At 45.9% G+C, this 121,896-nt stretch overlaps 2 protein-coding genes across 2 annotated transcripts; both read left to right on the forward strand.

The window, feature by feature from the left end:
* The first annotated feature begins 37,054 nt into the window (after window positions 1–37,054).
* Window positions 37,055–46,502, forward strand: LOC141088555 (extracellular superoxide dismutase [Cu-Zn]-like). The gene is made up of 2 exons (XM_073574680.1): window positions 37,055–37,185; window positions 44,332–46,502. Exon 2 carries the CDS (start codon window positions 44,342–44,344, stop codon window positions 45,032–45,034), a length of 693 nt encoding a protein of 230 aa, XP_073430781.1. The 5' UTR covers window positions 37,055–37,185; window positions 44,332–44,341; the 3' UTR covers window positions 45,035–46,502.
* An 11,679-nt stretch (window positions 46,503–58,181) lies between these two features.
* LOC141088556 (extracellular superoxide dismutase [Cu-Zn]-like) lies at window positions 58,182–108,106 on the forward strand. Its single transcript, XM_073574681.1, has 2 exons — window positions 58,182–58,325; window positions 107,167–108,106. Exon 2 carries the CDS (start codon window positions 107,174–107,176, stop codon window positions 107,912–107,914), a length of 741 nt encoding a protein of 246 aa, XP_073430782.1. The 5' UTR covers window positions 58,182–58,325; window positions 107,167–107,173; the 3' UTR covers window positions 107,915–108,106.
* The last annotated feature ends 13,790 nt before the right edge of the window (window positions 108,107–121,896 follow it).

The raw sequence follows: 121,896 nt of genomic DNA on the forward strand, positions 1-121,896 counted from the left end.
GTGCTGACTTTAATTCCTAACTCTAACTCATGCGTAATATCCAAGGAGGGGGGAATTATAATGCGTCAGTCACCAGGCTCATACATCCATCATCACACATACACTAAATGTTAGGAACGGCGGAACGCACTAAATAAAAATAAATAACAAAGTGCGTTCGCCGCTCGGGGTCCACCGTGCAGTAGGTGTTACACCGCTCCTAGGTAGTGACAGACGAGCAATATGGCGGTATAATGCGCACCGGTTAGACTTCACCCGATGTGCGCAAAGTGGGCTCTGTTCACACACAGAGGCGCCGCAACATAAACATATGAAAACGCTGAGTCTGTTAGTGTCACAGACCACAGGGAAATGCACACATGATATCAGGTCACAGGCACTGGACCCAAGGCAGAGGAGCTGCGTCCATCTAGACCTACCGTGTGTGCGGCATCGCTACTGCGAACGCCAAGGAGGGCTGCAACTGCAGCACAGCATAGGGCACGGCCGCTAGTCGACAAAGCTAGGAGGCAGGTGCAATGTCGGACGCTAGAGTAGAGGTGCGGTGTGCACAGTGGCCTAAGGCTTGCCACTGACTGGTGCTGACTGCTGCACTAATTCCCTATCCACATGCGTAATATCAGAGGGAAGGGGTTTCAAATGAGTCAGTCACCAGAGTCATACATCCATCACCATTCACACATTTAGCTTGAAATGTCTATACTAGCGCATGGCCGAACGGTCATGCGCACTTTTTATAGCCGTGCGGGACCTTCTAGATCTCCGAAATGGACCAATGAGATCTGGAGCAAGACCTGGGCACATGACTCCCGATCTCCAATGGGAGATCGCCTCGTGAGCATGCCCAGTAGGAGCACCGAGGAACTTAGTCTCTGGAGCGGTCTGCTGCAAAGTAATCTTCTCTGCAGTAGATAGACAGCAGGAGACCACAGAATGCAAGGCTCTGGATTCCTGCAGAGCAGACGCAGAAACCAGACTCCTAACACTAAATATATTAGCCTCAGAGTCTATCATAGCGCATGGCGGGGCGGCCATGCGAGCCTTTTATAGCCGTGCCCTTCCGGGACCTTCCTGATCCTCCAGATGGACCAATCAGAACTTGAGAAGGATCTGAGCATGTGACTTCCGATCCCCAATGGGAGATCGTCTCATGAGCATGCTCAGTAGGCTGAAGGAAGGATTTAGACTCTGGAGTCTTTTGCTGCTGGACAAGTTGCATTGCCATAACTGGACCAGAGGTGGCAGCAGCAACCGAACCCACAATGCTGGTGTGGGCAGAACGTGGAGTCTGCTGAGCAGGCTCCACTGCGGCTGGAAAGGAATGGGAGACCGCCGACGGCAAGACTCGGGATTCCCGCTGTGCAGCGCCCAGGACCTGACGCCTAACACTCTCGATGTACAAAACTGATAGAGACATACCCCAAGCGACTTGCGGCTGTAATCACAGCAAAAGGTGGCACAACAAAGTATTAGGTTAAGGGGGCCGAATAATATTGCACGCCTCACTTTTGAGTTTTTGGATTTCCACAAAAATTTTAAATCTAATATATAAAGCTCAATGTGTGTATGTATGTGTGTGTGTATGTCTGGGATAGGCATCCACACCGTCGCAGCTACAGCCACAAAGTTTCGCACAGTCACACGTCTGGACCCAGAGAGCTATGTTGTGAGGCGAAATTTTAACCCCGCGCGTTCCAATTCACCAAACAATTTTGCCCCTATCTACATAATGGGGAAAAAGTGTGTGTGTATATCAAGCCCCGCCCCTCATTATGATGTCATAATGGTTGCCATGGCGACGCTGATGTCATCATAGCTTGCAAGTCCCGCCGCTCATTATGATGTTATAATGGTTGACTATGGGATGGAGGATGTATGACAGGTATATGGACACAGGACTATGGGATGGCGGATATGTATGATGGGTATATGGGCACGGGACTATGGGATGGAGGATATGTATGATGGGTATATGGGCTCGGGACTATGGGATGGCGGATATGTATGATGGGTATATGGGCATGGGACTATGGGATGGCGAATATGTATGATGGGTATATGGGCATGGGACTATGAGATGAAGGATGTGTGATGGGTATATGGGCACTCGACTATGGGATGGCGAATATGTATGATGGGTATATGGGTATGGGACTATGGGATGGAGGATGTGTGATGGGTATATGGGCATGGGACTATGGGATGGAGGATGTGTGATGGGTATATGGACACTCGACTATGGGATGGAGGATATGTATGATGGGTATATGGGCACGGGACTATGGGATGGTGGATATGTATGATGGGTATATGGGCACGGGACTATGGGATGGTGGATATGTATGATGGGTATATGGGCACGGGACTATGGGATGGTGGATATGTATGATGGGTATATGGGCACGGGCCTATGGGATCGTGGATATGTATGATGGGTATATGGGCATGGGACTATGGGATCGTGGATATGTATGATGGGTATATGGGCATGGGACTATGGGATGGAGGATAATTATAATTTGCTATAACTAACCACAGTTAGTTACTATGCCCGGGCAGCGCCGGGCATTTCAGCTAGTAACCAATAAACTTCGTTCAACTTCACAATTGTGTCCCACTTGTTGTTGATTCTTCACCAAAAATTTACATTTGGTATCTTTATGTTTGAAGCATGATAAGTGTGAAAATGTTGAAATGTTCCCAGGGGCCGAATACTTTCGCAAGGCACTGTACATAAAATTGTCCAAATGGGTAAAAATTGGTTCAGGCTTCTTCCTCCATAGCATGTAGAAGTATAAAAAATGAATAATGTGATATACCCAACACTAAAATACAACTGGTGGGCTAGGTCCCTAATGTGTGGATTTTCCAGTATTACTGTTTGAGAGCACTATTTCTCAACTCTGCTATTGGTGAAAAAGTTACGTTCGTGGTATGTTTTCAGTGCACACTACCTTACTTTTGCAAAGGACAGTCACTAAATTGTTAAAATCTAACACACAAGTGCCTTCTTCCTTCCGACACGTTTCACTGGTAATCCGGCTTCATCAGAGGTACATTGGTTATTCCAGTTAGAACAAGATACACAACATCAAAATCATTGTCACAATTCCTCCCTTCAATGTGTCATGGGAGCAGTGATTGACAGCTCTGTAATCCAATCAGGTGCAGGGATGTGCTGGGCTGTCATTGTGTTGATTGACAGCTCAGTTACCCAGTCCAGTGCAGGAGTGTGCTGAGCTGTTGGTACTTTGACAGCTCTTCTGTCCAATCCGAGACTTGTAGGTGCTGAGCTACTTGCAGGTGATCCCTGTTTCTGTATGATTACCTTGCTACTTAGCTGAACTCTCAGCCCCAGATCTTTATCAATTGTAGCATTCCCTCAGTGGTGCTGTTTGCCTGGTAATTCTGCTCTATGTTTATTGATCTATTGCTGCGTGACTTTGGACCTCATTCCAACCTTCTGTTGGCCCAGCTTCTATGCTCTGATCTGCTATTTTCCTGCTATTCTGACCTCGGACTATGACCTGACTTTGCCTTTGTCTTTTCCCTTTTGTTATTATTATTATTTATTGTTATAGCGCCATTTATTCCATGGCGCTTTACATGTAAGGAAGGGTATACATAATAAAAACAAGTACAATAATGTTAAACAATACAAGTCATAACTGGTACAGGAGGAGAGAGGACCCTGCCCGCGAAGACTCACAATCTACAAGGGATGAGAATACAGTAGGCGAGGGTAGAGCTGGTCGTGCAGCGGTTTGGTCGATCGGTGGTTACTGCAGGTTATAGGCTTGTCAGAAGAGGTGGGTCTTCAGGCTCTTTGTGAAGGTTTCGATGGTAGGTGAGAGTCTGATATGTTGTGGTAGAGAGTTCCAGAGTAGAGGGGATGCGGGAGAGAAATCTTGTATGCGATTGTGGGAAGAGGAGATAAGAGGGGAGTAGAGAAGGAGATCTTGTGAGGATCGGAGGTTGCGTGCAGGAAAGTACCGGGAGACGCGGTCACAGATGTATGGAGGAGAACTGTTTACAACTAGTTCTCTTACTGACTACCCTGCCTCACTCTCTGTAAGTGGTGACTAGCATTACGCATTACAATCAATAAATAGAATTTATAAAAACAAAAGGCAAGCACTTTATGTTGCATACTTAGAAGATTATATCTTCACTATAATTTACTTACCGTTCTTTTGAAAGAAAGCCATATTACCATTAAACCATAACTAGACAGTTCTCATTTTCTGTTACTTCCTCTGATAAATTCCATTCCTCATGAGCTGTGATCACTTGCAGCCAGGGATGGGTCTGTAGATTAGCTGTGATTTGTGTTTGTGTCTGCCCATTGGTGTGATAATGTGATGAATAACACAGGATAATATGATTTTGGATGACTGAAAGCTAACAATGGCCTGGGAAGTCAACCCTATGCTGCTTCATTATTTCCAGTAAAGGCAGAGAATTTGGAAGAAATCCTATTTGGTGGAACAGCGGAAATAACATGCAGATGTAAGACGAGGCATCCCTAGTCCATAACTGATGCAGGAAAAATATATCTTTGTACCATGTTAGCCAGTAGATAGAAAATGTTAATATGTGAGACTCTCAAATTACTCAAATTACTCCAGAATTATTTTTAATTTGTTTTTTTATTATTATTTGTGTTATCATCCATATATTTATATAAAATCATCAGAATTAGTGAAAGCAACTGCAATTTTGAAAGAGGGGTGCCTTAATGAAAGGCTGAATAAGGGGTGTCCACTACTAGATTCTCCACTGAATACCCGTGAACTATGCTGAAACCCAAAAGAAAGTGTTCATCTTCCCTGATACACAACATCTGAAGAAATGAAGCATCATACAGTGCCCATTGAAGTTAGTTGACTGCCAACATAATACGTAGATGTTTTGGGTCCTCCAAGAACATTTTTTGTAGGCAACCTCCATTCTGGCTTACAGAAGTGGGTCCTAAATGAGGGGCAAATTCTCAATTACTAAAAGGGGACCTTTCATTGAGTTTTTTATTTTAAACTGAGTTCCTCCTCTAATTGCCGCTACTCCTCTGATTCTGGAGCAGTTTTTCTTCCTCTTCTGTGCTCCTGCCTTCCAAATGTTATGCCCCCCGGTAATAAAGATATCCATTTTTCTCTTTAACAAAACTGGGCGTATACCACAGAACTCCTCCTCCGAGTCCCAATTGGCCAGAGGCGGGGGAGAAAAAGCTCACGCCCACAGAAGGTCTGTGCTTGGTTGAAGGGAAAAATTGCATCTTTATTTCCAGTGTGTATAATGTTTGAATGGATGGGGACAGAAGACAAAGAAACACTGGCCCAGAATCAGTGGAGCATCCTGAAGTAGAGGAGGTGCAGGGGCTTAGTTTAAAGGAAAAAAAATACCAGGAAAGCTTCTTTCTGAGGCCAGGGTCACACTTGCGAGAAAGTCGCACGAGTCTCGCACATCAATACCCGGCACTCGGGACCGGAGCGCTCAGCTGCATAGAAATACATGCAACCACACACTCCGGTCCCGAGTGCTGGCGGCAGTGCCGGGTATTGATGTGCGAGACTCGTGTGAGTTTCTCACAAGTCTGACCCCAGCCTAAAGAGGATTTCCAAGCTTACCCTAATGGTTACCTATCATTGTACTTTATCAGATCGGTGGGTGTCCAACACTTTGCACCACTAATCAGCTCCTGCGGTGACTGGATGTAGACACGGAGCTAAACAGCAGAGCTCCATACACTGCTTATTGGACACTGCGGAGTACTGCAGATTATGAGAATGGGAGCTTGTATGCAGTTCTTGGCAGCAGCTAATAGACTGTTGTTATGAATGGGTCACCGAGGAGAAAAAAGCAAAACAAGCTAAGCCACAGAAAACCAGAGTGGTTGGTAACTATGCAGATTGCAGATCCATGATCTTACCACACAACTAGCAGTAGCCGTGGAACGTGCCTACAATGAACCTAGACGCCTCGTCACGGCCGGAGGACTACATAAGCCTAAAGCAAGAAAAGGTAAAACTAACTGCCCCAGAGCAGACCCCAAAGGAATAGACAGCACCCACACATGTATTGACGGTGAAACAAGATGAAGGCACAAACACAGGCAGGAAAATAGGCTGAGCAAATGATGGGGCCCAAACTAACTAGACAGGAAAGGAAAGGGAAGACATTGTCTGCAACCTGCAAAAAACCCTACAAAAATAATGTCCATTTAGCAAAATTAACCCTCAAGTCACTAGACTTCTCCCACTTTATCAGCACTCTGAAATATTCTGAGACAGAGCAAAAAGATACCGAACTAGTAAAGGACAAAAAGCCAATTGGCAAAATACTGATAAATAAGAGTGGAAATTCAGCTCAGCCTCCAGCTGGGGATGGCAGACCACACAAAAAACTGAATAGACCAACAAAATCAAGTGTGAACATTAGCAAAAAAACTTAGCTTTAGATGACTGGATCAGAGCTGAAAACCAAGAGCTGACAAGCCAGAAGGAATCACCAGCAACTGAATAGGGCGTCGGCTGTCTTAAATCCAATCTGAGAATCCTGAGATCCAATCGTCATACTCATTATCAGGTGGCAGATCTCCACCGATCAAACCAGCCGCACCACCTCCCGTCACCACCAGAGGGAGTCCAGAAGGGGAACTCACAACTGGTGAATCAGATAATGAACTCACAACAGACTGTGCTGAGATGTGCTCTGGCATTACGTCTGGTGGCAACAGCCGACACTCGGCACCACACCGATCTATTGATGACCTATCCATTGTCCTTAACCGGGTCAACCCATTTAATAAAGTACAGAAAACAAGATGGCAACAGGGAAGACCACTAGTTTAAGGTGGAACATGATGTTACGCCGAGGGTGACGAGGGCAAGGGTGGACCCACTGGACCGTGATGCCGACCCCTCCCCGTGCGAGCACGCCAGGTGGAACCAACCCCTATACAGGGACTGTTAGGGAGCAGGCACAGGGAATTCAAGCGCCACGGCAGCCAGGATCAGGGGTCGGCTCGAGAAGATGGCCAGTCGATATAGAGCAACAGGGATCCTGGAGAGGAGTCTGGGATAACCAGAGTCCAGAGGGAGGAGTTAGTATGGTGGAGGGAGATGGGAGGCCTGAAGGAGACGGGGCTGGAGCAGGAGCTGAAAGTCAAGGACAAACAGGGGTTAGCAGGAACCATAGACCGGAAAACAACGTGAACCAGGGGTAGCAAGCGGGAGCAAGCAAGGCTAGCGGTAGCGAGCAGGGCCTGGACACACAGAGAGTTAAACTCAATAGTCAGGCACCTCCACTGAGGGAGGGCGGCCAGAAATACCTGGTGGCTGCCTCTGATAGGTCAGAGGGGGCTTGCGGGTCAGGGCACATCAGAGGGTACAGGAGCTGCAGGGACGAGCGGCCTCTGGCGCATGCGCAGAGGCACAGTGCACGCGGCCGACGGCAGAGGAGGAGGAGCGAGTCGGGAAGCCGCCTGCCGGAAAGCAGGAGGACAGGAGGCACGCGCCAGAGCAGACAGCGGGATGGACCGAGGGCGAACGGGGGTGCGATGAGAGCCCCCACCAGAAGAACCCGGACCGGTGGCGGTGAGTATCGGACCGGGGGCGGGACCAGCAGCGGAGCCAGGGGCAGCGCTGACAGTACCCCCTCTCTTACACCCTCCCCTACCGTGCTTAGATAAGAACCTTCTAAGAATGCGTGGGGCATGATCTCTCCTCGGGGCCAAAACCATTCCAATCAATTAGAAAAAAGGTTTTACCCCTGACCTTTTTTGAGGCCAAAATGTCCTTCATCTCGAAGACATCATCAGAACCGACTGGTAGAGGAGAAGAGCTTGGGGCAGGATGGAACCGATTCAAGACAACTGGCTTAAGAAGAGAGACGTGGAAGGTGTTGGGAACACGGAGTGAGGCGGGTAACTCCAACTTGTACGCCACGTTGTCAATGCGCTTGAGAATCTTGAAAGGCCCAATGTAGCGAGGTCCCAGTTTGTAAGAGGGAAGCTTCAACCTGATGTATTTAGCCGAAAGCCATACTCGTTGCCCTGGGAGGTAAGTTGGGGAATCCAAACGCCTTTTGTCAGCGTGTCTCTTCATGCGCTCTCCAGACCTTTTGAGATCCTCCTTAGTCTCAGACCAGATCTTGGAGAACTCTAGAGTCAAGGAATCCGCTGCAGGCACTCCAGAAGTAGCGGATACAGGTAGAGGAATACCAGGGTGCATCCCAAATACCACAAAAAATGGGGACTTGGCTGAGGACTCGCTGGAATGATTATTGTAGGCGAATTCTGCCCAGGGAAGAAGGTAGACCCAATTATCTTGATGTGCATTGGAAAACAGACGTAGATATGACGCCAGCACCTGGTTAAGGCGTTCCACTTGACCGTTGGACTGAGGATGATACGCTGAGGAAAAGTCTCATTTCACCTCCAGCAGTCTACATAAGGCTCTCCAAAAATGAGAGGTGAATTGTACACCCCGGTCTGAGACAATGTGTTGCGGGAAGCCGTGAAGGCGGAAGATGTGCTGGATAAAAATCTTCGCCAACTCAGGAGCGGAGGGCAGCGCTGGAAGAGGAACGAAGTGGGCCATTTTGGAGAAGCGATCTATCGCAACCAGGATAGTCGTGCATCTGGACGAGCAGGATAGATCCGTGATGAAATCCAGAGGTACTTTATATGTTGCCATGGAGTCGAGGGAATCGGCAGGGGAAACAGAAGTCCGGAGGGTGGCCGTCTAGGAACCTTGATCCTGGCACAAGAGGGACAAGAAGCCGTAAAGTCAGTCACATTCTGACAAAGAGAGGGCCATCAATCAAAACGAGCAATAAGATCCAGTGTCTTCTTGACTCCAACATGTCCCGAAACTTTAGAGGAATGTCCCCAACGTAGCACCTCTTTCCTGTCAGACTCTGGAACATAGGTTTTGCCCGGAGGTGGATCAATCAGTCTCACCGAGGCCACAGTGATGATCTTGGCCGGGTCGATAATGTGATTCGGTTCTTCCACCACATCGGGAGACTGCAAGGACCGGGACAACGCATCCGTCTTGATGTTTTTTGGCCCGGGACGGAAACGCAGTTCAAAATCGAAGCGATTAAAGAAGAGACCATCTGGCTTGCCGGGGGTTGAGTCTCTGGGCTGACTGGAGGTATGCCAGGTTTTTATGGTCGGTAAAGATGGTGAACGGGTGGACCGACCCCTCGAGGAGATAGCGTCAGTCTTCGAGTGCCAACTTTATGGCTAGCAACTCACGGTCCCCAATGGAGTAATTACACTCTGCAGGAGAGAAGGCCTTTGAGAAGAACCCGCACGTAACCAAGCTGCCGGACGGGGACCTCTGAGAGAACACTGCACCGGCTCCCGTGGAAGAAGCATCGACCTCCAGAATGAATGGTTTGTTAGCCTCGGGACGGCGTAAAACAGGTGCAGCTGCAAAGGCTTGTTTCAAACAAGGAAAGGCTTCTTCGGCCTCTGGGGGCCAGACCGAGGCATTGACGGCCTTACGAGTGAGGCTGGAAATGGGTTTGATGACGGATGAAAAATGTGGCACAAATTGACGATAGTAATTGGCAAAGCTGAGAAAACGTTGAATCGCCTTGACGTCCACTGGACATGGCCACTGAAGAATTACCGACAGTTTTTCAGGATCCATTTCCAATCCAGAATCCGAAACAATGTAGCCCAAGAAGGGCAAGGAAGACTGCTCAAAGAGACATTTTTCAAGCTTCGCGTAGAGGCGATTCTCCCGCAGACGCTGCCGCACCAGATGAACACTCTTCCTGTGGGAAGTCAGATCCGGAGAAAAAATAAAGATATCATCTAGATACACCACCACGCAGGAGTACAGCAAGTCTCGGAAGATATCGTTGACGAACTCCTGAAACACCGCGGGGGCGTTGCAGAGGCCAAAGGGCATAATGAGATATTCGTAATGCCCATGCCCATCCCGGGTGTTAAAGGCAGTCTTCCACTCGTCACCGGGGCAAATGCAGATGAGATTATAGGCTCCGCGTAGGTCCAACTTAGAGAAGATGCGGGCTCCATGTAGACTGTCGAAGAGTTCAGGGATGAGCGCAAGGGATACTTATTCTTCACGGTAATGTCGTTCAATCCCCGGAAGTCGATGCAAGGACGGAGCGAACCGTCCTTCTTTATCACAAAGAAGAACCCGGCACCGGCAGGAGAAGAAGACTTCCGTATAAAACCTCTGGCTAAATTCTCTCGGACATGGCCAAGGTCTCTGCTGGAGACAAGGGATAAATTCGCCCCCTGGGCGGGGTAGTTCCAGGTCGCAAATCGATACCACAGTCATACGGGCGATGCGGGGGTAGTGTCTCTGCCTCCTTCTTATCAAACACATCCGAAAACGACCAGTATGCGGCTGGTAAGCCCATGGGAGCCGGAGAGAGTGGAAGGGAAGCGGTAGGTCGGAGAGGGCCCAGGCACTTCTCTTGGCAAGGATGCCCCCAGCATAGGACCTCTCCGGAACGCCAATCCAGGACTGGCTCATGTGTCCTAAGCCAGGGAAGGCCAAGCAGCAGAGCATGGTATAGGTTGGGTAGAATGTAGAATGCAATCCACTCTTGGTGCAAAGCCCCGATTTGCAGACGCACCTCTTCTGTGACCAAGGATATGGGTTCTTGTAGAGGCCTCCCATCCACAGAGGCGATAACAAGTGGAGTCTTAAGCGTGACCACGGGAATCTGATACTTCTTCACCTCTTTCAGCCTAATGAAGTTCCCCGCCGCGCCCGGGTCCACATAAGCCACCTCCGAGCCACGTCTCTGACCAAAAACCAGCTGAATAGAAAGGGTAAGAGGATGAGAGGAGTGGGACACACATAGGAAGGCCTCTTTTACCTGGCCTAGGTGGAGGAGTTTCCCAGCCTCTCTGGGCAGGAACGCAAGAATAGGGACGCGCTGCCACAATACAGGCATAGGCCCTCCGTTAACCTCTCCTTTCGGTGTTGTTCCGCCAACCTGACCTGATCCACCTGCATAGGTTCTGGTGCCGGACCAGAAGAGGAACCGAGAGGACGTGGACTGGATGGCATGTGAAGAGAAGAAGATGATCTAAACGGTCTCCTCTCCCTCGCAGCCTCACGGGCATGTTCTTGAAACCGGAGGTCGATACGGGTGGCCAATGAAATAAGATCCTCTAAGGTGGTCAGGGTATCTCGCCCAGCTTGTTTGTCCTTAATTTTACTAGAGAGGCCACGCCAGAAGGCCCCAACCAAAGCCTCATTGTTCCACCCCAACTCAGAGGCCAAGGTACAGAAACAGATGGCGTACTGTCAGACCGTAAGAGTACCTGAGTGAGGCAAAAAAGGGACTCGGTTGCGGAAGCCAGCCGTCCGGGCTCATCAGAAACTTTTCGGAAAGTGTCCATGAACGCCTGGACACTGGAGACTATGGGATCGTCCCGCTCCCACAGGGGGTTCACCCAGGAAAGAGCCTCTCCCTCCAAGTGGGACACGATAAAGGCTACCTTAGCCCGATCGGTAGGGTACTGATGGGGCAGGAGTTCGAAATGCAGCCGGCACGGATTCAGAAAAAACCCCTGCATAACTTTGGGTCTCCGCCATACCGAGGCGGTTTCCCAAGCCTCGGGGACGAAGCAGAGACAGAATCAGGATTGCGGGGCGGGTCTCGTGAGGAGGCCGACTGTAGGGAAAGCAGGTGATCATTGACCGAAGCCATATAAGAGAGAATATGGGCCTGGGTGTCACGTTGTTAAACCAGCTCTTGCTGGAGGCTGGCCAATTGGGAGGCATTACCCGGGTCCGGCGACCTGCAAGGCCAACAAACGGGAATCCATAGTCTTGATAAAAGACATTATACGGGTCTGGTTCTCCCGTAGGAACACTAACTCTTTCTGGGCGGCGGCCCCGGCGGGGTCCATGGCCTGACTATTCTGTTACGCCGAGGGTGACGAGGGCAAGAGTAGACCCACTGGACCTTGACGCCAAACTCTCCCCGTGCGAGCGCTCCAGGTGGAACCAACCCCTATACAGGGACTGCTAGGTAGCAGGCACAGGGAGTTCAAGTGCCACGGCAGCCAGGACCAGGGGTCGGCTCGAGAAGATGGCCAGTCGATGTAGAACCAACCAATATGTGTCACTAAATAGTGGTTAAAAAGGATGCCAATTCAGTGGGTAATCCCTAAAGGGAAAAAGGAACCACCTAAATGCATCATACAGGATATAAAGTGTTGCTAGTATTCCATATCAGGCAACAATTTATCTAGAGGATACAGCATAGGCAGACAGCAGATAGCATTGAGAGTAGGAGGATTTATGTCTCTTGAGCTTTAGCACTATGGCACTTTTTAACAAGTTAGTCCCCTGAAGAGTTACTTGGAGGGAAAGTGCAGGGCATGTGCAATATAGAGTGAGCTGTGGACTGCCCTTGTCAGGGCGGGAGTTTGGGGATCAGATGATTGCTAGTTTTTTAGGGATTTGACAGGGTATTGTCCCCCCATCGCGATCTTCCTGTATGTATACAGAGTATTCCTGAAGACAGAAATTGGCTTTTTTGCTGTATTTCCAGTCGATGTAGAGCAACGGGGTTCCTGGAGAGGAGTCCGGGATAACCAGAGTCCCGAGGGAGGAGTTAGTATGGTGCAGGATGGTGAAGGGAGACGGGAGGTCTGAAGGAGACGGGGCTGGAGCAGGAGCTGAAAGGCAAGGACAAACAGGGGTTAGCGGGAGTCAGAGACAGGAAAACAACGGGAACCAGGGGTAGCAAGCGGGAGCAAGCAAGGCTAGCGGTAGCGAGCAGGGCCTGGACACAAAGAGAGTTAAACTCAATAGTCAGGCGCCTCCACTGAGGGAGGGCGGCCAGAAATACCTGGTGGCTGCCTCTGATAGGTCAGAGGGGGCTTCCGGGTCAGGGCACGTCAGAGGGTACAGGAGCAGCAGGGACGAGCGGCCTCCGGCGCATGCGCAGAGGCACAGTGCGCGCGGCCGACGGCAGAGGAGGAGGAGCGCACCAGGAAGCCACCTGCCGGAAAGCAGGAGGACAGGAGGCGCGCGCCAAAGCGGACAGCGGAACGGACCCAGAGCGAACGGGGGTGCGAGGAGAGCCCCCACCAGAAGTACCCGGACCCGTGGCGGTGAGTATCGGACCGGGGGCGGGACCAGCACTGGGGCCAGGTGCAGCGCTGACACATGACCTAGTAGATTGATCTGTTCCACTTGTGTGTTAGAGAAGTCTGTTGTGAGTTCATTCTCTGGTTCACCAGTTGTGAGTTCTCCTTCCAGACTCCCTCTGATGGTAACAGGTGGTAGTGAGGCTGATTTGATCGGTGGAGATCTGCCACCTGAAAATGAGGATGACGATTGGACCTTGGGAGTCTCAGATTGGATTTAAGACAGCCGACGCCCTATTCAGTTGCTGGTGATTCCTTCTGGCTTGTCAGCGCTTGGTTTTCAGCTCTGTTCCAGTCATCTAAAGCTTTTCTGCTAATGTTCACACTTCATTTTGTTGATCTATTCAGTTTTTTGTGTAGACAGCCAGCCCCGGCTGGGGGCTGTGCTGAATTTCCACTCTTATTTATCAGTATTTTGCCAATTTGCTTTTTGTTCCTTACTAGTTTGGTCTCTTTTTGCTCTGTCTCAGAATATTTCAGAGTGCTGATATAGTGGGAGAAGTCTTGTGACTTCAGGGTTAATTTTGCTATCAGAAGTGTTGGACATTAGGGTTTTTTGCGGGTTGCAGACAGTGTCTTTCCTTTCCTTTCTAGTTAGTTTGGGCCCCATCATTTGCTCAGCCTAGTTTCCTGCCTGTGTTTGTGCCTTCATCTTGTTTCACCGTCAATACATTTGTGGGGGCTATCTATTCCTTTGGGGTCTGCTCTGGGGCAGTTAGTTTTCCCCTTTTCATGCTTCGGGCTTATTTGGTCCTCTGGCTGTGACGAGGCGTCTGGGAACATCGTAGATATGCTCCATGGCTGCTGCTAGTTGTGCGGTAGGATCAGGGATCTGCAGTCTGCATAGTTACCAACCTCTCTGGTTTTCTGTGACTTAGCTTGTTTTGCTTTTTTCTCCTCGGTGACCCATTCATAACAGAAGTCCTTTAGAAAGGTGTAGGAAGTCAAGAGAAGCAAACAGGAAGCCTGAAGCCGATCAAGCTACATCTACTTGAAGTACAAATAGATATCAACCATCAGTGAGATGGACAAAAAAGCCGCAAACGTCATAAGTATGATATTGAGACAGCTGAAGTCCAAAAAAAAAAAGAAGAGGACATTCTGAAAAAAATATACTTCTGATGGTCAACGCAAGTCAACGCTGATTTCACAGCTCTCGTTAAACCACTGTAGGATGGCCACACATGGATGTGTTAAAAAGTAGTCTTCTGAATGGGTGGTCTGCTCAAAGAATAATCCAATGAATATAGGAGAACTGAAAATCTGTCAGAGAAAACTCTTGACAGTGAGTGCTTGTATAATCTCAAATTACAATGAACAGTTTAGAAGTTCTACTCCTGCTCATTTTATTATTAGTGAAACTTCCACAAATCATACTGTCTCAGACTTTTCACCGTAAGTACACCTGCCTTATCCAGTCTGAGATCCGTTTAAATAAATGTATTTGGATTTTATTGTGAAATCCGGTGACAGATCCACTTTGATATTCATAAAGATGAAATTCAAGGTCTGACACGGACTATTCCTGCTTCTCCATGGTCTGTGTGTATATTCGGTGTATAGTCAGATGTCTTTAATGCATGGGATGAATAGGATGGGAGTAAAAGATAACTTTTTTCCCAGGTTTCCTATCTAGACATATTATAAGGGTCCTCTGATCACTTGCTCTTTTCAGGTTTGGAATCCACTATTGTGTTGGATTTATATACTTGTACCTATAGTAGTTCATGAAGTTTGATCTTAAGCAATAGGATAAGAAGAACCACAGGTCATTGCAAAAGTGTCTACGCCGTAAACAATATGCATTCTGAAAATCACCACTAGAGGGTGGCTTTACAAATACTAAGTTATAGAAGACATTTAGGAAGACAAAGTATAAAACAAGCCATGTTCTGTCGCTAGCTGCTCGGAGAGCTGTAGCACTGACCACACTTGTAATAAGATTACATTTGTTATGTGCACTGCCATAGCATGATACTTACCAAATGTGAATCATAGCAGTGGAATGCAAAAAAAAAAAAATAAAAAATTATTTGGCCTGACACTTCCAACAATTTTTTCATACTTTTACTTAAGAATTATATTTTTCATTCAGTGTTAGAATTTTTTTTTTACAGCCATAACTACCCTTGCATCAAGCGATATTTGACTATAAAGACCACACATATTTTTGCACAGCTGTCTGGAGTCTTGTTTTTGCTGGATACAGTAACTTGTCCTTCCTTTCCTGACACATGGACGTTACAGTTTTCAATGCAGTATTTTACAATAATGGCGACAAAAATGTCGCTTCTCAATACACAATGTAAAACGCCAATTCCAAAAAAGTTGGAACGATGTGTAAAATGTAAATAAAACGAGAATGGAATGATATGGAAATCTCTTTATCACCATATTTTATTCACAGCAGAACATAAAACAGATCAGAAGGTGAATATAAGACAATTTTCCATTTCATTTGAAAAAAAAGCAAAGGTTAATGGATCTGGGAATGTTTAGCTTTCAAAAAAGAAGACTGAGAGGAGACTTAATAGCTGTCAACAAATATCTCAGGGGCTGTCACATTGTAGAAGGAGCATCTTTATTCTCATTTGCACAAGGAAAGACTAAAGCAATGGGATGAAACTGAATGGGAGGAGACACAGATTAGGTATTAGAAGAATCTTTTTGACAGTGAGGGTGATCAATGAGTGGAACAGGCTGCCACGAGAGGTGGTGAGTTCTCCTTCAATGGAAGTCTTCAAATAATAATCTTTATTTTTATATAGTGCTAACATATTCCGCAGCGCTTTACAGTTTGCACACATTATCATCACTGTCCCTGACGGGACTTACAATCTAAATTCCCTATCAGTATGTTTTTGGAATGTGGGAGGAAACCGGAGAACCCATAGGAATCCCACGCAAACACAGGGAGAACATACAAACTCCTTGCAGATGTTGTCCTTCTAACCCAGGACTCCAGCGCTGCAAGGCTGCAGTGCTAACCACAGAGCCACCGTGCTGCCAATAAAGGCTGGACAGACATCTGTCGGAGATGGTTTAGTGAATCCTGCATTGAGCAGGGGCTTGGACACGATCACCCTGGAGGGGCCTTCCAACTCTAACATTCTATTTTCTATGAAAATAACTCATTTACAAATTGATGGTAACAAAGCTTCTTAGAAAAGTTTGGACATGGCCAGGTCTACCATTCTGTAGTGTCCCCTCTTCCTTTTACAAGTCTTTGTATGTCTGGAAAGTCAGGAGACCGATTGCTGACAATTCTTGTCTGATGTCGGATTCTAGTGTTTGAACAGTCTGGGGTCTTCTTTGCTAGATTTTACATTTCATAGTGTACCATATGTTTTCTATTAGTGAAATGTAGACGACCAACTTATCAACTGAACTCTTCTTCTGTGAAGCCGTGCTGTTATGATGGATGCAGTATGCGCATTAGCATTGTCTGGCTGAAATATGCAAGGCCTTCCCTGTATGTAGCATATGTTGTTCTATAACCTCGATGCAATGCTCAGCATTGATGGTGCTTTTCAAGATGTGTAATCTGCCAGTGCCATAGGCATTAACCCCTTTCTGACATGGAGTGTAAATTTACGCCAGTGTCGGACTCCTTGATCGGACACGTGATCGCGGGTCACCGGTGGGTTGGCATGACAACCAGAGGTCTGGAAACCTCTATTGTTTTCAGTGCCGGCTTGCCCAGTGGTCGGTGCTCATAGCAAGTGAGGTATTCTGTTACATACAGGTGATCTGATCATTGTCTGTATGTAGCAGAGCCGATCGGGTTATGGCAGCTTCTAGTCTCTAGTCCCATGGGGACTTTTGAAGTATGCCAAAAGTAAAAAAAATTAAAAATATAAAAAAAATAACAGTTCAAATCGCCCATTCAAAATAAAACAATAAAAAAATCAAACATGCACTTATTCAGTATTGCAGTATTCTGAATCGCCCCATCAATCAATAAAAAAAGGATTAACTTGATTGCTAAATGGCGTAGCGAGGAAACAGAATCAAAACGCCACAATTAAATTTTTTTGGTCGCCTCGACATTGTATTAAAATGCAATAACGGGCGATCGAAAGAACGTATCTGCACCAAAATGGTATCATTAAAAATGTCAGCCCGGCATGCAAAAAATAAGCCCTCGCCCAACCCGAGATGATGAGAAATGGAGACGCTACGGGTATCGGAAAATTACGCACTTTTTTTTAACAAAGTTTGGAATTTTTTTTCACCACTTAGTTAAAAAAGAACCTAGACATGTTTGGTGTCTATGAACATGTAATGACCTGGAGAATCATAATGGCAGCTCAGTTTTAGCATTTAGTGAAAATGGTAAGGAAAAAAACAAGTGTGGGATTGCACTTTTTTTCCCTGTTTTCCAGTAGACGATATGTTACTAAAACCAATGGTGTACAACTCGTCCCACAAAAAACAAGCCCGCACACGGCCATACTGACCGTGCTGATAACAAGCTGGATGGTCCCTCTCTGCGTTTGTAGTTTTCGTAAATAATTTCACATATTGATTCATCTGACCACAGAACAGGTTTCCATTTTGCCTCAGTCAATTTTAAGAGAAGATGGCAGAATTTCTAGTCTGTGGTAGACAGAGCTTTCACTTGGATCTGCAGAATGCACGGCAAAACTTGGTCACAGACAATGATTTCCAGAAGTATGCAAACACAAATCCAGCAATACCTTTACGTGGCTAGTCCGTTCCTTCATTACTGAGCGGAAGAGGACTAGAACTCTAGTGCCACCTATTGGAAGTAGCAATCCTAAAAGTCAATGTCTACTCTTTAACCCCTTTCTGCCATATGAGGTACTATCCCGTCCATGTGCCCTGGGACTTAATTCCCAAGGACGGGATAGTATGTCATAGCGATCAGCAGCGCCCCCCGGGGAGAGCCACTGATCGCGGCCGGGTGTCAGCTGATTATCACAGCTGACACCAGACACTATGTGTCAGGGGCAGTCATGGACATGATCGCAGTGTACCGGGGGCATAGGAGAGAAGCGCACAGGGAGGGGCTCCCTCCGTGCTTCTCTGCAACCCTCATAGTGACGAGATGTGCTGCGTCGCTCCGAGGGTCTCCTCTCTGCAGGCCCCCGGATCCAATATGGCCGTGGGGGCCTGCAGAGAGGCGGCTTCCACAGTGCCTGCTGAGAGCAGGCACCAGGAAGCCTGCAGCAGCGCCTGATAGATCGCTGATCTGACAGAGTGCTGTCTAAACTGTCAGATCAGTGATCTGACACCTTATAGTGATGTCCTCCCCTGGGACAATATAATAAAGTTAAAAAAAACAACGTAAAATTAATTTATAAAAAATCCCCAAATAAATTTTAAAAAAAAGAATCCAAAATAAATTCTTATTTTTGTAAATAAAAGAAAAAAAAACAATATAAAAATGCACATATTTAGTATCGCCGCGTCCATAACGACCTGCCCTAAAAACTGTCCCACTAGTTAACCCCTTTAGTTAACCCCTTAAAAATAAGCGAAGCATAAAACAATGCTTTATCATCATACCGCCAAACAAAAAGTGCAATAACGCGCGATCAAAAAGACGGATATAAATAACCATGGTACCACTGAAAACGTCATCTTGTCCCACAAAAAACGAGCCGCCATACAGCATCATCAGTGAAAAAATAAAAAAGTTATAGCTCGCAGAATAAAGCGATGCAAAAATAATTATTTTTTATATAAAATTGTTTTCATTGCATAAAAGTGCCAAAACATAAAAAATGATATAAATGAGGTATCGCTGTAACCATACTGACCCGAAGAATAAAACCGCTTCATCAATTTTACAACACGTGGAACGGTATAAACGCCCCCCCAAAAGAAATTCATGAAATGCTGGTTTTTGTTCATTCTGCGTCCCAAAAATCGGAATAAAAAGCGATCAAAAAATGTCACGTGCCCGAAAATGGTACCAATAAAAACGTCAACTCGTCCCGCAAAAAGTAAGACCTCACATGACTCAGTGGGTCAAAATACGGAAAAATTATAGCTCTCAAAATGCAGTGATGCAAAAACTATTTTTACAATAAAAAGCGTCTTTTAGTGTGTGACAGCTGCCAAACATAAAAACCTGCCATAAATAGTAAATCAAACCCCCCTTTATCACCCCCTTAGTTAGGGAAAATAATACAACTAAAAAAAAGTTTTTTTTTCCATTTTCCCATTAGGGTTAGGGTTAGGGCTAGGGTTAGAGCTAGGGCTAGGGTAAGGCTGTGCGCATACGATGCAGATTTTGCTGCGGATTTTTCCACGCAGATTTGGCTAAATCCGCAGGTCAAATGACCTGCCTTTTACCTGTGGATTTAGTGCGGATTAGCCTGCAGTTTTCCCCTGCGTTTTGACACCTGGTAATGGTGCACTGCGTTTTTCACTTGCCATTGAATATAAAGATACTGTACAACACAGCAGAAACTGCTGTGGATCCGCAGAGCCAAATCCGCTGCGGATCCACAGCAGAATCCGCAACATGTGCACACACTCTTAGGATTAGGGCTTGGGTTAGGGCTGAGATTAGGGTTTGGGGTGTGTTGGGGTTAGGGTTGAAGTTAGAATTGGGGGGGTTCTACTGTTTAGGCACATCAGGGGCTCTCCAAACGCAACATGGCGTCTGATCTCAATTCCAGCCAATTCTGCGTTCAAAAAGTCAAACGGTGCTCCTTCCCTTCCAAGCTCTGCCATGCGCCAAAACAGTGGTTTACCCCCACATATGGGGTATCAGCCTACTCAGGACAAATTGCACAACAAATTTTGGGGTCAAATTTCTCCTGTTACCATTTGGAAAATAAAAAATTAGGGGGGGGCAAAAATATAATTTTTGTGGAAAAAAATATGATTTTATATTTTTATGGCTCTTTGTTATAAACTTCTGTGAAGCTCTTGGGGGTTCAAAAAAGACATCAGTACTTCCCTTCTGAGCCCCGACGTGTGCCCATACAGTAGTTTTCTCCCACATATGGGGTATCAGTGTACTCAGGACAAATTGGACAACAACTTTTGGTGTCAAATTTCTCCTGTTACCCTTGGTAAAATAAAAAAATTGGGGACTAAAAGATCATGTTTGTGGAAAAAATATGATTTTTTAATTGTACGACTGTACGTTATAAACTTCTGTGAAGCCCTTGAGGGTTCAAAGTTCTCACCACACATCTAGATAAGTTCCTTGAGGGGTCCAGTTCCAAAATGATGTCATTTGTGGGGGGTTTCCACTGTTTTGGCACATCAGGGGCTTTCCAAACGCGACATGGCGTCCGATCTCAATTCCAGTCAAAAAAGTCAAATGGTGCTGCTTCCCTTCCGAGCTCTGCTATGCGCCCAAATAGTCATTTACCCCCACATATGGGGTATCAGCGTACTCAGGACAAATTGCACAATAACTTTTGGGGTCCTGTTACCCTTGGGAAAATCAAAATTGGGGGTGAAAAATCATTTTTGTGGAAAAAATATGATTTTTTAATTGTACGGCTGTACGTTATAAACTTCTGTGAAGCCCTTGGGGGTTCAAAGTTCTCACCACATATCTAGATAAGTTCCTTGGGAGGTCTAGTTTCCAAAATGGGGTCACTTGTGGGGGGTTTCCACTGTTTAGGCACATCAGGGGCTCTCCAAATGTGACATGGCGTCCGATCTGAATTTTGCGTTGAAAAAGCCAATTTTGCGCTAAAAAAGTCAAACTCTGAGCTCTGCCATACGTCGAAACAGTGGTCCCCCCCACATATCAGGTAACAGCGTACTCAGGACAAATTGCACAATAACTTTTGCAGTCCACTTTCTCCTGTTACCCTTGGTAAAATAAAAAAACTGGACCTGAAGTAATTTTTTTGTGAAAAAAACTTAAATGTTCATTTTTTTTAAACATTCAAAAAATTCCTGTGAAGCACCTGAAGGGTTAATAAACTGCTTGAATCTGGTTTTGAGCACCTCGAGGGGTGCAGTTTTTAGAATGGTGCAAACCACCCTTGGGGGTTAAGGGGTTAACGAGCCTTGTTACATGACTTAGGATAAAAGCTGGTGAGGGGCAATACCCCGAAACACAGTGTCTGCAAATTGAGATTCCGGCTTGGTTTTTATCCTAAGTCATGTAACAAGGCTCGTTAAAGGGTCGACATCAACGTTTAGGATTGCTACTTCCAATAGGTGGCACTAGAGTTCTAGTCCTCTTTCTCTCTGAAGAGACAATTTGCATAATTAGCATATTTCCCAGTGGAGCATTGCGGCTTTAAGTCTCCTCATCTCGACATGCTTAGCATGTCATTCTCTGCAAGGAGAAATTATACTTCTTGGATATCGGTCAGATGCCTCTCACACAGCCAAACTAGATCTCACACTTTGCACTGATGAGGGGCAGTACTCCGAAACACAGTGTCTGCAAAGTGAGATTCTGGCTTGGCTTTTATCCTAAGTCATGTAACAAGGCTCGTTAAAGGGTCGACATTGACTTTTAGGATTGCTACTTCCAATAGGTAGCGCTAGAGTTCTAGTCCTCTTCCTCTCTGAAGAGACTATTTGCATAATTAGCATATTTCCCAGAGGAGCATTGCGGCTTTAAGTCTCCTCATCTCGACATGCTTAGTATGTCATTCTCTGCAAGGAGAAATTATACTTCTTGGATATCGGTGAGATGCCTCTCCCACAGCCAAACCAGATCTCACACTTTGCACTGATGAGGGGCAGTACCCCGAAACACAGTGTCTGCAAATTGAGATTCTGGCTTGGCTTTTGTCCTAAGTCATGTAACAAGGCTCGTTAAAGGGTCGACATTGAAATGATACTTCTTCATTACTGAGAAAGCAGTGTTTGAATTGACATGCAAATGATGCAGAAGAGCTGTTTGTAGATCTGAAGCCTCCGTCACTCCAGATCTATTCTCTGCTCAGGCTATCTCCCTCCTGCTTTAATTTCAGCCTCTATTCTGTGTGACTTCAGACAAGAGTCATCAATCAAATAGGAGAAGGTGGCGCTGGACAGGGAATAGAATTGGCATGACTGACATTTAAGTCTACAAACTGTTCCTCAGCCTCATTCACCTATCAATTCCAATGCTGATTGATCAGTAACTGAGAAATGGCTGGCCATGGAAAGGTATTACTGGACTAGGCTTTTGAACAATTATATGCACATATAAACATGTTGAGGTATGAAATTTTGCTGACACATAAGACACTGCTCTGGTCATGTGCTGGCATAAGAAACAAAGCCTATATGTGTTTGCTTATGATGGGCAGTCTGTCTCTTTTTGGTAATCTGGATAATTCAGCCCCAGTCTCCAAAAAGAGCCGGCTCTTTTTGATCCCAAACTGATCCCTGTTAAATATGAGTACACCAGATGGTGAACATTTATTTAAGGTAAAATCACTACTGTCTGATGCGGTCAAATTTTTTTGAGGCTGCATGGTTGGGGTTTGTATGCATCGGTATCTGAACACCATCATTTTACCCCCTACGTTCACAGAAGAGAGCCAGCTCTTTGTGCTGGATTAGTGGTGAATGACCCAAAAGTCGTGTTTGCACAGGGGCACTATTGAGAATAAAAGAAAATATATTAAATATTTTAGGTAAATATATTAACTGCAACAAACTTTGAACAAGATAAAACTCAATCAGAAATGTTATTTGTAAAATATTCTGTAACAGCAAAATGTGCAATTTACAGTCTGGGAAGATGAGATATTGAGGTGCCTCAGGATCTAATGGCTAAAGAAGTTGTCTACTACTTGGACAACCCCTTGTCATACCCACGCTTAAAAAAAGCCTATACTCACCTCCTGTGCTGGCGCCACTCCAGCAGTGTCGGTACTCATGTTCCCGGGGCTCTTGTGTGGTTGTTATGACACATGAGCCCGGCACTCAATCAGCGTTGGCATCACTGTCCCCGCCTTCGGACAAGTCAAACATCAAGATGAAGTCCGGGCTGCTCTTTCAATTCTTCTTGATGTTCGCTTCGTCCAAAGGTGGGGACAGTGACACCAGCTCTGATTGGGCGTTGGGCTCACGTGTCATAACAACCCCAAGGGAGCCCCGTTGGAACGATGCCGGCACGGGAGGTGACTAATCTTTCTTTATTTTCTAGAGGCTAAACATTTATATCAAGAAGGGGTTGTCTGAGTTGTGGACAACCCCTTTAAAGAAAGGGCAATGCTGGCAGTATCAAGAAAAATATACTGGTACATTTTGATATGATCAATATAAAAGGTGAAAGAAACAAGGTCACATGCGAATATCAGAGATGATCACTGACCTTTTCCTTTCAATTGTTGCTGAGTTACATTCCCCGTGATTCTTGGCAATCCATTGGATAATATGTCCCAAGATATAGAATTTGCATCTGTTTCAGGTCTCAGACATTAAAAGCAACCAATATTCATGGGAAAATATTCCACATTTTTTAATATATGATGCGTCATCCCCACCACCATACAGCATAAGTACCTGCGTATGTATTTTGGGGTATTAGTCAACTAGTAAATATGCAATGCCTGATATTGCAGCGCACCTTCGTATTCCACCTTTTGTATTTATGCAATGGTTGTCTTGGGAGAACAGAACACTTTGTAGATCTATATGAGAATAACACAGCGGCATTCTTCTCTAAAAAACGTGGAGTCAGAATATAAAGCGGCGAAGATGACATACACGAGATAAATATGGCAGGCTAAGTGGCTCTTAACTTTACTTCTTCAAGGCTTTCAGAAGGTAATTTAGTAAAATAAATGGCTGAAGATTGTAAAATTCCTGGAGAACAGACTGAAATAATGAGAGCACGGGGAGATTTATTTGATATAATGGAGGCTGCAGGTTGATTTGTCCATCACAGACCAAACAGCTAAGTGGATTTTCTGATGTGCGGCTCCTGCAGTCTTTCTGGCCTTCTGCCATAGGAAGAAACAACAGTGGAACGTAGTAAATTGGTTTCCTGGGTTCGTGTGTTGCTCCTCATGTAAATATCAGACTGCTGGAGATGGCAAATTAAACAGAATGATTGCTACGATAATGCAGTTGTATCTAAATGTATGACAATCCAAAAGGCTTCCCTGAAATGTAAGAATTGATGTCTGCCAGCTCTTTTCTCTCCCGCTTTCTGCACATTTCCTCTTTATAAATGCCAAGATGTCCTTAAATAGAGACTGACAGCTTAAAGGGGTTTTCCAAGATTATTTGATTTTACAATGTGGCTAAGACCTAACAGGCAGATAGTTACTAACTACCTGCCTGTTGTGCCCGGTTACAGACCACTCCTGCCAACAATGCAGCGACCTCCACTGACGTCATGTCGACAGCGCATCTGCTCACCCGCTCTGCTGTGTTGACGAGATGTGACTGCCATCTGCGGGGAGCGGGCTGTCGATCGACATGATGTCGTCAGACAGGCCTCATTGACTGAGAAGCCCAGAAGCGGAAGAGCTGCTCTGACATGGAGAAACTCAATCGCCAGAAGGAACGGTCAGCGACCGCTCTGAGCCAGCGCCAGGTAGAACAGGCAGGCAGTTGCCTCTGTTAGCTACTGCCTGCAGGTTACTTTTTACACCCAAAGTGAAAAAAAAAATCTTGGAGCGCCACTTTAATACTGGCCAACACATATTATGGTGCCTCAAATGTTAGACCTGTTTCTAGATATATTTGACATGTTGAATCCAAAAATGACACCAGTTTTCCCGTATAAACTCTAGTGTTTGAGATACAGGTCATAAGCCATATGCCTCTCGTCAATCTACTCGTAAATAAAAAAAAAAGTCTGGATATTTTATTGTAGTGTTTAAATTAATATATTCTTAAGTATGAAGAAAAAGAAAAGTGTACAACTAGTGTTGAGCATTCCGATACTGCAAATATCGGGTATCGGCCGATATTCGCTGTATCGGAATTCCGATACCGAGTACCGATATTCTTTCAATATCGAATACCATAATCGGAAGTTCCCATAATGCAATGAGCCAGTGTTGTGGCTGTGATTGGCTGCTGAAATGATGTCATCATGATGCGCGGTCTGTGCGCATCATGAGGCGCGGTCTGTGCCAGCTGCCGGGGGTCTGTGCCGGCTGCCGGCGGTCTGTACGGGCCTGCCAGGGGTCTGTGTCGGCTGCCGGCGGTCTGTACGGGCCTGCCGGGGGGTCTGTGCCGGCTGCTGGGGGTCTGTGCCGGCTGCTGGCAGTCTGTATGGGCCTGCCGGGGGTCTGTGCCGGCTGCCGGAGGTCTGTGCCGGCTGCCGGCGGTCTGTACGGGCCTGGCGAGGGTCTGTGCTGGCAGATACCGAGTACCGATATTTTTTCAATATCGAATACCGGAATCGGAAGTTCCCATAATGCAATGAGCCAGTGTTGTGGCTGTGATTGGCTGCTGAAATGATGTCATCATGATGCGCGGTCTGTGTGCAAGTCCCATCGGGCGATGCCTGCTATAATGACAGTGATTGACACATTAGCCAATGATGGGACAGTAGTAGTCCCATCATCCGGCTAATGTGTTGAATGTAAAAAAAGAACAAAAAAAAACATACATACTACGTACATACTACATACATACTACATATATATATACAACATTCATACAACATACATACTACATACATACTTCATATACTGTATACTACATTCATACAGCATACATACATACTACATACATACTACATATATACTACATTCACACAACATACATACATACTACATACAGTGGGGCAAAAAAGTATTTAGTCAGTCAGCAATAGTGCAAGTTCCACCACTCAGACAAACTGAGAAAAAAAAATCCAGAAAATCACATTGTCTGTTTTTTTTTTTCATTTTATTTGCATATTATAGTGGAAAATAAGTATTTGGTCAGAAACAAAATTTCATCTCAATACTTTGTGATATATCCTTTGTTGGCAATGACAGAGGTCAAACGTTTTCTGTAAGTCTTCACAAGGTTGCCACACACTGTTGTTGGTATGTTGGCCCATTCCTCCATGCAGATCTCCTCTAGAGCAGTGATGTTTTTGGCTTTTCGCTTGGCAACACGGACTTTCAACTCCCTCCAAAGGTTTTCTATAGGGTTGAGATCTGGAGACTGGCTAGGCCACTCCAGGACCTTGAAATGCTTCTTACGAAGCCACTCCTTCGTTGCCCTGGCGGTGTGCTTTGGATCATTGTCATGTTGAAAGACCCAGCCACGTTTCATCTTCAATGCCCTTGCTGATGGAAGGAGGTTTGCACTCAAAATCTCACGATACATGGCCCCATTAATTCTTTCATGTACCCGGATCAGTCATCCTGGCCCCTTTGCAGAGAAACAGCCCCAAAGCATGATGTTTCCACCACCATGCTTTACAGTAGGTATGGTGCTTGATGGATGCAACTCAGTATTCTTTTTCCTCCAAACACGACAAGTTGTGTTTCTACCAAACAGTTCCAGTTTGGTTTCATCAGACCATAGGACATTCTCCCAAAACTCCTCTGGATCATCCAAATGCTCTCTAGCAAACTTCTGACGGGCCCGGACATGTACAGGCTTGAGCAGTGGGACACGTCTGGCACTGCAGGATCTGAGTCCATGGTGGCGTAGTGTGTTACTTATGGTAGGCCTTGTTACATTGGTCCCAGCTCTCTGCAGTTCATTCACTAGGTCCCCCCGCGTGGTTCTGGGATTTTTGCTCACCGTTCTTGTGATCATTCTGACCCCACGGGGTGGGATTTTGCGTGGAGCACCAGATCGAGGGAGATTATCAGTGGTCTTGTATGTCTTCCATTTTCTAATTATTGCTCCCACAGTTGATTTCTTCACTCCAAGCTGGTTGGCTATTGCAGATTCAGTCTTCCCAGCCTGGTGCAGGGCTACAATTTTGTTTCTGGTGTCCTTTGACAGCTCTTTGGTCTTCACCATAGTGGAGTTTGGAGTCAGACTGTTTGAGGGTGTGCACAGGTGTCTTTTTATACTGATAACAAGTTTAAACAGGTGCCATTACTACAGGTAATGAGTGGAGGAAAGAGGAGACTCTTAAAGAAGAAGTTACAGGTCGGTGAGAGCCAGAAATCTTGATTGCTTGTTTCTGACCAAATACTTATTTTCCACCATAATATGCAAATAAAATGAAAAAAAAACAGACAATGTGATTTTCTGGATTTTTTTTCTCAGTTTGTCTCCCATAGTTGAGGTCTACCTATGATGTAAATTACAGACGCCTCTCATCTTTTTAAGTGGTGGAACTTGCACTATTGCTGACTGACTAAATACTTTTTTGCCCCACTGTACATACTACATATTTATAACATACATACATACTATATATATATATATACTACATTCATACAGCATACATACATACTACATATATAATACATATATACTACATTCATACATACATACTACATACATACTTCATATATACTACATTCATACAACATATATACATACTACATACATACTACTGTACATTCATACAGCATACATACATACTACATATATACTACATTCATACAGCATACATACATACTACATACATACTACATATATACTACATTCATACAACATACATACTACATATATACTACATTCATACAGCATACATACATACTACATATATACTACATTCATACAGCATACATACATACATACTACATACATACATACAACATACATAAAACATGCTACAGATATACTACATACTTACTACATACAATACATTCATACATTCATACAATACATACATATAGACATACAGTACATATAACATAGAGTACATACTCACCAGTACTTGTCACATTGTTCCCCGAAGCCAGTGTCATCTGTGAAAAATATGAAAAAAACAAACCACCAAATACTCCCTGTTCCGCAGAAATCCACGAGTGTCCCACAACGATCTCCCGTGGAGAACAGCAGCATCAGCTGATGCGACCGCTCTCTAGGGGGCTCCAGGAATCCAATGACGGGAGGTAGGTATCCTTCTGTACTGTATTCCTCCGCCACTGTAAAAAATATAGTCCCTAGTCGCAAGCAGAAAGAGGGGGAAACAGTGACCCAGTATATGAATGTTTTGCAGGAACTGTTTTAAGCCATTGAAAGGAAGGATGGAGTCGGCGTGGTGACCGTGGACGTAACATTACGTGACCTGTTAGTGACCGGGTTACGAGACACCCTGACGAGACAGGCTTTGCGAGAGCGGGTGCGAGTGGACCCACATCTGACCTTTTCAGAGATAGGGAAGGAGGCACATGTTTGAGAACAGGACCAAGAGGTGACGGTCAACGTGAGGATGGCTCGAAGTATCGAAGTATCCGTAAGCGCCCTGGGCGAACCCCACAGGGTACAAGAGGTGAAGCAAGAGATACAGAGTATTAAAGGCGAATTGGCCGAAGCCAAGAAAGAGGCCACAAGGAGTCGGCCAGGGCCAGGTAAAGGAGGCATGAACCATCACGGCCCTCACCCAAGTCGGTCCCCACGACCATTCGCCTGTTACAATTGTGGAGAATTGGGACACTCCACCCGAGAGTGCCCACGTTCCAGGGGACACCCGCCCCGCTGGCCAAGAAGAGCAGAGGACCCTGAGCCGTGGAGACGTCGCCCGGAGCCGGAGCAAACCACACGGGGTGGTGGAAATCACGAAGACTTGGTCGCACGGTGTCCAGTGGTATGGACAGAGGTCGAAGGCTGTGCCGTATGATGCCTAGTAGATACGGGATCGCAAGTAACGACCATGCCAGAGACTTATTTTTGGCAGCATTTTCCTGAAGCAGTGAGACCTCAGTGGGGGACCGTGATAAAGTTGGTAGCCGCCAACCAGCTACCAGTTCCTGTCGTAGAAGTAGATCTGGATGCAGATTTTGATAAGCGGCAAATCAATCGGCCGCCGGGGAGTGGTCCTTACCCAGGGAGACACAAACAGCAAACATCCGGTTACTCTGGGTATGAACATACTATGAGAGTTCGGCAACCTCCTCCTCAATCAGCCCACACAAGAGACTCTGAGCCACTGGGGTTCTCGTGCGGCCCAAGGGCAGGTCTTCCAGCGGTTGGTGCGGGCGGCACGTGTGCTCCAGGAGTGCCAGGAGGGTAAGGCACTGGGCAAAGTCATCGCGCCGGCGGCTCCCCCGTTCGTGCTATCTCCCGGGCAGACGGTGGTGGCCCTGCCGATCCGTGCCCCGATGCCACTGGAGGGCGTGGAGGTGCAGGTGGAACCATGCTACTCAGAGCGCCTGCACCCTGGCATACTGGTAGCCCGCTCCCTGGCCACGGTGCGGGAAGGGACCGTCCTGGTGCTTTGTGTCAACCTGGAAGACCAAGATGTCGCCTTGAAGCCCCGGGCCGAAATGGCCAAACTAGTAAGGCCTTTGGAGGAGATGCTGCCGGACTCCGCGGTCCAGTTGAAGGTGCAGCCCGAAGATCCGTGGGCAGTAACGATACGGACCCTACAGACTGCTGTATCCTCGACTCAGGAGAAAGGTCGAGCCATCCTGGAGAGAATGTGGGCTGAACTTTCCGGCCTAGCTCCAGCCCAACTTCTCCAGGTAGACACTTCTCGGACAATATTACAGTGTCTTCGCCAGTCATGAGGATGACTTTGGATGTACCACAGCAATCACGCATGGGATCCCCATGGCAGGAGCGGCGCCCATCTGGGAGCGATATTGGCAAATTCCACCGCAGCTATACCAGGAAGTGAAAACCCTATTAGCTCAAATGCTTCGGAAGGTGGTCATACGAGAAAGCCAGAGCCCCTGGGCGACCCCCATTGTACTGGTTCGCAAAAAAAGATGGTACTCTACGCTTTTGTGTTGATTACCGAAAGTTGAACGCTTGCACCATCAAGGACGCGTATCCACTGCACCTCATAGAAGAGTCTCTGTCCGCCTTGGGGAACGCAACGTACTTCTCAACTCTAGACCTGGCCAGTGGGTACTGGCAGGTGCTGATGTCGGAGGAAGACAGAGCCAAGATGGCATTTATCCTTCCCATGGGACTGTTCGAGTTTAATCGGATGCCACTCGGGCTGGCCAACGCCCCAGGAACCTTCCAGCAGTTGATGGAGCAGTGTCTGGGAGACCTCAACTTTGAAGCCACATTGATATACCTGGACGATATCATCATCTATTCCGCCACGTTCGAGGACCACCTGCGGTGGTTGGGGCAGGTGCTCGGCCGGCTGCAGAAGTACGGGTTGAAGGTAAAGCCCCAGAAATGCCACCTGTTCCACAACCAGATCGACTATCTGGGGCATACCATCTCAGCAGAGGGTGTCAGACCCTCCCTGGAAAAGGTTGCTGCCATCCAGGGGTGGCCTACCCCCAAGACGGTGAAAGACGTGCGGGCCTTCCTGGGGTTGGCCGGCTACTACCTTCAGTTCGTGAAGAATTTTGCACGCCGAGCCCAAGCCTTGCAGGACCTGCTGAAGGGGAATCCAGCCGGGGCGAATGGACTGAAGGTCTAGTAGCAGCAACCGCAAGAGGATGCGTTTCAAGATCTCAAAGCTGCACTCTCGGAAGCCCCCGGTATTGGCGTATGCGGATTTCTCGCAACCGTTCATCCTGCACACTGACGGGAGCCTCCAGGGACTAGGAGCTGTGTTGTCACAGGTGCAGGACGGCCGAGAGAAAGTGATCACCTATGGTAGCCGGTCGCTGCATGACTCCGAACGCAACTGGACAATTACAGCTCCTTTAAGCTCGAGCTCCTCGCGGTAGTGTGGGCAATGACGGAGCGGTTCGCAGAGTATCTGGTGGGCTCCGAGGTGGTGGTGCGGACTGACAACAACCCACTAGCCCATTTGGAGAACGCCAAACTGGGGGCCCTGGAGCAGCGGAGGGTGGCTCGGATGGCCAAGTTCAATTACAAGATCATCTACAAAAGAGGGGCTGAAAACGTGCACGCTGACGCACTCTCCATAATCCGACACACCACCCCAGGGAGAAATCGAGATGACGAATTAGAAGGAGAAGAGACGCCGTTCGCCCTCACAACCGCAGCACTTACAGTCACGGCGCAAGAAGCGCCTCATCCGGGACCCTTAGGGGGAATGCTGGAACAGCCATGCGACAAGTGGATCCAGCAGCAGCAGGGGGAGTGTGGGAGAGAGGGTCCCCGCCGAGTGTCCGGGTCGGAACCAAGGGGACCGTCACCTAGGTTCCGGGGGAAACTGTTTCCATTGGATAGAGTTCAGGGACGGACCGTGGCGACTGACAGGTGGGCTGGAGGAGGAGCCAATATAAAAGGAGCAGGGAACGCTAGTCACAGTGAGTCAGCAGAACGGGACAGAAGGAGCAGGAGACCGTGAGAGCGACTGAGAGCCAGAGCGACTCACCGGAGCCAGGAAGGAGGCCAGAGACAGGAGAGACACTCCCCCTGGACATCAGTGGGACGGCACCGAGATGACCATCCGAGAACCTCTCCCCCGCATCGACCAGCGGCCGCTGCCGCCTTACTCCAGCCCACAGCTGTGGCCTGCCCACGGACACTCGCAGCCGTTGTCGCCTCACGTCAGCCCACGGCTGAGGCCTGTACCCCGCTGCCTGCAGCCGCCCCACTTCTACCCGTGGCCACCACTGTCCCTCTCCAGTCCGCGGCAAGGGCCGGGCCGTTGCTCGCCGCGGGTCCTCCGTTGCAGTCGCTGGCTGCGCAGGTGGTCTGCCAGCCGCCACCCCGCATCGACGATGCTTGCCCCTATCCGGGGGCTGCGGCCCATCTGTCCAAGGACTCCTCCAGGGCCTGTTGTGCCCCTGTTCCACTGGAGCATTGGAATGCTCGAAGACTACGAAAGATCTTCAGCGGCTGGGCCCAGCGGCTGCTACGCCGAGGAACCATCGTCCAGGACGCCGAGGGACCTCGGGACGGTTAAGTGACACTATATAGCTAAGGACCCGTAGTCGGCCATGCCGCAGCCCTATAGTGACCGGCTTTGCCAGACGTAGTTGTGTTCTTATACTTCCGTGTTTGTTTGTATTGAGTCCCTGTGAGGACAATCCCTGTTATTTGTTCAGTTGCTTAGACTACCCCTGCGATAGGGGTAGACCCCACACTGTTTTTTTTTAATTATTTAAATAATTAAAAAAGCAGCGTGGTGACCCCTCTATTCTTGATAACTAGTCTTGCTGAAGCTGACAGCTGATTGTTGCAGACACCAGTTGTGAGTTTTGCCTGGCTGGTTAGCAAACATACAGGGGTAACCACGCTGTTTTTTTTTAAAGTTATTTATTTACAGCACAGAAGTGGCTTATGAATACCCCAATCCGCCGCTCCTGCTCTCACTGTAATTAGTGGCAGCAGGTATCAGATGATGGGATCAGTAGTCCTGTGGTACTAGCAGATACGCAGGATGCAGTGACGAGACGCGAGACGGTTTTGTGTTTTTGGTAATAACTCTTGTAGGTTTATAGGTAACTATTCGCAGGGATAGTCTAAGCAACTGAACCAATAACAGGGATTGTCCTCACAGGGACTCAATACAAACACAGAAGTATAAGAACACGACTACGTCCGGCAAAGCCGGTCACTATAGGGCCGCGGTATGGCCGACTACGGGTCCTTAGCTATATAGTGTCACTTAACCGTCCCGAGGTCCCTCGGCATCCTGGACGATGGTTCCTCGGCGTAGCAGCCGCTGGGTCCAACCGCTGAAGATCTTTCATCGTCTTCGAGCATTCCAACGCTCCAGTGGAGCAGGGGCACAACAGGCCCTGGAGGAGTCCTTGGACAGATGGGCCACAGCTCCCGGATAGGGGCAAGCAGCAGCGATGCAGGGTGGCGGCTGGCAGGCCACCTGCACAGCCAGCGACTGCAACGGAGGACCCGCGGCGAGCAACGGCCTGGCCCTTGCCGCGGACTGGAGAGGGACAGTGGTGGCCGCCGACGGCACTGAACTAGCTGCGGCCACGGGTAGAAGCGGGGCAGCTGCGGGCGTCGGGGGATAGGCCCCAGCCGTGGGCTGATGTGAGGCGGACAGGCCGCAGCTGCGGGCAAGAGCGAGGTGGCAACGGCCGCGAGTGTCTATGGGCAGACCGCAGCCGCGGGCTGGAGTAAGGCCGGCAGCAGCCGCTGGTCGATGCGGGGGAGAGGTTCTCGGACGGTCGTTTCGGCGCCGTCCCATTGATGTCCAGGGGGAGTGTCTCTCCTGTCTCTGGCCTCCTTCCTGGCTCAGGTGAGTCGCTCTGGCTTTCAGTCGCTCCCACGGTCTCCTGCTCCTTCTGTCCCGTTCTGCTGACTCACTGTGACTAGCGTTCCCCGCCCCTTTTATATTGGCTCCTCCCCCAGCCCACCTGTCAGTCTCCACGGTCCGTCCCTGAACTCTGTCCCACGGAAACAGTTTCCCCAGGGAACCTAGGTGACGGTCCCCTTGGTTCCGACCCGGACACTCGGCGGGGACCCTCTCTCCCACAGTCCCATCAGGTGACACCAGTGACCGGAGGTAAACTGTGTACCTCCGATCACAGCTGAGCGCTCACGCTGTCTTTAAACAGCGTGGGAACCGCTGCTCTCTGACTGGCGGGGATGATTTCATTGCCGATCAGAAGCGGTGTTTGCCGCGCTGGCATGCACATGAGAGAGTGGCAAACACTGGATGTTCGGGCCCCCCATTCAAGTGAATGGGGTCTGGTTTTGGGTCTGGGTGCTGTTATGGTACCCGAACCCGACCTTTTAGTAACTGTTCAGCCGGACCTGAACATCCAGGTGTCTGCCCATCTCTAGTTGTTACTGACAACTGGTGATAATTTCATATCAATAGCTCCTTTAGAAATATATTTACTAAGAAAATTGGTAATGTGTTCAATACTTATTTCACCCATTGTAACTCTTAAGTAGGCAGTTTGCACTTAGTCTTAATGATACAACCCTTTTCAAGATTTTAACAAGAACAAATGATCTTACATAAAACGACATTTCATTTCTAAAAAAGTTATTTAGCTTTTTCAAGAAATAAGTTTCAGTGCAATTACAAAACACAAGAAGAATACAAGAAACACAAACGTATGAAGAACAATAAAAAGTTTCCTGATAGAAATAGCTACTTACTATAATGCACGCAAACATAGGGGAAGTAAGGACATTTGAACTCTGAAATTCATTAATGTTTGCTGGAGTAAAGTAAAAGTCAATATAAAAGCTTCCATGAAATGACAACTTCTGGAAAGCAGTTATGTCAAATAAAATGTGTTATGCAACTGTTGACATATAGATTATGTGGAACAGAACATACTGTATGTGAAGGAGTAAGGGACAAATATTCAGTATATATAAAATAAAAAATTCTGACATAGAAAAGTGCAATTCAAAAATGTAAAAAATGAATGTCAATAATTACAATACAGTGCAATGTAAAAATTTGAGCACCCTCTTCAAAATTACAGTTAGTGTGAACAGTTAAGCAAGTTGAAGATGAAATGATCTCTAAAAGGCCTAAAGTTACCGATGACCCATATACTGTATTTTAAAAAATTAGAAAAAGGAAAATGTTCTAATGCAAAAGTTTGAGCTCCTTTGCAGATTTGTGTGCTGTGATAACTTTGACCAAGGTTTCAGACCTTAACTAGCCAATTAGGGTTATGGCTTGTTCACTATCATCATAAGGAAAGACCAGGTGATGCAAATTTCACATCTTTATAAAAACCCAGCCTCCTCTAACCTTGTGCCAAAAAACAGAAGCCATGGGTTCTTCTAAGCAGCTGCCTAGCACTCTAAAAATGAAGGTAGTGGAGGCCCTCAAAGCAGGAGAAGGCTATAAGAAAATAGCAAAGTGTTTTCAAGTTCGAAATGTAATTAAGAAATGGCAGTTAACAGGAACAATAGAGGTCAAGATTAGGTCTGGAAGACCAAGCAAAATTTCAGTGAGAGTTGCTCGTAGGATTGCTAGAGAAGCAAATCCGCACCCCCGCTTGACTGCAAAAGTTTTAGCAGACTCTGGAGTTGTGGTACATTGTTCTATTGTTTAGAGACACCTACACAAATGTGACCTTCATGGAAGAGTCATCAGAAGAAAACCTCTCTTGCATCCTCACCATAAAATTCAGCTTCAGAAGTATGCAAAAGAACATCTAAAGCCTTATGCATTTGGGAAACAAGCCCTGTGGACGAATGAGGTTAAAATATACCTCTTTGGCCACAATGATCAAAGGTATGTGTGGAAAGAAAAGGGCAGAGAATATCAGGAAAAAACCATCTCGCCAATGATTAAGCATGGGGTTAGATCAATTATGCTTTGGGGTTTTGTTGCAGCCAATGGCACTGAAAACATTTCACGGGTAAAGGGAAGAATGGATTCAATGAAATTTCAACAAATTCTTGATGCAAACATTACACCATCTGTAAATAGCTTGAGTTGAAAAGAGGATGGCTTCTACAAATAGATAATGATCCTAAACACACATCAAAATCCACAATAAACTATCTCAAAATGTGCAAGCTGAAGGTGTTACAATGACCCTTAAGCCCCATCATACACAGCGATCACGCTAGCGAGATCGCTGCTGAGTCACAAGTTTTGTGACGCAACAGCGATCTCACCAGCGAGATCGCTGTGCGTGACAGCGACCGGCCCCCTTGCCGGGTATCGCTGATAGTCCTGGAATGGCCTGGACACTTTTTTGATCACTGGTCTCCCTCTGGCCAGCACGCATTGTGGCGTGTGGCAGGCGGGAGACCAGCGATCAGCGAGCAGGAGCTGGTAACCAAGGTAATCATCGGGTTTCTAAGTGCCGCGCGGCGCTTAGAAACCCGATGTTTACCTTGGTTACCAGCGCCTTTACCAGCACGCTGGTCTCTTTACGTACACTGCGGGTAACTAGGCGACGTGCGTCGCTTGTTACCCACGTGTCGCTGTCCTGATCGTGGGTGAAGCTGCCTGTTTGGCAGCTCACCAGCGATCATGTAGCAACACACCAGTGATCCTGACTCGTTCATATCGTTGTCGGGATCGCTGGTGAGTCTCTATGTGTGACAGGGCCTTTACAGTACCCTCATCTGAAAATCTGTGGTTAGTCCTCAAAATAGCGGTGTATACAAGACGACCCAGGAATCTCACAGAACTGAAAGAATTTTTGAAGGAATAATGGATGAAAATCTCTCAAACAAGAATTGAAAGACTCTTGTCTGGCTACAAAAAGCATTTACAAGCTGTGATACTTTTAAAAGGGGGTGCTATTATGTACCAAACAAGCAGGGTGCCCATTTTCCTTTTTTGTAATATTTAAAATGTAAAAAATGACAATATGTATTTTTTTTGCCTAAAATACATAGGAAAAGTGTCATCTTTAACTTTAGGCCTTTTAGAGATCATTTAATCTTCAACTTGCTTAACTGTTCACAATAACAGTAATTGTGACCAGGGGTGCCCAAACTTTTACATGCCACTGTAGTTTTGCAATCCGTGTTTATTCTTGGCCAGTGACACCAAATTATCAGGATCCAAAGGTTGACGTTCAGGAATTTGGTAGTCCTCTGAACAAGGACTTTTTTCTCTTCCCTTTCCCCTTTACCTTGACATGATCTTTGGCCACAAGGGTCTTGTGTTGTACAATTCACATTACGTCTCAGCGATGGGAGCCAGGAGGCCAGTAGTACATTATGTGACCGCTGAAGCCACTGATCAGCTGCAACATTCCAGAGCCGGATGATTGTAATAAATCCGAGAGGACCGGTGGAGGATCAGTGCTGGATCACCAAGACAACAATAATGGTCAGTATAGATGTTTGATTTTTTTTACAGCATTTGCGGCTTTTTTACTGTTATAAAAATTGGATAACTCCACGTGAGTATCTGCTGTTTTATTATGGACAAACTGTAATATATTGACTCAAGTGGGCTTCTGTATCTGTGGAAACAAAGAGTTTTACAAGTGGATACATGACTCAGCTAAATGAAGGGAGGCAGTAGCTGGGGCCCTGGAATGTGTATTATAATGAGGGCTCCCAGTCGGTGTGGCCACCCCCCTTGTACAGTGATACAAAACCACCGGACATCCCAGACCTCACATACTTGGAGCACAATCAGATTCTTTACTTTCATCTCTGCAAATTCCTAGAATATACTGCAGCGGCAAACAACTATCCAGGTAAATGTTATTTCATGCACATCGGAGGCAGGACTTGATAAACAGCAATTTAGCAAAATGTAATTAGTTTTTATTCTTTTTAGAAACATAAACTTACAGCAGGAGCCCACTTATAATCAGATTGTAATGTGTCTTTTATGTGGGTTTATTGTATACAGTGCTTACACTGGTTTATGCTGTTTCTACCCAAAGGTTTTAAATAGTTCACAAGATTCTTTACATTTTTTTCGTATTTTCTTTTCGCAATTTTAAGGAACGTAAAATTAAAATATGAGGCACATCAACAGCAGAAATCCAAGGGGTACAGCTTCAAATACCTGTTTAAGATTTGATGTGCGTTTGCAGCAAATCCACAGTGGAAATTGGGAAAAACCATGCAAAATTTACCAATGCATGTGATTGAATCATTTTTGGCTTTTGCTAGTAATGACTCTGAGTCGGATCTTTGTTTTTCCCGCACTGAGGTCCTGGGTTCAAATCCCACCAAGGACAACATCTGCAACGAGTTTGTATGTTCTCTGTGTTTGTGCGGGTTTCTTCCAGGTTCTCCGGTTTCCTCCCACATTGATAGGAAATCTAGATTATCGGCACTGTCCACATTGGGGCTCACAATGTCTGTAAAGTGTTAAGGAATATATTGCGCTATATAAGAAAGCTTAATAGATAAACTTCACGTTATATTGTATATATACATGCAGTATATATTCTGAAGTGCTGGTTAGAGTTGGTGCAGGGGAAGGAGAACTTATAAAGATCATAAAAGCAATGATGTGGAATCTTGGGTTCAAACGTTTTGTACAGTTCTGTGCAGCTCAGCCTAAAAATGAAAGCCTGAAGTCAAGATCTTTAAAATTTTTAGACGTTCCATGAAAATTTATTTCTCGAGACATTGTGTGATCAAATTTTCAAAGCTCTCCTAGATTATACCAAAAGTGTAAAATATCACATACACCTTTCAGAAACGTTGATATCACACAGACTTTGTGTAGACTCTTTCTTTGGCATCTTCAGTACCTGACTCTAATAGCACTATATAGCACAAATCCCATGAAAAATAACATGGAACAAAGAAGAGATCCCAATAATATTAAAAAATCCTTTTATTCAAAATGATTATAAAATGACAAAAGCATAATGCCATATAGGGGACGCTATGAACACTCACAAAATCATCATGAGGAGAAAATACATAAACCCAGACTAAAGCATGTGTAAGCCAATCACATAACAATACATGTCAATGATTCAGATTGCATTCTATAAAAGACCATGAGTGATGTCCAAAATAGATAATATTCCAACAATATCACTCACCAAAAATGAGAACAGTCTCTCTGTAAACTAGAGGCATAAATACTCAGAGACCGTGTATGAATAACACAGTCACCATGTAAGGCAACCTAATCAAGAAAATGCCATAGTGCACAGAGAAAATAATGTATCGTTACCTTAATGAGAGAGTGTAATCCAGCGTCCCCTCACCCCAACGCGCGTTTCGCCGCCTGCTTCTTCCGGGGGCGTGACATGGCATGCTGAATTTGACTTGTAACTGGGATACATCCTTTTTGACCTTATGAATTCCCAAATATATGAAAGTAATGGAGGTATAAATAAAAAAAATGCAAATATATAATAAAAAAGCTTCTACCAGTCTGGGTTGCTGTTATTAAGCCTCTCTCATTTAATAAATTAAAAATAAACGTGTACGATATGTAAGGCGAAAGACCGGGCTGCTGGTACCTGTGCTGCGCCGGGTCCGGAACTGTCGAGGCTGCCTCCCCTGTTTCCCGAGGGAAGTATTAGGGGACCGGACAGGCCCCATGACCCAGGAAGAGGGGGCGTGTTTAGTCAGGGAACCTGGCCGGAAGCTGAGGGAAAAAGCGTGTGAGGCTGCAGAGAGGCCCCGCCGTCAGCGTGCGACCAGCCAGGCAGGCAGTGCGCTCTGCACCCGAACTGCCGGCGCTGCGACGGACTTCAGCAGACAGATCCATGACCTAGAGGTGGGAGGTGAGGCTAAGAGGAAGAGCACACAACAGCAGACAGTTTTGGCTCAGGCAGACAGCGTGCCACAGGCTGAGAGGAGTCCTCCATCCCTAGAGCACCGGTGCTGCGCAGACCTGCTTTCAGTTGCTCCTGCCATCACCAGCAGGGACTTGAGTGAGAGAGGTGCAGTGTGCCCAGTGACTACCAGAGAGCAAGGCGCCATATGCTCCGTATCCGTGAGTAAAGCACACGTGCCACATAAGAGAACCCGGGTACGGGACAGATGCTTGCGCCCTGATTTGCCAGTTTATACTTGCCAGTCTATGTTGGATCTGGAGAGTGCTGCGGCCTTAATTATCTCGGTTGCATCAACTTATGGACTAGGGGCTCAGCAGAAGGTAACAGAGACCGACCGCTGCCGCCAGAAGACGGATCCTCGTTGTCTACAGGACCTTCTTGGAAAAGCACTGTGCCAGCTGTTGTTGTTGGCGTTATTGACTTCCCAGCAGAATTCACACTCTGAGGAACTTCTGACATGTTAAGTGATTCACAAGCACAAGCGTTACCTGATTGATTGTTCCTTAACTCTGCATATCCTTTGCAAATTGAACTGTTTATTCCTTCATGTAAAGGTTTACCTCCCTACATGGAGTATCCCATTGTTAAATAAAATTGTTAGCCCTCGCTCTGCCTCCTGTCCTTCACTGCATCCCACAACCTGTTACAGACATATGAAAGTGATTGCTTATGGAAAGGGAAACAAAATGTAATATGTATTTTATGACCATAAACAAAATACAAGAGACTAGTATTTTCATTTTTCCCACAATATGTCAAGGAAAAAAAGATGCAAAAAATGTTGGAGATCTTAACCCCTCCACTCCTGAGCCTGTTTTTGCCTTCATGACCGGGCCAATTTTTTCAATTCTGACCAGTGTCACTTTATGAGGTCATAACTCTAGAACGCTTCAACGGATCCTACTGATTCTGACATTGTTTTCTCATGACATATTGTACTTCATGATGGTGGTAAAAATTTTTAGATATGAGCTGCGCTTATTTGTTAAAAAAATCAAAATTTGGCGAAAATTTAGAAAATTTTGCAATTTTCAAACTTTTAATTTTTATGCCCTTAAATCAGAGAGTGATATCGCACAAAATAGTTAATAAATAACATTTCCCACATGTCTACTTTACATCTGCACAATTTTGGAAACATAATTTTTTTTTTTTAGGAAGTTATAAGGGTTAAAAGTTGACCAGGGATTTCTCATTTTTACAACAAAATTTGCAACACCATTTTTTTTAGGGACCACCTCACATTTGAAGTGAGTTTTGGGGGTCAATATAACAAAAAATACCCAAAAGTGACACCATTCTAAACCACATTCAAGAAGTTTATTAACCCTTCAGGTGCTTCACATGAATGAATGGAATATGGAAGGAAAAAATAAACATTTAACTTTTTTTCACAAACATTTTAATTCAAAACCATTTTTTTTTATTTTCACAAGTGTAAAAAGAGAAAATGAACCACAAAATTTTTTGTGCAATTTCTCCCGAATACGCAGATACCCCGTATGTGGGGCTAAACCACTGTTTGAGCACACGGCAGAGCTCAGAACGGAAGGAGCGCCGTTTGACTTTTTCAATGCAGAATTGGCAGGAATTGAGATCGGATGCCATGTCGCATTTGGAGAGCCTCTGATGTACCTAAACAGTGGAAACCCCCCACAAGTGACCCCATTTTGGAAACTAGACCCCCCAAGGAACTTATCTAGATGTGTGGTGAGCACTTTGAACCCCCAAGTGTTTCAGTAAAGTTTATAATGTAGAGGCGTGAAAATAAAAAAATCATTTTTTTTCCACAAAAATGATCTTTTAGCCCCCCAATTTTTATTTTCACAAGGGTAACAGGAGAAATTGGACCCTAAGAGTTGTTGTCCAATTTGTCCTGAGTACGCTGGTACCCCATATGTGGGAGAAAACTACTGTTTGGGCTCACGGTGGGGCTCGGAAGGGAAGTAGTGACGTTCTGAAATGCAGACTTTGATGGAATGGTCTGCGGGTGTCATGTGCGTTTGCAGAGCCTCTGATGTACCTAAACAGTGGAAATCCCCCACAAGTGACCCCATTTTGGAAACTAGACCCCCCAAGGAACTTATCTAGATGTGTGGTGAGCACTTTGAACCCCCAAGTGTTTCAGTAAAGTTTATAATGTAGAGGCATGAAAATAAAAAAATCATTTTTTTTCCACAAAAATGATCTTTTAGCCCCCAATTTTTATTTTCACAAGGGTAACAGGAGAAATTGGACCCTAAGAGTTGTTGTCCAATTTGTCCTGAGTACGCTGGTACCCCATATGTGGGAGAAAACTACTGTTTGGGCTCACGGTGGGGCTCGGAAGGGAAGTAGTGACGTTCTGAAATGCAGACTTTGATGGAATGGTCTGCGGGCGTCATATTGCATTTACAGAGCCCCTGATGTACCTAAACAGTGGAAACCCCCAATTCTAACCCTAACCCCAACACACCCCTAACCACAAACCTAACACCAACACACCCATAACCTTAATCCCAGCCCTAGCCCTAACCCTAGCCATAACCTGTGTACCTGCTTTTTTCTTTTTTTTTCCTTTACTTTTTTTTATTTTTGTGACAAGATCGCTGCGCTGCGATCTGACTCATAGTAATGCCACTTCTCCTCTGATCTCACACTGACAGATGATCAGAGGTGAAGCAGCGTTACTATGTGACAAGATCGCTGCCTGGCACACTGTAACGTGACTTCTCCTCTGATCTCACAATGACAGATGATCAGAGGTGAAGCAGCGTTACTGTGTGACAAGATCGCTGCCTGGCACAGCTGTGCCAGGCAGCGATCAGCTGTGCAAGGAAGCGATCTAGTCACACAGTAATGCTGCTTCACCTCTGATCATCTGTCAGTGAGATCAGAGGGAGAAGCCGCGTTACAATGAGGGAGATCGCCGGGAAACAAGCAGCTTTCCCAGCGATCGCTCCCATTGGCTGCTGTGACGCTGACGTCATCAGGACCTGAACCAATCAGGTCTCGATGACGTCGGGGGTCCCAGCATGCATTGTGCACCGGGATCCCCGCGTTGTAAGGTATGAGTGGGTCCCGGGGGGCACAAAACCGCCGACAGTAGATAAACGTCGGCGCTGCACAAAGCCCAGCAAGCGCCAACGTTTATCTACTGTGGGCGGTCGGGAAGCGGTTAAAATTAACAGCAAATAAAAAAAGAAAATATGTCCAGTCTTGAGCTGGTAAGTTAGATCTTAATTTTTATTGGTCAAAAACAACTTGGTTGTGTTCCATTTGTTTGTTTTATTTTCCGTTCATCCATTTGCAGGTGCATTGTCTTAGGAGAAGTTTTCATAGCAGTTGTTGTTCTAGATCATGTGTACATATATTATTCTTTTTTCAAGACATTTGTTCATGGATCAATTAACCATGGTTGTTGGTGTGATTAAGATTGACAGACACCTTGTTGTTCGGGTCTGGTGCGGACACCTTGTTGTGCGGGTCTGGTGCGTTCAGTTGATCAGTTACAAAAAGTTGGGGTTTCGGTGCCAGAACAGTACCCGGACCTCATTCACATGAATGGAGGGCCCGAATATCCAGTGTTTGCTGCGCTGTTATGAGCATGACAGCACAGCAGAGACCGCTTCTGATCAGCGGGGAAATCATCCCCGCCGGTCAGAGAGCCGCGGTTCCCATGCTGTCAAAAGACAGCGTGAGCACTCAGCTGTGATCGGAGGTATAAAGTTTTCACCTCCAGTCACTGGTGTCAGCTGATGGGACCACAGCTTCCATCATCTGACACCTGCAGCCGCTAATAACAGTGAGAGCAGGAGCGGTGGATAGGAGTATTCATCAACTGCTCCGGCACTGTAAATAAATTATTTTAAAAAAAAACCTGCGTGGGTTCCCCTGTATTTTTGCTAACCAGCCAAACAAAACTCACAGCTGGGGGGGTGCAATTCTCAGCTGTTAGCTTCAACAAGGCTAGTTATCAATAATAGAGGGGTCCCCACGCTGTTTTTTTAATTATTTAAATAAATAATTTAAATAAATGGCATGGGGTCCCCCCTATTTTTGACAAACAACCTTGCTAAGGCTGGGGGCTGGTATTCTCAGGCTGGTAAGGGGCCATAAATGTGTGATAGATGCTTATCCCACCTCTTGGACCTGCACATATCTCTAGAATAGGGCACCAATCCCTCGCTCCAATTTGAAATTGCTCAGGTTTATTTGGAAATTCCATACCAGTGAAAGGATGAGCTGAAGGCTGCTATCAATGCAACCTGGGCTTCCATAACTCCTCAGCAGTGCCACAGACTGATCGCCTCCATGCTACGCCTCATTAATGCAGTAAATGATGCAAAAGGAGCCCCGACCAAGTATTGAGTGCATTTACTGAACATACATTTCAGTAGGCCAACATTTCGGATTTTAAAATCATTTTTTCAAGCTGGTGTTATAAAGTATTCTAATTTACTGAGATAATGACTTTTGGGTTTTCATTGGCTGTGCGCCATAATCATCAACATAAACAGAAATAAACACTTGAAATAGATCACTCTGTGTGTAATGACTCAATATGAGTTTCACTTTTTGTATTGAAGAACTGAAATAAATGAACTTTTTGATGATATTCTAATTTTGTGAGAAGCACCTGTACATACGGGTACAATCTGTCCTGTAGATATGCTGAAAATTTTGGAGTGAAATGACTGTGTGTCCCATTTACAGTATATCAGTAGCCTTTTTCTTTGTTTTCTTCATGTAATACACCTGCAAAGGGCACCTGATCTATCACTTGATCAAGGACAATAGTTCCATATGAGAAACCAGCACACCTATGGTACCTACTAGAAGGACAGATTTTTAGAGAGGACAGAGAACAGTGTTAGGACCTCCACCATCTGAGGCCCACCACCAGCCTCGATATTGGAGTTATTGGACATACATTTGTATACTACAAGTTCCCTGTTTCCTTTGGAGGATCCCCCACCTCACTATATAGAGGGGCCACTATTAACTCTGATCAAGCCTTTGGACATGGGGCTATTATGTGGTTATTAGATTTACATATATTACTTAGTAGCGGATTGAATAACGTTTGTCTTTGTTTTCCTTTAGGAAACATATCATGATAACCTCCATGTTTTACTCAGCCTCCATCTTATACATATATGCTTTCTACAGTGTAGAAACTGGGACACTGCCCAGCGATGAAGCTCAAATGCTGACGGTCATGTCCCAACAGGTGGATGACATATGGAACACAATCCTCATTGGAATTCCTATCAAGAACAATCCAGATAACAATACGTATGGGATATGTAATCTGCAGCCAAATCTAAAACTGAACGCGAGTGAAGTCAAAATTACAGGACAAGTTTTGTTCAGGCAACTCTATCCCAATGGAAAGCTGGAAGCACACTTCAACGTTGAAGGATTTCCTCTGAATCATAGTGAATCTACCAGAGCAGTTCATATCCACAATTTTGGAGATCTCAGCAATGGCTGTGACTCTACTGGTGGACATTACAACCCTTTTTCTGTAAATCATCCACAGCATCCTGGGGACTTTGGGAATTTTATAGTACAAGATGGAAAGATCAATCAACGTCTAACCCATCTTCACGCCACACTGTTTGGTCCTTACTCTGTTTTTGGTAAATCGATTGTTGCTCATAAGATGGCTGATGACCTAGGTAAAGGCAATAATAAGGCCAGTCTGGAAAATGGGAATGCCGGCACACGTCTTGCTTGTTGTGTGATTGGTTCAAGTAGTAAGACCAGCTGGGATAAATTCACCTCTTCGACTAAAGGCTCCTAAATTTCCAATTTTAATTAAATGGTTGCATGTGTTCAAATTGTAACTATATTTTGAAAGCGGCGGACAATCGCCTTGTGTAATATGTTGCATAGATTCTAGAATTTTGTAGCATGCCATTTAAAGAAGGATTAAAGCAAAGACTTTTTTGTCTTCTCTCCTAATTAGGACACAGTGTGGCCAGATAACAGGAAAGCAACTGAAATACTTGGCAGCGTAGATAAAATTATAGCAAATAGATAAAGGGAAACTAAGAGCCAACTATAAAGAGCTCTTGTGAGATCACAGCGGAAATACTGGGTCCAGCTCTGGGGACCTCAAAAAAAGGCACTGATAAATCAGAACTGGTTCAAAGATGAGCTACTAAAATGGTGAAAGCTCTTGTGCAGAAAACTCCTCAATTTTAAGCAGGAGGACTTAATAACCAGTTGTAAATTTAGAAATTCCAAAAGAAGTTGCTTAAAAAAGATACGCTAAAAAAAGTAAGTAATATAGGTTACTAATATATAGTTCAACTATGGCAAGTGGCTTAATTCAGAAACAATATCAAAAAATATACATTTCTCAATATTGAAATGACAACACTAAGAAGGAAAAGTTGTGTGATTATGGAAATTATAGGACGGATAGACTTGTTATTGATATGAAATTATGAAAGCATGGAGAAAACATTTCAAAACATCTCCTTGTATTGAGTATGAGCACTATGGCCAGAAATACACACTTACACACCTTGGCTTCTATCTAGGAGGTTATTAATGTTTGTGTAAGGAATGTTCTGTATGATGAATGCACTTGGGCAAGTCATCAACATATTCTGCTGGCAGCTCCCTTTGCAATTGCTGACCACTAACGTCCAAGATGTGCTCAATGGAAGACAAGTCCGGACATGCTGCAGGCCGTGGTAGCATATCTAGTCCATGCAGAATATAACACGAGGAACATGCAACCTGACCTTGTGTGTTAAAAAACGGCTCCTTTGACAATTTGCATACATGACTGGTTCCTTGACTAGATCAATGTAAAGGCAAGCTGTTAGTGTACCTGAAATAAAGACTAAAGGGGTCTGGCTACTGTACATTATGCCACCCCTCACCATAATCTTGAGAGTAGAACCATTGTGACATTTTCTTGTGAAGGTGTTCCACTGAGTTCACGACACCGCTGTCAAATTCTATCATGGGCGGAGAAAAACCGCAATGGAGGGTGGAATTGAGGTCTATTCTCTTCAGGTATGAGTTCTGCTTTTATCTTAGATACAATGGTAGACAGAGATTGGTCTACAGACCATGTCAGCAATGCCATGAAGAGGCCTTCACAAGGGAATGTCACACTGGTCCTTTTTCCAGGATTATGTTGTAGAGTGGCATAATATATGAAATAAAGAGTGTCCTTATAAATACTAAACAAGGAGCTGGCACTTAAATGCATAAATCAAAAAACCCTTATTCGGAATAACACCAAAAAAGGTACCCGAAAATTAAGAGATCCAGCAATATTATAGAAAAATGTTTTTATTATTACAATATTTTAATACATAATAAACAGCAATGCCCAATGGAAGACACAACAAAAACACTGATATCGCCACTCTGATTTATAGCAAAAAATACCAATTTATACAAAATGAAAGTTTTATAGTTTATATTAATATATATTATAAAGAACAGTGTCTATACAAAACCTTTATTAATATGCCACATGTTCCCCTAATATAAGATGACAAATATATCACTACCAAGGTAATACCTATTGTAGTAAAAAACAATCACTATGTCCATGGCGATGTAAAGCAAACAATTCGCGGCTATAAAATTGGAAAACGCTAATATAATTAGCCTAAGTGGTTCAAAAGAACTTTATTAGTATGTCACATATTCCCCCATGTAAACTGACAAATATATAACTGCCGAGATAATCCCCATTATAATAAAAGAGCAATAACTATGCCCATGGCAATGTATAGCAAAAAAATCATGGCCATAAATTGAAGGGCGCTTATAATAATAGTCTGGGTAATTCCAATAAAAGTATTGGACATGAGAGAAATATAAAATTACCTTTAAGTAGGTGGAACATTGGTGGCGCAGTGTAGCGTGTCCTCCCTCACCCCTACGCGCGTTTCGCACGGGCTTCTTCACGCCCCCGGAAGAAGCCCGTGCGAAACGCGCGTAGGGGTGAGGGAGGACACGCTACACTGCGCCACCAATGTTCCACCTACTTAAAGGTAATTTTATATTTCTCTCATGTCCAATACTTTTATTGGAATTACCCAGACTATTATTATAGGCGCCCTTCAATTTATGGCCATGATTTTTTTGCTATACATCGCCATGGGCATAGTTATTGCTCTTTTATTATAATAGGGATTACCTCGGCAGTAATATACAGTATTTGTCAGTTTACATGGGGGAATATGTGACATACTAATAAAGTTCTTTTGAACCACTTAGGCTAATTATATTAGCGTTTTCCAATTTTATAGCCGCGAATTGTTTGCTTTACATCGCCATGGACATAGTGATTGTTTTTTACTACAATAGGTATTACCTTGGTAGTGATATATTTGTCATCTTATATTAGGGGAACATGTGGCATATTAATAAAGGTTTTGTATAGACACTGTTCTTTATAATATATATTAATATAAACTATAAAACTTTCATTTTGTATAAATTGGTATTTTTTGCTATAAATCAGAGTGGCGATATCAGTGTTTTTGTTGTGTCTTCCATTGGGCATTGCTGTTTATCATGTATTAAAATATTGTAATAATAAAAACATTTTTCTATAATATTGCTGGATCTCTTAATTTTCGGGTACCTTTTTTGGTGTTATTCCGAATAAGGGTTTTTTGGCATAATATATGGTAGCAAGACTCTGCTAGCCTACATTCAAGATACTGTAACAGATAGGCCTTACATTGATTTGGTCATGAAACCAGAAGCCATTTCTTAGGTGTCTCAGAAATCATTTTCGTCTACATCATCCCATAACTTGTCTCCCATCGAGCATATCTTGGATGTTATTGGTCGATATTTGCAAATGGAGCTGCTAGCTGCAGATTTTGATGATTTGCTTTGCCAAAATAACCTCACTGATATCATACTAGGGCATATAAGTGCACGTATGTCTGTGTTTGGTGCTCATACTCGACACTGAATAAATGTAGATATTATTTATGTTTAGTCTCCAATTTGCAATCATTTGCATATCATTAACATGTATAGCCATCAATTAATTTCCAGACTTCCATGATGTTTTCTATTTGCTGTTATAATTCCAATGTTGAAGATTTTAACTTTACTGAAGGAGAAATAAATGCTTGGAAGAAACTCCTAGCAGCCATGGTCGAAAAATCCACAGTAGGTGACTGAAAAACAGCCTGGGATAAACAGATAAGTTTTGTAGGATAAAAGTAAAATAATATAAGACCATGTGTTCTTGTGTGCAATTAAACCTACGTAATTCCTCAAATAAAAGTTGAAATGGTTCTAGATATGTGTTCTCAGTTGTAAATGAATAATAAAACTATCATTTTTTTTAAAATGGGTCATAAAAATATTTATGGTAGGTTTACCATCAGTAGACAATGTGGCTCAACACACAACCATATTTGATTTGAGCTTGCCAAGCTAAAAAAATTTGCGGATCTCTGATCTAAGCAGTTTACAAAGAAAATATGAAGTATCATACTGTACATTGAAATAAATACTAAGTAATGCCTATGGGAATTGCAGGAATAGTATGTTCTTTATATAAGTTTTATCAATTGAGCTCTTTGGAAAGTCATTTTGTACCTGTGTTAGCATAAGGAATGGATTAGAGGATCATTTTAACTTTTCATACAGCTATGTATTAAGCTATTTGCTATCATGTAAGAACTGCTGAAATTTATACACAGAATACCTATATTCATGAAGATTATACATTAAATGATCTGTCCTTTTTTTTTACAAAAAATGTTGGAAATCACAAGTTGTACATTTCTTATTCTCGACCGCCGTAAACTGAATCCCAGGAAATTCTAAACTGGAATTCGAACTGCTTTTACATTTTGGAGGGACCGCTGAGCTTTCCACCTTCTGGGACTTGAGAGAGGGATACTTATTGAAGGAGGAGAGACACAATAAACTGCAGTAAGTAATCCTTTGTCTTTCGCATGCTTTGCAACTCCGAGAACGTATCCCAATCAGTCTCGAGAGGTTAATACAGGAATTTAAAAAAAACCTTCTGGGATGCCATGCTATACATGCTTATTTAATGTGCTTCATATGTCTTTAAATGCATGATTGCGTGAGTGATTGATAAGCTGCATTCAGGCCTTGATATTGTCCCTTGGATAGTGAGAGTAAGACCGAGGTCACACTTGTGAGAAACTGACACGAGTCTCGCATCTCAATATCCAGCACTGCCGCTGGCACTTGGGACCGGAGCGCTCAGCAGCATAGAAATACATGCAGCCGCACATTGAGTGCCAGCGGCAGTGGAGGGTATTGAGATGCGAGACTCGTGCGAGTTTATCGCATGTGTGACTCCCACCTAAAGATCAACCTTGGTTACGGCTACAGGCTTGACCTGCTGGAATTCCCTGGACCTCCATGAGTCTCCGAGAATATGATTGATGATAACTGCCTGAGTCAGCAGTGAGAAGTGGCATTTCATAAACCTGCCTATGCAAATTGTCTCTTCAGAGAGGAAGAGGACTAGAGCTCTAGTGCCACTTATTGGAAGCAGTAATCCTAAAAGTCAATGTCGACCCTTCAACGAGCCTTGTTACATGACTTCGGATAAAAGCCAAACCAGAATCTTAATTTGCAGACAATGTGTTTCGGGGTACTGCCCCTCGTCAGTGCAAACCTGTCTAGTGAGTCAGGATAGGGTCCACTGCATTTCCAAACTGGTGATTCCTATGAAGCACCCTCAGTCACAGGAATGTTAACTGTTTAGACATTCTCATATATTTTCCTCGGTATTTGTGATCTGTTGTCATGCAGTTTCCTGACCAACCACAGTAATTGACGTACTGCATTTTCCAAAAATAATCCAGATGTACATCACAGTAATATGCATCATATTATGCCCCAAAATATGTAGCAACTCAATCAAATATGAAAAAGACAAATTAATTTTTATTGAGACTTTCATTAAAAACATGATTAAATGAGCAGATGTTAACCAAATAGTGACAGGACCCAAAATGAGGTCTGGGGGTGCTGCCAGTGCACAACAATATTCAGTTACATATGACAATGATATAGAGTTAATCTTTCAAAATAATACCTACAGCATGTTCATAAATAGTCTGTACATTGTGAGGTAGCGCTGTCATCTACTTAGGGGATTCTCACTTGCAGCGAACAAAAACCAGTTCCGGCACAGATTTTCCATCAAATCATACAGTCCTTGCGGTTTATTCACGCCTCATAAACCACAGCAGCAACAGAAAGTTCACTCAATAGCATTACCAGCATAGCGTCCATTATAATGCTTCACTCTTATTATCAATGTCCAGTACGCAGGATCACTTAGCCTCACAATTATCTCACCCACGTCAGGGTTCCTCATGCGGCTGCAGCATCCCGCACACGTTCGTTCCATCCAGGGAACTCTGAGGCACACCGCCATTGCTCCCAGCCACTTCACACGTGCTGTCTGGGAGGAAGCTCCATCTCTGCAGGACCTTCCACACTGGACCAACCAGGTCCCAGCATTCACCACATGTGACCTACCCTGGCCACATTATATGATCTATAGCCACACCCACCGGGTCACGTGACTATGACCTTGTCACAGGTCCTTCACACCCTCACATAGTCTTTTACTACAGGCGTTTTCAGACACACCCCTGGGTGGGTTTTTAGGTAACTGGCCCGCCCAACTGCCAAGTTACCTAGAGACTTCTCCCTTATACCTTGAAATAACACCTCAGCACTACCATTGCTGATCAATACGCATAACTAAGTCTCCATCTCAAAGCCACCCCCTTTGAGATACACAACCATCCTTCAGGATTCTGCCACTCATCCTCTCCCTTGGAACCTCCACACAGCGCCCCCTAGCGGACATAGTGGTTACTACACCACAACATGCATAAACCTAAAGGTAACATGAGCAGGGTAAAAGATCATAGAAGGCCAAAAAGTATGACACACACAGTTCTTAATCCCACATGTTTGCATGCATGGTGTCAGGAGACAAATACAAATTGTAGTATATGCCTATAGTGGCAGTAGTAATATGTCTCCAAATTCCTTGCTAAAACATGTATAATAAAATAAAAGGAGAGGAACGAAACAACATAAAGCACTTTAGACACTTAAAATCCTGTAGGAGATGGCTATTCCTTTTCAAGTAGTCTCCTTTGTGCTATGTCACAATTGTCAATATCAATAGACAAAAAAGTAATAACATCATACTAACATTACTGTAATAAGAGGTAAGTACCCATTGTTGAAGCCAAAGCAGAACACTAGCCCGTGTCTCCAACACGCGTTTCGCATGTGTTCCATTCCTGATTAAGTTTTGCCTCCTCAGAACAATCTTCCCTATGATGACCCAGTTGATGCATGGTCTAACTTTGCTAATAAGAAATCCATGATAACTATGGTAAATAAGTATTGGCTGGCATCAGGATGTAATCAATATGTCAATGCCTGTGCTTTGTACGAGTTAGGAAACACTGTCAAGTTCTCACTAGGCCTCAGCCCAAGGCCATCATACCAAATCTAGTAACTATCGATTGAGTTCATACAGTTACCCAATATAGGCACATATAAGTTTGTTCTTGTATGTGTGGACCTCTATTCAAGATGGTCTGAGGCCTGATCCTGAAAGCAAATGCAGTAGCAGTAGCAAAGAAGCTGATGTCAGAAGTGATCCACAAGGACTGGAAGGTTGTCATTCACTCTTAGCCTGGATACTGGACGTTTGTGAAGAAGCACATGAGGTAAAGTTTGAAACCTAGATTTGAAGGACCATTCCAAGTTCAAATAACCACTCAAACCACAGTTAACCAGAAAAGAAAGAACCACTTGGATTCACGCTTCCCTCTGTAGAAAGGTTTCAATAACAGCTTATTAGTCAGAACACATTATTATTATTTATTTTTAGAACACAATCGGTGGTGCGCTGTGCATGAGAAGTCAAGAAACTAACAATGGCAGACTAGTACAAAAAGGAGAGGGTCGTGCCCTTGTGGGCTTATAGTCTTCAGGGTAATGGGGAAGAAAACAGTAGGTTGGGGAGTTGTGGCAGCAGAGTTATTGCAGGCTGTAGGCTTTCTTGAAGAGATGTATTTCCAAGTTTCGTTTGAAAGTTCCGTATGTGGTGGGTAATCGGACGTGTTGGGCCACAGAATTACAAAGGATGTGGGATATTCAGAAGGCTTGGAGGCGATTGAGGAATTTATAAATGTGGAGGAGAGAATATCTTGGGAGGAGCAGAGTTTACATGCTGGAAGATATTGGGCACAGTTTGGAGATTATGGATGGCTTTGTAGGTCAATATTGGTATGCGTTTCAGAAAAGTGTTTAATATTAGTTCTGATCACAATTGAGGCTATACACAAGTATCTCCAGGATACTATGAATAATAATTACTTCATAAAACACCATCAGGCTGTAGTTGTGTTGACTGATATTACAGACTGTTGGCTTTGTACTCATTCTAATATATCTGCTAAATCAATGCCCTATCTACCCCATCCAATTTACAGAAGATGAGATGGAAGCTCAGTCCAATGAACTAATCTCAAGGTCTAGGCAATTGACTTTGAGGAATATTACAATTGGTAGAACAAGTGCTTGCTATGAGATTAATTATATAGAGTGGAAAGAAAAAGTCTTCTCCCCCAATTATAATGCTAGGTTTTTGTCATTTAAAATGTCATAACAATAAAAATTATTTCAGCACTTTTTTCATCTTTAATGTCACCCCTAATATGTACCAGTCTATTGAGAAACAAACTGAAATCACAACAATCACAGCATAGAAGTCATCACTTAACAGGGAGAGTGAGTATAAAAAACACTTCTCTTTCAGGGTCACCTATCCAGCCCTTTATTACACTAAAAACACATTTATTTGGTTAGGTACTATGTTATTCTAAATTTCCTTTCTAGTGTTGCAGATAAATACAACACTTACTGCTAGATTTCCCCCTAGATTACTTTTGGTCCCTGGAGGTGTCAGAATTTGTAATAAGCTTATTCTCGAGAGAATCCTATAAAAATTAGGTAATGGTCAAAAGTGGACAAACCCTTCAAGTAAATTATCAGTTTCTTCTGTTATACATACAAAACATCATTCAAAATCTTGAAGGCCACGAATACAGAAATAGTATTTCAGGAGTATAGAGATTTCAATAAGAAATGTAAAAAAAGAAATCAAAGTTATCTACAGAGAAACAATTTGCTAGCGACATTAAGATAAATCTCCAAAAAATTTATAAATACATCAATACAAACCCCCCCCCCCAAAAACCAGATAGTATCAGCCCCATAACCCCTTTCCGACATCGGGTGTAATAGTATGTCGATGTTAGACCCCTCAATTTAATGTGGGCTCCGGGCACATGGCAGCTGTATTGAATGAGCCCGAAACAGCTGCGGATGGTATCGCGATCCACCTGCAGCTATTAACCCGTTAAATGCTGCTGACACTTGATCGCGGGTTACTGGTGGGTTGATATGACAACCAGAGATCTCCTGGAGACCTCTATGTTTGTCACTTCTGGCTTGCTGTGAGTGCCGCCCAGTGGTATGTACTCATAGCAAGTGTGTAATTCAGCTACAGATAGGTGAACTGATCATCGCCTGTATGTAGCTGAGCCGATCGAGTTTTGGCAGCTTCTAGGCTCCCATGGAGACTATTGAAGCATGCAAAAAGTAAAAGTTTTTAAAAATATAGAAAAAGAAATATAAAAGTTCAAATCACCCCCCTTTCGCCCCATTCAAAATAAAACAATAAAAAAATCAAACATACACATATTTGGTATCGCCGAGTTCAGAATCGCCTGATCCATCAATAAAAAAGGAATTAACCTGACCGCTAAATGGCGTAGTGAGAAAAAAAGTTAAAATACCAGAATTACGTTTTTTTTTGTTGCCGCGACATTGTATTAAAATGCAATAACAGGCGATCAAAAGATCATATCTGCACTAAAATGGTATCATTAAAAATGTCAGCTCGGCACACAAAAAATGTGCCCCCACCCAACCCGAGATCACGAAAAATGGAGACGCTACGGGTATCGGAAAATGGCACAATTTTTTTTTTATAGCAAACTTTGGAATTTTTTTTCACCACTTAGATAAAAGAGAACATAGAGATGTTTGGTGTCTATGAACTCGTAATGACCTGGAGAATCATAATATCAGGTCAGTTTTTGCATTTATTGAACCTAGCAAAAAAGCCAAGCAAAAATTGAGTGTGGGATTGCATTTTTTTTCGCAATTTCACCGCACTTGGAATTTTTTTCCTGTTTTCGAGTACATGACATGCTAAAACCAATGATGTCGTTCAAAAGTACAAAGCGTTCCACAAAAAAATAAGCCCTCACATGGCCAAATTGATGGAAAAATAAAAAAGTTATGGCTCTGGGAAGGAGGGGAGCGAAAAACAAAAACGAAAAATCAAAAAAAGCTCCGGTCATGAAGGGGTTAAGGAAGCATCCATTTTTCAATGACCCTGCATCACTGTCTTGCAAATATAGCAGACAATAAATTGTGGGAGCTGATGTAAGAGACAAATTATCAAAAGGTAATGTTTAAGACGTATATGACAACAATGTATGATTCGCCAACTGAAGAACAAATAAATGCAGAAATCAACATATAGATAACAGTCTACTCCTCCTGCCTTACTGAAAATAGACGTCTGGTTAATCATGATAACGTGCTGTGTCATCACGGAAGGCCCCCATATGATGGGAGGTTGGAAAAGTTGGGCTTGTTTAGCTTAGAAAAAAGACGTCTCAGAGGACATCTCATTTATATGTATAACTATATGTGTGGTCAGTACAGAAGACTGGCGCATGTCTTATTCCTTCCAAGGGCCATACTAAGGACCAGGGAGCTCTCATTAAGGGTGGAAGAAAGGCGATTCTGGCAGATAAACAGGAAAGGGTTCCTTACAGTTAGAGCGGTCAGAATGTGGAATGCCAACCACAAGAGGTAGTAATGGCAGACACTATAACAGCTTTTAAAAATGGTCTGAATGGTTTGTTCAGTACACATAACATTGTGGGTTATAGATAATTTAGTGGTGAAAAATGCATTATTGGTGGAGAAAGGGAGAACTTGATGGACCGAAGTCTTTTTTCAACCTATGTAACTATTTAAAACCTCTAACTATTCCCTGTTTGATTTTAATGTTCAAGGTACACAATGACAGATGAAAAAGTGTATCACCTATTGTGATACATGTGTGATTACAGAAGAACGGACTGATAGAGATCCTAACGACCATAAGAACATAGTTACCAAAGTCGACTTTGTGTATAGAGCCCCAGTGCGCCTACTTTACTGTGTATGATAGCATCAGTGGTCACTCATGTACACTACTGCTCCTTTCACACTGGAGACTATGGAAACTGAGAGTCAGAACCCTATTAGACATTTATAAGCTATGATAGGACAACACAAAAGGTAGTCGTGTTTACCGACACCATGTCATAATGTTAATGCACTGCAGAATGCAGCAGACCCCCATGATAAAGGTAAAGTGTTTAGTAACAACTCGAAAAACCATGAGTACCTTTGACGTGAGTTGCAGGCTTGCATGTCTTGGCCAAAATATCAACCAATACCTCATGCAGTTTATCCATCTTTTGAAGGATGCAGACCGTCCATTTAGTGTTGCTTTGGGGAAATGGGGAGTCTGCACTTGTGGGGTGCACTTATATAGTGCTGGGCAGCCTGTCTGTTCTAATAGTATGGGCGTCACTAATAGGCTGTAAGTCGGAAACTGTGGACTACACTTAGCTGTGTGACTGGTGTCTTATAAAAGCCTTATCTGAGTGCATTTTTAATACTAGGCTAGGTGTAACATAGTAACATAGTTTTGAAGGCTGAAGGAAGACCTTATGTCCATCTAGTTCAGCCTATTTTTAGTGCAGCTGTTCTGCATTGTTGATCCTGGGGAAGGCAAGAAACCCACAGAGTAGAAGCCAATTTTCTCCATAGGGAAAAAAATTCCTTCCCCTAAGCTGGGTCAACCATCTACCTATAATATTCTGTTATTCGTAACCTTCTATATTGTTACTCACAAGAAAAGCATCCATTCCTTTCTTAAATTCATTCAGTGAGTTGGCCATCACCACTTCCTCAGGAAGAGAATTCCAGAGCCTCACTGCTCTTACCGTGAAGAACCCTCTTCTATGCTGGTGCAGAAATTGTCTTTCCTCCAAACAAAGAGAATGCCCCCTTGTTCTTGTCACAGTCCTTGGTACAAACAGTTCATTGGAGAGATCTCTGTATTGCCCTCTGATATACTTGTACATATATGTTAAGTCTCCCCTAAGTCTTCTCTTTTCTAGAGTAAATAGACCTAATTTTGATAACCTTTCTGGGTATTGTAGTGAACCAACTACATTTATCATTTTAGTAGCCCGCCTTTGAACCCTTTCAAGTTCAGTAATGTCTTTCTTGAGCACCGGCGTCCAAAATTGCACACAATACTCCAAGTGTGGTCTGACGAGTGATTTGTACAGAGGGAGAATTATGTTTTCATCTCGTGTCCCCAGACCTCTTCTAATGCATCCCATGGCCCTATTTGCTTTGGTGGCAGCTGCCTGACACTGGGCACTCCAATTTAGCTTCTTATTGACTAAGATGCCTAAGTCTTTTTCCATGTCTGATTTCCCCAGCAGTTTCCCATTTAGTAAGTAATTATAGCATTTGTTTCTCCTTCCCATGTGCATAACCTTACACTTATCTGTGTTAAACCTCATTTGCCATTTTTCAGCCCAATTCTCCAATTTACTCAAAGCTGTCTGTAGTTGCAAACTGTCCTCCTTTGTGTTAATAACCTTACATAGTTTTGTATCATCTGCAAATACTGATATTTTACTGTGTAAGCCATCCACTAGATCATTAATGAATATATTAAATAGTAGGGGGCCCAATACAGAACCCTGTGGTACCCCACTAGTAACCCTGGCCCAATCTGAGTATGCCCCATTGATAACCACTCTTTGTTTTCTATCACTAAGCCAGCTACCTACCCATCTACACACATTTTCCTCTAATGTGTGTCTGTGGTTGTTTCATCGGTAATTTGCCTACACCAATATCATGGGAGGTGCTGTATCCTTCAGTGCATTCATATTGTGACCTGGTAAATTCGGCTACCATGTTTAGAAAAAGTTACCTGGCCAGGACTGGCTTAAAAACACCAAAAACGGCAAAATTTTGGGTCAACTTTATTTTTCAACAGTTCAAGCAGTTTTTTTGCCAGTATTCTAGGGAAAATGCTTGATGAATCAGGCCGTATATTGTTATCTGTTTGACACATAGAACATGACTAAAGGGCTTTCCCGTCATATTGTTCAAACTATAGATCTACTGTTGTTCCAGGATAAGTGAGCAGTTGGGTGTTTTAAGCCCCCGTTACTCATAGCGATATCGCTAGCAATATCTCTGTAACGTCACCGATTTTGTGTCTGATACTTACCTCCGACCGGCTCCCCCGCTGCTCATCGCTGGTCGCGCGAGAACGTCCTGGACCATTTCTCGTCAGGCGCTTCCTGCTGGACTTCCCGTGGCGCCGACGAGCGACGCGTGGACGCGGGCGGACGTCAGGATCGCCTCGTCTGACAGGTAAGTAGCGACCCCCGACCCCTGCGATGTCGCTGGTGAGATCTGCCTGTGTGGCAGCTCACTAGCGAGCACTTAGCGATGCACCAGCGATTCATATCGTTGTCGGGATCGCTGGTGCATCGCTAAGTGTAACGGTACTCTTAGACCATTAGTGTTAATTATCTTTGATTGTATCCAGATTTTTCCCCATTTCTAGTAAGAGCCACTGTTACATCCACAACATCATGTGCCTGTTAAGTAAGCGCTGGACGTCACCCAAGTCCTCGCTGAAGCACAGATTTGTTGTGTACGGCTTACATAACCAAATGTTAATGACTCAGATCCAAAAACCAAGTCCACAGGAATGTAAAGTCTAATGGTGTAGTACTCACAGCAGACACTCCCATAACAGAAAGATACAAAACTTCGGCATACCCAAGACCCTGCACACATCCCCATCTTCACATCTGTACACATCGGCTCCAGCGACACAGGTAATTATCAGTGTAATTGCTGAAAATGCGAGGAAAATAAGACCCTAAATACAGGATGGTATGAAGTGGAGTCTACGACCCTACGACGGCATCAGCAATTGATGACCGGTTGCATCGCTTACATTTGGATGATGGAATTCGCTGCCCGTCATGTGCAGCAATAGGCGGTCAGCTTGTTATATTACTATTACACCTCTGATACAAGTTTTATGATTTATCTACTTTCACAGGGTTTTTTTTTTGTGGTGTTCCGTTTTAACAGAAGCAGACATGGTTGTCCGGTTATAAGCGCCTGTTTTACTATTTTTATACCAGTTTTAATTTTGTCACGTACCATTTATTTCATGTTTTTATGTGAATGCAAAAAATAGGATATGGAACTGTATATAGGTTATATATAGACTTTTACCTGTCAGCAAAACTATAATAGATTCTTATGTATCAGTGCAGTTGCCAGTATTGTTCATCCTGATCATCCAGGTTCATAAGTTGCATTCCAAAGACTAAAGAATTTGCCAAGTCAAAAGTGGATGGTTTTTGCTCTTCTTTAAATCCCACTTCTCCTCTTAGTATTTTTTTTAAAAAGCCATTATATGGTTCCAGAGATATGGTCCTTTTTATTTAGTGATAATTTATCTGTTCTTTACAAGGGATAATTCCTTATAGGGTAATTATGCTGAATGGCTGAAAGACATTTCCTCCAGGGAATCCCTTGAGCAAAGGCCATAAAAAATTAGCACTAGCCACATGGCAGATATAACCCTTTAATGATATATAATGAAAATAAATGTCCTGGTCAGTTATTCTGCGGGGCCAATCACAGCTGTTTGCTCACTGATCGCTATGACTGGTCACTGTCATAAGATGACTGCCAGACCTAGAGATTAAGCTTCATGATGAGAGGAGAAAAAGCCATAACTGCTACTGATCACCTCACTCCTGTCCAATCTGTTGAGAAGGTCAGAGGCATGAAACTTCTTATCCTTGTCCAACCTTTCCGTTATGAGTAGTGTTAGGGTTTAGGTAAGTTAGGTTTGGACGTTAATTAGTTGGGTTTAATGCCAGAGTACATATAGTTGCTCTGGCTGCAGCAGAAGCCTCCCCCCACTGCCAGTTTCATTGGGTTACCAGCCAAAAGTGAAACTGATCAGAAATGTGGTCAACCTCGTTTACAGCAGGATTTCTGTCTGTCTCTTTTAGAACATGTGAAAAATACGTCAGATTACACTGGCCAGTTATCATGAACGAACGTTCCTAGCAACACTCATTTCCCAATAATTAGTCAGTGTAATCCGGCTGTCAATCATCGAACAAGGAAAATGCCCATTTGTTCAGTGAAAGAATTTCTAAGGTAACTTATAAAGCCATTGTTAGCAGCACACTGTCCTATGTAAATAGCCTTGTGCTGCCGAGAACATTGATATTTTATGCTCACAGAGCGATCTATTACTGATGGAACTTCTGTGTGCATGGGAAGAGCACACAAAAGCATTGTTCCCAGCCAGCCCACACCGTGTGAACCTGTGTGCAGCGAGCGATACCATGTGACCCTGTGCACAGCGAGCGATAGTGTATGACACTGTGAACAGCAAGCAATATTGTGTGACCGTGTGTAGCGAGTGATACCGTGTGACCCTGTATGCAGCGAGAGATACTGCGTGACCCTGTGTGCAGTGAGCGATACTGTGTGACCCTGTGCAAAGCAAGCGATACTGTGTGACCCTGTGCAAAGCAAGCGATACTGTGTGACCCTGTGCACCATGTGACCCTGTGTGTAGCGAGTGATACCGTGTGAGCCTGTGTGTAGCAAGCGATACCACGTGACCCTGTGCACAGCGAGCGATACCGCGTGAACCTGTGTGTAGCGAGCAATACTGTGTCACCCTGTGCACAGCGAGCGATACCACGTGACCATGTGTGCAGCGAGCGATACCGCGTGAGCCTGTGTGTAGCGAGCAATACTGTGTGACCCTGTGCACAGCGAGCGATAACACATGACCCTGTGCACAGCGAGCGATACCGCGTGACCATGTGTGCAGCGAGAGATACCAAGTGCTCTTGTCTGCTGTGAGCAAAACTGCGTGACCCTGTGTGCTGCGAGTGATAACATGAAACGAGTGATACCGTGTGACCCTGTGCACAGCGAGCGATACCACGTGACCCTGTGTGCTGCGAGTGATAACATATGAAACGAGCGATACCGTGTGACCCTGTGCACAGCGAGCGATAGTGTATGACACTGTGAACAGCAAGCAATATTGTGTGACCGTGTGTAGCGAGTGATACCGTGTGACCGTGTGCAGCGAGCGGTACTGTGTGACCCTGTGCAAAGCGAGCGATACTGTGTGACCCTGTGCACCATGTCACCCTGTGTGTAGCGAGTGATACCGTGTGAGCCTGTGTGTAGCAAGCGATACCACGTGACCCTGTGCACAGCGAGCGATACCGCGTGAGCCTGTGTGTAGCGAGCAATACCGTGTGACCCTGTGCACAGCGAGCGATACCACGTGACCCTGTGCACAGCGAGCGATACCGCGTGAGCCTGTGTGTAACGAGCAATACCGTGTGACCCTGTGCACAGCGAGCAATACTGTGTGACCCTGTGCACCTGTGTGTAGCGAGTGATTCCGCGTGAGCCTGTGTGTACCAAGTGATACCATGTGACCCTGTGCACAGCGATTTTACTCTGAGCCTATGTGTAGCGTGCAATACCGTGTGACCCTGTGCACAGCGAGCGATCGCTGCAGACAGGAGAGAGGGATGAGACCATCCTACAGTGACACTGGGAATGTTCGCTGGGTTTTTGCAGTGTCAGTGTGAGCGTGCAAGGCAGAGATTCAATTAGCTTTCACTATGCACAAGTGTCATTTCAGAACTTTCAGCAGAATGTCTGTGTCTGCCTATAGTTCTGTCTCTCCTCCTCCGTAGAATTTTAAAAGCACTGACTGTCATCTTCCACTTCAGGATGCAGATTTTAGTGTTTTCAGAGTGAAAGATCAGTCAAGCAGGCTTCGCTGATCAGATATATTACAAAGTTGCTTGCTTTCATATGCAACATTGATTTATAAAATAATATTTAAAACAGTGGTTACTCTTTAAGCCACACTGATAACTTACATCAAAGGCAATTTTTGGATAATCAGGAAAAATCCTCGTCTATTTACCTATATTTATGTGGAACTGGGTAGAGCAGAAAAAGTAAATTAATGTGCATGCAAAATGTAATTGCATATGAACACAAGACCTTTACACAGAGAAAAACAAAAACAAAACAAATATCCTGGAATTAAAAAAAAAAGTTTTTTATTCCAGGATATTTGTTTTGTGTTTTGTTTTTGGTTTTCTCTATATTTATGTGGGTTTGTACATTAGATGCCACTTTTTCAAATACAGCATGCTCGGAGTATAGCATTTTTGCTGGATTTTCTCTCCATATACTTCTCTGTTGGACTTCTGATATAATTGGACATCTGATATAACATTAAAGGGGTTACCTGGGACTTTGCTTAGGTTTTGCTACAGGGCTAACAACTTACAAGCTAACTACCTGCCTGTTCTGCCCGGTGCCGATCTCTGCCAGCTCAGAGTGGTCATGGATCATTCCTGTCTTTGATTCTGCTGCATCCAATGACATCACGTTGAGAGAGCAGCATCTTCTCTGTTGATGGGGAGTCTCTGTTGATTTCATGCTGATTGACAGCCAGATCCCTGCTGCCTAATTGCGGGGAGCCAGCTGACAATCAGCATGACATACAGTGATGCTCCATCGACAGATCAGTCCAGAAGAGAAAGCTGCTCTGTTGATGTGAGGTCAAATGAAGGAGCAGAATCTCTGGGAGGAACTGTTTATGACCATTCTGCGCCGGCAGAGATCGGTGCCATGCAGAACAGGCAGGTAGTCCCTGTAAGTTCTTAGCCACATAGCAAAAGAATAAGCAATGACCTTAGAACGCTAATAAAAAAAAAACACATATTATGCACAGCAAATGAGATTCATGCATTCTTTAGAAGAATTCAAAACCCTGAAGAATTGTATTTGTGAAAAGGCCAAAAAGTAAAAGAAAAACGAAATAATAGCTAATAATTATAATAATTATTATAACACTCCTACAGACAAGTATATGAAGGAGATCTGATAGGGGAATGTATATCTGGCAGAAGTTGCCTTTCTCGGTATATTGAAGCTTAGTCACCTGCCAATGTACCAGAGTGTGGCTAAGCTTCTGTTTACATTTCCTGCTTAGTTCTAAATTAATCCTGTTTAATTAAAATGTTCTTGAATTTTGTTTTCTTGTTTGCTTTCTTAGGGCCCTGTTACACGCTTCAATGTCCCAGCGATCCCATCAACGATCCGACGTGGATGGGATCACTGGGACATAGTTAGCTGATCGCTGGTGAGCTGTCACATAGACAGACTCACCAGCGATCAGGACCAGTGAGCAAGCTGGTATCAAAGGTAAACAGCGGGTATCTAAGAGCCGCGCGGCTCTTAGATACCCGCTGTTTACCTTGGATACCAGCTCCCAGCGTCGCTGATCGTTGATCTCTCGCTGTCACACGCAGCGATGCATGCTGTCCAGCGGGAGACCAATGATCAAAAAATGGCCCAGGACACTCCTGCACGATCAGCGATACCCGGCGGGGAGGGCGGTCGCTGATGCGTGTCACACACAGCGATGTCGGTGGTGAGATCGCTGTGGCGTCACAAAATCAGCGATCTCGCTGTGGGTGACGGGGCCTTTAGGCACAATTAATCTAGAAATAAGTACGTAAATGAAACAAAAAATCTAGTTATCCCCACTGTTTAATAGGGCCTGTTTACACTGTCCGATGGCAGCTGATTAATAACCGTCAACCGACTACATGTTTGCTCATCAGTGGTAGCTTATTAGCATGGTTATTCGGGTTAACGGCACTTCCCATGTGCACGGAACACTAAGTAAGGCTAGGTTCACATTTGCGTTTGAGTCCGCAGCATATCATCCGCATGCGCAAACGCAGCGTTTTGTATTCGCATCATCTTACGCATGATGGCAAAAAAGCTGCGTGTGCATGTGCTTTTATATACATTTGCGTTATTTATGCGCATGCGTTCTATATTTCCAATGTTTTGCAGTAGCTTTTCCTTGACATCAGACACCCAATGGGTGTGCCTCATGGCATTTCTATATATAAAGACACACTGAACTGAGGAAATCCTCATCTTTGGCTGCTGTTTCGAGCTGCAAGATGGATCTTGACATGGAGAGCTTCTATGATAATCTGCATTTGCAATTGAAATTGGCTGTTGACTTTGCTTTTGCTTGTCAAGAAGAAAGAAGACAAAGACTGTGAAGACGTCGTCACCGCTACTGGCAACAACCCATCCTTGAACTCCGAGAGAGCAGTGGAGTCTACCACTCTTTGTACACCGACCTGCGTGCAAACCCTCAGTTGTTTTCTGACTACACGAGGATGTCTCAACGGAGTTTTGATGACTTGCTACAACGTGTCCGAGGATCCATCACCAGGCATGAAACACAACTCCGGCAAGCAATTCCTGCTGGGGAACATCTGTTGGTGACCCTGAGACAAGTAATTGTGAAAAACAAACACATGTTCATAGTATTATTGTGAGAAAGTATTAATTATTTTTTTCCATTTTCTGTTTGGCAGATTCCTGGCTAGCAGAGAGACCTTATCATCTCTCCATTTCCATTTCCGGATTGGAGTGTCCACCCTTTCTGGGATTGTTGGAGACACCTGCAGGGCTTTATGTGACGTTCTGCATCAAGAATTCCTCCCCCAACCCACAATTGAACTCTGGCTGAAAATGCTGAGAAATTCAAGGACATTTGTGATTTTCCTAACTGTGTGGGGGCTGTGGACGGCAAACACATTCGGATTATGAAACCTGCTGGAAGTGGAACAGAGTATTTTAATTACAAAAAATACTTTTAGACTGTTCTCATGGTGATTGCAGATGCTGAATGTCGATTTGTCGCCGTGGACGTTGACTCATTTGGATGAGGAAATGACTCTCAGACTTTCAAAAACTCTGACATGGGCCAACGTTTATAGCATAATAATTTCAATTTTCTACAGCCACAACCTCTTCCCAACACTGAAGGACTGCCAATGCCATTTGTTGTGGTTGGGGATGAGGCCTTTCAAATATGTACCAACCGCCTAAAATCTTGAGCCAGGGTCAGGATTCTGCAGAGTTGTACTGTCAAAAATTCCAAAAGTGGGCGGTCCTTACTACCTGGAATGATGGTGCCTTGACAGCTCTCTTTCGGAAGGGTTTGTCAGAAACCGTAAAAGATACTATAGTGGGATTTCCTGTTCCCTCTGGTCTTGACGATTCTATGTCATTAGCCATTCAAGTTGATCGGCATTTGCGTGAACGCAAAACTGCACGAGAGGTGTTGCCACCTGTTGAACAAATGTCTGAACCTATGCAATGTGATAGAGTTTTGTCTAGGGCGCAACGTCAGGAGTTCAGAAGGCGTAATAAGCTGTGTTTTTTTTGTGGAGATGCCTCTCATATTATTTCTGTCTGCCCTAAACGAGAGAAACGTTTTGCACACACATTTGCTGTGGGTGGTGTTCAACCTAAGTTTCTTCTGGCAATTACTCTGATCTGACCCTGTCCACATTTTCCGCTAAGGCTTTTGTGGATTCGGGAGCAGCTCTGAGCCTGATGGACTTGGATTTTGCTAAACGTTGTGGGTTTCCTATGACACCTCTGCGGACGCCTATCCCTTTGAGGGGTATTGATGCTACTGCTTTGGCGAAGAATAAACCTCAGTTTTGGACCCAGGTGGTAATGCGGGTCGCCCCAGACCATCAAGAAAATTGCAGATTTTTGGTGTTGCATAATTTGCATGATACCATTGTTCTGGGGTTTCCTTGGTTGCAAATCCATAATCCAGTTTTGGATTGGAAATCTTTGTCTGTGGGGAGTTGGGGTTGTCGGTGTGCCCTTAGTGACGCTCCTGTTTTCTCCACCTCTCCCAAGTCGCATGATGTTCCTGACTATTTGGCTGATTTTTATGATGTATTTAGTGAGAATGAGTCTGCGTCTTTGCCTCCTCATAGGAGTTATGACTATGCAATTGAGCTGAGCCCTGGGTGTAAATTTCCCAAGGGTCGACTTTTCAATTTATCTGTACCCGAGCACAAGGCTATGCAATCCTATATTAAGGAGTCGTTGGAGAAGGGTCATATTAGACCATCCTCTTCACCCTTAGGTGCTGGGGGTTTTTTTTGCGGCCAAGAAAGAAGGTTCATTAAGGCCTTGTATTGACTATCGTTCCCTCAACAAAATTACTGTTAAATATCAGTATCCGTTACCCCTGATTTCTGATCTATTCTCCAGAGTTAAGGGTGCTTGCTGGTTTACCAAGCTTGACCTCAGGGGGGCGTATAATCTTATTCGCATTAAGCATGGAGATGAATGGAAGATGGCGTTTACTACTCCGGAGGGACATTTTGTGTACCTGGTGATGCCTTTTGGGCTCACTAATGCCCGTTCTGTCTTCCAGTGCTTCATGAATGATATTTTCCGAGACTTTGTGGATAAATTTTTGATCATCTATCTGGATGATATTTTGATCTTTTCCAGGGATTGGGACTCTCATGTGGAACATGTTCAGACTGTGTTCCGGATTTTGAGGGAGAATTCCCTGTATGTCAAGGGATCAAAATGCCTTTTTGGGGTACAGAGGATTTCATTTTTGGGATTTATTTTGTCTCCGTCAACTATTGAAATGGACCCTGCCAAGGTACAGGCCATTTATGATTGGGTTCAGCCCACTTCTTTGAAGGCCCTCCAGAAGTTTTTGGGTTTTGCTAATTTTTATTGTAAATTTATAGCTAATTTTTCTGGTATTGCCAAACCATTGACTGATTTGACTAAGAAGGGTGCTGATGTGCTGAATTGGTCTCCGGAGGCTGTTTCTTCCTTTCAGGAGCTGAAGCGAAGGTTCACTTCTGCTCCGGTCTTGCGGCAACTTGATGTCTCACTCCCGTTTCAGGTAGAGGTGGACGCTTCTGAGATTGGTGCAGGAGCTGTTTTGTCCCAAAAAGATCCTGTAACATCTAAAATGAATCCCTGTGCTTTCTTTTCCCGAAAGTTCTCCCCATCCGAACGTAACTATGATGTGGGGAATCGGGAACTGTTAGCCATGAAATGGGCATTTGAGGAGTGGAGACATTGGTTGGAAGAAGCTAAACATCAAGTCGTGGTCCTTACTGACCACAAGAAGTTAATTTACCTGGAGTTGGCCAAACGCTTGAATCCTAGACAGGCTAGGTGGGCCTTGTTTTTCACACGTTTTGATTTTGTGGTCTCTTTTCTTCCAGGCACTAAGAATGTCAAGGCAGACGCCCTCTCTAGGAGTTTCTTTGCTGATTCTCCTATTGTGACCAAGCCTGCTACCATCTTAGGTGAGGGGGTAGTTCTTTCTGCCATCTCGCCCGATTTGAGACGTGCTCTGGAAGAGTTTGAGGAGGACAAACCTGAACGTTGTCCCATTGGAAAATTGTATGTTCCTGACCAGTGGAGGAAGAGAGTAATGTCTGAAGTTCATTGCTCCGCATTGGCTGGTCATCCAGGTATTTTTGGTACTAGAGATTTGGTGAGTCGGTCTTTTTGGTGGCCCGCCTTGTCTCGTGATGTCAGGAATTTTATGCAGTCCTGTGGGACTTGCTCCCGGTCTAAACCTTGTTCTCGCTCTAGTGGGTTGTTGATGCCTTTGCCGGTGCCCAGGAGGCCATGGACCCATATTTCAATGGATTTTTATCTCTGATATGCCTGTCTCTCAGAGAATGATTGTTATTTGGGTGATTTGTGATAGATTCGCTAAGATGGTCCATCTTGTACCACTCCCTAAGTTGCCATCTTCCTCAGATTTGGTGCCCTTGTTTTTGCAACAGGTGGTTCGCTTGCACGGGATTCCTGAGAACATTGTATCTGACAGAGGAGTTCAGTTTGTTTCTAGATTTTGGAGGACTTTCTGTTCCAAGCTGGGAATTCAGTTGTCTTTCTCCTCTGCGTTTCACCCTCAGACCAATGGGCAGACGGAGAGAACAAACCAGACTTTGGAGTCGTATTTGAGATGTTATATTTCTGCTGATCAGGATGATTGGGTTTCATTTTTGCCCTTGGCCGAATTTGCTTTAAATAATAGAGCTGGTTCTGCCACTTTGATGTCACCTTTTTTTTGCAACTTTGGGTTTCATCCTCGATTCTCTTCAGGGCAGGTGGAGTCTTCTGCCTGCCCAGGTGTTGACACTGTGGTGGAGAGAATGCACCAGATCTGGGACCAAGTGGTGGATAAGTTGTCTCTCTCCCAGGAAAAGGCCCAGCGGTTTTCCAACCGGCATAGGACCATTGGTCCCCGGTTTAAGGTGGCTGATATGGTTTGGTTGTCATCAAAGAATATCGCTATGAAGGTGACTTCTCCAAAGTTTAAACCTAGATTTATTGGACCTTACAAGATTTTGGAGATTCTTAATCCAGTCTCGTTTCGATTGGCTCTTCCTGTTACATTCAAGATCCATAACGTGTTTCATAAGTCTCTGTTAAAGAGGTTTGTTGAGCCAGTAGTTCCTGTGGTGGCACCTCCTGACCCTGTATTGGTTGAAGGTAATGTGGAATATGAGGTTGAGAAGATACTGGACTCTTGTCTGGCTAGATGGAGACTCCAGTATTTGGTTAAATGGAAGGGTTATGGCCAGGAGGATAATTCTTGGGTCTCTGCATCCGATATTCATGCCGAAAGATTGGTTCGTGCTTTTCATCGGGCCCATCCTGATCGCCCTGGTGGCGTGGATGAGGTTTCGGTGACCCCTCCTCAAGGGGGAGGTACTGTTATGAGTTCATGTTCTCCTTCACCTCTGATGTCTGATGAACTCCCTCTGCTGGTGAAAGGAGGTAGTGAAATTGATCTGGATGGGTAGAACATGTCATCTGAACAGGTGGACTGTGATTAGACATCCGGAATTTCTGAGTGGATATAAGGCAGCCGACGCCCTGCAGGGTCGCTGGTGATCCTTTCTGCTCTGAGCTCTGGCATCCAGTTTAGTTCCTGTCTACTAAAAGCTAAGTTTTTGCTCTGCTATTTTTCCATGAGATTTTGTCTGTTTGCTTAGTGTTTGTGTTCAGCCTGCCCTGGTTGGGACGGACTGAACTCCATTTTTGTCTCTAATCAGTTGATCTCTTTGCTCTGTCTCCAGAATATACCTGAGTGCTGAAATAGTGATTTTGAAGTCTAGTGACTTCAGGGCCTTTTCTATCAGACGTGTTGGACATTATTTTTGGCAGGGTTTTTTGCGTGATTGCAGCCAGCATCTATTCTGTCCTTTCCTATCTAGTTAGTTGGGCCCCATCGTTTGCTCAGCCTGTCTTTCTGTCTGTGTTTGTGTTCTCATCTGTTTTTCACCGACAATACATGTTGGGGGCTGTCTATTGCTTTGGGGTCTGCTCTGGGGCAGTTTAGATTTCCCCTTTCATTCTTTAGGCTTATTTAGCTTTCCGGCTGTGACGAGGGGTCTAGGGCACCGTAGGAACCCCCACGGCTACTGTTAGTTGTGGTGACTAGGATCAGGGGTCTGCAATCCGCTAGCTACCAACCTCTCCGGTTTTTTGGACTTAGCTTGTGTTTTTGTTTTTTCCTCCTCCGGTGACTCATTCATAACACCTTACTCAAGTAGAGACTTAAATCACACCAAACAGATTTTCAACTACCGACTGACAAGGGCACGAAGAACTGTGGAATGTGCCTTTGGCTTGCTGGTATCTAAATGGCACATTTTGAGAACAGCCATAAATCTAAAAATTGAGACAATTGATGAGGTTGTGAAAACGTGTGTTGTTATGTACAATTTCATCTTTGCAAAAGAGCGACCCAACTTAGAACCTGAGGAACCTGTTACATTGCATGATTACCAATATCATCCTCTGAGAACTACAGTGGAAGTTGCCCAAATGAAAGGTAAGTTTGCTGCATACTTTTTTCTGATAATGGACGTGTGGCATGGCAAGCCGGAGTGGTTAAAGCCGCTAAGTAAAATGTACCTGTAATGTTAAAATGTACCTGTAATATTTGCAGAATTAAATAATAAAATATCTGTAGTAAAACACCCATTAGAACTTCCCTCAATATAATTCACACTTGTGTGTTTGCGGCAGCGGCGCTTAAAGAGACAAAGAAAACACAGATATTGCAAAGAAAATACAAATTTTATTTAACAAAAAATAATTGGGCTTAGGATCGGAGTCTATCTGAGGGTGATATGGGGTGGACCTTGGGGGTGTGGAGCTGTGAGAATTGATGAGGATGGGGTTACAAGGGAAAGGGCAACATATTGAAGGATTGGATCATGGATGGAATTATGGGAATGGATAGACAAACTGGAAGGGAAAGACACAAGGGAAGGTAGTGATACATTTGACAACAGAGACACAATGCTAGGTGAGGGTAGAGGTGGTGGGTCCCATTTTGGCAGGGTTTTTTGCCTCCGGGTCTTCATCCTGGTGGTAATTTGTTTCTTTGTCCTCTGTTTTCTTGGCCGAATGGGAGTGGTGGCCTCTGTAGCATGGGCAGCATGGTGGATGCTGCTGGCTGCAGGGGTGCTGAACTTGGGAGCGTGGAGGATGCTGCTGGCTGCAGGGCTGCTGAACTTGGGAGCATGGTGGATGCTGCTGGCTGCAGGGCTGCTGAACTTGGGAGCATGGTGGATGCTGCTGGCTGCAGGGCTGCTGAACTTGGGAGCATGGTGGATGCTGCTGGCTGCAGGGATGATAAACTTGGGAGTGTGGTGGATGCTGCTGGCTGCAGGTGTAGGGAGGAGGACCCCCACAGAGTGTCCAGGCCAGAACCAAAGGGACCGCTATCTGAGTTCCTAAGGAAACTACCCGGGAACAGAGGAAGAGAGTGGACTGTTGAGCGTGACAGGACAGCAAGGGGAGGGGCGAGTATAAAAGGGGCAAGGAGCGCGCAGAGGAGTCAGTTGGTGATACGTCAGACACGAAGCAGGAGACGGAGGGGGCGTGAGAGAGCGGGTAGGACACTGACAGTTCTGAGAAGAGACCAGCAGCAGAGGGTAGATACGCAGTGGCCCTCAGGAAAGAGGCGCCAAGTTTACCGACAGGGGACTGTCTCTTCACCCCAATCCCGGGTTACAATGTGCCCCCGGTCATCCTCGGCCGTTACCGCTGAGCTCGAGCCCTCCGTGGCCTGTCCACTCCCTCTCCTGGCTGCTGCCATCCCCCTTCAGCCCACGGTTGCAGCCTGCCCGCTGCTACCCACGGACGCTGCTGGTTTACGTCAGCCCGTGGTTGCGGCCTGTCTACCACCGCTCACAGCCGCCTTCACCCTGCTGCAGTCGGCAGTTGGGGCATGTTCCTTGTCAACAGAGACACTCTGTACACAGCCCTAGGCTGTGCGTGCAGCCAGTAAACCGCCACTCTTGAGCACTGCGACACAACCCTGCTTGGGGACAGGAGTCCCATTGAACTCGCTAACAAGCGCAACCCCGCTGTTACAACAGGGGGTTACTTCATCTCAGCACTCCATCAGGGCCTGTTGTGCCCCAACTCCTCCTGGGCACTGGGGCGCCCGAAGACTACTCCAAATCTTCAGCAGCTGGGCCCAGCGGCTGCGACGCCAAGGCAGCCTCATCAAAGACGCCACAGCAGCCTCATTAAAGACGCCAAAGCAGCTTCATCAGCAACGCAGCTTCCACAGAGACACCGAGGGATGTCAGGACGGATAAGTGACATTATAGAGTATAAGGACCCGTAGATGGCCATACCTTGGCCCCATAGTAACCGGTTTCGGCCGGGTTAGTCGTGTTCTTTCCAAATAGTGTTTGGTTGTACTGAGTCCCTGCGAGGACAACTGTTGTTATCCCTTTTTGGTTGCTTAGTATAGCCCTTTAAATTATAAAAAGTTTGCTTTTCAAAGTTCAACTAGTCTTGCGTCTTGTCACTGCATCCTGCGAACCTGCTATTACCTACACAGGGATGATGAACTTGGGAGCGTGATGGATCTCTGAACTGGAGTCGGTGGTGGCGGAGGATAGTTTGGTGCTGTGGAAGTTGTAAAGTATATGTTCGGCTGCTGGTAATATCCTCCAGCCTGTGGATCAGGGGCGGACACTGACAGCTTGGGGCCCCTGTGCAAGAAATGTGTCTGGGCCCCCCTCCTTTTATGGCGTCAAAGCTACGTGCGTGTGTATATAGCCACACATACATATATATACATTACATAGTCTCCTTTATTATGTATATTGCTGTCCCTTACACAGTGCCCTCTCTTGTTATGTACAGTACCGTTCCTTACATATTGAATTATATAGAGCCCTGTTTTTTATTACATACCGTCCTGTCTTGTTAGCTGTATAATGCAATGATGGCTGATGAAGCAAAGGAAAGCTTCCTTTCTAATGGAGGAGCTGATGGACTGGTAATTTGGTCACCGGCTCCTCGATCAGCAGTCATTTTATATCTAAAAAGAGAGGGGACTATGTAATAAAAGAGGGCACTGTAAATAACAAAATTAACAAGAATACACTATGTAAGAGACCGCACTATACATAACAGCAGAGGAAGCTATATAATAAGGGACAGCACCATATATAACTAGAGAGGATGGTACGTGATAAGGGATGGTGTTATACAGAATTAGTGAGTACACTATATACTAAGGGACTGTGTTAGACACAGTGAGTACACTATATACTAAGGGACTCTGTTAGACATAGTGTGTACACTATATACTAAGGGACTGTGTTAGACATAATAAGCGATAATAATGTCTTCCTCCACCTCCCCCTGTTCCTAAGGCCATTATAAGTCCCCCTTCCTCCCATCTCAATCCTCCACACCCCTCATTGTTCTCCTCCCCTCGCATCCCATTATTGTCCTCTCCCCCACCCCATCATTGCCCTCTTCACCACCTCCATCATTTTCTTCTCCCCACCACTATCTTTGCTTTCTCCCCCACCACTCCCATCATTGCCCATTCCACCAACTCCATCATTTCCTCCTCCTCCACCATACCCATTTATTGCCCTTTCCACCACCACCATCATTACATTCTCCCCCACCACCCCATCATTTCTTTTTCTCCCCACCACCCCATCATTGCCCTCTCCATCACCCCCATCATTGCCTTCTTCCCATCACCCCCATCATTGCCTTCTCGCCATCACTCCCATCATTGCCTTCTCCTTCACCCCATCACTGCCTTCTCCCCATCACTCCCATCATTGTCTGCTCCATCACCCCATCACTCCCATCATTGCCTGCTCCATCACCCCATCACTCCCATCATTGCCTTCACCATCACCCCATCACTGCCTTCTCCCCATAACTCCTATCATGGCCTGCTCCATCACCCCATCACTCCCATCATTGCCTTCTCCCCATCACTCCCATCATTGCCTGCTCCATCACCCCCATCCTTGCCTGATCCATCAACCCATCACTCCCATCATTGCCTGCTCCATCACCCCATCACTCTCATCATTGCCTGCTCCATCACCCCATCATTGCCTTCTCCATCACCCCATCACTCCCATCATTGTCTTCTCCCCATCACTCCCATCACTGCCTTCTCCATCACCCCATCACTGCCTTCTCCCCATCACTCACATCATTGCCTGCTCCCATCATTGCCTGCTCCATCACTCCCATCATTGTCTGCTCCATGACCCCATCTTTGCTTGTTCCATCACCCCATCACTCCCATCATTGCCTTCTCCCTGTCAGGAACCCCGCACTGCACTTGCTCACTGAGTCAGTGTGTGTGTCCTGAGTACAAAAACAGTGCTCAAAAGATACCTGTGGAGCAGGGCAGCAGCCATGACGATACGTGCTTCAGAGTATCAGGACCTGAAGCACGTGACTGCTGGGGGCATGGCCTAAGCTTCACAGAGCTAGGAACTGCAGGGAAACTCCTAGAAAGGTAACTACAGGACAATGTTACCAAGGGGCATAGACAGAGACAGAAACCAGATGAAGCCGGGGTCAAAGCACAAGATAGCAATACAGTACCAAAGGGTTAGACAGAATGGATAGTCAGGACGTAGCAATAGATCAGAAAACCAGAACGGGCAATAGACAGTACAATAGGGACAAATTGTAACGGAGTAACGATAGCCAAGCCAGGAGGTCAGAACCAGAAAAGACAATAGTACCAAAACGAGAGACGGAGTACAGAGTGAGGGAACAGACCGGGTCATACACGGGAAGCAAACAAGCAACGCAGAATACACGCACACCAGGGGTCAGACACACCAGAACAACAGTATAGCTGACAGAGAACCCTGGTAAAGAGTGAGTATAAATACCCCTCCCAGATCCAGAAAGAGGCCATGAACACTTAACCCTGTGAGTGCAGGGCAAGAACCCTGTTCAAACCATGACAGTACCCCCTCTTAACAGGGGGCAACTGGACCCCCAGGCTTGTCTGGGTATCTGGCGTGGAAAGCCCGCACCAGATGATCGGCATGCACCATGCACCGAACTGGCCGGAACCTATGACCGATCCTCTAGAGAGTACCCCTTCCAGTGTATCAGATACTGGAGTCTCCGGCGCACCCACTGGGAGTCAATAATGCACCCTACTTCATACTCCAGCTGCCCCTCTACCAGCACTGACACAGCATTTGATGAGGGATCCTCTCTCACCGTCCCCACAGGCTTTAACAGGGACCTGTGGAAGACATCAGAAATTTTAAAGGAGGTGGGCAGCTGCAGTCGGTAGGCTACTGGGTTAACAACCTCCACAACTTTGTATGGGCCAATAAACTTGGGTCCCAGCTTTATAGATGGTATCTTAAGCTTGATATTGCGGGTGGATATCCACACCTTCTCCCCTACTGCAAATGCTGGACCTGGCCCCCTCCTCCTGTCATCAAACCGCTTATAGTTTTCCTGAGCCTTGGAAATATTCCTCTGAACCTCCCTCCAAAGAATTCTAAGACGTTGTGTCGCACCCTCAGCTCCAGGACAACCTGAATCCATGCGGAAAAACTCTCCAAAATGTGGGTTAAACCCATAGTTGATCTGAAAGGGAGACTTCCCAGTAGATTGACTCACACGACTGTTGAATGCAAACTCTGCCATGGGCAATACCTCACACCAGTCCTCCTGCCTGGAAGAGGCCAAGCATCTCAGAATCTGCTCCAACGATTGGTTCGTGCGCTCCATCTGTCCATTAGACTCTGGGTGGTAGGCAGAGGAGAAGGACAACGAAATCCCCAGCTTTTTGCAAAATGCCCTCCAGAACCTGGCTACAAACTGTACTCCTCTGTCTGACATCACATTCATAGGTACTCCATGCAACCGAATTATATGCTGCATAAATAAGCGGGCCAGGGTTTCAGCAGATGGTAACGCGGGGAGAGGTACAAAGTGGGCTTATTTTGAAAACCTATCCACCACCACCCATATCACCGAGTTGCCCCTGGAAGGAGGAAGATTTGTGATAAAATCCATGGACAAATGTGTCCATGGTCTATCCGGAAATGGCAAAGGCACCAACTCCCCGGCCGGCCGGACCTGAGAACTTTTAGAACCAGTGCACACCCCACATGCAGTCACAAACTTTTTAATATCTGTTACCATAGAGGGCCACCAGAAACCCCTCGCAATTCCCCCCGGGTAGCTGCAATCCCAGGGTGAGCACTCAACATAGAATCGTGAAATTCCTGCATAAGTCCGAGACGGAAACGTTCCGGTACAAACAATTTACCAGGGGGTTTACCACCCGGAGCCCGAGCCTGGGCCTCCAAAATCCCTCTCTGTAACTCAGATGATATTTCGGCCACCGCTACTCCTGGCTGAAGAATGGAGGAGGGAGGTTCTGGAGGGGACACCGAATCAAAGTTTCGAGATAAGGCATCAGCCTTGATGTTTTTAGATCCCGGGCGGAATGTGATGGGAAACTGAAATCGAGAAAAAAAAAAGCGCCCACCGTGCCTGTCTGTGGGTCAATCTCTTGGCAGACTCGATATAGGACAAATTTTTGTGATCAGTGATGACTGTAATGGGATGAACAGCCCCATCCAGGAAATGCTTCCATTCTTCAAAAGCCAACTTTACCGCCAACAACTCTCTATTGCCGACATCGTAATTTCTCTCGGCAGAGGAAAATTTTTTTTGAGAAGAAGGCGCAAGGCCTCAGATTAGTAAGGGTAGGAGGGCCCTGAGACAAAACTGCCCCCACCCCTACTTCCGATGCGTCAACCTCCACGACAAAAGGTCTTGACGGGTCAGGTTGTACCAATACAGGGGCTGAAGAAAAGCACTTTTTTAATGTCATGAAAGAATTTTTTGCAGCTACAGACCAATTTTTTACATCAGCTCCCTTGAGAGTGAGGTCCATTAGAGGCTTTACCACCTGCGAGAAGCCCTTAATAAATTTCCTATAAAAGTTGGCAAAGCCCAAAAATCGCTGCAACCCTTTCAAGTCATGAGGCTGCACCCAGTCCGTAACAGCCTGGACCTTCTTAGGATCCATGCGGAACCCCTCCCCTGACACAATCAACCCTAGAAAGGATACTTCTTGCATGAAAAATGAGCATTTTTCCAACTTGGCATACAAATGATTCTCCCTCAGTCTCATGAGAACCATCCGCAAATGGTGCAAGTGAGATTGACTGTCCACCGAGTACACCAGAATGTCATCCAAATAGATAACCACAAAACGACCAATTAAATCAGAGAAAATTGCATTATTAAAATTCTGAAAAACAGCAGGAGCATTGGTGAGACCAAAGGGCATAACCAAGTTTTCGAACAGCCCTTCAGTCGTCAGGAATGACGTTTTCCATTCGTCCCCTTCCCGGACTCTTACAAGGTTATATGCCCCACGTAAATCCAGTTTAGAGAAGCACTTGTCCCCAGTGATTTGGTTACATAGATCAGGAATTAGGGGGAGAGGGTATGTATTTTTCACAGTAATTTTGTTTAATTCCCGAAAGTCAAGGCACGGCCGCAAACCACCACCTTTTTTCTTAACAAAAAAGAAGCCCGCCGCCGCAGGTGAAACAGAAGGCCTAATATGCCCTTTGCGGAGACTCTCGGTAATGTACTCCTTCATGGCTAGACGTTCGGGCCCGGACAAATTGAACAGGCGAGCCTTGGGTAACTTGGCTCCAGGGACTAGATTAATGGCACAATCAAAGAGTCTATGTGGTGGTAGCGCCTCAGCCTCACTATCAGAAAATACGTCTTCAAAATCTTTCAGGTACTCCGGAATACCTTCCAGTTCGACAGACGACACTGACACAGATTTTACTGGGGTGACAAAGAGTTGTCAAGTTACAACATAGACCGTTAGCCATACAACTCCACTGAATGATCTCCCCCGTAACCCAGTCAATAGTAGGATTGTTACGTTGAAGCCAAGGCATACCCAGTACCAGTCCAGCCGGCAGATTATTTAGAACAAAACACCTTAATTTTCCACGTGAGTGGAACCCACTTTCAGAGAAAAGGTATCAGTCATGAAACAAACTCCCTCCTGGGTGATAGGAGAAGAATCAATTGCCACGATTTTCACAGGATCTCTTAACCTGACTGTCCCTATCTTATGAAAAGTCACAACTTTGGCATCAATCAGATTAATAGAAGAACCACAGTCAACAAAGGCGGTAGTCACAACCGGACCGCCTGTAAGTTCTAGTTCCACCGGTAGCAGAATTTTAGTAAGTGAGGAAAAGGGTACCTGGGAGTCTGGGCAACCTCCTCGATTGTTATCCAGCCTCAGTCGTTTTCCTGACGGCTTCACTGAAGAAGGGCAAATAGGACAGTTCCTTCATCAATGTCCAGCAGATCCACAGTAAAAGCACAATTGGTTGTTTCTACGGTGTCTCCTCTCTTTTTCCTTCAATGATGTGGCACCAACCTCCATGGGCTCAGGACTAGATGCAGAGTCTCTCAGATTGGAGAATAAAAGGGTCTCCTGCAGCATGACCCCTCTTGCCCGCAGCCTACGGTCCATGCGGACAGCCTGGATCATAGCGTCCTCCAAAGAATCCGGTGGAGGATGAAGGGCTAGGGCATCTTTCAAACATTTGGACAGGCCTTTACAGAACAAACCCCGGAGGGCAGCATCATCCCAGGAGACCTCCGCTGCCCAGCGTCTGGACTCAGAGCTGAACCATTCAGCAGAGTGCCTCCCCTGTGTCACACTCATCACCATATCCTCTGCCAGACGCACTCTATCAGGCTCATCATAAATGTGCCCCAGAGCCTCACAGAACAAATTCAAAGACATACGTTCAGGAGCAGAGGAAGAGAGAGAGAAAGCCCATGCCTGTGGAGCCCCCCCGAAGTAGGGAAATGACAACCCCGACCCTCTGGAACTCATCCCCGGAGGAGCGGGGCCTCAGAGAGAAAAATAAGCTTGCATCCTTCTCTGAAGGACCTGAACTCCCTTTTATCCCCTGAGAAAAGGTCTGACAATTTGACCGGAGATTCGGGGGATGCCAATGACACATCTCTATCCCCAGCGCTAGGAGCCCCTGCAGCGACAGCCCCCTGCACAGTATCCACCAACTGTTGCTGGGTATGGGCCATCGTGCGCTGTTCCACATTAAGTTTGTGGAACATTTGGGTAAGGTGCTTGACCTGATCAGCCAAAGCTTGTATGGGATCCATGAGGATAACACTTTTTTTTTCCCCCTTCAGAGGAAAAAAAAACCTGAAAGGGTCAGCTATAATGTCAGGAACCCCGCACTGCACTTGCTCACTGAGCCCGTGCGTGTGTCCTGAGTACAAAAACAGTGCTCAAAGATACCTGTGGAGCAGGGCAGCAGCCGTGATGATGCGTGCGTCAGAGTATCAGGACCTGAAGCACGTGACTGCTGGGGGAGTGGCCTAAGCTTCACATAGCTAGGAGCTGCAGGGAAACTCATAGAAAGGTAACTACAGGACATTGTTACCAAGGGGCATAGACAGAGACAGAAACCAGATGAAGCCAGGGTCAAAGCACAAGGTAGCAATACAGTACCAAAGGGTTAGACAGAATGGATAGTCAGGACGTAGCAATAGATCAGAAAACCAGAACGGGCAATAGACAGTACAATAGGGACAAATTGTAACAGAGTAACGATAGCCAAGCCAGGAGGTCAGAACCAGAAAAGACAATAGTACCAAAACGAGAGACGGAGTACAGAGTGAGGGAACAGACCGGGTCATACACAGGAAGCAAACAAGCAACGCAGAATACACGCACACCAGAACAACAGTATAGCTGACAGAGAACCCTGGTAAAGAGTGAGTATAAATACCCCTCCCAGATCCAGAAAGAGGCCATGAACACTTAACCCTGTGAGTGCAGGGCAAGAACCCTGTTCAAACCATGACAGTACACCCTCTTAACAGGGGGCAACTGGACCCCCAGGCTTGTCTGGGTATCTGGCGTGGAAAGCCCGCACCAGATGATCGGCATGCACCATGCACCGAACTGGCCGGAACCTATGACCGATCCTCTAGAGAGTACCCCTTCCAGTGTATCAGATACTGGAGTCTCCGGCGCACCCACTGGGAGTCAATAATGCACCCTACTTCATACTCCAGCTGCCCCTCTACCAGCACTGACGCAGCATTTGATGTTCAAACCATGACACTCCCCATCACTCCCATCATTGCCTGCTCCATCATCCCATCATTGCCTTCTCCCCATCACTCCCTTCTCCCCATCATTGCCTTCTCCCCATCACTCCCATGATCCCATCAATGCCTTCTCTCCATCACCCCCTCATGGCCATTCTCCCATCACCCCAGGCAACATGGCCTTCTCTCCCCATCATGGTCTTCTCCTCATGTCCCCATCTCCTCCAGGGCCAGGATAACCTTCACACACACAGAACACACACACAGACATACACACAGACATACACACATACATACACACAGACAGACAGACAGACACACATACATACACACACAGACATACACACATACATACATACACACACAGACATACACACATACATACATACACACACACACAGATATAAACACACAGACATACATACACACACACAGACATACATACACACAGACATACATACACACACACAAACATACATACACACACACTGACATACATACACACACACAGAGACATACATAAACACACAGACATACACACATACATACACACACACAGAAATACATACACACACAGACATACACACAGACATACATATACACACACACACAGACACCACCTCTCTCCTCTCACCTGTCCCAGGCATCACTTGCGCTTCCTCGCTCTGACACAGCAGCAGCTGCTGAATGACGTCATTCAGTGGCGCTCCTCTCTGTCAGACAGGAAGCGCGGGCGGCGGGCGCCGGGCAGGAAGCAGGACGGGTCCTTGCAGCTCGGCTCCTGCTATTCCCTCTTGCAGGCAGCAGAGCTGCTTGGATCACTCCCTGCTCGCCACTACACATGAGGGCAATCTGGCCAGGGGCCCCTCGGGCCCAGAGAAAACGGCCAGATTGCCCTCATCATTAGCCGCCTTGAAGGACCCCCTGGAGGCTCTGGGCCCCAGTGAAGTGCACCGGTTGAACGGGCGGTATGTCCGCCCATGCTGTGGATTGTAACTTTGGGACTGCTGCTGCTGCTACTGCAATGCATGGCTGTAAGCAGCCTGACAGGCCTGCATGACGTTGAGCTGGAATTGAGGCATCAGGTTTTTCGACACTTCCCGCTCTATTGCTGAAAAAAATGTCACGCAGGTCGAGTTCCAGGCAGTCAAGGCATTTATTGACATCCAGTATAAGTGTGTTCACATGGTTGAACTCACTTTTCTGTCTGTCCCCAAGCACCTTAATCCCATCCTGGAAGACCGAGCTTAAGTGCATAAACTCGGGCATGAATGACCTCCCCCAGGCCCTCTGACGCTGATGAGAAGACCCAACAAAAGCAGCGGCAGAAGGCTGGGAGAGGGGAAAACCTGATGGACTGGCGGCTGCCTGTTCCTCAGCCTGTGCGGCCTGATAGGTTGCTACATCGCTGGTGGTTGTTTTTCGACTACGTCTGTTCATTGTCTGTTCGATGAGGGGCCGCTTCAACAGTGTTAGCGCGGGTGGTCTGGAGCGGGAAACTCCGAGAGTGGACCCTCTGGACCGTGGCACCGAGGGGCCCCGGGCGAGCTGCCAGGTGGAACCGACCCCTATACAGGGACCGTTAGGAGCAGGCCCAGGGGTTCGAGTACCACGGTAGCCGGTACCGAGAGGGGCGGCTCAGGATGGACCGGAGTAAGACTGAGGCTGGAGTAGGACGGCAGGAACACTATGCAGGACTGGAGTAGGACGGCAGGAACACAAGGCAGGACTGGAGTAGGACGGCAGGAACACAAGGCAGGACTGGAGTTGGACGACAGGAACGCTGATAGCAGGACTGAGAAGCTGCTGTGAGGAGCAGCCGAGACTGGAACTGCAGGAGCAGAGTGTGCACGATGGAGCGAGGCCAGAGTGTCAGGAAACACAACGATCAGGCGCCTCCCTCAGGGGGAAGTGGCCTGATATGGCCCCGTCTGGTCAGCCATTGGTCCAAAGGTGCTTCCGGGTCAGGGCACAGCCGGAGCATAAGAAGCAGGAAGGAGGCGCGGCCGCGGCCTATGGCGCATAGCATGCAGGGAAGGCATCGGTCGCGGACCTGTCTCAGGTGACCGCCGCGGCCGTCGGGTGGAGAGAGGCTGCGGCGTGGGAGCGGAGGGCGACTGCGGTGTGGGAGCGAAGGCCGGGTGAGTATGGCGGAGCGGTGTAACAGTACCCCCTCCCCTAAGCCGCCCCCCCCGGAGGTTAACAAGAAACCTCTTGAGGATACGGGGAGCATTAATATTCTCCCGAGGCTCCCAGGATCTCTCCTCAGGACCAAAACCCTTCCAATCAACGAGAAAGAAAGTCCTACCTCTAACCCTTTTCACAGCGAGGATGTCCTGCACTTCAAAAACGTCGTCGGCACCCACCGGCTGAGGACCAAGATCAAGCGAGGAATGGAAACGATTCAGCACCACAGGCTTCAGGAGAGAGACGTGAAAGGTGTTCGGGATCCGAAGCGAAGCAGGCAACCTCAATTTGTAGGCGACTTCGTTAATACGTCCCAGAATTTCAAACGGACCGATGTAGCGTGGGCCCAACTTGTAGGAGGGCAGTTTTAATCGGAGGAATTTGGAGGAGAGCCAGACCTTGTCGCCAACACGATACGGAGGAGAATCCAACCTCTTTTTGTCTGCATAGTTCTTCATCTGATCCGCGGATCTCTTGAGTGGTGTTGGTCTCAGCCCAAATCTTAGAAAATTCCGAGGACAAGGCATTGGCCGCAGGTACCTCAGAGGCAGGAGTTATCGGAAGAGGAACACCAGGATGTCTGCAAAAAACAATGAAAAACGGAGACTTGGCCGAAGACTCACCAGCATGGTTGTTATAAGCGAACTCTGCCCAGGGGAGTAAGTTGACCCAATCGTTTTGGTGGGCGTTAGAGAAGTGACGTAAGTATCCCGTAAGCGTCTGGTTGGTACGCTCTACTTGTCCGTTGGACTGTGGATGGTAGGCCGAGGAGAAGTCGAGGGAAACGTTCATGAGCTTACAAAGCGAACGCCAGAACTTGGAGGTAAACTGAACCCCTCGGTCAGACACAATGCGTCGAGGTAGTCCATGAAGCCTGAAGACTTGATGAATGAAGATTTCGGCCAGCTCTGGCGCTGAGGGAAGACGGGCAGAGGGATGAAGTGAGCCATCTTGGAAAAATGATCCACCACCACCAGAATGACTGAGCAGCCCGCAGAGCAGGGTAGGTCGGTGATGAAATCCATGGCGATGTTCTCCCAAGGAACCGTAGGGACAGGCAACGGAAGCAACAAGCCGGACGGAGATCTCCGTGGCACTTTGTTTTTTGCACAGGATGGACAAGAAGCCACAAAGTCGAGTACATCTTGGCGAAGTGAGGGCCACCAGTAGTGGCGCTTGATAAGGTCAAGGGTCTTTTTAGTTCCGGCATGGCCGGCCAGTTTGGAGGAGTGCCCCCATAGAAGAACCTTTCGCTTGAGATTCTCTGGCACAAGCGTCTTGCCAGGTGGAGGAGTAAGCCAGTTCACCGGAGCCACGGTGATGATCCTAGTGGGATCAATGATATGCGACGGTTCCTCCGTGGATTCGTGTGGCTGGAAGACCCTGGACAGGGCGTCGGCTTTGGAATTCTTGTTGCCAGGACGGAATCGGAGCTCGAAATCAAATCGGGCAAAAAATAAAGACCATCTGGCCTGGCGAGGGTTTAGTCTCTGGGCGGACTGGAGATAGGCCAGATTCTTGTGGTCCGAGAAGATGACAAAAGGATGGACAGCTCCTTCCAGGAGGTGGCGCCATTCCTCCAAGGCCAACTTGATGGCCAAAAGTTCCCAGTCACCGATCGAGTAGTTACACTCGGATGGAGAAAAGGCCTTCGAGAAGAAGCCACAAGGGTGCAGGCGACCGGAAGTGGTTCTCTGGGACAGCACCGCCCCGGCACCAGTCGAGGAAGCGTCCACCTCGAGTACAAAAGGTCGATCGCTCTCAGGGCGATGCAGGACCGGAGCCGTGGAGAAAGCCCGTTTTAGGGTCAGGAAAGCCTCCTCTGCCTCAGGAGACCAATCCTTGGAAGTAGACCCTTTACGGGTGAGTACAGAAATGGGTCTTGTGATCGCGGAGAAGTAGGAGACAAATTGCTGGTAATAGTTGGCGAAACCGAGGAATCGTTGTATCTCCTTTAATCCGACGGGGCGAGGCCATTTGAGGATGGCAGACAGCTTCTCGGGATCCATCCTTAGACCAGCGTCGGAGATAATGTATCCCAGGAATGGCAGAGAGGTCTGTTCGAAAAGACATTTCTCGATCTTCGCATAGAGACGGTTCTCCCGAAGACGCTGAAGCACCAGGCGGACACTCTTTCTGTGGGACGAGAGGTCCGGCGAGAAGACGAGGATGTCATCTAAGTACACGACCACACAGGAGTACAAGAGATCCCGGAAGATCTCATTGACAAACTCTTGAAAGACTGCAGGAGCATTGCAAAAACCGAAGGGCATGACCAGGTACTCGTAATGGCCATCTCGAGTGTTGAAGGCGGTCTTCCACTCGTCACCTGCACGGATACGGACCAGATTGTAGGCTCCTCTGAGGTCCAGCTTGGTAAAGACCCGAGCCCCTCTGAGACGGTCAAACAGTTCCGGAATGAGTGGAAGAGGGTACCTGTTCTTGATGGTAATCTCAATCAAGCCCCTATAGTCAATGCATGGCCGTAGAGTTCCGTCCTTCTTTTTGACGAAGAAGAACCCGGCTCCCGCGGGCGAAGAGGATTTCCGTATAAAGCCTTTGGCGAGGTTCTCTCGGACGTACTCGGACATGGCGGTGGTCTCTGCGGGAGACAGAGGCTAGATTCTGCCCCTTGGAGGGGTTGTACCGGAAACAAGTTCAATTGGGCAGTCAAACGGCCGGTGTGGAGGGAGGACCTCCGCTTCCTTCTTATCAAAAACATCGGCGTAGGAGCTGTAAGCTGGAGGAAGGCCCGGGAGGTCTGGAGGCGACCGTGGAGCGGCCGCCAGGCGGACAGGAGTCAGACAGCGAGCTTGGCACGGGTGCCCCCAGCGGAGTATCTCCCCAGAAGACCAGTCGAGAACAGGCTGATGAGTCCTTAACCATGGAAGACCGAGTAGAATGGCGTGAGAGAGCTTAGGTAAAACGTAAAAGGCTATCTTCTCTCGATGTAAGGCTCCGATTTGCAACTCCACCTCTTCAGTGACCAAGGTGACGGTCACCTGTAGCGGTTTGCCATCCACGGTGGCAATCTGAATTGGGTTAGATAGAGTGACTACAGGAATTTGGTATTTGTCTACCTCTTCCGGCCGAATGAAGTTACCCGCTGAGCCCGAATCCACGTAGGCCACCTCGGAACCACGCCTCCCTCCTGAAACCAAAAGCACAGAAATCGTAAGGGGTTGAGAGGAATCATCATCACCTAGGAAGGCCTCTCTTACCTGACCTAGGTGGAGTCGTTTCCCTGTCTCTTAGGACAGGTGCGGATATAGTGTGACGAATGACCGCAATAGAGGCACAGACCTTGTGCCCGTCTCTCTCTCTCTGACGTAACTCGGCCAACCTAAGATGATCTAACTGCATGGGCTCACCCGAAGAGAGGGAAGAGAATCCGACTGAACGGGAGCTGGCAGACTGGGTGAAAGGAGAAACAGACCTGGAGAAGCGCCTGTCTCTCGCTGACTCCCGAGCGCGCTCCAGGAAGCGCAGGTCAATGCGGGTAGCCAGTGAGATAAGATCCTCTAAGGTGGACGGGGTATCTCGACCTGCGAGTTCATCCTTTATTTTACTAGAAAGACCGTGCCAGAATGCCCCCACCAAAGCTGCGTTATTCCAGCCGAGCTCGGAGGAAATAGTGCGAAAGCGAATAGCGTACTGTCCGACCGTGAGAGAGCCCTGGTGTAAGTTAAAGAGTGACTCAGTGAGAGAGGCTAACCGACCCGGCTCATCGAAAACCTTACGAAACGTATCCAGGAAAACCGGGAGACTCGAAACGACCGGGTCGTCACGTTCCCAGAGCGGGTTTACCCAAGACAGGGCCTCTCCCTCCAGATGGGACATGATGAAGGCCACTTTGGCCCGGTCCAAGGGATATTGCTGCGGCAGCCATTCAAAGTGGAGACTACACTGATTTAAGAACCCCCTACAGAGCTTGGGATCCCCGGTGAAACGAGGCGGCTTGGCGAGGCGGGGCGTCGGAGGAGCAGAAGACGCAGGGGGAGGAGTCGGCACTGCAGTGGCAGCCTGGAGGGCCGACAAGCGACTATCAAAGGAGGCCATGTAGGACAGAATTTGGGTTTGAGTATCTTGCTGCTGACCCAGCTCCTGTTGGAGACTGGCCAGCTGAGTGGCATTTCCAGGATCGGCCACCTGTAAGGCCGACAAACGGGTGTCCATGGACCTCATGACTGACATAATGCGCCCCTGATTCTCCCGTAGGAATAGCAACTCTTTCTGGGTAGCAGCCATAGTACCAGCGGAGTCCATGGCCTGATCGTACTGTTAGCGCGGGTGGTCTGGAGCGGGAAACTCCGAGAGTGGACCCTCTGGACCGTGGCACCGAGGGGCCCCGGGCGAGCTGCCAGGTGGAACCGACCCCTATACAGGGACCGTTAGGAGCAGGCCCAGGGGTTCGAGTACCACGGTAGCCGGTACCGAGAGGGGCGGCTCAGGATGGACCGGAGTAAGACTGAGACTGGAGTAGGACGGCAGGAACACTGAAGGCAGGACTGGAGTAGGACGGCAGGAACACTGAAGGCAGGACTGGAGTGGGACGGCAGGAAGACTGAAGGCAGGACTGGAGTAGGACGGCAGGAACACTATGCAGGACTGGAGTAGGACGGCAGGAACACAAGGCAGGACTGGAGTAGGACGGCAGGAACACAAGGCAGGACTGGAGTTGGACGACAGGAACGCTGATAGCAGGACTGAGAAGCTGCTGTGAGGAGCAGCCGAGACTGGAACTGCAGGAGCAGAGTGTGCACGATGGAGCGAGGCCAGAGTGTCAGGAAACACAACGATCAGGCGCCTCCCTCAGGGGGAAGCGGCCTGATATGGCCCCGTCTGGTCAGCCATTGGTCCAAAGGTGCTTCCGGGTCAGGGCACAGCCGGAGCATAAGAAGCAGGAAGGAGGCGCGGCCGCGGCCTATGGCGCATAGCATGCAGGGAAGGCATCGGTTGCGGACCTGTCTCAGGTGACCGCCGCGGCCGTCGGGTGGAGAGAGGCTGCGGCGTGGGAGCGGAGGGCGACTGCGGTGTGGGAGCGGAGGCCGGGTGAGTATGGCGGAGCGGTGTAACAAACAGAGGATGATCCAGGTTGTATTGTGCTACACCAGGTTCTGTGGTGAAAATAAAAGAAAAACATTAGTAAAAAAAAAAGGTTAAATAATAGTAAGACAACACAAAAGATACTCACGTTCGCTGAGCAAGTGCAGGCCTCAGAAAAGCAAGGTTACGGTTGTTTTTGTATTTTCTTATTATCCTTTGAGCAGCACGACTTTTAACCTGGTTCTCCTCTCTCATGTCATTGTTGAAGCAATCCTTCATCGAGCGCCAACGGACTCTTATTCTCTTCACTGTGAAGGGGGAAAAAAAGGAAAAAATTAAAAAATTAATTGTAAAACAATGCACCTACATTTAGTTTCAATGGCGCATCACACCACATTGCAATACTTACAAAAATCATTTATGGTATGTGGCGTGGCATGTTCCCAATCATGCAACAGCGATCTGGCCACTTCTTCCCAGAGTCGTCAAATCACAACAGTGTCGGAGTGCTGACAATTACGGGTGTCCCACAACGGTACTCGCTCTTGCACAAGGTTAATGAGTTGATCGTTGTCAATGTCCTATTTGGCTTCTTCCCATTGTGGAACCTATAGATGAAATAAAACAAAACAATTTTAAGTAAAACTGAAAAAAAATCAATTACAACTCCGATGAAAAGAATATTTACACCCAGTCTTTCCTCCTGAGACACATGAGCCCGACGACCCTGGGAAGAATTATTTCCACTCGACTGCTCCTGCTCTTCATCAGTGGAAGGTAACTGTAAAGAAATTACAGGATTTAACACAGGTATAGTATTGCCAGTCACTACATACCAATCAGTATAGTAAATGTGATTACAAAATCTTTGTCAGTTCCACCCTGGGAAGAAGTCTGTTCTTCACTTGAGGACATGGTTGAAGAGCAGGCAGCAGTCAAGTGAAACACTACAGAAAAAAAAAGATAAAAAAAATTAAACTTGTTAAGAGCCAAACACAATGTAGCCAAAAAAACAACAAAAAACAATGGACACCAATACTTACATTACAGGCAGTCGTCCAACAGCACAGCAGTCAGCACAGGACAGGGATAGATGGTAGAACCAGGAGAGACAGCAGAAACAGGACAGACAGCAGCACCAGGACAGACAGCAGCACCAGGACAGACGGCAGCACCAAGACAGACAGCAGCACCAGGACAGACGGCAGCACCAAGACAGACAGCAGCCCAAGGACAGACAGCAGCACCAGGACAAATGGCAGCATCGGGAGACAACCAGTCTAAAAGGAACAGAAAAAAAAAATTAAGAGTGACATACATTTTCAAAGCTTCTATACTTACATAGACAATGTTGTCCTCACCAGGATGGCAGCACCAGGACAGACAGCAGCACCAGGACAGAGGACAGACGCCAGCACCAGGAGAGACAGCAGCACCAGGACAGACGCCAGCACCAGGACAGACGCCAGCAGCGGGAGAGACGGCAGCACCAGGAGAGACGCCAGCATCAGGAGACAACCAGTCTAAAAGGAACAGAAAAACAAATTAGTACAAAGTACAGACTAAAGTGAGAGAGACAGACATTTTCAAAGGTTCTATACTTACATAGCCAGTGTTTTTGTCAGATCCAGAGTCTTGAAAGTAATGGCCTTACAGTTTCCACACTTCCTTTTATATGCAGCTTTGTTTTGGGGGTGGATGAAACATAGTAACATAGTTTTGAGGGCTGAAGGAAGACCTTATGTCTATCTAGTTCGGCCTATTTTTAGTGCAGCTGTTCTGCATTGTTGATCCTGGGGAAGGCAAAAAACCCACAGAGTAGAAGCCAATTTTCTCTATAGGGAAAAAAATTCCTTCCCCTAAGCTGGGTCAGCCATCTACCTATAATATTCTGTTATTCGTAACCTTCTATACTGTTACTCACAAGAAAAGCATCCATTCCTTTCTTAAATTCATTCAGTGAGTTGGCCATCACCACTTCCTCAGGAAGAGAATTCCAGAGCCTCACTGCTCTTACCGTGAAGAACCCTCTTCTATGCTGGTGCAGAAATTGTCTTTCCTCCAAACGAAGAGAATGCCCCCTTGTTCTTGTCACATTCCTTGGTACAAACAGTTCATTGGAGAGATCTCTGTATTGCCCTCTGATATACTTGTACATATATATTAGGTCTCCCCTAAGTCTTCTCTTTTCTAGAGTAAATAGACCTAATTTTGATAACCTTTCTGGGTATTGTAGCGAACCAACTCCATTTATCATTTTAGTAGCCCGCCTTTGAACCCTTTCAAGTTCAGTAATGTCTTTCTTGATTACCGGCGTCCAAAATTGTACACAATACTCTAAGTGTGGTCTGACGAGTCGTTTGTTCAGAGGGAGAATTATGTTTTCATCTCGTGTCCCCAGATCTCTTCTAATGCATCCCATGACCCTATTTGCTATGGTGGCAGCTGCCTGACACTGGGCACTCCAATTTAGCTTCTTATTGACTAAGATGCCTAAGTCTTTTTCCATGTCTGATTTCCCCAGCAGTTTCCCATTTAGTAAGTAATTGTAGCATCTGTTTCTCCTTCCCATGTGCATAACCTTACACTTATCTGCAAATAGTGATATTTTACTGTGTAAGCCATCCACTAGATCATTAATAAATATATTAAATAGTAGGGGGCCCAATACAGAACCCTGTGGTACCCCACTAGTAACCCTGGCCCAATCTGAGTATGCCCCATTAATAATCACTAAGCCAGCTACCTACCCATCTACACACATTTTCCCCTAGCCCAAGCTGTCTCATCTTACTTACCAATCTTTTATGTGGGACAGTGTCAAATGCTTTAGAGAAGTAGTGATAAATGACATCCAATGATTCTCCTTGGTCCATTTGAGAGCTTACATCCTCATAGAAGCTGATCAGGTTAGTTTGACAGGAGCGATCCTTCATAAATCCATGTTGATATGGAGTTAAACATTTATTAACATTGAGATATTCCATAATGGTATCCCTTAGAAACCCTTCAAAAATTTTACCCACAACAGATGTTAAGCTTACCGGCCTATAGTTTCCAGGTTCCCTTTTACACCCCTTTTTGAATATTGGTACCACATTTGCTTGCCGCCAATCAAAAGGAATAGACCCTGTTTCTATAGAGTCTTTAAACATAAGGAATAGAGGCCTGTCTATCACATTACTTAACTCCCTTAATACCCGAGGGTGAATGCCATCAGGGCCTGGTGATTTGTCAATTTTAATCTTACTAAGGTGGTTCTGCACTTCTTCCTGGGTTAGGCAGGTAATACTTAATGGGGAGTTTACATTATCACTCTGCATTTCCCCTGGCAAATCCGTTTCCTGTGTGAACACTGTTGAGAAAAAAGTATTTCAAACATTTGCTTTTCCCACATCGCTCTCTATGATTTCACCTTTATTGTTCTTTAAAGGGCCGACATCATCAATTTGAATCCTTTTACTGTTTATATAATTAAATAATAGCTTGGGGTTTGTTTTACTTTCCTTAGCAATGAGTCTCTCAGTTTCCACTTTTGCTAAATGTATTTGTTTTTTCCACATTTTATTTTTTTCTCTATAACTTTTTAATGCTTTTTCATTGCCTTCTTGTTTTAGCTTCTTAAATTCTTTGTTCTTGTTATTTATTGCCTTTTACATCCTTATTTAGCCACATTGGTGTTCTCCTGTTCCTAGCCCTTTTATTTCTGTACGGTATGGCTAGCTCGCAGTGGATGTGAAAAACTGATTTAAATATTTCCCATTTATTTTCTGTGCTCCTATTTTTGAGGACATTGTCCCAATCAATTCGGCGAAGGTCCTCTCTAAGCTGATCAAACTTTGCTTTCCTGAAATTCAGCGTTTTCGTAATCCCCTTCCAGGGCACCTTACTGAAGGACAAGTGGAATTGTATTATATTGTGGTCACTGTTCCCTAGGTGCCCATCGACTCGTACTTCTGTTATTCTATCTGGCCTGTTGCTTAAATTTAAGTCCAGAAGGGCTGTCCCTCTAGTTGGGCCCTGCACAAGTTGTGACAGATAATTATCCTTGGTCACTGACAGAAATTGTTCCTGGACCTGCTGATTCCGAAGTACGCATGCGTTCCCTTAGACAGTAATGCATTTTTTCACACACTCATCCACATGCAAATGGTTGTGCAGATTTGATGGATTTTTGACGACACAAAAAATGCAACATGTTGCGTTAGCTGTGCCCCACCGCACACCGCGAAACGACGCATGCGTACGCAAAAGCATGCAAACGCAGGGCCCTGCGTACACCATGTTAAATATATGTACGCATGACGCAAACGGATCTATGCGGATAAAACGCTGTGCACGCAGACGCAAATGTGAAACCAGCCTAACTGATCGTTCTGTCTGCATACCCTGTCATTGTTCTCGGCAGCACCGGCCCTGTTTACGAAAGACGATAGAACGATGTGTTGCCAAAAACGATGACTTTTAAACAAGCTTAAAAATCATTTCAGTCAACAAGTTAGCATTTTTCTCATTTGTTGGGTGACTGACAGCCTGTTAACACTGACCGATCATCAGGAAACGAGAGCTGCTAGGAACGCACCTTCGTGATAAATCTGCCAGTGTAAATGCTGTCTTACGAACACTTTACATAGCTGTAATCCAAACTATGGTTGGGCCTACAGCTTTCTTGCCGACTATCCTTGCACCCCCTGTATTTTCTATGAGAGACCTGTTGCCAGACATCTTTGGCGGCTTATCTCTTTGAGAACAAAATGATCGACGAGTCTGAAATAGAAATCCTTGTCTTCCCTGACAATCATCTGTCAGAGGCCCTCACACACATTAGACTGATTGGTTGAGGCCATCAATATCAGTGGTCTTGGGTGACATTAGTGTAATGTGGGACCTTTAGTCTGCCGCAGGATTTACATGATCTATAAACCTGTCTGATAGAAATCCTAGAAACAGCGGGAGTGTGGAAACCACAAATGCGACCAAAAAATCCATAAAATGCAAAAATATTTTATTGAATAATCTGGACAAAAATGGGGTTCATGAAGAACGCGTGCAAAACTGGCACAAAATGCAACAGTGCGAGACAAAAGACGTTTTGATCCAGAACCAACCACAATTATATATCTATATACATACGTTACTACAATGTGTTATATTAAAAGGGTTACCATCATTATTCAAAAGTGATATATATTGAAGATGTTTACCAAAGTTAATAATTGTTTGTACAGCTATATTATATAGACCATTACAAATGAGGTAAAACGAGGACTGGTGGGGGAAAAAAAAATCAAACAGGGATAAGACAAATGGGATAAATATATGTATTATTTGTCGCCTACAATTAGGTCAGACAATTAACGAATACCTAATTTCTCCCAGGCCTCTGCCAGATGTACATTCAGCTAGTAAGGTTTGTACTCCTTGTGCCTTGAGTTCTGCATGCTTGATCTTTAGTTGCACCTTCTGCCATGATCAATTGTCCTTCTGGTATTCTGACTTTGAAGCTTACCTAACAACACTTTTGTCTCTTCCTTCTGTTTATGACGTACCCTCCTGGCTTCTGACCTTGGACTCCTTCATTATTCTGACTCATGGCTTGGCCATGAGAAGTGACTGTCACAGTTGGGATAGGATCTTGGAGATGAGAATACTCCCTGTACATTGGTCAGCAACATTAGATGTGCCATGACCTATTTTTTGCAAGAAAAATGAAATAATGCAAAAAGCCCTTCACTGAAAGTGAATACTATACCTCTCCTCTTTAGACAATATCTACTACTAGCTGAAGAGCCTGGCGCCGCCCAGGCATAGTAACTAACTACGGTTAGTTATAACAAATTATAATGAATATATACTGTATATATATGTATACATATATAAAGCTGAGTGTAGAGCCCCGCCCACTCCGCATAGCCACATTCACTATAATATCCCACATCATCCCATCAGCCAGAGCCACCAGACTACTCCCCCTAATCTTCCACATCATCCCGTCACAGACGCTGGACTACTCCCCCTAATTTCCCACATCATCCTGTCAGCCAGAGCCACCGGACTACTACCTCTAATATCCCACATCATCCCGTCAGCCAGAGCCACTGGACTCCTCCCCCTAATATCCCACATCATCCTGTCAGCCAAAGCTACCGGACTACTACCACTAATATCCCACATCGTCCCATCAGCCAGAGCTGAACTGGAGCGGGTGCAGAGAAGAGCGACCAAGGTTATTAGGGAGCTGGGGGGTCTGCAATACCAAGACAGGTTATTACACTTGGGGTTATTTAGTTTGGAGAATCGAAGGCTTAGGGGTGATCTTATTACAATGTATAAATATATGCGGGGACAATACCAAGACCTATCTAATGATCTTTTTACTCTTAGATCTGTGACAGGGACAAGGGGGCATCCTCTACGTCTGGAGGAAAGAAGGTTTAAGCATACTAACAGACGCGGATTCTTTACTGTAAGAGCAGTGAGACTATGGAACTCTCTGCCATATGATGTTGTAATTGTCGGGGTCGTAAACGACAATAAATCCTCATTCACCAGTCATTCCAAATCATTGTGCGAGCGCAAAACATCTGGTACCAATTAAGAATGACTCAGACACGCAGCTGATTCAGTCTTAGCTAATGTCCTGCATCCACACCTGTCAGGAGCAGTACAACAACTGGCTTTATTTACAAATACACAATACTATATTGAGTGTTAGGGGAAGGCGTGCATTAGGCGGGGTTTATGCAGTATACATCTAGTGTCCAGTCTCTCTCTGATTCGTCAAAACGTCTCCCGATGGTTACTTCTTCTTCGCATTCCTGAGTTATCTTTTTTAGGAGAAATGAAACTTAACTTAACTCTTTAGACACTGAATTTAAGTGAAAGTGAACACTGGCAGCCATCTTTAATACAGTTACATTTGCATTAGCAAGCAATTAGGAAAAACTTATTGTTTCACAGTATAAAAGTATAAAAGTTATATAAGAAAATATATTTTCACCTTGACATAATGAGTGATTCTCTACTAAAATTTAAGAAGGGACTGGATGCCTTTCTTGAAAAGTATAATATTACAGGGTATATACACTAGTTTCCTTAGTGTTGCGTTGATCCAGGGAGCTAGTCTGATTGCCGTTTGTGGAGTCGGGAAGGAATTTTTTCCCCCAATGTGAAGCTTACTGTTTGCCACATGGGGTTTTTTTGCCTTCCTCTGGATCAACATGTTAGGGCAAGTTAGGATAGGATATGGGTTGAACTAGATGGACTTAAAGTCTCCCTTCAACCTTAATTACTATGTTACTACTACCACTAATATCCCACATCATCCCGTCAGCCAGAGCCACTGGACTCCTCCCCCTAATATCCCACATCATCCTGTCAGCCAAAGCTACCGGACTACTACCACTAATATCCCACATCAATCCATCAGCCAGAGCCACCCATCAGCCAGAGCCACCAGACTACTACCCCTAATCATCATCCCGTCAGCCTGAGGTCAGAACCAGAGCGCTGAGTGGAACAATCCTAACTTCCATACCAGGGATCCCTTTAAGAGAGGCCTGGGGTCAGAACCAAAGTGCTGAGTGGATTTGTCCTGACTTCCATACCAATGATCCCTTTAATAGAAGCCTGGGGTGAGAATCAGTGCGCTGAGGGAGTTACTCTAACTTCCATATCGGAGATCCCTTTAAGTGAGGCCTGGGGTCAGTACCAAAGCGCAGAGTGGATTTGCCCTCACTTCCATACCGGGGATCCCTTTAAGAGAAACTGGGATCAGAACCAGTGTGCTGAGTAGATTTGCCGTGACTTGCATACCAATGATCCCTTTAATAGAACCCTGGGGTCAGAATCAGAGCGTTCAGGGATTTGCACTAAATTCCATATAGGAGATCCCTTTAACCCCTTTCCTTCATTGGACGTAATATTCCGTCCATGTGCCCTGGGGTCCAATTTCTCCTGTTGCCCTTAGGAAAATAAAAAATTGGGGGCAAAAATATCATTTTTGTGGAAAAAAAAAAAGATTTTTTTATTTTCACGTCTGGGCGTTATAAACTTCTGTGAAGCCCTTGGGGGTTCAAAGTGCTCACCACACATCTATATAAGTTCCTTGGGGGGTCTAGTTTCCAAAATGGTGTCATTTGTGGTGGGATTCTACTGTTTTGGTACATCAGGGGCTTTCCAAACGCGACATGGTATCCGATCTCAATTCCAGCCAAAATCGTCAAATGGCGCTGCTTCCCTTCCGAGCTCTGCCATGCGCCCAAATAGTGGTCTACCATGTTGTGAGTTCATTTTCCCCTTCACCATTGAGGTCTGATGAACTCCCTCTTCTGGTGAAGGAAGGTAGTGAGGCTGATTACCAAGCACCTGCGTATGATGATGATGACTGGGTGACGGGAATTGCTGACTGGATATAAGGCAGCCGACGCCCTTCTGCCTTGCTGGTGATCTCTCTGAGGGATTCTAGGAGACCAGTCTGATTCCTGTTCCTCAAAAGCTAAGTTTTCTGCACTGCCTTTTGCATTTGTGTTTTGTTTTGCCTTGTTTTTCTGAATTTCTGCCATTCCCTGCTGGGGTGAGTTGAATTCCTTTTTGCTCTGTCTTCAGAAAATACCTGAGTGCTGATATAGTCTTTTTGAAGCCTAGCGTCTTCAGGGCCTTTTTCCCTATCAGCCTGTTGGCCCTTGTTTTGATAGGGTTTTTGGCGGATTGCAGACAGCAGCTTTCCTATCCTGCCCTATTTAGTTAGCTTGGGCCCCATCATTTGCTCAGCCTATCTTTCTATCTGTGTGAGTATTTTTTCATCTTGCTTCACCGTCATTATATGTTGGGGGCTGCCTATTGCTTTGGGGTCTGCTCTGGGGCAGTTTAGATTTCCCTTTCTGTCTTTAGGCTATGTAGTTCTCCGGCTGTGATCGAGAGGTCTAGGGCACCGTAGGAACCCCCCATGGCTACTGCTAGTTATTGTTGATAGGTTCAGGGGTCTGCAATCCGATAGCTGCCAACTTCTCTGGTTTTCTGGACTTAGCTAGTATTTCTGTTTTTGCCTCCTACGGTGACTCATTCATAACAGAATCACCAGCCATACCGCAGATCCTAGGGTACTCAATAGTAGGAAAGAATTGTAAAAAAAAAAAAAAAAAAAAAAAAAAGTGTGTATATTTTTTCCTCTATATCTCTGAGGCCGTAGGGGGAATTTTTTTTTCTCTCAATGGAGATAAAGCAATTGTCTGATCGTGTGGAGCAGCTCGCTGCGGAAGTGCGGGGAATTTCCGCCTACCTTACTCATTGACATGCTGCTGAACCAAAGATCCCTACTCCTGATGTGTTTTTTGGGGATCGGTCTAAATTTTTGAATTTCAAAAATAATTGTAAATTATTTTTTGCCTTGAAGCCTAACTCGTCAGGGAGCTCCGCGCAGCAGGTTAAAATTGTCATCTCTTTGCTGCGTGGCGATCCCCAGGATTGGGCGTTTTCCTTGAAACCAGATGATCCTATTCTGACTAATGTGAATGCATTGTTTCAAGCCTTGGGGTTGTTGTATGATGAACCTAATGCTATTGATCAGGCTGAAAAGACCCTGTTGGCATTGAGCCAGGGTCGAGATTCTGCAGAATTGTACTGTCAAAAATTCGGATGTGGGCGGTCCTTACTACCTGGAATGATAATGCCTTGGCAGCTCTCTTTTGGAACGGTTTGTCAGAAGCCGTAAAAGATACTATGGTGGGATTTCCTGTTCCCTCTGGTCTTGACGATTCTATGTCATTAGCCATTCAGGTTGATCGGCGTTTACGTGAACGCAGGACTGCATGAGAGGTGTTGCCACCTGTTGAACAAGTGTCTGAACCTATGCAATGTGATAGAGTTTTGTCCAGGGAGCAACGTCAGGAGTTCAGAAGGCGTAATAAGCTGTGTTTTTTTTGTGGAGATGCCTCCCATATTATTTCTGTCTGTCCTAAACGAGAGAAATGTTTTGCACACACGTTTTCTGTGGGTGGTGTTCAACCTAAGTTTCTTCTGGCAATTACTCTGATCTGCTCCCTGTCTACATTTTCCGCCAAGGCTTTTGTGGATTCGGGAGCATCCCTGAACCTAATGGACTTGGATTTTGCTAAACGTTGTGGATTTCCGATGACACCTCTGCGGACGCCTATCCCTTTGAGAGGGATTGATGCCACTCCTTTGGCGAAAGATAAACCTCAGTTTTGGACCCAGGTGGTAATGTGGGTCGCACCAGACCATCAAGAAAATTGCAGAATTTTGGTGTTGCATAATTTGCATGATACCATTGTTCTGGGGTTTCCCTGGTTGCAAATTCATAATCCAGTTTTGGATTGGAAATCTGTGTCTTTGGTGAGTTGGGGTTGTCGGTGTGCCCTTAGTGAGGCTCCGGTTTTTTCCACCTCTCCTCAGTCGCATGATGTTCCTGACTATTTGGCGGACTTCTATGATGCATTTAGTGAGAATGAGTCTGCGTCTTTGCCTCCTCATAGGAGTTATGACTGTGCAATTGAACTGAGCCCGGGGTGTAAATTTCCCAAGGGTCGGCTCTTCAATTTATCTGTACCCGAGCACGAGGCTATGCGATCCTATGTTAAGGAGGCGTTGGAGAAGGGTCATATTAGACCATCCTCTTCACCCTTAGGTACTGGGTTTTTTTTCGTGGCCAAAAAGGATGGTTCATTAAGGCCTTGTATTGATTATCGTGCCCTCAACAAAATTACTTTTAAATATCAGTATCCGTTACCCCTGATTTCGGATCTATTCTCCAGAGTTAAAGGTGCTTGCTGGTTTACCAAGCTTGACCTCAGGGGGGCGTATAATCTTATCCGCATTAAGCATGGGGATGAATGGAAGACGACGTTTAATACTCCGGAGGGACATTTTGAGTACCTGGTGATGCCTTTTGGGCTCACTAATGCCCCTTCTGTCTTCCAGTGCTTCATGAACGACATTTTCCAAGACTTTGTGGATAAATTTTTGATTATCTATCTGGATGATATTTTGATCTTCTCCAAGGATTGGGATTCTCATGTGGAACATGTTCGGACTGTGTTCCGGATCTTGAGGGAGAATTCCCTGTATGTCAAAGGATCTAAATGCCTTTTTGGGGTATAGAGGATTTCTTTTTTGGGATTTATTTTGTCTCCATCAACTATTGAAATGGACCCGGCCAAGGTACAGGCCATTTATGATTGGGTTCAGCCCACTTCTTTGAAGGCCCTCCAGAAGTTTTTAGGTTTTGCTAACTTTTATCGGAAATTTATAGCAAAATTTTCTAGTATTGCCAAGCCATTGACTGATCTGACTAAGAAGGGTGCTGATGTGTTGAATTGGTCTCCGGAGGCTGTTTCTTCCTTTCAGGAGCTGAAGCGAAGATTCACTTCTGCCCCGGTTTTGCGGCAACCTGATGTCTCACTCCCATTCCAGGTAGAGGTGGACGCTTCTGAGATTGATGCAGGAGCTGTTTTGTCCCAAAAGGATCCTGTAACATCTAAAATGAATCCCTGTGCTTTCTTTTCCCGAAAGTTCTCTCCATCTGAACGTAACTATGATGTGGGGAATCGGGAACTGTTAGCCATGAAATGGGCATTTGAGGAGTGGAGACATTGGTTGGAGGGAGCTAAACATCAAGTCGTGGTCCTCACTGACCACAAGAATTTGATTTACCTGGAGTCGGCCAAACGCTTGAACCCTAGACAGGCTAGGTGGGCCTTGTTTTTTACGCGTTTTGATTTTGTGGTCTCTTTTCTTCCTGGCACTAAGAATGTCAAGGCTGACGCTCTCTCTAGGAGCTTCTTTGCTGATTCTCCTGTGGTGACCAGGCCTGCTACCATTTTAGGCGAAGGGGTAGTTCTTTCTGCCATCTCGCCCGATTTGAGACGTGCTCTGGAAGAGTTCCAGGAGGACAAACCTGAGCATTGTCCCAGGGGAAAGTTGTATGTTCCTGACCAGTGGAAGAAGAGGGTGATGTCTGAAGTTCATTGATCGGCATTGGCTGGTCATCCAGGTATTTTTGGTACTAGAGATCTGGTGAGTTGGTCTTTTTGGTGGCCCGCCTTGTCTCGTGATGTCAGGAATTTTGTGCAGTCCTGTGGGACTTGCTCCTGGTCTAAACCTTGCTCTCGCTCTAGTGGGTTGTTGATGCCTTTGCCGGTCCCCAGGAGGCCATGGACCCATATTTCAATGGATTTCATCTCTGATATGCCTGTCTCTCAGAGAATGACTGTTATTTGGGTGATTTGTGATAGGTTCTCTAAGATGGTTCATCTTGTACCACTCCCTAAGTTGCCATCTTCCTCTGAGTTGGTGCCCCTGTTTTTGCAACAGGTGGTTCGCTTGCACGGGATTCCTGAGAACATTGTATCTGACAGTTCAGTTTGTGTCTAGATTTTGGAGGACTTTCTGTTCCAAGCTGGGAATTCAGTTGTACTTCTCCTCTGCTTTTCACCCTCAGACCAATGGGCAGACGGAGAGAACAAACCAGACCTTGGAGTCGTATGTGAGATGTTTTATTTCCGCTGATCAGGATGATTGGGTTTCAATTTTGCCCTTGGCCAAATTTGCTTTAAATAATAGAGCTAGTTCTGCCAGTTTGATGTCACCTTTTTTTTGTAATTTTGGGTTTCATCCTCGATTTTCTTCAGGGCAGGTGGAGCCTTCTGCCTGCCCAGGTGTTGACACTGTGGTGGAGAGAATGCACCAGATCTGGGACCAAGTGGTGGATAAGTTATCTCTCTCCCAGGAAAAGGCCCAGCGGTTTTCCAACCGACATAGGACCATTGGTCCCCAGTTTAAGGTTGGTGATATGGTTTGGTTATCATCAAAAAATATCGCTATGAAGGTGGCTTCTCCTAAGTTTAAGCCTAGATTTATTGGACCTTACAAGATTTTGGAGATTATTAATCCGGTCTCTTTTCGTTTGGCTTTTCCTGTCACATTTAAAATCCATAATGTGTTTCATAAGTCCTTGTTGAAGAGGTTTGTTGAACCAGTAGTTCCTGGGGTGGCACCTCCGGACCCTGTATTGGTTGAAGGTAACATGGAATATGAGGTAGAGAAGATACTGGATTCCCGTCTGGCTAGACGGAGACGCCAGTATTTGGTTAAGTGGAAGGGTTATGGTCAGGAGGATAATTCCTGGGTCTCTGCCTCTGATATTCATGCCAAAAGATTGGTGCGTGCCTTTCATCGGGCTCACCCTGATCGCCCTGGTGGCGTGGATGAGGGTTCGGTGACCCCTCCTCAAAGGGGAGGTACTGTTGTGAGTTCATTTTCCCCTTCACCATTGAGGTCTGATGAACTCCCTCTTCTGGTGAAGGAAGGTAGTGAGGCTGATTACCAAGCACCTGGGTATGATGATTATGACTGGGTGACGGGAATTGCAGACTGGATATAAGGCAGCAGACGCCTTTCTGCCTTGCTGGTGATCTCTCTGAGGGATTCTAGGAGACCAGTCTAATGCCTGTTCCTCAAAAGCTAAGTTTTCTGCACTGCCTTTTGCATTTGTGTTTTGTTTTGTTTTGCCTTGTTTTTCTGAATTTCTGCCATTCCCTGCTGGGGTGAGTTGAATTCCTTCTTGCTCTGTCTTCAGAAAATACCTGAGTGCTGATATAGTCTTTTTGAAGCCTAGCGTCTTCAGGGCCTTTTTCCCTATCAGCCTGTTGGCCCTTGTTTTGATAGGTTTTTTGGCGGATTGCAGACAGCAGCTTTCCTATCCTGTCCTATTTAGTTAGCTTGGGCCCCATCATTTGCTCAGCCTATCTTTCTATCTGTGTGAGTGTTTTTTCATCTTGCTTCACCGTCATTATATGTTGGGGGCTGCCTATTGCTTTGGGGTCTGGGGTCTGCAATCCGATAGCTGCCAACTTCTCTGGTTTTTTGGACTTAGCTAGTATTTCTGTTTTTGCCTCCTACGATGACTCATTCATAACACTACCCCCACATGTGGGGTATCAGCGTACTCAGGACAAATTGCACAATAACTTTTAGGGTCCTGTTACCCTTGGGAAAATAAAAATTTGGGGTGAAAAGAACATTTTGTGGAAAAAATATGATTTTTTAATTGTACCGCTGTACGTTATAAACTTCTGTGAAGCCCTTGTGGGTTTAAAGTTCTCACCACATATCTAGATAAGTTCCTTGGGGGGTCTAGTTTCCAAAATGGGGTCACTTGTGGGGAGTTTCCACTGTTTAGATACATCAGGGGCTCTCCAAACGTGACATGGCGTCCAATCTGAATTCCAGCCAATTTTGCATTGTAAAAGTCAAACGGCGCTCCTTCCCTTCTGAGCTCTGCCATGCGCCGAAACAGTGGTTCCCCCCCACATATCAGGTATCAGCATACTCAGGCCAAATTGCACAATAATTTTTGAAGTCCAATTTCTCCTGTTACCCTTGGTAAAATAAAAAAAATTGAACCTGAAGTATTTTTTTTGTGAAAAAAAGTTAAATGTTCATTTTTTTTTAAATATTCAAAAAATTCCTGTGAAGCACTTGAAGGGTTAATAAACTCCTTGAATGTGGTTTTGAGCACCTTAAGGGGTGCAGTTTTTAGAATGGTGTCACTTTTGGGTGTTTTCTATTATATAGACCCCTCAAAGTGGCTTCAAATGTGATGTGGTCCGTAAAAATAAAATGGTGTTGCAAAAATGAGAAATCGCTGGTCAAATTTTAACCCTTATAACTTCCTAACAAAAAAAATTTTGGTTCCAAAATTGTGCTGATGTAAAGTAAATATGTGGGAAATGTTACTTATTAAGTTTTTTGTGTGCCATATCTCTGTGATTTAAGGGCATAAAAATTCAAAGGTGAAAAATTGCAAAATTTTCAAAATTTTCACCAAATTTCCATTTTTTTCACAAATAAACGCAAGTTATATGAATGAAATTTTACCACTAACATGAAGTACAATATGTCACGAGAAAACAATGTCAGAATCACCGGGATCCATGGAAGCGTTCCAGAGTTATTACTTCATAAAGGGACAGTGGTCAGAATTGTAAAAATTGGCCCGGGAGTTAACGTGCAAACCACCCTTGGTAGTGAAGGGGTTAAGAGAGCCTGGGGTGAGAACCAAAGCGCTGGATGGATTTGCCCTGACTTCCATACCAGAGATCCCTTTAAGAGACCCTGCGGTCAGAACCACAGAGCTGAGGGGAATGGTCCTAACTTCCATACCAGGGATCCCTATAAGAGAGGCCTGGGGTCAGAATCAAAGCGCTGGATGGATTTGCCCTGACTTTCATACCAGAGATTCCTTTAAGAAAGGCCTGGGGTCAGTACCAAAGCGCAGAGTGGATTTGCCCTAACTTCCATACCAATGATCCCTTTAAGAGACCCTGGGGTCAGAACCACAGAGCTGAGGGGAACGGTCCTAACTTCCATACCAGGGATCCCTTTAAGAGAGGACTGAGGTCAAAACAAAAGCCCTGGATGGATTTGCTCTGACTTCCATACCAATGATCCCTTTAAGAGGGAAGATGTGCCTACGGGATGAAGGATGTGTGATTTGTATATGGGCACGGGAGGGGGGATTCCTTTCTGTTATGTGCTCTCTGCTCCTTTCAGGGGGTCAGACAATGGCTGGGAGCTTATGTTCCCAGGGATGCTAGATTTCTCCCACCATGTCAGTGTCTGCTGAGGTGTTGTCAAGTGGGAAAACTTGCTCATAGCAACCAATCACAGCTCAGCTACTTTTAACCAGCTCTGGTGAAATGAGAGATGCTTAGTGATTGGTTGCAAGGAAAACTGTTGCTCATAGCAACCAATCACAGCTCAGCTTCTTTTGAACAGCTCTGGTGAAATGAACGATGCTTTGTGATTGGTTGGTGATACACACATACATACATACATTCACTTTTATATATAGAGATGTGGTAATAGGAGGAAGTACCCAAATTGACACCTGTCCCATTGTCCAGAGCAAAGAGCATTGTAAGAGAAAGACTTTCGTTCTAGAGGACCATTATCATCCATGCATTACACAAACACTTATTGATTTCAATGACCACCATGTAATGCTTCACTTCTTCTGAACTGTGTGTAACCTTGACCTTGTAAGGCCCCGTCGACAGGTGTATAGAAAATCCCATGAGAAAATCCTTCACATGAATATAGTGTGGTGAGGCCTTGGGGAAGGCTGTTACTGTCTCCAAGTGTAACCCCGGTTATTACTTCATTATTGAACATCTCGCTGCTGAATCTTCATCTTACGCTCCACTGGGCCAGAAACGGCCATTCTATTCTCCAACAAAATTTCTGCTCCCTTTGATAATTTAACTACAGGTTATTGATATCCTTGTAGTTGAAGGAAAAAGTAAAGTTTTCGAATATATCAAAGCATTTTCCACTACAGATATTTTCAGATTTCCTTCATTACTGTTGTGGAAAATCACTGGATTTCTTTTACTTAGAATTGTGTATTATGTTTATTTAGGGGCTAACAATAGCACCATGGATGTGAGGAGACAGTGCCAGGCTGTGCAGCAAACTATGAGAGGTTATTCACCCCCATTTTTATCATCCATGATAAAATTATACAACTTCTTTGAAAGTAGAAGGATGGTACAATATACACAATAGACATGGAAGTAGAAAATCCAAGAAGATGACATAGGCGACATGAATTCCTATACCAGACCGCAGCCTTCTAAATGAGTCCATTCCAAGGACCAGACCTCTAAATTCAGTATCGAAACCAGCATTTTCAGATGCTCCCCTTCTCATAATGCCAGCCAAATCTCCACTTTAAAGAGAATGTGTCATCAGAAAATGATCCGATCCACCATTCACAGTAGGTCATGTCACAGCTTTACCTGCTTCCCTTTTGCTCACAATGACTTTTGACAATATCAGAGCATTTCTAGAAAAGCTCTCCTACAGAAGTCATTGAGTCAGAGCCAACTATTACTGTCTATGTTGTTGTTGCAGGGGCAGACACTGACAACTTGGGGTCTCTGTGCAAGAAATCTGTTTGAGCCCCTCTCCTTTTATGGCGACAAAGTTACATATATACAGTTAGGTCCATATATATTTGGACAGAGACAACATTTTTCTAATTTTGGTTCTAGACATTACCACAACGAATTTCAAACAAAACGATGCAGTTGAAGTTCAGACTTTCAGCTTTCATTTGAGGGTATCCACATTTGGTTGAAGGGTTTAGGAGTTTCAGCTCCTTAACATGTGCCACCCTGTTTTTAAAGGGACCAAAAGTAATTGGACAGATTAAATAATTGTAAATAAAATGTTCATTTCTAGTACTTGGTTGAAAACCCTTTGTTGGCAATGACTGCCTGAAGTCTTGAACTCATGGACATCACCAGGCGCTGTGTTTCCTCCTTTTTGATGCTCTGCCAGGCCTTCACTGCAGTGGTTTTCAGTTGCTGTTTGTTTGTGGACCTTTCTGTCTGAAGTTTAGTCTTTAACAAGTGAAATGCATGCTCAATTGGGTTGAGATCAGGTGACTGACTTGGCCATTCAAGAATATTCCACTTCTTTGCTTTAATAAACTCCTGGGTTGCTTTGGCTTTATGTTTTGCTATATAAATATACTTATAAAATGAAGGTACTTCGCTCATAAATTGGTAAGTTCATGAAAGTGTAGTGGTTCCTGAATTACACCGCCGGGCAGGACTCGAATACAGTACAGTAGACAAGAAGGCAGAAACAAAACACCGGCTTTATTGAAAGACCGAGGATTATATACAGGAAAATAAGACTAAGGCTGTGTGCCCACATTGCGTTTTCTATGCATTTCAGCCACGTTTTTACCGCAGCGGAAACACTTAAAAAACACTATTAAAATGCACCCCCATTGAATCCTATGGGATTCCGCAGTTGCTTTGCCCATGCTGCGGATTTTACCGCTGTGGAATCGCATAGCGGTAAAAACCGCAGCATGTCCATTATTTCTGCGGAATCACGGCAAGTCCTCCGCTATAGGATTGCATTGAAATGCTCACTTTACACATGTGGCTATGCCCACCATGTGTAAAGTGAGCGCTTCATGCGTGGATGGTACCCAGGGTCTGGAGGAGAGGAAATTTTCCTCCATGCCCTGGGTACCATAATCCTGTAAAAAATAGAATTTAAATAAAAAATAGGGATATACTCACCTTCTGAGGGCCCCAGTGCTCTCCCGCATGTCAGCATCTTCCGGTCCCAGGTATGCATTGAGCGAATCACCTGAGATGACATCGCGGTCACGTGACTGTGATGTCACAAAGGTCCTTCGTGCAAAGCATCCCTGGGAACGGAACGTACCGGGAGCGCCGCTGAGGAGATTGGGGGCCATCAGAAGGTGAGAATAACCATATTTTTTTTTAATGTTTTACATTCTATCTTTTATTATTGATGCCGCATGCTTGACAAGTGTGACCAACCTTTCAATCACCTTTCCAAGCGATGCTTCAAATCACTTGGAAAGCGCTAGCATTCTGCAAGCTAAAAACGCATGCAAAACGCTTGTGTTTTGCGGGAAAACGCATGCGAGTTCCGCATGCGTTTTACCCGTGGCAGGGAGTTGCGGAAATGCTGCGGACATTTCCGCAGCATTTCTGCAACGTGGGCACTTATCATTACAATAACTGTTAGGCTAACAGCTATAATAGATAGAAGGAGAGATAGTTGGAGTGTCACACAAGCTGCGTTACAGCTATGACAATTCAAAGCTCAATACAAACAGTATAAACAATTTATACAAACTGCTATCTTCTGACTTCCCAGCTGGCTTCCGATAATTGGGCACATAGCGCCCTAGCTAAGGAAGCCTGTTCCACACCCTAACACAGTTGAACACCGGTGTCTTGTTCACAATCCTGTAGTGCTTCGAAGACAGTCTGGTAGCTGTTGCTTGGTCCTGATGTAGTAGAGCCAAGTTTGTTGCGTTGAACTCTTCCTTCAAGTTAACTGATCTACTTCAGTATCCGGGCAAGTCTCATTCCCACTTTCAATGTTGAGAGATTACTGGTACCACAATGTTGTTTTCTCTCTTAGCTTTAAGGTGCTTGGGGAGAACTACCTAGCTGTGCTATGCGACTCTTTCCTTCTGACGCAGTCCTGGTGATCGATTCTGTGGTAACCGGACACTATCTTCTCACTTGAAGTAGTTAATTAATTTACCGGTCTATCTTTGTTAGGACACACTTATTGTTCTACCTGTGGCTCCCAGGCATGAAGCTTAACAGACACACTTCCTGCTTCTTTTTCAAAACTAACACACAGAAAGCTGCAGGTGTGAAAGGACTAGTCCAAGTGTACACAAATCAGAGGGGAGCATTGTCTCTGAAAATCACAGTGTAATTCAGTTCCTATCAGTGGCTGACCCCCTACAAGAGCCCATCAGCCATGACAAGGCAATTTTTCATTGATAGCATATAAATTATGGTCCTAAGTACCATTTTTATAAGTATATTCTATATAACAATAATGCAGTCCAGATGTCATATATTCAATGCTTGCACATCTTAGCGCTCACAAAGGCTGTTGTATTCTTTTGTTTGTATATTAAGCAGTCATAGCAGATTGCACCTGTTCACACTTGCTTTATTCTTTTCGTGGGATGCTGATCAGTGATTTGTTTTATATTTTTGTAGCATACTGTTGGGGGTGGTGATTGCCCCAATATTTGGCTAAGCTCCTACTATCAACCTAAGGCCTTCTTCACACATCCTGGTGATTCCTCTACAGTAAAAATCAGTACCGGCGAGATCCGTGTCCAATGTGTCATCCGTATGTACATATGTGACATCCGTGTATCTGTTTGCCGTCCATGTGTCACATCCATGTGTCGTCCGTGTGACACATACCATCACCCAGGAAAAGCAATAGTTTGCGCTGATCTGAGGCGCCGACTGCTGAAGGCAGTTCTCATCATTGTCGCTTGGTCTCCCTGAGATCAGCTCAAACAGGCGACATTGATGGGAGGTGTATTCAGCACCCGCTATGTACCTCCTATGTAAACGAAAGAATTAAATAAAAAATAATGTGGGCTCCCGTGTCATTTTCATAACCAGTAGAGGTAAAGCCTTATTGATGCATCTCCATTACTAACCCCTGGGCTTGATATCAGCTGACAATACAAAGTTGACATCAACCCCAACCCTAGTACCACACTTGCCACGGCCACAGGGCAAGTAGGGGGACACTATGTCATTTTTTTTTTCTGGGTTCACCTGTAACTTCACCAGTAAAGGCTACGCAAATAGCTGTGAGCGGTTATTAATAGCCTGGGAACCTTATTTGATTTTGCCCCTTTTACCAGATTATTAACATCAGCCCCCAGCCATCGATTTTCCCGCTGATGGTTATGAAAATTACGTGGGAGCCCACACCATTTTCTAAATTTAATTCTTAATTTTACACAAAATGGACACAGCGAGTGTTGAATACAATTCCCATCATCGTTGCCTTGTCGTGCTGATCTGAGGGAGACCAAACGACAATGAGAGCTGCTTTCAACGCAAACTGGACAGCTTCTTCACAGGCGCCGGTGTGTGTCACACTGTTGACACACGGATATCGTCCGTACATCATTAGTGTTTGGCACGCATTTTGTCAGAGCAGTGCCAAAAAACCTGACGTCTGGATTTTTCACATGGACACTCGGTCCATGTGAAAAAACTGGCATGAATACAATGGTTGTGCGCATGTCTGTTTTTGCAGTCCTTAAAAAACAAATCACATATGGACATAAAAAAAGTGTGTGGTGTGTGAAGGGGGCCTAAGGGTGATTTAATGGATCCTATCTGTCCTTTGCATTTGTAGACTTTTAGACTAGCAGAGGTATGCCTGGTAAATATTAGGCTAAAATGATTCCATCAAAGAAAGGTACGCCTTGTCACGACTGGTGGGCTCTTCTGAAATAGCTAATTTGTGTACTTTCATTTTTATATTATAGCAGTAATGCTGCTCTTTTCTTTGTGTATATAGCTAGATTTTTTTAATCTATTTCACCCAATAATTTAACAGATTTTTTTTTTTACATAGGTAAACCATGCGCTCGGCCCTTTTCAGGAGTGTTATACTCTTTATCTCCGTTTGCTTTGGCACCAGAGCAGAGATGCAAGAAGCCTGCCAATGTGAAATATTAACAGATATGTCAAGAAAGGTAAATTACTTATGGGCCACTACCCTGAATGCCATTCCCCTTTGGAGCCATGCAGATAAAACTATCTATGCCACATGTAATCTACAGTCAAATCCCAAACTGGATGCTGCTGAGTTACAAATCACAGGCAAGATTTTGTTTAAGCAAATCTATCCACATGGAAAGTTAGAAGCGGTCTTCACTATACAAGGGTTTCCTATGGATGTCAATCAAACCTCAAGAGCCATTCATATCCATAGTTATGGTGACCTTAGCAATGGCTGTGACTCTACTGGTGGACATTTCAATCCACATTCAGTTAATCATCCTGGCCACCCTGGTGATTTCCACAACTTTCGAGTCCGAAATGGGAAGATCGAACAACATCTTACGGATCTTGAAGCCACACTGTTCGGCCCATACACCGCAGTTGGAAGATCAATTGTTGTCCACAAGTTGGCTGATGATCTTGGCAAAGGCAATAACCAGGCCAGTTTGGAAAATGGAAACGCCGGCACACGTCTTGCTTGTTGTGTGATTGGCGTCACTACGAGCAGCAGCTGGGATAAGTACATTCAAGATAATGCGAGCCTGAAGAACCCAAGAGTCTCCAGGCGTCTTAGCACCATACGAAAAGCTAAATACTGAAGTTCTGGCTAACGTTGGATACTTGTTTTTCCCTACTTCGCTATTAGAACTTGTTTAATTCAGGACTGTCTTCTTAACAATGATCATTGCGTTTGTTACTAATCCCCATACTCGTGTACAGCTTTAAAATATGTTGTGTGATCTAATAACATTAAAAAAAGGGGCAATAAAGCTAAAAGATTTCAGATTTCACTATTTGGTCTTCCTAGAATAACACTATACACTACCCTATTTTCGTCAATGAATAACAGAAACCACAAACATTTTATTGCAGTGTTATATATACTGTATATGGTTACATAGGTTGAAAAAAGACCTAGATCCAACAAGTTCAACATTTCTCCACCAATTATACATTTTTCATCACTAAATTAACTATATCCCACAATGTTATGTGTACTGAACAAACCATTCTTAAAAGCTGTTATAGTGTCTGCCATTACTACCTCTTGTGGTTGGCATTCCACATTCTGACTGCTCTAACTGTAAGGGTATGTCTCCCGGTCAGTATTTGCACCACTTTGGGCGCAGCTCCATCCAAAGCGCTGCCGGCTTTTGTATGCGCTGTGATTCCGCATGTGCTCATTGCACCATGCGGAATCACCGCATCCTATACATAGACTGTGATATATGCATTGCGGAGACTGAGCATCTCCGCAAGATAGACATGCTGCGGTCTAGAAAGATGCGCCGCATGTCCGGATATGCAGGGAAGCCGCAGGTGTACCTGCACGCATAGTCAAGATGGGATTTCATAAAATCCCATCCACTATGCTGTAACATCTGGCCGCTGTGGACTGGACACTGCAGGTGTACACAGCGTCCAATCCGCAGCGTTTCCTGAGCGTGGAAACATATCCTAAAGAACCCTTTCCTATGTAGCCGTCAGAATCGCCTTTCTTCCACCCGTAATGAGTGCCACCTGGTCCTTAGTAAGGTCTTTGGAAGGAACAAGTCATGCGCCAGTCGTTTGTATTGACCACACATGTATTTATACATATAAATGAGATGTCCTCTGAGGCGTCTTTTTTCTAAGCGAAACAAGCCCAACTTTTCCAACCTATCATATGAGAGGCCTTCCATCGCTTATAATAATCTAGTTGCCCGTATTTGAACTGACTCTAATTTCTGAATATCCTTTTTTAAATGTGGAGCCCAAACCTGGATCCCATATTCTAGATGTGGCCTCACAAGTGATTTATAGAGGGGTAACAATACATTGGGATCGCTGGATTTTGTCTCTTTTTATACATCCTAAAATCTTGTTTGCTTTTATGGCTGCTGCTTGACATTGAGTATTGCTGCTCAGCTTACTTGTAACCAGAATACCCAAGTCCTTCTCCTGTTCTGTAGTCCCAAGTATTCTCCCATTTTATGTATATGCAGCAATAGGTTTACTCCGTCCTAGGTGCATTACTCTACATATATCTACATTAAACCTCATCTGCCAAGTGTTTACCCCTTCAGTCATCTATCTAGATAGCTTTACAATATTGTACTGTCAAGGTCAGATTTTAGTATCCTACATAGTTTGGTGTCATCAGCAAAGACTGACACTTTCTTTACTCTCAATTCCATTCATGAGGTCATTAATAAAGAGATTAAAAAGAATCAGTCATAGCGGTCCCCACTGCTTCCAGTACAGATCCCTGCGGTCCCCACTGCAGACTGCTGACCATCTAGAGAATGTACCATTTATGACGACTCTTTGTTTCCAGTTTTTTAGCCAATTCCTTACCCATCTGCATATAGTTTCCCCCAGTCCTTGTTTCTGGAGCTTCAGTATAAGGCTGTTATGTGGAACAGTATCAAATGCCTTTACAAAGTTCTGATAAATCACATCAGTGGCAGGTCCAACATCCAGTTGTGCACTTACCTCCTCATAGATACCCCCAAATTTTGCTAGACATGACTTAATGAATCCGTGCTGGTTGTCAGTTATTATATTATTCTCTGAAATATCTCTCTGCAGGTCATCTCTTATGATGTTGCTTTAATTATTGTATTGTTAGCGTTGTTACTTATGACTTGTGTTTTGAAACTGTTAAACTGTAAAGCGCTGCGGAATATGTTGGCGCTATATAAATAAAGATTATTATTATTATTATTATGATGCCCTCAAAAACATTGCACACTACTTATGTCAAGCTTACCGGACGGTAGTTGCCTCGATCCACCTTCTTGCCTTCCTTAAAGCACCACTTCAGCTAGGTTTTTTTCAGTGCTGGAGTGGCACTTTTAATGTAAGCCCCCTGCCCAACGTTCTTATACTCACCTTTCGAAGGCTTTAACTTTTACAGACGCTGCTCAGTCCCCTGGCCCCATTTTGTGCCTGTAAATTCTGACTGTCCAGAAGTCAGAAGTTACGTCACAAAAGCTCAATGCAAGTCTATGAGAGCCAGAATGAGATGTATTGAAAAGTGACCTCCATGAAACACTGGAGCTGCTGCAGGTCACTTTTTGCCTGAAACAGACAGGTAGCAAAGCTAGAAAAGGATGAGGGCGTCCGCAGGTGAGTATGAGACAGGGGAATTACGTTTAAAGCACCACTCTAGAGGGGCAAAAAAAAAACACACTGGAGTGGTGAATTAAATTTATTCGGACTCCCATGACAGCACCACGAGAGAGGGGATCCGCCCTTCGGGAACAGGAAACCTACAGATACAAAAAGGGCGGCACCTCTCCCACGCATCAGTTGGTTTCCTGCAGATGACTGGATCCCAGGCCGGCCAGCCGGCACAGGTAGCGAGGGGGTCTCCTACCTCGGCCTGGTGCGGAGCTCCTGGAAGACGCCACGGTGGCCCAGGATGGGTGGCACGGCGGTGGCGTAGACAGCAGGGAGCAGCGTCCGGAGGAGGTCCGTCTCCATAAGCAGACCGCGCCGGTGAGTATACCCCCTGGGACTCCCAACTCCAGCGGCGTGATCGCGGTGGTCGGGGGGGGGGCCGGACGGCGCCACTGCGCAGGCGCGGAGACCCAAGATGGCGGCGCCCATCGGGAGGACGCCGGTAAGCGCCGGTTCCCCTGCCAAAAGCGGCGCCAGCTGGGGAGGGGGGCCCTATTAGGGGGGGGCGTGGCAGGAGGATATCTGCTGTCCGGAGGAGGGGTATATAGGCAGGACCCTAGATGGGTGCCTTGCCTTGGCCACATTATTGCAAGCCAGTAATGGAGGAATCGCCCGCAGTAGCGGCATGTTTAAGGGATATAGTAAGGGCAGAGATGAAGGAAACCCTAAGATCCCTGTCCCAACCAGAGAGTGTAAGGGGTGAGGACCCGGTGGAGTCAGATTCCTCGACAGAGTGGAGGAGAAGTAAGGGCTCCCATATTTCATCTCCCTCGTCCTCCTCAGAAGAAGAGGACTCTGGTCGGTTTTGCCTGCCGCTTGACCGAGTAGACAAATTGGTAAAAGCGGTCAGATGAACAATGGAGGTGGAGGAGCCAAAGCCTCAATTATCCATGTAGGATGTGATGTTCAGGGGGCTGGAGCAGAGGAAGCATAGGGTCTTCCCACTAAACGAAAAGATCCAGGATCTCATCCGCAGAGAGTGGAAAAAGCCAGATAAAAGAGGGTCGCTACCACCAGCCCTCAAGCGGAGATATCCCTTTGACAACACAGCAATGAATAATTGGGACAAGGCCCCCAAATTAGATGCAGCTATTGCGAAAGCATCGAAAAAATCCTCGCTACCCTTTGAGGATATGGGGTCCCTTAAAGATCCTCTAGACAGGAAGGCAGATACCTTCCTTAAAAATACCTGGGAGATGGCAGCCGGTTCCTTAAGACCAGCAGTAGCATCAACTTGCACGGCCAGGTCCATGATGGTCTGGTTGGACCAGTTAGAGTCGCAGTTAAAACAGGGAACATCTAGACAGGCAATCCTGGGGGCCCTTCCAATAATCCAGGATGGCGCAGCCTTCCTAGCGGATGCCTCGGCTGATGCAGTCAGAATGGCCGCCAGGGCAGCAGGACTCTCTAATGCGGCTCGGAGAGCCCTGTGGCTGAAGTGCTGGCCGGGAGATATTCAGTCCAGGGCGAAACTCTGTACTATCCCGTGTGCTGGGGAATATTTATTCGGAGCAGTCCTGGACGAATTACTGGAGAAGGCCGGGGATGATAAAAAGAAATTCCCAAACCTTTGGTCCGCATCTTACCGTCGTCCGTTTAATAGGAGGAGATTCGGTCAAGGGAGAAGACGTAACCCTTCACCTAACAGAGACCGTCCCAGATGGGAGGATAGAAGGAGAAGAGGTACGGGCTTCATGTTCAGACGCTCGTCAAGAGAGAGTAAAAGACAAAACCAATGACTAGCAATTCCCGTGGGGGGTAGACTGTCATCCTTCCTCCCAGCATGGCTACAGGTCACCAATAGTGACTGGGTGCGGAATGTGATATCCACCGGACTCAGGTTGGAGTTCACTCAAGTCCCACGGGATACCTTTAAACCAACACCCTTAAGGTCTTCACTAGAGTTGAGCGAAACGGGTCGAAAAAATTCAAAAGTCGCCGACTTTTGGCAAAGTCGGGTTTCATGAAACGAAACCCGACCCTAGGATGAGGTCGGCCACGAGGTCGGCGACTTACGCGCCAAAGTCGCGTTTCAAAAGTTTGTTTTGCGCTCTTTTTCAGCCAATCAGGATCCACGGACACAGTGGGCAACGTGATGACATAGGCACGGGTCACCACCATCTTTCAGAAGGGCATGCAAGTGATTGGCTTGCTTTGGTGGGCGTCACAGGGGGTATAAAAGGGCGTGCACGCCGACCGCCATCTTACTTCTGTCGATCTTAGTATAGGGAGAGGTTGCTGCTGATTCTGTAGGGAGAGCGTTAGGCAGGGAAGAAGACAAAAAAACTGCTTCTGCTGCTAGCGATTTGGCCTGCACAACACACAAGTCACTGTGTGTGCAGTGCAAGGGGAGGCTATATTGTGGTGTATCAGTGGTGTTGGTTGTTGGGCTGCCTTTTAAGGCTTCCTGACACGCTGGCATTGCTGTTTACCCACTGCTCCGCAAACTGCTTTTTTAAAAGCAATCCAATCTCCCTTATCCTCTCGTCACTTTGGTCACAGGCAGCTGTGCCATCGAGCGTGTCACATAGCGCTCAGATATCAGTGGGCCGCACACAATCCACAAGTGTCCACTGTCCACAAGTGTACGCAGAGATTCAAAATCTCCATTATCCTCTCGTCACTTTGGTCACAGGCAGCTGTGCCATCGAGTGTGTCACATAGCGCTCAGATATCAGTGGGCCGCACACAATCCACAAGTGTCCAGTGTCCAAAAGTGTACGCAGAGATTCAAAATCTCCATTATCCTCTCGTCACTTTGGTCACAGGCAGCTGTGCCATCGAGCGTGTCACATAGCGCTCAGATATCAGTGGGCCGCACACAATCCACAAGTGTCCACTGTCCACAAGTGTACGCAGAGATTCAAAATCTCCATTATCCTCTCGTCACTTTGGTCACAGGCAGCTGTGCCATCGAGCGTGTCACATAGCGCTCAGATATCAGTGGGCCGCACACAATCCACAAGTGTCCAGTGTCCAAAAGTGTACGCAGAGATTCAAAATCTCCATTATCCTCTCGTCACTTTGGTCACAGGCAGCTGTGCCATCGAGCGTGTCACATAGCGCTCAGATATCAGTGGACCGCACACAATCCACAAGTGTCCACTGTCCAAAAGTGTACGCAGAGATTCAAAATCTCCATTATCCTCTCGTCACTTTGGTCACAGGCAGCTGTGCCATCGAGCGTGTCACATAGCGCTCAGATATCAGTGGGCCGCACACAATCCACAAGTGTCCACTGTCCACAAGTGTACGCAGAGATTCAAAATCTCCATTATCCTCTCGTCACTTTGGTCACAGGCAGCTGTGCCATCGAGCGTGTCACATAGCGCTCAGATATCAGTGGGCCGCACACAATCCACAAGTGTCCACTGTCCACAAGTGTACGCAGAGATTCAAAATCTCCATTATCCTCTCGTCACTTTGGTCACAGGCAGCTGTGCCATCGAGCGTGTCACATAGCGCTCAGATATCAGTGGGCCGCACACAATCCACAAGTGTCCACTGTCCAAAAGTGTACGCAGAGATTCAAAATCTCCATTATCCTCTCGTCACTTTGGTCACAGGCAGCTGTGCCATCGAGCGTGTCACATAGTGCTCAGATATCAGTGGGCCGCACACAATCCACAAGTGTCCACTGTCCAAAAGTGTACGCAGAGATTCAAAATCTCCATTATCCTCTCGTCACTTTGGTCACAGGCAGCTGTGCCATCGAGCGTGTCACATAGCGCTCAGATATCAGTGGGCCGCACACAATCCACAAGTGTCCACTGTCCAAAAGTGTACGCAGAGATTCAAAATCTCCATTATCCTCTCGTCACTTTGGTCACAGGCAGCTGTGCCATCGAGCGTGTCACATAGCGCTCAGATATCAGTGGGCCGCACACAATCCACAAGTGTCCAGTGTCCAAAAGTGTACGCAGAGATTCAAAATCTCCATTATCCTCTCGTCACTTTGGTCACAGGCAGCTGTGCCATCGAGCGTGTCACATAGCGCTCAGATATCAGTGGGCCGCACACAATCCACAAGTGTCCACTGTCCACAAGTGTACGCAGAGATTCAAAATCTCCATTATCCTCTCGTCACTTTGGTCACAGGCAGCTGTGCCATCGAGAGTGTCACATAGCGCTCAGATATCAGTGGGCCGCACACAATCCACAAGTGTCCACTGTCCACAAGTGTACGCAGAGATTCAAAATCTCCATTATCCTCTCGTCACTTTGGTCACAGGCAGCTGTGCCATCGAGCGTGTCACATAGCGCTCAGATATCAGTGGGCCGCACACAATCCACAAGTGTCCACTGTCCACAAGTGTACGCAGAGATTCAAAATCTCCATTATCCTCTCGTCACTTTGGTCACAGGCAGCTGTGCCATCGAGCGTGTCACATAGCGCTCAGATATCAGTGGGCCGCACACAATCCACAAGTGTCCACTGTCCACAAGTGTACGCAGAGATTCAAAATCTCCATTATCCTCTCGTCACTTTGGTCACAGGCAGCTGTGCCATCGAGCGTGTCACATAGCGCTCAGATATCAGTGGGCCGCACACAATCCACAAGTGTCCACTGTCCACAAGTGTACGCAGAAATTCTAAAACTCCCCTGTCCTATAGACACCTTGTACCTTGTTTTACATTACTATATAGTTTGTTGGATTTTGTCTACATTTCTACCAAAAATGAGGAAGGCTGGTGGAAGAGGCCGTGGAATTGGGCAGGGGTTGGCAGCTGGTAATGATGGTGTTGGTGGTGGATCTGATGGTAGTGGCAAGAGCAAAATAGGACCGAATGCAGGAGGTGCTGACCCTGCGTCATCGTCTGGCTACATAAGGACTCGAACGCTTAGTTTTCTAGGAGTTGGCAAACCGCTTTTAAAGGCAGAGCATCAGGAAAAAGTTTTGTCTTACATTGCTGACTCAGCCTCCAGCTCTATCCCCTCCTCTTCTTCAGTTGTAAAAAGTAAAAGCACTGAGTCGTCATTGGAGGCTCATGTTCATGAACCACACCTTTCCTTGTGTCCTTCACCCCAACCAAGATTGAAGGATGACGCAGGCCATACTACTGATTACTCCATGGAGCTGTTTTCACATACCATACCTGGATTATCAAGTCAAATGGTGAATTACCCAGGCCAAGATGAATCTGACATGGAGTGCACTGATGCACAGCCGCTGATGGATGATTCTGCTGGTACATTCACTCAGAGCACTACATTGTCCTCGCAGTGTACAGAGCCAGATTTTGACCCTGATGAGACTCAGGTGCCCCTTCCCGCACACTATACCACCATACACGGTGACACAGAGAAAGGTGCACATGACATAGAAGAGGAGGTGATGGATGACCCAGTTGTTGACCCAGATTGGCATCCATTGGGGGAAGAGGGTGCTGCTTCCAATAGCTCAGATGAGGAGCATCCACAGCAGACATCGACATCGCAACAGCTGTTATCTGGCAGGCCCGGAGCACTCCAAAGACAGGTTCCAAACATCAAAAGAGTTGCTGGACAGCTTGTCCAGAGGGTCAAAAGATCACAGCGTGCTAGGCCGCAAAATGTCTGCCAAAGTAGGAAGAGTGCAGTGTGGCACTTTTTTGAACAAAATCCTCATGATCAGGCCAAGGTTATCTGTAAGAAGTGCGCAAAGACCTTTAGCCGAGGGAAAAATCTGAAAAATTTGAATACCAGTTGCATGCTTAGACATTTAACCAGCATGCACTTGCAAGCGTGGACACAACACCAAACCTCAAGTGCCACATGTGCAACTGATCACAACGAAGGTAGTCAGCAACGCTACATTGTTTCCCCCACTGTAAGCCCACCGGTTAGCACAGCAGCAAATGTTGAGGTGTCGTTGCAAGACCACAGCAGTCAGGGAATCCCACTGTTATATCAACGAAAGACTGATTCTAGGCCATCAGAAAGAACACCAACTCCATCACCATCATCAACCCTCTCTCAGTCCGCCCTGTCCACCGCTACTTCCACTATGCAGCTCTCAAGTCCAGCTCACCCTCCCAGACACTATGAGTAGGTCAAGAAAGTACTCAGTCTCTCATCCGCGTACACTGGGTTTGAACGCCCACATTGCCAAACTAATCTCGTTTGAGATGATGCCCTTTCGGTTGGTGGAAAGCACAGCTTTCCGCGAACTCATGGCCTATGCAGTACCACGCTATGACCTACCCAGTCGCCACTTCTTCTCTCGCAAAGCCATCCCAGCCCTCCACCATCATGTGAAAGACCGCATTGTCCATGCACTCAAGCAGTCAGTGAGCGGAAAGGTGCACCTCACAACTGATGCATGGTCCAGTCGGCATGGCCAGGGCCGTTACGTGTCCATCACTGCGCACTGGGTTAATGTGGTGGATGCAGGGTCCACAGGGGACAGCGGTGGTGGGACAGTGCTGCCTAGCCCACGGTATAGGAAACAGTTGGCTGTAGGCGTTCGACCCTCCTCCTCCAGAAGCGACAGCTCGTCCACAGAGCGCAGTCGTACGAGCACTCCATCTGCAGCTGCCACTGTTGCACACGATGTGTCCCCCTATCGAGCAGCTAGTGGAAAGCGTCAGCAGGCTGTGTTGCAGATGATGTGTTTGGGCGACAGACACACCGCCGAGGTGCTGGCCGAGTACTTGAAGCGACAAACTGAGTCATGGCTGGGAAGTGTACATCTTGAGGCAGGCAAGGTAGTTAGTGATAACGGCTGTAATTTTGTGGCAGCCATAGCCCTTTCAAAACTCAGCCACATACCTTGCTTGGCTCACACCTTGAACCTGGTGGTGCAGTGCTTCCTCAAAAATTATCCGGAGTTAACAGCCCTGCTCCAGAAGGTGCGAAGACTGTGCGCGCACATCTGCCGGTCGCCTGTACACTCCGTTCGTATGCAGAAGCTGCAGCGATTGCTCCACCTTCCCAACCACCGCCTCATTATCGACATTGCAACAAGGTGGAACTCCACCCTGCACATGGTGGAGCGACTGTGCGAGCAGAGGCAGGCCATAATGCATTTGTGGGAGGATACACGGCCAGGCACTTTGAGAGCAGACATGGAGTTGACAGGCGTGCAGTGGTCGAAGCTGAAAGACCTTTGTAAAGTCCTTCAGTGTTTTGAGGAATGCACACGGCTGGTAAGCGCAGACGACGCAATCCTAAGCATGAGCATCCCACTTATGCGTCTGCTCATACAAACTTTGACACACCTTAAGGAGCAGGCGTCTGCAGCCAATGTTGATGAGGAGGAAGAGGAGGAGGGAATCCTTGATGACATTCAGCCATTGTCTGCTCAGGGACCTCTCCTGGACGAGGTGGAGGAAGAAGAGGAGGAGGAGGAGGATGATGATGGGGATGATTACTTAGGGGAGGAGGATGCATCTCGTGGGGCAAGTGAAAATGTTGGCGTGGCAAGGTCTGGTACAAGGTTTGTGCGTGACTGGAGGGATGTGGATTTGCCAGAAAGTGCTCCTCCACCCAGCACTCGCAGTGCATCATTGACACCGGGAACATTGGCCCACATGTCAGATTATGCCTTGCGGATCCTAAAAAGGGACCCCCGCATTGCCAAAATGATGAACGATGACGACTACTGGTTGGCCAGCATCCTGGATCCACGCTATAAAGGCAAATTACAAAACATCATGCCACAGGAGAACCTTGACCTAATATTGGCTAATAAACAAGCAACTCTGGTAAATCGGTTGCTTGAGGCATTCCCAGCACACAGCAGCGGTGATGGTTCTCACACGAGCCGTACGGGCCAGGGGCAGCTTGACAGAGGTGTTCGTGGTGCACACAGCAGAAGTGGCGTTGGAGACAGGGGTTTCATGACAATGTTGTGGACTGATTTTTCAAATACCGCTCACACAACTGGTAATACTGCATCGATGGAAAGTGACAGGAGACAGCAGTTGTCAACTATGGTTACAAACTACTTTTCCTCCCATATCGATGTTCTCCCACACAGGTCATTCCCCTTTGACTATTGGGCCGCTAAACTGGACACCTGGCCTGAATTGGCCCAATATGCCTTACAGGAGCTCGCTTGCCCAGCTGCAAGTGTGCTATCGGAAAGAGTCTTCAGTGCAGCTGGATCAATCCTGACAGAAAAAAGGACCCGTCTGTCAACCCAAAATGTGGATGATCTAACCTTCATTAAAATGAACCACGCCTGGGTTTCCAAGGATTTTGTCCCACCTTCCCCTGATGACACATAGGGTGACAGAAAAATGGCTCGCTTTGGTCCACCTCTTCCTGGTACTTTACCTATTTCGCCTTTTGCATCAGTTGAATGTCCAACATCAACATATGCCACTTTCTAAAACTCCCTAACTGTGCTGCCTCCCCCCCATGGCCGGGGTCACCACCTAGCGCACGACACCGTGCGAGTGCCGTTGCCCTGGACAGGTGGGTAGGCCGACTCTTGGGCGCGGGCACTGGCACAGGGTCCCTCATAGTGCAATCAAGTGTCTCTGACGGTGGTGGTGCACACCCGCCGTCAGACACACCGCTGTACTATGAGGGGCCCAGTGCCAGTACCGACGCCCACGAGTGGGCCCCCCTTGCTTGGCCAGGGCCCCAGCATTTGCAATCTTTACCTCTCCCTGCTCCTCCGCTGTGTAATCTGGGCCGTCAAATCCATACTGTGCCTGACACCGTCTGAGCCTGCCTCCTGAGACATATATTTTGAATGTGTACGCTATCCATACATGTTATCCAGGGATACGGTACCCTTTCTAACCTTTGTGCAATGACGTGCAATCCATACTGGGCCTAACACCGTCTGAGCCTGCCTCATGCTGTATAGACATATATTTTGAATGTGTACGCTATCCATACATGTTATCCGGGGATACGGTACCCCTTCTAACCTTTGTGCAATGACGTGCAATCCATACTGGGCCTAACACCGTCTGAGCCTGCCTCATGCTGTATAGACATATATTTTGAATGTGTACGCTATCCATACATGTTATCCGGGGATACGGTACCCCTTCTAACCTTTGTGCAATGACGTGCAATCCATACTGGGCCTAACACCGTCTGAGCCTGCCTCATGCTGTATAGACATATATTTTGAATGTGTACGCTATCCATACATGTTATCCGGGGATACGGTACCCCTTCTAACCTTTGTGCAATGACGTGCAATCCATACTGGGCCTAACACCGTCTGAGCCTGCCTCATGCTGTATAGACATATATTTTGAATGTGTACGCTATCCATACATGTTATCCGGGGATACGGTACCCCTTCTAACCTTTGTGCAATGACGTGCAATCCATACTGGGCCTAACACCGTCTGAGCCTGCCTCATGCTGTATAGACATATATTTTGAATGTGTACGCTATCCATACATGTTATCCGGGGATACGGTACCCCTTCTAACCTTTGTGCAATGACGTGCAATCCATACTGGGCCTAACACCGTCTGAGCCTGCCTCATGCTGTATAGACATATATTTTGAATGTGTACGCTATCCATACATGTTATCCGGGGATACGGTACCCCTTCTAACCTTTGTGCAATGACGTGCAATCCATACTGGGCCTAACACCGTCTGAGCCTGCCTCATGCTGTATAGACATATATTTTGAATGTGTACGCTATCCATACATGTTATCCGGGGATACGGTACCCCTTCTAACCTTTGTGCAATGACGTGCAATCCATACTGGGCCTAACACCGTCTGAGCCTGCCTCATGCTGTATAGACATATATTTTGAATGTGTACGCTATCCATACATGTTATCCGGGGATACGGTACCCCTTCTAACCTTTGTGCAATGACGTGCAATCCATACTGGGCCTAACACCGTCTGAGCCTGCCTCATGCTGTATAGACATATATTTTGAATGTGTACGCTATCCATACATGTTATCCGGGGATACGGTATCCCTTCTAACCTTTGTGCAATGACGTGCAATCCATACTGGGCCTAACACCGTCTGAGCCTGCCTCATGCTGTATAGACATATATTTTGAATGTGTACGCTATCCATACATGTTATCCGGGGATACGGTATCCCTTCTAACCTTTGTGCAATGACGTGCAATCCATACTGGGCCTAACACCGTCTGAGCCTGCCTCATGCTGTATAGACATATATTTTGAATGTGTACGCTATCCATACATGTTATCCGGGGATACGGTACCCCTTCTAACCTTTGTGCAATGACGTGCAATCCATACTGGGCCTAACACCGTCTGAGCCTGCCTCATGCTGTATAGACATATATTTTGAATGTGTACGCTATCCATACATGTTATCCGGGGATACGGTACCCCTTCTAACCTTTGTGCAATGACGTGCAATCCATACTGGGCCTAACACCATCTGAGCCTGCCTCATGCTGTATAGACATATATTTTGAATGTGTACGCTATCCATACATGTTATCCGGGGATACGGTACCCCTTCTAACCTTTGTGCAATGACGTGCAATCCATACTGGGCCTAACACCGTCTGAGCCTGCCTCATGCTGTATAGACATATATTTTGAATGTGTACGCTATCCATACATGTTATCCGGGGATACGGTATCCCTTCTAACCTTTGTGCAATGACGTGCAATCCATACTGGGCCTAACACCGTCTGAGCCTGCCTCATGCTGTATAGACATATATTTTGAATGTGTACGCTATCTATACATGTTATCCGGGGATACGGTACCCCTTCTAACCTTTGTGCAATGACGTGCAATCCATACTGGTCCTAACACCGTCTGAGCCTGCCTCATGCTGTATAGACATATATTTTGAATGTGTACGCTATCCATACATGTTATCCGGGGATACGGTACCCCTTCTAACCTTTGTGCAATGACGTGCAATCCATACTGGGCCTAACACCGTCTGAGCCTGCCTCATGCTGTATAGACATATATTTTGAATGTGTACGCTATCCATACATGTTATCCGGGGATACGGTACCCCTTCTAACCTTTGTGCAATGACGTGCAATCCATACTGGGCCTAACACCGTCTGAGCCTGCCTCATGCTGTATAGACATATATTTTGAATGTGTACGCTATCCATACATGTTATCCGGGGATACGGTATCCCTTCTAACCTTTGTGCAATGACGTGCAATCCATACTGGGCCTAACACCGTCTGAGCCTGCCTCATGCTGTATAGACATATATTTTGAATGTGTACGCTATCCATACATGTTATCCGGGGATACGGTACCCCTTCTAACCTTTGTGCAATGACGTGCAATCCATACTGGGCCTAACACCGTCTGAGCCTGCCTCATGCTGTATAGACATATATTTTGAATGTGTACGCTATCCATACATGTTATCCGGGGATACGGTACCCCTTCTAACCTTTGTGCAATGACGTGCAATCCATACTGGGCCTAACACCGTCTGAGCCTGCCTCATGCTGTATAGACATATATTTTGAA

This window comes from Dendrobates tinctorius, unplaced genomic scaffold, assembly GCF_039654945.1.
Source record: "Dendrobates tinctorius isolate UK_male_01 unplaced genomic scaffold, ASM3965494v1 ptg000039l, whole genome shotgun sequence".
In the NCBI taxonomy this organism is placed as follows: Eukaryota; Metazoa; Chordata; class Amphibia; order Anura; family Dendrobatidae; genus Dendrobates; species Dendrobates tinctorius.

Bases quoted from the DNA above. Each gene is read 5' to 3' on its own strand.
- LOC141088555 (XM_073574680.1), top strand. From the start codon at position 44,342: ATGATAACCTCCATGTTTTACTCAGCCTCCATCTTATACATATATGCT.
- LOC141088556 (XM_073574681.1), top strand. From the start codon at position 107,174: ATGCGCTCGGCCCTTTTCAGGAGTGTTATACTCTTTATCTCCGTTTGC.